This window comes from Crocodylus siamensis, chromosome 1, assembly GCF_052110815.1.
Source record: "Crocodylus siamensis isolate JL-2025a chromosome 1, ASM5211081v1, whole genome shotgun sequence".
In the NCBI taxonomy this organism is placed as follows: Eukaryota; Metazoa; Chordata; order Crocodylia; family Crocodylidae; genus Crocodylus; species Crocodylus siamensis.
Window position 1 is genome coordinate 252,724,471 of NC_143395.1, and position 121,896 is coordinate 252,846,366.

General features: G+C 41.3%; 3 protein-coding genes across 12 annotated transcripts; 2 read left to right on the forward strand and 1 right to left on the reverse strand.

The window, feature by feature from the left end:
- The first annotated feature begins 16,043 nt into the window (after positions 1 to 16,043).
- JAM2 (junctional adhesion molecule 2) lies at positions 16,044 to 66,550 on the forward strand. Its single transcript, XM_090060309.1, has 10 exons — positions 16,044 to 16,306; positions 45,325 to 45,396; positions 52,025 to 52,138; positions 54,391 to 54,543; positions 55,818 to 56,020; positions 60,043 to 60,145; positions 61,980 to 62,087; positions 63,224 to 63,239; positions 64,540 to 64,576; positions 65,722 to 66,550. Exons 1-10 carry the CDS (start codon positions 16,252 to 16,254, stop codon positions 65,752 to 65,754), a joined length of 894 nt encoding a protein of 297 aa, XP_089916435.1. The 5' UTR covers positions 16,044 to 16,251; the 3' UTR covers positions 65,755 to 66,550.
- A 3,201-nt stretch (positions 66,551 to 69,751) lies between these two features.
- On the reverse strand, positions 69,752 to 77,391 carry ATP5PF (ATP synthase peripheral stalk subunit F6). 6 transcript variants are annotated; one of them, XM_090060336.1, is made up of 4 exons: positions 77,237 to 77,391; positions 75,757 to 75,933; positions 73,143 to 73,267; positions 69,752 to 69,880 (listed from the first exon to the last, which is right to left on the reverse strand). In XM_090060336.1, the coding sequence occupies exons 2-4, from the start codon at positions 75,924 to 75,926 to the stop codon at positions 69,852 to 69,854; spliced, it is 324 nt and encodes a 107-aa protein (XP_089916462.1). In that variant the 5' UTR covers positions 75,927 to 75,933; positions 77,237 to 77,391; the 3' UTR covers positions 69,752 to 69,851. The 6 variants fall into 6 exon arrangements, with proteins under 6 accessions (XP_089916462.1, XP_089916480.1, XP_089916447.1 ...); XM_090060354.1 differs by lacking the exon at positions 77,237 to 77,391 and adding an exon at positions 76,899 to 77,022; XM_090060321.1 differs by lacking the exon at positions 77,237 to 77,391 and adding an exon at positions 76,610 to 76,752.
- On the forward strand, positions 76,860 to 120,037 carry GABPA (GA binding protein transcription factor subunit alpha). Of its 5 annotated transcripts, none has more exons than XM_090060263.1 (10): positions 76,860 to 76,998; positions 79,579 to 79,679; positions 85,550 to 85,694; positions 89,035 to 89,119; positions 103,877 to 104,122; positions 105,839 to 106,033; positions 108,592 to 108,648; positions 109,924 to 110,064; positions 112,600 to 112,792; positions 116,928 to 120,037. In XM_090060263.1, the coding sequence occupies exons 2-10, from the start codon at positions 79,603 to 79,605 to the stop codon at positions 117,154 to 117,156; spliced, it is 1,368 nt and encodes a 455-aa protein (XP_089916389.1). In that variant the 5' UTR covers positions 76,860 to 76,998; positions 79,579 to 79,602; the 3' UTR covers positions 117,157 to 120,037. The 5 variants fall into 5 exon arrangements, with proteins under 5 accessions (XP_089916389.1, XP_089916422.1, XP_089916412.1 ...); XM_090060296.1 differs by having other exon boundaries at positions 117,021 to 120,037; XM_090060269.1 differs by having other exon boundaries at positions 76,867 to 77,004.
- Positions 120,038 to 121,896: the final 1,859 nt, after the last annotated feature.

The following is a 121,896-nucleotide window of genomic DNA, read 5'->3' on the forward strand; positions in this document are numbered from 1 at the left end:
GCCCCCGGGGGTTACAAGAAATAATGGCCACAAGCTAGAGGAGAGCAGATTTAGATTGGATATTAGGAGGAACTTCTTCACAGTTCGAGTGGCCAAGGTCTGGAACAGGCTCCCAAGGGAGGTGGTGCTCTCCCCTACCCTGGGGGTATTCAAGAGAAGGTTGGATGTGTATCTAGCTGGGGTAATGTAGGCCCAGCACTCTTTCCTGCTTATGCAGGGGGTCAGACTCGATGATCTATTGAGGTCCCTTCCGACCCTAGCATCTATGAATCTATGAATCTATGAATCTATAACCAAACTTCTTGTCTGTCAGACTGTTGTTATCCGTACCTTTTATCATCCCTACCCTCATCCCATACATTGAATGGGTGTGAAACTTGGATGACATATCAGAAACAGCTGAAAGCATGAAACGGCTGAAATAGACATCAGCAATGTCTTCAGAAATCTTCCATATCAGCTGGGGGAACAAAAGAATGAGCACAAGAATTCTAGTTCAAGCAAACATCAGAAGCATTGAAGCCACATTTTATACAGCACCAGCTCTATTGGATGGACCTGTCATACGTATGCCTGACAACTGGCAAATAGGACTAATACTTTCAGCTCACTGATGGTCACTGTTCTAGTGGTGGGCAAAAGAAGTGATCTGAGGACACCTTGAAGACCAACCTGAAAAAAATCAATATTAACATCAATACCTGGGAGAATCAAGCATGGAATCCTTCCCAATGTTGCTATGATATATACCAAGGCATTGATCATTTCCAGGAAACTCACCTCACTATAGAGATGGATAGACAAAGGGAAAGATCTGTCACCCAACATCACCAGGATCTATTTCTTCCTCCTGGAATCATATGCCAAATCTGCAGTCAAGCAGATCTAAAATCGGCCTCCTCGGTCATCTGTGGACTCACCAATGACTTCCCTATTTACTGAAAGAATGTCTTCTTCATATGGAGAGATTGCCAAAGACAACATAGTTGCTCAGTGCCAATTACCTCTGAACACTTAGGCAAATTTCCCTACCTCTGGTTCCAAATGCAATTAACCCCTTCTTTCCACATGGAGAAGCCTGTCAGGCAAACTGAAGTAAACAACGTTAATGTAACATACACACATTTAAATATTACTACAAAACCATAGGGCATTTGTCAGTGACATAGGGGTTTAATTCTCCTTAAATTGAAGCGGTGTTTTTTTAAAAACACCGCTTCAATTTAGGGTTAAGTAAACCCCTGTGTTGTGTACACTCATGTCGGAGCCCAATCCGTACCTGCCTCTCCAGCAGTGGAGAGGGGAGAGCAAGCTGCTGGCAGGCCGAGAGGTCGCTGAGCTGTGGGAGGTGCTTCCCTCTGTGGCAGTGGCACCCTCCCACCCCCAATGGCACCCGTCTGCAGGCACCCAGCTCTGGAAGTCCTGGGGGACACTGCAACCGCAGAAGGAAGCAGCGTGCCCCTGCACAGCTCATGCAGGCAGGCAGGCTCTGCAGGGAAAAAAAAAAAAGATCAGGCTCACTGGGGTTTTTTTTTCCTTCTGTGGAGCCTGCCTTCCTGGGCTGCTGCCAGGATGCCTGCAGGAGCTGCCTGCACAGCCCCTGAACTGCACCAGGCCTGGTGCTTCCCTTCACAGCTGTAGGGTAGGAAACTAAAATTCCTCAGAGGTGTTTTACTTTGCAGTGCCCCAAGGTCATTTGCTGCGTCCCAAAGTCATTTAAGGCGCATTATGCTGCTGAATGTGCTATAGTGGCTGGAGTTAACATGCAATATGCCGCCAAATGTACAAACAGCAATGCCATTAAAGTGGTGCAAAAGGCATTTAACCTGCTTTGAAGCAGATAAAAAGTGTCGTCTACAAATGGCTATAGTCTGTCACACCTGGGCCTTGATTCAGCAAAGCACTCCCATTGATTTAAATGGGGGTATGCATCTCAGTTTGTTAATGATATATTTAACAAAAGTACATGCTTAAGTGCTCTGTTAGGCTGGAACCTTCAGCGGGTCACTCATCCTTCTTCCGCTTCAATTTATTTCTGTAAACTTGCGTTCTCAATATCTTTCTAACAGTGGTATAAGTCTTATTTTTGTTTGCTTATTATTTGTTAGCATGGTAACAATAGCATAAGGAACACTTTACAGAGTAGATTTACATATATTTGCCAAAGACTTTGTGATCCTGAAATAAAGGAGACAAAGAAAATATAAAGATATTTATTGCTCTTATAATTATCATTCTTGTTATTGTTACAGTGCTATTCTAACTGCATTAGCTGTGATTCAGGGAGTACACATCCAATCAATGAGTCATCCTGAAGCATAAAATACTCTTTTTGTGTAATTTCAATATAATATACAAGTTTGCATTTTAGGATATGATAGTTAATAGTATGGAATATATTTTAGTATAATAAAGCCCCAGCAACATCACAAAAGATTTGGAAAGGAACAGGCAAAAATCTCACATGGTACAGAAATCCTGAATAACAATGATTTTCTTTATTATAAATCTCTGTATTCCAAATTTCCCTTTCTTAATGTACATATATTCTTTTGTACAACTATATGCAACTTTTTATTCAACATTTGTCTGTATTCAGAAAAAAAATGACACTAAATCCTAGTCCTGTCTTCCATCTGCTTTCTGCAATGGTGGAAACACAAAGCAAGTGAAACACTACATGGAATTCATAGCGTAAGATGCAAATAAATCTTCAAGGGGTATGCCTGTGGTACTGCTGCATTTCAGCAATACCTAAATAGCAGAATGACCCTCTGTGGAAAGCTAGGAAAAGTCTGAAACTGCTGTGAATTTTGTCATGGACTAAACCAGTACTGAAAGAGCTCATGGGACCAGGGGATGTTGGAGTAAATTACACATAGCATAGTTTGGCTGCATTTTGAGCATTTCAGCCTTTAAATGTATTGTAATTCATTCATGCTACTACAACGGGCTCACAGTCATATTATACCTTTCTTTTCCACAACATTTACTACAGTTTAGTGGCTTGAGACTCGTATAAGAGAAGAAAACTCTGCGTTTGTTAGATCTTTAAATTGATCCAAGGACCAATTAGTTGCTCACATGTGACCCTGTCATCAGTATGCAGGGAACCCGCAGACTTTAATCTTCAAACTATTGATCTTTATCAATATAAATGTAGACAAAAGGCCAAAAGTCAAAACACTTGTGACTGAAAAGCACTCTAGAAACAATTTGGCAACATTCCAATGGCTTTTTTGTCAGATGAAAATCCCACAGTGTTAGGAGATATGCAGTGGAGAAAAAGGAGAGTCAAGTAACAGAAAATAGGAAGATAAGCCAAATATAGTTAAAAGGTCAGTCTCTAAACACCAACCTGAAGTTCAGGGAATGGGTGATTTTTCTTTTACAGTCTGCTTAGGGAGAAACCCTGGCAACGGGGCCTCCTAGTAGGCCCATCGGGGTGTTACACCACATGCGTTATCCCAGCCTTATGTGACCAGCCAGGATTCTGATGGCTCCCAACACATCCAAATGAATTAACATGTTCTTAAAGCCATTCAAGCATTGCCATAATATACTTTAAATTATACTTTAAAGTATAATTATTAATTATACTTTATAATATAAGTGAACACATGCCTATCTTCATAATTAGTTGCTCAAGATCATTGAGGTTTCTACAGCTCCAGAGTAGCAAGGTGGCTTTCAGATGAACCTTGGCTTGTTTTATTTTAATGGGACCCAGAATATTCCATTTAAACTTACACTTTCATGACTGCCAAGCACCGTCTCTTGGTTATTGTTGACCTCTCTGCACAGCAGCAGAAGCCCTATAAGGCAAACTGAAAAGAATGCCACTAACACCTGCACATCAAGTGCATTTCAAAGCTGCAATCCTATGACACAATCCTCGCCTATGATTTTCTCTCTTTGCTGCATGACTTATTCTCTTTTCTTCATATGTGTTACCTTTAGGTAGGTTCTACCCTCATAACTTATGGCTGTCATGGGTCTAGTTTGCTTGTCACAGTCTTGAACAATGCATGCCCCCAGAGGCTGGGGGAGTGGTATGATGAGCTCCTACAGGCAGTGGCAGCGCTGTCAGCAGCAGGAGCATGGCAGAGGCAAGTGTGGAGCTGCCGCAGGCAGCTGGAGCACTGGCGGAGGCAAGGGGGGTGAGGGGGCGAGCACTGACCAGTGTTTGGCAACCACCCACAGACACCACCTGCAGCAGTGGCAGCGATCACAGACCACCTGCAGACACTGTCGGTGGTGTCAGCAGTGGGGGGGTAGGGGGGAACCACCCTCAGACACTATCGGCACCGTTGGCGGTGGCCAGCAGCTATCACAGGCCACCCGTAGATGCCACCAGCGGTGTCAGTGGCGGGGTGCAGGAGGAATAGTGCTGAGCGACTACCACCTGCAGATGGTACACCACCACGCTCAGGGCTGCACATGCACCTGCATGCACCCCCTGCGCATTGCCAGTGGTCACAATAAAGTGATTCTTTGGTAGTCCAATAGCTTTGAAATGTTATCATACACTGCTCTAACCTATGATAAGGGAACTGATTTATAGAGCACTGCTTCTCTTTTCAAACAGTTATAAATAACAAAACAATATCTGCAGTATTTTATTTTATTTTACTTTTTGTTATTATTCCCGAAAATACCTTTCTTCATAATTCTAAGATAGATCGTTTTCTGCCTACATTTGATATGTTTCTTCTGGTTTTGCAGTAGAGATCTAACCTAAACACCTTACACCTTCTCTAGGTCCCTAGCTCCAAGACAGACCTGCTAGGGCTGGGAACTCCATGTTAATAGCATGCATGGGGCCAGAAAAAACCTCCCAAATGGACAGCCCCATTGCTAAGGATGCTAGAAGCTGCAGGTTCACTAGCACTGGGGCCTTCAGAATGCAGAACTTGGATTTGGCAAAAATTTATGGAACCCAAGCTGAATCAACCCATTTAATTAACTTTTTTTAAACAGAACTTTATTTCATCAAAACATTTCTGGCCAGCTCTGCTGAAGAAGCAGGATCTTAAGCTCATAGAGTCACATTCTTTGATAACCTGTCAGAGAGAAGAACACTTAATACACACCAGTAGGTTACATAAAGGTTACACAAGTGACAAATAACTGAAATATGGTAATTCAGTTAATTAGTTACAGATTGTCATCACTTTAAAACACATTTGTGTTAAAGAGGTCATATTACTGTGAGAATAGGGTAGCCATCATAGAGGACAGTCCGCTTGTCCTCTGTCCTCTGTTGATACGAAACCCGATGCCTTTATGTCTTCTGTTTTTCTCTTGACATAAAGGCATCGGGTTTCGTAACAATAGAGGACAGAGCAACAGAAAACCAGAAGGTCCTCTATGATGGCCACCCTATGTGAAAACCACAATCCCTCCTTCCACCTGGATTAGATCCTTACTTTTACCAGACCTCGTTCAGATATTTATCAACTCAGCTATAATAATATTTGATATCCCCTTTTGTAGACCTGCCATTAGAGAAATATTTGACATGCTCTGCCACACAACCACAAACAGGTCAATAGAATGCTGCTGATCCCTGGTTTGAGGATAAGTGTGGTTTATAATAGTTGGAGGTAAGATAATGAAAACTGGGTTGCTTACTCTGAAAGGCACTAGGGTACCATGAATAAACTTAGGATGTAACAAGTTGGATACTCGCGATTTCTATAGAGAAACTCTGCCCAGGTGCACCAGGTATTCAGGAAGACAGCCACAAAGACTAGGTAGCAAGGTGTTGTGGATTTCTTGGACAAATGATAAAAACAAAACCGCCATAAAAAAGATCACCCAGGGGTGATTTTTTTTAACCACACACTATTTTATCATTAATTCATTTTGTAATAACATAAAAAATCACAGTGGTCAAAGTTTAGAATATGCATTTTGATTCATGTGTTTTCAAGGAGTTTTATGAAATAAAGTTTTAATGTCCCTGTTCAATTGAACTGTAACACTACAGCTCTGTAACACAACTTAAACTGTGGTGGAGCTGCTGCACCATAATATGAGCTATATAGTGTAATGTATTAGGCTAGAGTGTCCTCAGACATGATAAATGTTTTAATACAAAAGGGAAAACATTACAGTATGCGATGTCTACTGCATTATGATTTTTTTTTCTGGCAGAACTAGTAGTTATTTTGGTTTTCAAGTCATACGTTGTAGTGGAAAATATGCACCTAAATTGAACTAAAATCTCAACTTCTATGTTTGTTTCCCAATACCACTTCAACAATATTTCTAAAGGTTAGAAATAGCTAGTGGAAAATCAGATAGCCCACAGTTCTGGAACGGTACATGTGATGATCATCTAAACTTTAGCTAACACCCTCATGTGGGCATTTTTATTTTGGACTGATTTTTTTTTTAAGTCTTGTTTTGGAACATTCCCAAAATAATTATGTGGGATAGGAAGTAGAGGAAAGCATGAATCCAGAATAACTACTGTTATTTAATACAAAAGCTTACACAGTGGAAAAGAGACATTGTTTTCATGAAGTTACTTTAATATTAAAACTTCTATCATTTAGAATATGGCTAGTGTTTTTGGGACCCTCTTAACAAATTATTTTCACTGTATCTAAAAATGTTACTGTTCAACAAAGTCTATTACAGAGGTAAAAATATATATTTTAAAATATATATGACATATAATGCAATATATTACATATATTGTATGAATCATATACATTATATATGCTATAATGCATGCAATGTACAATAATATGTGTAGTATACTATTACATAATATTGTAATGGTATAATAGTGTAATAGTATAATCATAGTACGGTAATATAAACTATATGTATTCTACACAGCCTTCCAGAGCTTAAACAAACAAGTGAAAAATAAAAACTCAATGCTTAACATTATGATTGCACTTAATTGCTGGTTCTTCCTGTATAAACTAGGTATGGAAGCCATGATTTAACCTTTACTCAAATACAACGGGATATAGGGTAGAGGAAGAAGTTTATATTTAGCATGAAATTAATAATAACTAAGTCTGCAAAGTACATTCAGATCCATGGGAAGGTGCTTGCCTTATTTGACAGAAAAAGCAAACCAGGAAAAAGGAATTTGATTCTGACACAACTCTGATATAAATCAGGAAAAATTCAACTGAAGTTAATGGACGGAGTTGCACTAGTATACTCTTGTGTAAATGGAATCAGAACTAGGCCCTACTTAATTCTTTGTTTCTGGGCAACTAGCATTAGAACTCTACTACCTCTGAGAGGCAAGTATAGGTGAAGATCATCCCACTGCGTATTGAATATGGCCCTTTCTCAGAAATTCACTAACCTTTTTAATCTCCCTCTCCAGGACCTGACCGTATACCCTACTTTTGTCTCATTCTGCTCCCCCTTGGTGTAGCTCAGTGCTGCATCTTGTGAGTGCTATTCTACTAGACCTTTCACATTAAGGTCTTTCAGTGTATTAAGGCTCCATTTCAGCAAAGCACTTCCATTATGCAATTGCTCATAATGAAATTAATGGAAGAACTGACCTGTTTAAAGCTAGGCAGATAATCAAGTACTTTGCTGAAGCAGTGCCTTAAAATATTTTTAATTTGAAAAATATGTTTCACCATTGATATGTCCCCATTATAGGTACTTGAATATGATGAACTAATTTATTCATTGCAGTGCTTACAGAAATATCACTCTTGTTATAACCCAAATACTTTTTAAGTAAAAGTACTCTCAACATTATTTAGATATGCACATTTTCATAGTACTCAGCTTCCTGGGACTTTAGTAAGATATCCGCCAAAGATTACAATTTTAATTTAAATTAAAAACCTGTTTTATTAAAGATTAACAATTGTTATCCTTATTACCCCGGTCTTAAAGGAAATATTTATAATCCTTTTTCGCTTTATAAAAATGTATTACAGTACAACTGATTTTTTCCAAATGTAATGTAAACCACTAGACTGCCTTATTAACTAGTGTGACAATGAGTGATGTTATTAGGTAAATAGATTTGAAGGCCAAATGAAATCTTTAGACTATCTATATGACCTCCAATTTATTAAATCAGGGGCTTCTGATAACATTAACTTGAGAATTGCTTTACCTCATCAAACTAATGATAAGGAAGGTCACAACTACCTTCTTCTACCAGTACAGAGTTATTCTGTAGATAGTGGGGTTTTTTCTTTCTGCTCTAGTTATCCATATCTCAACTATCAGGGCTTTGACGACCTCTCTTAGAAGACAAGCTACAATTTAAAAGACTTCTCTCATCGTCAGGAATGTTTTGTTCTGAAATTCAATTACAGTTTTTCTTTCTGAATTTCACTTAGTTATCCCTAGTTATATTCTATTATTTTAATATTATAAAAAGCCTTAGTCTGTCCATAACATCTCAAACAACAAATCAGAGTGCTCCAAGAGCATTCCAGACAGGAGGTGGTGGCAGCAGCAGTGGAGCACCGCCATGACAGTGGGGATGGAGCACTTGGTGCTGGCCAAGGGGGACAGAGGGGATGGTGGAGCAAGCCCCCCCCCCCCCCCCCGCTCCTGGGAGGTGGTGGCAGCACAGCATGGTGCGTGGTGGGGTTCTGTCCCTGCCCACCCTGTCATTCCTGATGGGCAGTTGGCTAGTCTCTTTATATTGACCCAACTAATTCCTTTCATGCTAGGTCAGTCCTCAGAATTTGTATGGATGGTGATCATTGCCTCTCTCTTCAGGAAGAGACTTAATTGCTTTTTCTGTAAACAACGACACATCCATCAGTGTTTATTACGATCACAAACTGGTGCATAATCATCTTCACTTGTACTTATTAAGAACTCAGGTAAAAAACAACAGCTGAGCACAACTGAGAGCTTAAGAATGTTTGATAGGCTTTTACTGGATGTGATGGAAAAAAGATCAAAGTGCACATATAGGATGCTGCAGCAGATGTTGCTGTTCCTGCTGTATCTGGGTATCTTACAGTGAGCAGATAAATTAAAATTGAATTTTATAGCCAGCTTTAAAATCAGCCTTGAAATGAAAGGGTAGTGAAGCACATGAAAAAACTCGTTCTCTGTTATCGTGCGCTCAATTTACAAAAATGAATAGATATTTACAAACCAACATAGTGATGATGATATTTAACTAGCATGAAAAAAAGATTCCAAGAGTGTTTTTCCACTAGTTAGTCAGTGTTTGTTCAACATAGTGGTTCTCATCCTTTTTAGATTCAAGGCACCCCTCCATAACTTTTGTAATTTGAGTAGCACCCCATTTCAAAAAACTAATTTATTCATTACAGTGCTTACCTCCTTGCAGAGAAACCAGGCGGTGGGGGCAAGGCATCAGCCAGGCAGAGAAGAACCTGACCCTGCATTTATCTTCTCACACCTGCTTACGCTTCATACCTGGAGGTACCCTTGAAAAGTTCTCAGGTGCCCTTGGGTGTCTTGGCACCATGGCTAAGAATCACCGGTTTACCACATAAGTCTTCTATCCCTGTCTAGTGCACCAGCTCTAACTGATCACCAGGGATCCCAGTTTTCTCTGATAAAAAAAAATCCCCAATTTTCAGATTAAAAAAAGTAACCCAAAATCCACATTTTTTCCATGACCAAAATGAACCACTACTAATATAGATAGATAGATAGATATTCTAACATTATAAAAGCCTTAGTCTGTCTGCCTGTCTGGCCATCCATAACACTTTACTCATCCTCTGATTGGTTGTCTTGGCACCTAATCAGAGTGCTCCAACAGTATTCCAGACAGGCAGTGGCAATATACCACCATGACAGCAGGGATGGAGGGGATGGAGCAGGAGGCAAGGCCAGCAGTGTTGGCTTCCATGCCTCCCAGCCCTTCAGTTCCTACTGTCATGACAGCGCCATCCTCACTGTCCTCCAGCATGGCTGGAGCAGCAGGTGAGGACATCGCCACTGGCCTCACCCCCCTCCCTGGCTCTGCTCCTTGGAGGCAGAGGGGGATGGAGAGGGGGAGGAATGGGTCCGGACCCGACACAGCAGGCAGGGAATGGAGAGTGGGGGGAATGGGGCTGGACGAGAAGCGGGGGTGAGACCAGACTCAGGGCTCCATCCCTACCTGCTCCCCACCATGATGGCAGGGACTGAGGGACCAGATGTGGGGTGTGGGGGAGGGCACACAGAGCCAGTGGCAGATCCAGCCTCACCACCATATCCAACAGCACCTCATGCCACCATTTTGTTGGAGGTAATGGCAACACAGGGTGCTGGCAGTGCAGCGCTGGCCTTGCCCTCCCACTCTGATACACGGGGCTGGAGTGGGTGCATGGGGCCAGAGGCAGAGCGGTGACACCACAGGACGCTGGGTGGCAGCTCTCTGTCCCTGCCTGCCCCGCCCCCCATCAGTCATGTGGCCATCTACAAACTAGTCAGGGGAGACCAGCAGGCCTTGGGGGAGTCCCTGTTCCCCCGAGCACTACCAGGAGTGACTAGGGATAACGGCACAAGCTGGCAGAGGGTAGATTCAGACTAGACATCAGGAGGCGCTACTTCACGGTCAGGGCGGCTAGGATCTGGAACCAACTTCCAAAAGAAGTGGTGCTGGCTCCTACCCTGGGGGTCTTTAAGAGGAGGCTAGATGAACACCTTGCTGGGGTCATTTGACCCCAGTACTTTTTCCTGCCATGGCAGGGGGTCGGACTTGATGATTTGCTCAGGTCCCTTCCGACCCTACTAACTATGAAATTATAGTTTGATGGGCAAAGGCAAGGATGGACTGGGACAGTAGCATGGGGAGGTGGGTGGTGGTGCTCCATCCCTGCCCACCCCCCCCCCAGCCTTCTTCATGGGCAATTGGGATAGATAGATAGATAGATAAATGTTTTATTTTGATCACAGAAAAATGTGGATTTTGGGTTACTTTTTTAATCCAAAATTGGGAATTTTTTTTTCCAGAGAAAACCAGGATCCCTGCCAATCACAGGGAATGCCTGCTTTGCCTGATTCCTAGAATCAGGAACAGAATTGGTTTTATTTTCCTTGTTCTAGAAAGTACATATATACATGTACATGAAGCAGTAATCATTTTTGAAGGTAAGTCTTAATTCCATTAAATGGCCTCTGTGACCCTGGGATGTATTTTTCCTGTTAGCCTTCAGTGTTAGGAAATGCATTCAACAATTGCTGTCAGGTAGTATAAAACACACCATATCACAAAAACAAAAATGAAACAAACAGGTGAACCCTGAAAAATGTCTTGCATACTTATAATCCTTTCTTATCCCTTCAGTGTATTTCTGATTCCCCTTACATATTTTCTGTCTGGAAATGCTCAAAGTTGCTCTTATACTTCATATGCTATTTAGTAATAGGAGTCCCTATTAAAAGTTGTTGAATGTTTAAGTTGGATTTACAGTTGTTTTCACAAATTACCTAATTCTAAACACAAGGAAAGTGTTTTAGAATTAAGTAAGAACTCTAACTGAGGTGAAATGTGGAAATGATTCAGAAATATCTCATTGTAAAGACAACATGCCTGTCACGGGACGGGGTCCTTAAGGATGAGTGTGATCTCCCAAGGCCCCTTACCATGCCAATCTGGCCCAATGGGTACCTTCAGTTCTCACCTGCCACGTCTTTGATGGAAATAGAACAATAGGGAGGCTGCCTTTAAGACCTCTTGGACATGGTTTGTTGGACTCTCTGAACCCCGCGGGTTCCCGTTTCACTATGGGTGTTTCAGGGGCACCCTAGCCTTATGAGCTATATGTGTGGCTCCACCCGCACCTTTACCACCCCCCCAAGCCTCACACATGGTATTGGCGTTATCTTGCCTAGCCCTCGTTATGATTCGGCCCTTTTCCTTGCTGGGCTGTCTGCAGCCCTGTCTCTGCACCCTCTCTGGCACTGGGCTCTGTGCAGCCCTGTCTCAAATGCTGAGCCCTCTCTGGCACCGGGGTCTGTGCCCCACAAATGCTGCACCATTTCTTAGGGCCCTGCCTCTTCAGCCCAGCTAACCAGGTGCAGGTGTGGCCAATTCCCTCATTAGCTGGTTGTCGTGACAACCTCCACCTGGGCTCTTATCTGACCCTTTGTGGCCCCCTCCCGGCAATCTCTGCTCTAATAGGAGCAGGCACCTTAGTGCCCTGCAACAGTGCCATTTTAATAGGTGTGTGTTTTTTAACCATGAACATCTTTAAATTCTAAAAAAGAATCACCTTACACCTCATTTTCCACTGCTTTGCTTCTCCTGTTTCCCAGTCATCCGTACCCTAGGCAAATGGACTGTAAAGGAGCTGGAGGATGCTACTATTCTGATTCAGATTCCTTTTCTCAAGTCTAATTAACAACCCTCCTGTTTATGGGCTGTATCCAGTACCAATGAGGTACAGTGGCTTCAGTGATCACAAAATTAAGTACCTATATAATCAAATTGAGGGATTGCTGACCCAGTGGCACCCTTGAAAGGCTCTCAGGGCACCCCGGGGGGCTGCGGCACCCTGCTTGAGGATCTCTGGCAGCAACTAAGAACAGGAATCAAGGATGAAACTCTGCCACTCTCTGTAATATGGCATCAGAGACAACTTCCACATCTGAGCCATTGCGTGGCACTGTGACTCAGTGTGAGGATTCCATCTTCCCCGTGCAGGCACTGGCAAAGCTTGCAGCTTCCTAGTCAGTGCCCTGCTGTCAGGGCTGGCCCACAATTTTTGGGGGCCTCCACCAGAAATAGTTTTGGGGCCCCTACCCCGAAGAAGCCAGCACCGGCAACAGCAGTGGCAGTGGAGGGCTGTGGGGAGGTACTATCAGTTGCCAGTGAGTGAGTGAGAACTGGGTCATCAGACTTAAAGTATTTCTTTATTTTGAGGCAAGCAGTCATAAGAAAGTGGTGACAGCAAACCCAAAAGTTAGATAAGATTCCCTGAGAGTGACTTGGGCTTTGCATAGGCTGCATCAATTAGCTACCTCCAAAACTAGTTTTGAACACTTTTACTATTGTTGATTGTACAAGGGTTGGAATTATCGTACAAATATGATAATTATTGTATACCTGGCAGCATTAAAAGGCTGTTCATTGTAGCTGTATAGGTCTAAAGACATAGGCAGGCAAGGTTCTTTGGGTAGATGTGATCTCTTTTATTAGACCAACTAAATAGTTGGAAAAAAATTTTGTTGCAAGCTTTCAGGCACAAACACTTTTCTTCAGGCAATGGAAGACTCATAATCAGGGATCCTGGTTTTCTCTGATTTAAAAAAAATATCCCCAATTTTTGGGTTAAACAAGTAACCCCAAATCCAAATTTTTCTGTGACCAAAATGAAACACCACTATATCTATATCTCTCTATATAGCTCTATCTATAGATTTCATAGATTTTAGGGTCTGAAGGGACCTTAGTAGGTCATCAAGTCTGACCCCCTGCCCTGGGCAGGAAAGCGTGCTGGAGACCCCAGCTAGGTGCTTGTCTATATCTATCTATCTATATACATACAGAGAGAAAGAGAAAAAAAAGTAACCCCAATTACACATTTTTCTGTGATCAAAATAAAACTCCACTATATCTAAACATCTATATAGATCTAGCTCTCTCTATATCTATATAGATCTATAGATATTGGTGACATGTACGGGGTGCATATGGGTGCACGTTCACCCCCCTAGATTGGCAGTGTACCTCTTGTGATTGGCTGCTGCCGCTGGCGCCTGTGGGCAGTTGCCGCTCTCCACCCCCGCCCTCGCTTCCAACACCGCCAGTGGTGCCTGCGGGTGGTTACCGACTGCTAATCGGCGTTTGTCACCTCCCTAGCCAATATTGCCATGGCTGCCTGCAGGAGCTCCCCACCACCAGTGCCACTGCCTGCGGGGGTCACCGTGCCCCCCCAGCCTCTGGGTACACGTTGTTCATGTCTATAGATCTAGTGGTATTTCATTTTGATCACAGCAATACGTGGCCCTCTCTCTCTCTCTGCATCTACAGATATAGAGAGAAATCAATATATGTATCTTAAAAAATGTAACCCCAAATCCACATTTTTTCCATAATCAAAATGAAACACCACTATACATACGTATGTACGTCAGCCAACTTGCTAAATGGGTACTTTGTATCAGTTTTTCACCAGTCCCATGAGACACCCCTGCCCATTACGGGACAGGGAGGCCCCAGTGAGGGAGATTTCTTGCCGTCCATCGATGCTGACCTCGTGAAGGAACACCTTGAAAGGCTGGACACCTTCAGGTCAGCCGGCCCTGACAGTTTATGTACCCCAGGGTACTCAAGGAGCTGGCTAGCATCATAGCTCAGCCCCTGGCACGGATCTTCAAAAACTCCTGGCGCTCTGGTGTAGTGCCCAAAGATTCAAAGAGGGCCAATGTGGTGCCTATCTTCAGGAAAGGGAGGAAAGTGGATCCGGCAAACTATAGGCCCATCAGCCTATATCTTGGGGAAGGTCTTAGAAAAGATTATCAAAGAGGCCATTCTTAGCAAACTGGCCGATGGCAACACAGGTTTGTTGTGGGTGGGTTTTCCTTGACCAGTCTTATTTCCTTTTACGACCAGGTGACCTATCACCTGGCCAAGAGAGAGGAGATTGAGGTCATATATCTTGACTTTAAAAAAGGCTTTGATCTAATATTCCATGGTCATCTCTTAGCAAAACTGGCCAACTGTGGCCTCAGGTCCACCATGATCTGCTGGCTGGGGAACTGGCTCCAGGGTCAGACCCAGAGGGTGGTGGTTGACATCATGGTATCCTGTGACCAGTGGGGTCCCTCAAGGCTCTGTCATTGGGCCAACACTATTCAACATCTTCATTAATGATGTGGACATTGGTATCAGAAGCGGACTGGCCAAGGTCGCCGACAACACCAAACTCTGGGGTAAAGTGTCCACACCTGAGGACAGGACAGTGATCCAGGCTGACCTTGACAGGCTCAGGAAATGGGTGGATGAGAACCTGATGGTGTTTAACACCGAAAAATGCAAGGTTCTCCACCTTGGGAAGAAAAACCTGCAGCATGCTTATAGGCTTGGCAGTGCTATGCTGGCTAGCACTATGGATGAAAAGGACTTGGAGGTCATGACTGAGTACAAGATGAACATGAGCCATCAATGTGATGCTGTGGCTAGTAAAGCGAGCAAAACACTGGCTTGCATCCATAGATGCTTCTCAAGCAAATCTCAGGACGTCATTTTCCCACTGTACTCGGCCTTGGTGAGGCCGCAGCTGGAGTACTGCATCCAGTTCTGGGCTCCACAATTCAAAAAGGGTATGGAGAAGCTTGAGAGGGTGCAGGGAAGAGCCAGGGTGCATGATCAGAGGTCAGGAAAACAGACCTTCTGAAGAGAGACTGAGAGCCATGGGGCTCTTCAGCCTGGAAAAGTGCAGGTTCAGGGGTGATCTGACAGCCCCTAAGTTTATCAGGGTGCTCACCAGGATCTGGGGGAACATTTGTTCACCAGAGCACCCCAAGTGATGACAAGGTCAAAGGGTCACAAACTTCTCCATGATATAAGGAAGAACTTCTTTACTGTCCAAGCCTCCAAGGCCTGGAACAGGCTGCCACCAGAGGTGGTTCAAGCACCTACTCAGAACCCTTTAAGAGACATCTGGATGTTTTTCTTGCTGGGATCTTATGATCCCAGCTGACTTCCTGCCCCTGGGGCAGGGGGTTGGATTTGATGATTTCCCGAGGTCCCTTCCAGCCCTAATGTCTGTGAATGTAGGAATCTATGTATTAGTATATGTATATTAGTGGCAGTTCATTTTGATCATGGAAAAATGTGGAGTTTGGCTTACCTTTTTTAACCCCAAATTAGGGATTTTTATTTTTATTATCGGAGGCTCTTCGTTCACAGGACACCAGCAGGGTATACCTACTGTCTGAAGAAGGGTTCTAATGCCTCGAAGCTGGCAAAAGAGCTCCCCCCAGTTAGTTGGCCTGATACAAGCGCTCCCCTCTCCGCAGAGCCCCTCGCCCGGCAGGGCTGGCTGGGGGGAGGGAGAGGGGATCTGCTCACAGCTGGTGGCGCCCACCCCACCTCTGGGGCTGGCCGGAGGCCACGGGAGGCGCCGAGCAGCGCCGCCCCGAGAAGCAGGGGCCGCTCCTTTGTCTCGTCCCCCGCCCCCGGCGCCGCGCCGGACGCTGCCCGCGGCTGCCTTTCCCGGGGCTGAGGCGGGGGGTCCCGCCGCGCGGGAGCCCGAGCCCGGGGCAGCCGCCGCCTCATTAGCAGCGCCCCGCGGCCGCAGAGCGGCTGTAGCCGGGAAGATGGCGAGTCGCCCCTGTCTCCTGCTCCTGCTCGGCGCCCTGGGGGCTCTTAGCTGTAAGTGGCGGCGCTTCCCTCCCTCCTGGGGGCCTTGCTGGGACCCCTCCGGCCGCGGGGCCGTACACGGGCCGGGAGAGTCCCGCTCTTCGCCTCCCTCTGCTCGGGCAGGGAGCGCGGGACAGCTGGCGGGCAGCGGGACCTCTGCCGCCTCCTCGCCCCGCGCAGCCCCAGGGTCCTGGAGTGGGAGGGGTAACTGCTTGTTTGCTTGTGCTCACGCTGTCGTTTGCTTTCTCGGTTCATGGCACTTCTGCCTCCAGGCAGCTGCTGCTCCAGAGTCCTAGGGGAAAAGGAGGGTGGGAAGGGACCTGTGCAGGTCATTTAGTGCAGCCCCCTGCTCCAAGCAGGACCATCCCTAACGAAGTCATCCCAGACAAAGCTTTGTCATAGCTGGCCTCCAAGGATGGGGAGGCTGCCACCTCTCTGGGATGCGGAACTGGCGCCGGCTTACTCAGGTGGGGCACATGCTCCCCCCCTTCCCCGGGTGCCCCCTGGGTCTCCCCTGGCTGATTGCACCACTCCCCTGCAAGTCCCCCCCCCCAACTGCCAGCGGGGGCACTGGTGTTCCCCCCCCCTGTCCGCCCATTGCCTGAGTGGGAAGTGTTGGTTCCTGTGTTTCACCACCCTCCTAGGGAGAAAGTTTTTCCTAATATCCAACCTCAACTCCCCTTGCTGCAGCTTGAGATCGTTACTTCTTGTTTTATAGATGCTGGGGCTGGGAAGGGACCTTACAAGATTATCAGGTTCAGCCCCCCTGCATTTAGGCAGGAAAGACTGCTGGGGTCAGATGACCCCAACATGGTGAGTGGCAAGATGCTTTTTGAAAATTGTGGGGGTGGGTGACTGTACCACCTCTGTCACCTGCTACCACTGAAAACAGTCTCTCTTTTTCCAGTGCTTTACTGCCCTGCTCCTGAGAGCATTTTTCGCTAACTTAAACTCCCTCTCTGAAATCATCGGATTCCTAGAACGTGAGGGTTGGAACGTACCTCAGCAGGTCATCTAGTGCAGTAGTTCTCAACCTTTTTTGTATCGGGACCCATTTGTAAACATTAATGGACAGTCCTGACCCAATGCTGCTTGCTCCCGAGCCACTGCTCCTGTTCCAGGCCCCAGCCCTCCAGTGTGTGGGGCAGGGGGTGGGTGTATGCCAGGCATGGAGAGCCCCAAGCAGCCCCTTACAGGCTAGGACTCTGCCAGCCTGCAAGAGAAAAGCCATGGTTTCCCACATTTTTTCTCCTTTAAAGGAGAATCCATTTTTTAAGTTAGTCAATCCATTTTTTAAGTTTGTTCATGATCCTTTCATATATTCTTGCAACCTGCTTTTGAGTTGCAACCCATGAGTTGCGAAACACTGATGTAGTACAACTGCCTGTTCAAAGCAGGACCATCCCTAACTAGATCATCCCAGCCGAGGCTTTGTTTAGCCAAGCCTTAAAAATCTCTAGTTTTCTTGCCACTGGGGGGGGGTCTCACCCTAACAGGGCTCACATTACTTTTGAAAGGATCTGAAGGTACCCCTGGGTGCTGTAGCAACCCAGAGGAACATAGTGGTGCCACTGGAAGACAACCAGCAGAGCAATTAGAAACTTGTTTTTTTCCCATGAGACCAACCTGCTTAGTTGTCCCCTAGGTTCTTGTTGCTGCTGCCATCCCAGTGGCAGCTGAGTGACGCTTGGTGTAATCAACAGTATAATGCAAATGTTGCCTTTCTTAATACCGAGGTGATTTCTGCATTCCTTTAATCCCCATAGCTGCTTATTGCCCTACGTAGCTTTAGCACAGCTTCAGGTCAGATCCTGGAGTCTGAAACTATTCTTCTTGACTTCTGCAGCTGAAGCCAAAATATGTACCCAACGTAGGAAGAAGAACAAACGATAGCTTCGGTACAACTGTGGGGAGCATATAGTGAAGCTATTGTTTGTTCTTTCTTTGTTCGATACATATTTTGGCTTTTAGATGCCAGCAGTCAAGGAGAACAATAGCTTGGGTCTCTTAGGACCTGATTTGACACTCAACTACAGTTGTTGGAGCTCCACACTCATATGCAGCCTGTTAAGCAGGCTTGTGGTTAACCAAGATCATGCTTTTACCCAGTAATGCAGCTTTTCAGAATATTCGTTTTTCCTAGAAATTAACAGGTGAGAGCCAAATATTTTTGCATTTCTGTAAAATGGTTTGAATGCATTATGCCAATGGAAAAACAAAACCAGATTTTGCAAGTTCAGAAATGCAACTCAGGCGTTTTTGTAGCTTTTCAATCATTTTCTTAGCTCACTAATAAAGAACAAGAAAGGGCATAATAAAATGAATCTGAAAAAGCTTGCCTGACTTAGAGGGCTGAACATAAGTGTGAGATGCCAGAAGATAGGAAAACACAGCTGTAGATAAATGGTAGATTAAAATGCAACAAAATATGTCAGGCATCTGATAAGACAATATCATATGTAGAACTTATTTTACTGCATGCCCAAGATATCATACCAGGCATCTTGGTGCCTCCTTAAATGTTCTTACGTTAGCAAGGAGATTTAATATCTGTTTCTTATTATATAAACAGTGTTGGGATGTTTGTAGCAGACTCTTGCTAATTTAACATAGTTATGGTTATACCTTCTGAGGTATATCCTTATATATCAACAGTAGTCTCTGAGGTTTCCATCTACATGGTTGTCCCTGTCCTGTCTGAACATGGAAGGAAATAAAGTCTTCAGTTTCCTTTAGTGGTGGGGTTGAGTCAGAGGTGGAAAAGATGGCCATGATCGCACACATTATTGGTTCTTCCCTTTTCTCATTCTCTTAATACTTCTGTCAGTAGGACTTATAAATCAGTCTTTCTATATTTGTGGACAAGTGTGGGGTTTGGTGGTCAGTTTCTTTTGGTGGGTGCTTACCCTTAATTTAACTTCCTGCCTTTCTAGTATTTGGAAAGAAGTTTAAAAGCATATCCATGTTATTTTAAACTGTGATACAGTCAGTTTTCCCTCTATCTTAATGCACCTTTTCTTTTTCTTCAAAGCTCTCTTTTGGATGGGTGGGAGTAGAGAACTGACTGATGTTGCAGGGATGTGGCAAACCTTACCCTATGTATACTAATGATGCCAGAGTAAACTCCTTAAGAGTTGGTATTCTTCAAGTGGTGTGCAAGTCCCCCTGAGTCCTCAGAGGGCTCCTGAGTTCTCCAGGTAGCAGATACAAATCTACAGGAATGAGCGTAATCATCCTACTTGTATTGTTAGTGGACTGGTGGAAGAGCACTACTGAATGTGCAAGTGCACCAGATCTCTTATAAAGCATCCCAAAATCATTAATCTGACTTTCCTTATGCAAGTGTATCTGAGGAGTAACTTCACTGAAGTGAATGAAATTACATTTTTCTGAATCTGATTCTCTTTTCATTTTCACCAGATACTCTGGCCACATAAGGATCATAAAAGGCAATAAAGAATATGTTCAGTAAATTTTACAAGTTGCAGTTGAAACTCAGAGAGCTAGTCTGATAGAATCATAGAAAAACACTTTTAATTCAATACTGAATAATCTCAGAACACGTAGTTCTTGAAAATAGTCTTATTTGCACTCGGGCTTTACCAGTGCCTTTTTACCAAATATGGAATGACTATGTCAAAACACCTTGCAGATGAAATGTGATAGTTTTTTTTTCCATCTGTGAAGTGAGATCATTTTATTTGCTCAACTTCTGTAGTCCAGAGAAATAAGAGAACACCTTTCAGGTTCTGAGCAACCTTCATGAAGTCCAGGGAAGAGGTCATCACAATCTAAGCCAAGTGTCTGAAGTCAGGGAACCAGGCTGGCTAATTAGCTTCCAGCTGGCCTTGGTTGTTTGAGTGGGTGTGACTGCTTGTGGCCCAGTTACTTCCAAGTGGCCCCAATTGCCTGCATGGGCATGGTTGTCTGCTTAAAAGCAGCAGCTCTTACAGTACCTAGCAGGCTACTCAACAGAACAGAAGCTTCTTTGTTTAGTTTTGGGCTTCTGACTTACCATTTCTGATACCAGCTTGGATCCCTCCTTCATTACTGCTGACACCTTGCTCCAGTCTGGACCCCTGCTTCTGACCCCTGACTGTCTATTCCTGAACCCCTGGCTTGTGGCTTTTGGGGGTTAAGCTCTGACTGTTCATGCCCCTGTTGTTCTAACTTGTACTTGAGGTCAAGTAAGTTTAAATGCACTTAGAAGGGAGTTGTGAGTCACATTTAAGGTGGTGAGCAGAGTTGAGACTTCCTAGGCTGAACCTGCAGAGAGGAGCAGCTGAAATGAAGGACCTCTAGCAAGGACTTCCCTACCCTGCAGTACAGTTGTAGTCACTTTATTTAGGAAAGATTGCACATTCCCTAAGGGCAAGCGATGGACGTAGCCAGAGTTTAACCCTTTGAAAACAATCTGGGGGTATAATGAAGTATGCTGACTATGCCACATTAGCCACTAAAACCATAAAAGGATACATACCTGTTCTTGCTATAGGAGGAAGTAGTTGTGTTTTTGGTGGTGGTGATTAGGATTTCTTTGATCATTTGTTTTGTTTCAGTTTTTTAACGCTGAAATATAATTATGCCACAATTATGGCCACAATTTTTAGAAGCTTTCTTTCAGTATATCAGTATAGTTTCTTACTCTTCCTGTGTTAGGGTTGCTAACTCTCCCACATTGCCAGTTCTGACAGACTCCTAGCCATCGATCTCTCGGTGACTACTGAAAGCAATCCCTGAGATTTTAATAGGATATTTTAAGAAAATGCATTCAATTAATGACACTATGTCATGTTGGGCGGGGGGGAAGTCTCCTTGAATAGCTTCAGTCAGAGTTAGCAACCCTGTCCTGTATGGAAACACAGGACATGGCACACATTCTGTGACATGGCTTGGATAATGCAGCATAAAGAAAAAAAGGCGTGAACAATTTCTGTGTACTGGAACAACTTGAACAGGAACTTTTCTTTGTAAGTTCTGAGGAAAGCTATTTTCAGTATGTATTCATGCCCTGTCATTTAAAGTTAAATCATCCTAAAGGGGATATTCTATGCACAAAGTGCAAAATTTAAAGATACATGCCCAGCTATGACTTCTGCTGTTTCCTTATTTTTCTCTGCTGATGTAATAATACTTGTTTTTCTCCTCTTTTCTGGACTTTGTTTTCTGTCAGACTTTCAACTTAATACAATAAAATAATTATCCCACATATAGAATAATTATTTTAAAAATCTTACAAATATGATGTACTTATGTGTGGCTTCTTCTGAGGATCTTGCCTGGAATTTAGGTTCTTGTTAAGTGTCTGCAAGGAGCAACTAGAGATGTAGAGATTGCTCCAGGTCACTTTTTGTTGGTTAACTGCTCATTGTTAGGGAGTTCCCCCAGAATCTGTTCCCTGAGAAAATAGCCATGGTGATGGCATGTTGCCTATGATAGGGTGACAGGAGGTACCCCATGAACTGGAGAGACACCTCAATGTTACATCTTATTGCTATGAAAACATTACTAATACCATGGCCTCAAAAGGAGAGTGAGAGATACTGTTTTTAAAAAGGACAAGGATTCCTTTTCATAACTTGTTTAAAAACTACAAGTTTATAGAAATATACTAATTTTATAGAAATATATACCAATGTACCTTCTCCTAAAGATACAAGTTAGCAGGAAGGATGGAATCAAACTGAGGACAGTTTGTAATAATGTAGCTTCAGTTTTCCTTGTAAGAGAATTGGTCTTAAAATTCTGCAGTCCACAGATCAACTATTAGTGTCCGACTAACCTGCAGAAAGACTGAGAGTTTGATGGACTTAGACGGCAGATTATAATGTATAAACATGCCAACTGTAATGTGACAACTTTTTCATCTCTTTTATTGAAACCAGAACACATGATGGGGGGAGGGGAGGAACAGAGTCCATCCATCCACTTAAGAGATTCCATCTCTCAAATCCATTTAAGGATCCTTTTTAAGGAGCACCTATTTTTGAACAAGAATGAGGGAGACTTGCTTTGGCCTCATTATCTAACAAAAACTGAGATGAGTCCAGTTCATTTAAACTCATAGGTTCATTTAAACATATATTCAGAATGACAGCAGTTCACACAATGATTAATTTGTTTTTAATGAATGAATTCAACTATCACTTTTGTCATGGAATACTATCTAGTTATATATTAGAGCTATCTGGAATAGCTCATCAAAATTTACTCTGGAAAACACCTGTAGCAACAGAATAAAACCTTGCTGAGACTCCTTGTATTCCACATGATCTACTTTAACTATTGGAAGTATGTTTTCCTTCCTGGCAATTCACAGAGCCAATGTAGGTTTGGGATAGCTGAGTTGAAATTTCACGTTTTGCTGTGTTATTCTTCCAGCAAAATCCCCCCATTAATACCATCTCATATTTGTGCATGATCTTTGTACTTCTTCCACTTCTGTCCTACTTAAGAGACTCAGGCTGGAAGAGACTTCATCTAGTCCAGACCCTTTCTCAAGGCAGGATCAATCACAACTAAACCTTCTGTCAAGTGTCTGCCTAACCTGCTGTTAAAAGTCTCAGGAGTGGAGATTCTACCATTTCTCCATGGAGCCTGTCCCAATGCCTGACCACCCAGTCTCCAACCAATATTTCTTCTGCTGCAATTTGAGGCCTTTCAGTCTGTCTCCATCCTTTGTAACTGCCCTTGAAGACTGTTAATAACTGCACCCGCACCACACACCCAAGTTTTCTTTTCTTCAGGCTAGGTACCCCTGGATCTTTCAGCCTTAACTCATAACTTACGTTATGGGCTTTAATCCATTTATGTTGCTCTCTGGTAGACTCTTTTTTTCTGCCACCCCCAATCTCTCCACATCCTTCTTGAAGTGTGGGGCTCAAAATTGGATGCAGTACTCCAGGTAAGGGTCAGCAGTACCAAATAGAGCAGAGGAATCACTTCCCTTGATTTTTGTGGTGACACTTCTGATAATTCAAGCTAGTAGGCTTTTTTGTCCTTTTGACTTGTACTCAGTTGATGGTCCACTGTAACCCCCAGGGCCTCTGCAGTACCACAGTGTAGCCAATAGTTCCCCAGTCTGTATTTGTACATGTAATTATTCCATTCCAAGTGCAGGACTTTCATCTGATTTTGTTTTGAATGATTTCTCTAGTTTTCCAGGTCATCCCGGATCTTAGCCCTACTCTCCAGAGTAGCTCCATCTCCTCCCAACTTGGTGTTACCTACAAATTTGCTAAGTGTGCACTCAATCCTATTGTCCAAATTGTTAATGAAGATGTTAAACAATATCTGTCCCAGGACAGACCCATTGGGGGTCCCACTTGATACCTTCTCCCATCTAGACATTGAGCAATTGGTGATCCAAACAGTGTATTCACCTTACAGTATTTGTCTAGTCTGTCTTTTTATTTTTTAGCTTGTTAAAAAAAATGTTGTGGGAGATGGTGTCAGAAGCCTTCCTGAAGTCAAGGTATACCACATCCACTGTTCTTCTCATATCCAGAAAGCCTGCCACCTTATCATAGAAGGAAATCAAGTTACAATCGGTGAATCCATGTTGGCTATTCCTGATCACCTTGTTCTTTTTCCAAGTGCTTCACAGTAAGTTCCTTGAGGACCTACTTCATGATCTGTGTAGGTATTGAGGCCAGGCTGACTGGTCTGTAATTCCCCAGGTCATCCTTCCCTTTCTTAAAGATGGGCACTTCATTTGCCCTTTTCCAGTCATCCAATACCTCACCTGAACTCCACAAGTTCTCAGAGAGACTAGCCAGTGGCTTGGAAATTACCTCCACCAATTCCTTCACTTCCCTAGGGCAAGGCTAGGCAGCCCCTGGCACCCATGGCACAAGAAGGCATTTTTTTGGCATGTGTGCCTTGGAGCAAATGGCAGGGAGCTGTGAGGGGCCCAATCATTGTTGTGGCAGTGCAGCCCCAACCCCTTCCCTGCTGTCTGCCTTGAGGCGTGTGTGTGCCTGCTGCTGGTAATGAGCCAAACCAGACTTCCACAGACCTCACTGCTGTGTGCTGTCAGCAGCCCGGGCTCCATGACAGATGGCAGGGTCCTGCCCAGAGCCCAGGCCAGCTGTGGCAGGCAGCCAGGAGGCTGCAAGCAGCTGTACCAGGGTCTGCAGAGCCCTGGCCTGGCTCACTGCTGGTGGCAGGTGCACATGTGCTTTGGAGCAAATGGCAGAGAAGGGGCTGGGGTTGTGCTGCCACAACAAGGATTGGGCCCTTTGTGCCTCCCCCACTTTCAGCCCCTGTTATGCAAATATCTTGCAAGTTGAGGTTGCAGGTTTTTTTGGCATACAGCCCAAAAACATTGCCACGGCTTGCTATCCCTGCTGACTTGAAAGCATCAAGTAATTCCTAACCTGTTCTGCCATTACTTAAGCTATTCATCTCCTTCCCTATCTTTGCTGCCAACTACGCTTGCCATCTGGTAGATGACCTTATTTGTGAAGGCTGAAGTAAAAAAAAGAAAAGGCATTCAATAATTTAGCCTTTTCTGTATCGTCCATAACTAGGTTACCTTTTGCATTCTGTATTGGTACCTTCATGAACAAGCAGAAAGAAGTAGTTGTCCAAGGGACAGATAAACAGATTGCCAGATCTTGTAACATCTTGAAAATAGGCTCTAGGCAAACAGCACACCTCACAGGACAACAAATATATGGATGACAAATAAGTGCTTTTTCTCCAGGATGGACACTAGCCTGCACTTGGTGCAGATTAAGTTATATTTGTCCTCTGGGAAGTGGACAAACAGCACATCCCATGCAAGTAACAACTACTGATCCAGTCTCCATTTGTGCCTTCTTGGTCCCTGGAAAACACCTGGGCTGTGAGAAGGAAAAACATAACCTCCAAGTGCCTTTTGTTTGCTTCTCCTCTGTTTGCAAGGAGTGCCTTTTTATAAAGCCTGAGCCTTCCTGGTTTACACCTCAGGTAGGTAGACAAGGCCCACCTGAAACAAAGCACTCATAGTTGCACCCCGGCTCACCGCAGTCAGCTAGTCTCACTGCAAGACAGGTACTAGGCCAGGTGTGTTAAAATCATCAGGCCCTCCACACTGGCCCTGCATACCACATCCTGCCTGCCACATCCAGCCCCATGTGCGGCATATAGATCAGTTTGAGACCCACAAGCAGCATCATGGTCCAGATGGTAGGGATCCATGGGTAGGATCTCACCCATGGGCTATATCTGTGTTGCCCACGCACTAGGCAAATACAAGTTGCTACAAATCCATACACCCTCGAAATTCAGGTATTCACCAAAAAATGTTGATTAAAACAGCACCACTGTTTAAAAGAGGCTGCCATGTCTTTGCTGACTAGCACTGATAGAGAGCATTGTGGAGGGATCTCTGTTGTATAAAGCATGGTTTAGAAATCATGGTCTTAGCAATCAAGCCAAATTAATAAATCCTTTCCCCAAACTGTCAACTGAACAACTAAAAGTCTTGGGAGAGACAAAAGAAGGGTATGCTAGTAACCAGTTAGCTGGTTTGCTACTTTCTGATCAACGGTGAAGTTCATCTCTTTCTTTTTTTCAGTTTATACAATAGATAAAAGAGAAAATGGGCTGTTCAAAACAACAATGTTGTATGAGATGTAAAGTATAATTACAACTGCTGGTCCACTAGTGAGTTGCATATTAGGCCCTCTAAGATATTCTCACAATGTTTAATTGGAGACCATGATCAAGATTTAAAAGCGGTGTGTCCTGTTTCTCTCCAAGCTAAGCTTCCAATGGCAGAAGCTTATTTGATAAGATATTTATTGTAAGGTTCTGACTTTCTGCTACAACAAATACAGGCTCAAAAGGATGAGAAACCTATATTAGCTTCAAGATATCAGGAAGCTAATAAATAGCTAAGTAAGATGGGCAACTATCTACTTGAATGGAAAAGAGTGGCACTTAAAATTGCCAAGTTACATTGATACAGGCCTCTTTACACTTGGACAGCAGTAGCGTACATCCATTGCTAAAGGTTGAATGATTATATTTGACCTACATATTGGAACAGGTGGGAAACAAATATATTCTTCAGAACCATATTCCTAACACTAGTCAATTAGTACTTTGTTCACTGGTTATAAATGACTGGCAAGATAATGGAAGTAAACCAGAATATAATCCCTCCTGAAGCAGCACATATGAATATGCTCTCTTATTTTTTAATTATGTTTCTATTTGCAGTGATGAGTCTAAGCCTTGACAGACTGAAAGCAATGCTTATTGTACATCAGTTATTATCACCCTTCTTAGGCTCAAGGCACCCCTGGTTAATCTGAAGGTGCCCCTTGGAAATGTCAGCTCTTACTTTTCACCCCTTTTTTAGACCTCAGAAAAAGAATAAAACAATTCTCCTGTTGCAAAGCACTCAAAGCCCATAACAGGTCAAAATCTTTTTGACACTATGCATTCTCTGCATTCATTTGAAATCTCGGCAATTATGGTATCTTGTGAATCATGTTCATACACCTAAGAGTGTGAATATTGTGTGGCATCTTTTGAAAGGATTTCAGTGCACCCTGTTGAGAATAACTGCTTTATATTGGCTGCGAGAAATTCTTGAAGGATGTGGAATATTCTTGAATGCTGAATAAAGCTGGTTAGAAAAATCTCAATTGTTAGGAAACTTGAGCCAGTCTTCAGTCCCTATCAGTCATCTATTGTTGTCTTTTTTTATTTTCCTTTATACATTTTCCATCTTCCTGTGCCTTGCTCCTGCTGCCTTAATACATATGTATACATTGCCTAGTATAATGGGGTGCTAATTCCCTGAGGTCTCCGAATGCTACTGCAACCCAAATCAATAACAGTGAGTCACCTAAAACTGGCAGTTCAGAAAAGACTGTGTTTTTAACAAATGGCTATTATAAAAGTAATGCACATTATGGTCTGGACTGAAGGATGAGGTAATCTTCCAAGCTCTGACTTAAAGTAAATTATTGAACCTTTAGTATGGGAAATGCTAGATTTCATGAGGGTTCAAGCAAACTTTAAGTTAGCAACCCCAGAACAATTTTGTGGTTTTAATTCTTCCTTCAACACTTCTTCTTTGCTGATTCTGCAAGAACTAGCAACACAAGAAATGGATTACTCAGGTCCCGACCCCTGAAATCCAACAAGTGCATGTGGATTCCCATGTCTTGGTAAAGCTTTGCCAAAATACCATAACAAGTTGTCCACATAGAGCTGACAGCAATATTGGAAGCTATTGGGGTCTGGTCTGTGCACAGACTTGCACTAATTTAGGATATTGTTGCACAGTAACTTAGATATGTGTAAATGGCCCTTTAACCAGGAGTGTCTACATATTAGGGCAGGAAAACACAAGCAAAGGGCCCTCTGAGCGAATTAGAGATAATCTTTTTCCATCACGGTTTGTCACTAACTGGCTTTGTGCAGTTTATGCTGCAGTCATATGGCTGCTCCAGGGGCGCAAAACCAGTTGGGAGTGGTCATTCAGCATCCAAGGAGGCACTGCTCCCAGCCACTCTATGCTCCCACAAATTACGTTTTTTGTGCAATCAGGCCCCTTAAACTGCTCTACGGCCGGGACCTAACACACTGCAACAGAGTGCTTTTAAAATGGCTGATCACTTAAATTAACCCTGGTCAAAAGAAGTATTACATTAAGGTACTGTAAAGCAGTAACTTGCATTCCCTCCAGGGTTAATTTTTTGCATTAAGGCAGGGCTGTCAGTAGGGCAGGGGAGTGGCAGTACAGAGTTGCGGGCTGCTTTGAATGGCTAGTGCTGATAGGGGGGCAGGATAGAACTGAGACCCCTTGCCTTGCAGGCCACCCCCAGCTACCCCAGCTCCATGAGTTAAAGTGGGGCCCTAACATCTGTAGGCACCCTCTGTCTTCCCCACAATGACAGCAGGGCACCTGAGGGAGCACCTAAAGGTAAGATTCCCCCCTCCTTTCTGCTCCCATTCCAGGCTGCCCCCAGGCCCTTATGGCTTACCCACACCCTCCGTGTCCCCTGGCTTACTTGTGGCTATCACTGATGTCCTTGGGGGAGCAAGCAGGGAAGGGGAACCCACTTGCCTAGCTGCTGCCACTGGGGTGCTACTCTTCTGACTGAGCCCAGCCCAGAGAGCAGTAGCAGTGGTGGGTAGATTCCCATTTCCTGTTTGCTGCCGTGGGACAGCACTGTCAGCCACAGGTAAGCCAGGAGCTGCAGTGAGGAGTGGTAAGCAGGCTTTTGGGGGGCAGGTGGTCAACTACAGGCCTGATCGAGGCTGGCAGGGAATGAACGGTACCTCCTTCCCCTGTCAGCCTGGGGCAGCAGTGGGATTCCAGATCCCCACTCATTGCCCTCCTGGCAGCTCCTGACTCACCTGAACAGCTGGCGCTGCCTCTGGGGAGCAAGCAGGAAAGCAAAACTTCCCTACTTGGATGCTGCTACCAACCTCTGGGCTGGACTCAGCCTGATGACAGCGGTGGCAGCCAAGTGGGGGCAGTGAAGGTAAGCCAGGGGACATGGAGGAGGAGCCCTGAGGGATGGGAGGCAGATGGGAGGCCCTGGGGATGGGGGTACAGCCTCAGCCTAACCTGAGGTGGAGGGCAGCAGGGACCCAGAGGGGACCCTGCCAGCTCTTGGCTGCCCAGTTGGGGCCACCTGTTCTGCCTCTGAGAGCAGGTGAGCCAGCCAGGCACAGTGCCTGCTTAAAGCGCATGCTAATTTTAACACCAACTAAAATTACCATGAGCTAATTGTGAGGGGTAACTACACGTGTAGTTAAACCTGTGTAACTCCTTACATGGGCAAACATTTTTCACTTAAGAGTAGTTTTGTTCTTGCAAACCTGTTCCCAGTCACCTTAAAAAAAATCAAGCCACTCTTTGGTGGATATAGGTGTGTCCCTTTAGGCTTTTACACTGGGTTAACTTCTTATGTTTTGAATAATATAGTTAAACTTGAGCAGCCGCCCATGGAACTGTCAAAGTTCCTGACTCCGGAGGAAAATCTGTAACATACATGAAGCTGTTGAAGGCTTTCAGGAGCCAAGGAAAAGTAGTTTCTTTCTCCAGACAAATCATTTACCTACCAATGTTAAAGACTCCTAGGAGCAGTACAAATCAGATTCAGATAGGAGTCTTGTTTAAATTAACAATCTCCCTTTTACATGAATACTTTTTAAAGAGCAGATTGCTGTTTTCCAGCAGTTGTACTATTCTGTTCCCTTCCTGGTTTAAATGGCAGTTTTGATACTTACAGGGCCAGGGGAATTCTATTCTTAAAGAAAGATGTAATTGGTATCACTTTTTAACAGTACATCTCAGAAGTGGTATGATTTCCTCTGGCATGGGAATGCAATATGTTGTGTTTTTGAAGAAAAAAAGTAAACCTTTTGGGTGTAAGAGTAAAATGTGGTGCCAATTTTAATCCAGAGAAAGTGCGTCCCAGGTATCAACATTTTGGAAAACACTGCTTTAAACTGCTTATAAATGTTACCTTGGCATTAACTGTGACCCATAAAGTAATCTGAGTACAGCACTTTTGATCAACTGCTTCCTTGCAGTATAAAACTTGCCCTCATGAAGGGGAGTTGATCTTAAATCACAAATAGGAATGGCAAAAGTAATTTTTTGGATGTTTTTATTTTTAGGGTGTGTTAAACGACTTCTTTTACAAATGTGAGTTGTCTTTCTCCCTTCACAGCCAAATAATTTATCTGGCTCCGTATTCTTTGTCTCACCATACTAATCTCTCTCCAGCTACTTTGTCTTTCGGCATTTAAAAAAAAATCTCAGCCTTTTCTTTTTTTGTCTCTGTGGGAGCGGGAAAGCTGTTCTCTCATTTTGTTACTGCTTTCTGAGTTTGAATGCCTGTAGACGAGACCTCAAAACTCAGTTCTGTGAAACTGGGCCAGTTAATGAGTCATGATGAATGTTAGTCTACTTGTTGAACTCTTCCCCCTTTTCAAGTAGAGCAGCAAAGAGTTGCTTGGTAACTAGTGTTTCCCAAATGTTTTAAATGCTTCATCTTTAGCAACATGTGTTTTTGCTCAAAAGCTGAGAGGTGAAGATCACACTGTTTAATATTACAACAAGACAGAAATACAAAGCAAACTACTGTGCTATTTTTATTCTTGTTTGTCCTGCACTATTGTCCTCTGTTGTTCAGGACAGGAATATGTACTGATCAAAATCACCATATGATATTTCCCTTCTGTCTGTACCTAACGTAAAAAAAAATGGCTTTATAAAAGGGACATGTGGTACATGTTGAAATAACAACAATGCAGGATATAACTTTTAATTAAGCTCTTCCACTTCTCCTTAATTTTGACTGCCAAAACATCTTGTGTTCTTGAATGCTCTTGATTCTTATCAAAGTTGCACGTTAAGTTCAAAGTTAAGTTACACTTTGAACAAAATTATGATAAGATCAATCAAATATCTTCAGTACAGCCTAACTTATGCTTAATACCAGAGAGGACAGATTTTCTGCTGGTATAATTTGGCACAGCTCCATTGAACTAATAGGAATCTGTATCAGTCTGTATCAGTTGAGAACTTGGTATAAATTGTTAGTTCTAAAAAAATTACATATAAACAGTATTTCACTAGCTCCACTGTGCCAGTTTAACCCTATGCAGGATGCAATCTTAAAATGCATGTTTGGATTGTATTGGAAGTTAGAGGTTTAGAAATAAACTACTGAATTATAGAGAACTATCAGCACAGGCTCCTATATTTCCAAAGCATTATGCCTAGACATTAAGGCTGTAAGGGACCTCATGAGACCATCAGGTCCAGCCCCCTGCCCAAGGGGCAGGAAGTCTGCTGGGGTCAGATCACCCCAGCAAGATAAGCAGGGCCCAGAGTTATTTCATTTAAGAGCTATGCTGCCATTGATACTTATGAAACACTTCCATTGATTCAGTAAGGGTGTCTCATAGATTGAAGTCTCAGTACTTTTTCACTCAATGGGAATTGAGAAGGTAAATGTCAGTATGAAGCTTTGCAAATGTATCCCACAGATTATCCCAGAATTACTCTCTGAGCATTATAATATTAATATAAAACAGATCAATCATTTGAAATTATTTTTTCCCTAAAGAAATATGTATCTATGTCTATATATTTCTTTAGTGGCAAGCTCAGCTGATTGTCAGGGCTGCTGTTATTGATTCAAAGTTGACCTTTAAATAGAATATTTGAGTGAATATGGTATATTTAGTAGCCCTTCAGCTAGTTAAAATTCACTTGCACTGTATAATCCTCACAAGTCTGGTACCTTTTTGGCATTAGAAGTCAGAACATATTCTTCACTCACCCTCCACAGTCAAAATAATCAGCCTACGCAGATCAAATATGGATTGGAAGGACTAGTTGAGGAAAAACTACCATAAAATCAGGAAATGTCTTCTTTCAGATGAGCTGGAATAGCTATTGAAGTGTCATTCCACGTGTGGAAGAAAGCAATAATGTGGGAGTCAACATATCTTTAGCCTAGAAACTTAATTCTTTCCCTTGAACAGTCTTTCTCAACCTGGGTGTTGTGGCACCTCTAAAGCAGGAGCAGCTAACCCCTGGAACAGGAGTCTGGCACATGAAGGCATTTTGCTTGGTAAGCATGCCTCAGGCGAATGGTGGGGAAGAGGCCGGGGCTGTGCTAGCACAGCAAGCATTGGGCCCCTCATATCTCCACTGCCAACCTCGCATGTCGAGGTTGAAGGTTTTTTTGGCACTCTGCCCAAAAATGTTGCCAACCCTTGCTTTAGAGCCTTTCAGGTGCCTTAGAAGCTGAAACTCTGATCCAGTAATGGCAGGCATATGGGAAGAAAAGTTGGGCAGGGGAAAGGCTTGGGGAGATTCTTGTACTTGTGCAGACCTCAGTTAGCATCATGGACCTTTACAGTTGCAGACTGTGCTTTCAGTCATCTTCCTGTAGAATTGGGTTTTTAAATGTGAAATCAATTATGCAAACTTTCATTAAATAACAACAGATATACAAACAAAGCTTTGGTCTAGGGGAACATTTATGTTCATATTTGTGGCCATGTGCATGAGATTGAGGAAATGTGTTGTTTTAAAACACAAGTTTCTGAGACTTGGAATCTTGTCCCATATTCCTATGGGGCATGACATTTTTTAGAAGATGGGGGGGGGGACAGAGAATCAAAAACAACGGAACTAATTTTATAAAATCAGAGCGGGAAAAGCGTTTTTCAGCTTTGCATGTATTAGAGGGAGGAAAGGTTGGATCTTTTTGTACTTGGAACTTCAGATGCAATTAATTTCTGAAACTTCACAGTTGTCATCTGTTATCAGTAGATAAATACTTGCCTTGTTGAATTAGTAGAAGTTGAAAACTAAAGTTTTTATACAAATACTGCAAAATTATAATGAAATGCTCCTGGGCCTTGATTGGAAATACAATCCTTGCTTAGAAAAAAAAATCTCTAGAGCAGGGTCAGCAACCTACAGCTGCAGGCTGGATTCACTCCATGGTACCATTTGCCCCAGCCCCACGGACATTGAGCATTGGTGGCATTCAGTGGTAGGGGGTTTCAGCTGAGTGCACTTTCTCCATGCTGTCACTGGGGGAAAAGTGCTGGTGGCAGCTGGGTCCTACTGCCTGCCTACTGCTTGTCTTTGACCTGAACTGGGTCTATTCAACTCACAGCCTTAAACGGTTGCTAGCTGCAGCTCTAGAGCCAAACAGTTCTCTTCTAGACTTTTAAATAAGTGGTCTGATGATTCCCTGCCCCCTCCCAATTTTTCTTTTAAGTGTTCAGTTCTCGTTGACTTCAGTAAGTTCTGCTATGTTATTGGCCCCTTTGAAAACTAGACTGCTTTTATTTAGGAACTTCTATATATGAATTTAGAAATCTGATATTCCGCTCTCATTTAGGAAAAAAAAATTGGTGTAGCTTTCAATTTCCCAACTCTTTTGCAATCTTAAATGATCAAGGCCTGTATCTCAGTTGGTGTAGTACCTTGAACTTGAAAAGAGTTCTGTAACAGCTGATGATGTAGGTCTTGGTGCTAATCACTATTACTGAAATTGTTACCTAATTTAAAATATATTATGGATAAGTATTATAAAAAAGAGATACCAACAGATGGGTATTTTGCTATCCAGAGTAATCAGAACTTAATGTGCTTACTAAAACGGTTTTTGCTTCTTCACATCATTTTATGGTTAAAAGGGAAATACAGAGGGAGGGAGGGAAACCTGACAAATTCTTTTCCTGTAGTGACTTACTGGTTTTCAAGGGCAGCTCATAACAATAGTAACACATACAGCCTTCAGAAGTGTTGCATCTTAAAATGGGCAACAGTTAAAGCCAGTGCAGTTGCAGCACTAGGCTTTCATTACATTTACAAACTGTCCCACAACTGGGCTGCCACATTGTTGCTATGGAAACCGAGTTCAAGCAGAAGTGTTAGAAAACTGGAAAATAGGCTTTTTTGTGAGACACTGACTAGTTTAAAACACCATCCCCCATTTTCTTTAAGTCCCCATTGGTTACTATGGGAACAGGAACAGTAGTAGACTTGTTCAAAAGTTTGTTTTTTTTAATTGATCATTTAAAATATATATTTATAGTATTCATAATTTGTCTAATTATACCTGTTAAGGTATAGAGTTCCCCCAGACTTTTAAAATCTGCATCTTGTACAAAGTTAGCAAATTTAATATTTTTTTCCTTCAGAGGTGGGGGAGGGGAAGAGAACTTTCCTTTTTAATACCTAAAAGAAATAGAGGACTAATATTTTTAACTGTTTTATATGCAGTAAGATAATGCATCTCTCAAGAAGCTGGGTTCTTTGGAATAACTCAGATACTATGCGACAAATCCTATAGCATTTAGATTGTTGTCAGCACTTCGTTTGTGGATTTGTAAGACAGCAGTGAACATAACCAGCAAATCACTGAACTTGACATCTAACTACATATTACTTGCATGCATAAGTCTTTCAAGTTTGAGGCTCTTTCCATTAGGGATTTGTGTGCATGTGTTTCCAAGTTTCCAGACAAAACAAAATAAAAATTAGTAAAATAAATAAATAACATTGGATTGTAATCCAACAACAAAATTAGCAGATTTAGCTGTCTTTCATATGCAAATTTAGTCATGAATCTTGTGGAATTATTTTTTAAATTAAAGTATTTTGCCTCTACATGCAGTTGCCCCTGTGCAGATGGCCTCCAGTGTGGACATAACATATTACAGAACTGAGGTCTCAGTCACTTACCAACTATGGCTTTGATAATACCATTTGTAGTTCATGAGTGTGTGTGTACATGTATGTACATATATGTATATATGGCTGTGCTGCCATGGAGTCCCATTTAAATCAATGGCACTACCCTGATGCAAGCCACAACTGGGCAAATGTAAAATGAATTTCAGGATGGTGCCCCATAGGTAGCCCCATATCTGGAAGCTGCAATAAATATCGTGTATCCAAGACAGTGACATAATCTCAAATGGTTCAAAAGACACAGGAGCAGTCTATAGTAACTGAAGAGTCACAGCAACATATACCTCAGTGTGAATTGTTGCAATGTTCTTGACTGGTTAATCTGTAACAGTGATAGAACTATTGGCATCCTACTGGGAAATGTAGTACTTGTATATTGGGAAAACTACTAAATGCCCTTCCCAGATCTAACAGTTACTTAGATATGTGTATTGAATCCAGGGAATGGCAAGGCCTAATCATACAGGGACCCACCACCTTCATGCTGGTTCTGGCCATCATGAGCTTGTTGGCAGTGTAGCTTCTTGCCTCCACAGGCCCAGCCACTACAACCCTGAAGATTGCTAAGGGGCAATATCTGTAGCTGAAAACGAAACCAGGAGAACTATTTTTATTATTCACTTATGCCCCCTCCTACCCACTCTGCTTTTCATTATGCCTGCTTTCTGGCCCTAGGATGGCATATGGGCCCTACAGATAGTCAGTGAAAGTTAAGTTCACAGTTAAGCTTAAACATGAATTGAAGGCCCTGATTTAGGAAAGCACCTTGGGTGCCTATACACATGTACTAAGGCTGCTCCAATGTGCTGTAATTCCAGTGCATTGGAGAAGACTTTATTGAGTCTGCCGAAGCGTGGTAATGACTGTGCTCCAATGTCATATGTATCCGTATCCCTGCTCTGAAAAATGGTGGCAGGGGCACTTTAATTAAAGCTTGTTAAGTGAGCTTTAAAGCACCCCCGCTGCCATTTTTTCAGCATAGGGGAGGCTGATAGATATGACAATAGGATAAAATAAATAACAAAACTGATTTATGTTTCAAATGTTCAAGGATGCTATTAAATGTCAAAGACTTTTTGACATTTGGAACTTCTCAAAGAAGTTGCTGTGCATTTCTTCGAGAGCTGCTCTAATTAAAGTGCCCCCCCCCACTCCCAGAACGTGTATAAACACCCCTTGAGACTAAAGTGGGATTGATAATATTCTCGCATCATGTGTGAGAATATGGAATGACACTCCTGCATAGTGCTGATGCAGTAAATGTGATGTAGTTATCATTACCTTCTGCTTGATTCTCTTGTTGTTGAGGGACTTATTTTTGGGACAGGGGCAGCAATTGGCTGTGCAGTTGTATCTTGAGGATAATGTTGCTGTGCACTTAAATGACAGTTTTCTGCTACAAAGAAACATCGTGAAGGCCTGCAGAAAAATTTCCTCTGAAAACTATCCTGTACCAAAACATTGAAAATTTATAAATGGAAAAAATTATATTTGCAAGCTCCCTCGGTACAATTCACATGCCACTATATATGTATACTATATATATTACATCGTAATATAAAATACATAAAAACATTTATTAACATTATCATAATGTATATTTCTCTTACTATGATTTGTTGACAAAAAAATTTAATGTAATTTATTTGATGACATTGTTGCATACTGCTCCTCTCATGTGGCATTTGAAATTGGATTCAACAGGATAAAATAAATGACAAAACTGATTTATGTTTCAAAATGTTGAAGGATGCTATTAAATGTCAAACTATGTATTAGCTTTGGATGAACTGTAACCAGTACTTCCTCAGTTGCTGTGATTAACTAATCCTTCTTTCGACATTATTTTTCTGCAGTGGTCATTCTTTAGCTTTTGATTGATATGTTAAGCTGGGATGGGCAATTATTTGGGGTGGAGAGGCACTTATGGAGTTTTGGTTAGCTGTTGAGGGCCTGGTGAGGAGGGAAGTTGCTGACCCAGCCTGGTGTGGGGTGAAGGGAGGGAGGCAATTGATCCTATCTGGGCACAGGCCCATCCACCCCGCATCCACTTCCAGGGTCGCTGGACAGAGCATGCGGGTGGGCAGGTCTCCATGGAGACTGAGTTAAGATCCCCTGTGGGTAGGGCATGCTTGGCTGGGCAGATGGGATGAGCCACAGGTTGGCATGGAGAAGGTCAACTGGCTGGGGCACAGGTCACAGGTCAGTTACAGGGTGGGGCTGGGGCCTGAGGCAGAGCTGCAATCCACTCCCCACATGTTCCTGTGACAAGTGCAGATTCTGTGGGCAAGGATGTGTGGGGAGCAGATCATGGCTCTACCCTGGGCCCCACACTATCACTGTCCCATGATCCTGGCTCCTGTCTGCCCATCCTACTCCCAGACACCGCTCCTCATCCACCTGCCACCCCATCCCATCAACCTGGCCAAGCATGCCCTGTTTGCGGAGGTCCCAGACTGCTCCCCGTGGAGGTCCTACCTGCCTGCTCTGTCCAGCACCCCTGCCAGTGTGCTGGTGACAGGCCAGGGTGCCTGGGTGGTGGCTGGGTCCAGCCGCAGCAGAGGAGATGCTGACAGTGGCAATTAGAAGGAGCACCACCATGGGAGCTGCCAGGAAGCCTAGTCTGTGCCACTTCCTACTTGCCACACACCCAGGGACAGTGGGACTGGCCACATGCTCCATGGCTTGGGCTGCCCCTGCACCTGGGCTGGGCAAGGCTGAGGGACCTGCTGTGGGCCAGATAGAATCCTTTGGTGGGCTGGATCTGGTCTTCAGGCTGTATTTTGCCCTCCCCTCCATTAACTTATGCATCCTACTGACCTGTGAAAGCAGAATAGGACTAAACATCTATATGGTGTAAACCTTTTTAGTAGAAAATAAATGTCTTTTTTGTTTGCCTGGTGTTTTAAAAAGACTTGCTTTGCAAAAATCTGAAAGTATTAATCAGCAGACCTCTTCTGTCCCCACAATTTAAATTTTATATTTACAAAATATAGGATTCTTTCAATTTCCACTAGAAAGGAAAATTCTCTAACAACTCTAATCTGAATGTCTGAAGAAGACACTTTTTTTCCTGATCCTTTCCTCTTTCTGGAAAGTGAAACCTTCCCTCTAGTGCAGGCATCCTGGACGGTTGTCAAACTGGTGAGAATTCTCTTCTGACTCACTTGGCTAAACTAGGCAACGCAGTATGTAGTATATTGTCTGCATTTGTAACTTGAGTGCTAATAATAAAGAACTGCTTTTAATACTAATTGTGAAGGCAGCATTAAATGACTTTGCCATTGAGGAAGTGTTCCAGCTGTTTACATATATGCACCCTCCATCTCCCTAGTTTTTAAATACTATTCTTATTAATCAGCTTCAAATTCTTGTCTGCTTAGAGGAATTGAATGAGCAGGAAAAATAGAGGATTAGCCTAATGTGTGTGGCTCTGAGATTGGAGCAGAGAAGTAAACAGTGCATTGGGTCTTTTTGATAGGATACCTTGTCAGGGAGCTGGAATTTTAAACCTGTTATACTGCGGGGCAGATGGTCAAATAGGAAGTCTGGCACCAAGCAACCCAGTCCCTGGTTCCATTATATTTCAGAATATGTTTTTTCCCTTCTCCCCGTTCCCTCTTTACAATGTAGTCCTTTTGTCCCAGGATGAGAAGTTTCTAAAACACTGAAAAAAAAGCTTTGAGAGAAATCATTGGACAACTGTAAGCGGGAAGCTGATTTTTAAAGTGTTCCTGCTAACAAGGTGCATTAGCAGTGCCTTGCAGACTGTTTACCCCCTGCAGTGCAGGACTGGAGTGTATGCAGATTTCTATCAGATACTGTCCCTGCTCCATTTTTCTTACTAGGTACTCAGCAAATCTGAGCGCATATGTGCCTTCCTGGCTGTCGGAGTGGAGCAAATTCAGTTTTTCTCTCACCCCTAAAGTTTGCTTCATGATGGCCTTCATTGCTTCCCCTCTCTCCTCTACCTAACAGTCCTTCCTCTTAAATGTAGCAAGTATCTGCCACTGCTGCTTCTCCTCACATCTTTCTCAAGAATAGGGAAAGTAAATCTGACTTATGGTTGTGAATAATATGTGAAAATGACTAGAGGGTTAGTCACTGCTAACTGATGCTTTCTTGCTGCTGATGCTTAAAATGTAAAAGCTTTGAGCAGCAGCAGAGATGATAATGACCACTTGTCTGCCGATTCAGGACTGTGGGACAGAACTTCACTGCTACCCAGCGCATCCGCAGGTGGTGGGTAGTGGAAGGGAAGGTTAGCTATGAAATAAGCAGGGGTAACTCTCACAAATAAGCTGTCACCGGCGAAGCACGCGGGTAAGACATCACAGAAGACAATCAGCCTTTTAGGTATTGCTGAAGAAGAAGCAGTAGCTGATTCAGAAAGTCAGCATCACATCTTCTTGTATATTTGGAAAGTTTTCTCTGACAGCGAAAAGTCTGAAAACTTAGAGTGGCATTCTTTTCCCTTCCTGATTATCCAAGTGTCCAGCCTTTGGTACTTTTGGCACTTAGGAGCCCAAAGGAGTTCTAGTCTTGGATGGGTAAGCCGTTCATGTGTTGACAACAACACATGTGAATACTGGGTGTGTGCACTGATGAGACATATGAGTGAGCAAGCTTTTGTGTTTTGCCCCAGTAGTTGAATGACTAGGATGCTCGCCTTCGAGCCCAAGTCCTTTGGCTTCCTTAGCTGCCCTCACACATGTAGTGGTTTGAACATCAATTCCTCTGACTTCGTAGCACAACACGCTAACCATCACACCATGGACCAGCAGGGAGAAGAGAGAAAACCACACGATGTGTGGCTCAGTAGGGTGGCTGCTAACCCAGGGGGAGCAGGTCCTGATTCTAGTCAAAGTCTTTTTGGCTGACTGCACTGTCGTCATCCAAGGCCTCTGTGCATCCGCAAGGGGTACACATACATTCCCTGGCTGCAACTGTGCTCACCCACTTGGTATGCGTATGTAGTTGCCCACGTGCACAGAGCTAAGTATCCGGGTGTAGAATTCCTCTGGGTTTGTAAGTACCAAAAGTGCCATGTAGATGACCACTTAGCCAAGAAGAATAGCATTCCACCCTTCTTTTTCTGTTCAAAAGAATAATTTAATCCTGAAAAATATTTCATTTATAATAAATTTAACTTCCTCAACCCAATACAGAGGGGATGTTTTTATTCTCTTATCTACTCACCTGTAGCAAAGTGATTTTTCCATACCGTGCACATGAATACATCCTTTCTTAATAAAACCAGAAGCCTACAAGAAACATAATTTTCTAACTTTAACACCTGAGAATTTTAAAGTGATTTTTTTTCAGTTAATGCATTTGCACTGTCAGATACTTTGTTTAATGTTAGGATTTGCATTTATGTATCCAACTCTTCTCATACATTATGTTACAAAAATTCTAGTGGCTGAGTCTTAGAAACACTCTTAACTCAATTTCAGACTGTTGAGTCTTGCAGTTACCTTGCTGCCCCAAGCTCCAGTAGTTAGTGTGAACATGAAATCCTGGGTTTGATTTCCCCAAACGTTTGCTTTTTCCCTTTTTCCTAAAAGTGTGGAGTCAGTATTGCCATACCATGTTTATGGTACTTATGATCCATCCTATTTGAGGGGGAAAACAATGTTATTATAGTCAGTCCCCTGCAACTTCAGACTGAATTTTAATGTACCCATTATATTCATGCATTTTTAAAAAATAGATAAAATAAGATCAACAACAAATCTTTCATGAAAATATTAGCAAAAGGATGAGTTCTTTTCATGACTTTTATGTGATGATCTCTGGCAAGGAATTACAGACCTGAGAAGACTTATGCCAAAAAAACAAGAACACCTCTGACAGTTTAACCCAGGGCACTGGACAGATATTTTAACTCGCTTCATACATTTTATAGGGATGCTGACTTCAAATATAGAAGACTAGTCTTTCCCACCCACATTTAGGGATTTTAACACAGACAACTTTCATTCCCATCATTTTATTCTTGAAACAGCTGAGTTCCTAAACCTATAATGTATTTTAGAAACCTTGTGATAACCTTTACTATAAACATGTGATCTCGGACTTTACAAAACAAACATTGTATGACTGTTTTCTTTTGTACCCCTATCACTGTTTTGAATCTGTTCTCCTGCCGTTTCCTGCAATCAAATCAGAGGAAACATAGTGGTTTCTGAAAGTACCTAATGTGTTTTTCTTTTGTTCAAGTCACGAAGAGCAAATGTGTGTTCTTTACGGGACTGATTGCAAACACATGGACAGATTATGGCAATGTAAAATGTTTCTCCAAATATTTGGTAGGAAAGTTTCATTGACAGGCTGATCTGGCATATAGTATCTTTCCATTACTTTTCTTTACATGAAGGATAAAGAACCTCAAAATACCCAAGTCTTAGATTTTAAGTAGTTGCCAGCAGCATCCCATCCTTTGAGACAAGGAATTCCTAAGGCTTTAGAGCTGCCCCTTTGTTTTGGGATTTGACCAAAATACTTTACTGGCTTCTTTATCTTAACCAGCCTCCTCTCTACTGCTGTTCTCTGACTTAAATTCTTATTAGTGGGCTACAAAATGGCTTTCAAGGAAGTAGGATTTTTTAAAATGTTTCTTGATTTATGATATACTGCAAACTAACATTTTCATACACTTTTTTACTGGATATCATTCAACTCATTTGATGAAGGAAAGTAAGCAGTCTTTCTGGAAACATAGTTTCTAGATCAGCATGTGCTATGCAAAAAATAAATAAAATTAAAATTGGTATTACAGCATTATTCATAGCAAAACATAGAGAATGTGCCACATTCTGGTAGGCATAAATTATGTATTAATTCTTACTGTGGTCCCAATTTCATTTCTTAGCTACTTTGACTGGTATTAGAATGGCATTGCATTAATGGTATTGCATTATTTATGAGAATTTAAAAGTTTAGATTTTTTAAAGGGGAGCAAAACTGTCTTCGTACTCAACTCTACAGAAATGTTCAGATTTTAAATGGTTGTGAATTATAAACTGCTAAGTCTAATGATCTAGCATATGTCCATGATTCCTAAAATTTCTGAACCAACTACAAATAAAGTGTTAGCCAGGCTTTAAATAAAGCACTTTGTGCCATACTTAGTGTTTTTTTTCCCCTTCACCTCTCGGAAATATGAAGCAGGAGATTACTAAAATAGAAAATATGTAATATTTATTAACAGAAATAATAGTAACAGAAACATACTTTAGACTTGGAAGAAACAAAAATATTTCCCTTTTTTATATTCTTCCCTAGCCCCAAAAAATAAAATAAATTAAACTAGTGACAAAGCAATGATTTAAAATTCCAATCGACATAATCTAAATGGGGAAACAAGGATCAGTAGATGTAAAAGGATATTAATTGGAATAAGCTTGAAGTAAAAACTAGAGGTGCACTGATATAAAGAAAATTGTCTGTATTGGAAATCGGCTTGATGTGGCCAATAATTTGGCCGATAAATAGCCCGTGCATGTGTGCGGCCACAGTGCAGCATGTAGATGGCAAGGAGTGCAGCCTGGCAGCTTGGAGAGCTTCATGTAGCTAGTAAGTCTGTTGTGGTGGAATGGAGGGGGCAGAAGGGGCATGGAGGGGGCAGATCAAGGCCCCCACAGTGAGGAAGAGAGTGGGGCTGGGGATGTGGCCAGGGCAGGCACTGCCAAGCAGAGGCAGGGTATGGGATGGAGCTGCAGCTTGTCTGGGGGGCACAGGGAAGGGGGGCAGCTCCCACTGCTGCGCACACCCAGACATCATGGGGGAGGGGAGTGCCCCTGGATCTGCACAGGGCAGAGCAGGATGCCACTGTGGGCTGGGGCTGTGCCGGGCTCTTCCCAGTGCAGGCTGGGCTGGGCTACGCTCAGGGCTGGCAGTGGCAGTGCTAGGAGGGGAGATTATGGAGGGGTATGGGGAATTTTGGGGTGACTGCAGCCCCCCCTTAGCCCTCTCCCAGTGCTGCCACCACCCACCCTGAGTGCAGTGTAGCCTAGCTCCCTCCGGAAACTGCCTGGTGCAGCCCTAACCCCAGTCCGCGGAGGTTTCCCACACACCTCGCCCAGATCCGAGGGGTAGACTTACCCCCTTCCAATGCCCTCCCAGGGAGCGCAGAACAGCAGGAGCCATGCCCCCCAGACAAGCTGTGGTCCCGTCTCATGCCCTGCCCTGCCCCAGCCCCTGCCCCACCCCCCACTCCCTCCCTCACAGCATGGGCCTTGATCTGCACCCCTGCCCCAGTGCCCCTTACCTCATCCCCTCCCTTCCACCACAACCAACTTTCCAGCTGTACACAGCTCTCCATGCTGGATTGGAAATTGGATTGGTATCAGCCAACATACCTTCTTAAAAATCGGCTATCAGTATTGGTCCCCAAAATTGCTATCAGTGCACCCCTAGTAAAAGCTTCAAGGTGAGAACAGTATATATATTTCTGAGTAATAAAAATGTGAAACAGCAGTGTGAATTGTAGCTATTTTACTAAGATTTATTTAACTTTCTTGCTGGGTTATTGGGCTTCATACAGCATCAACTGGGTGAAAAATTAATGGCTTGTGATTTAAACAGGAGCTCAGGCTAGAACTGATCATTAGATCATCTCACTTTAAGCTTCCTAAAGTGGGATCAGCAAGGACAAGACCAAGTCTGTAGCAGCTAGAAAAAAGTTGCTTAGTATCCTTGTAGTAAGCCATAATTCAAAACCTGATAAGTAAGGCCTGAATAACCACTACATAACTTCAGCTTTACATCAATGTATAGTGTACTGGGGGCCAACATTTTTGGTAGGTGTGCCACATACTGGCCCTGCAACTTCCCCAGGTGCCACTCTGAGTCCCTTCCCTTGCCTGGTCTGCTTTCTGCTTCCTGGCCTATCTGCTTCTGTGCTGCCTATCTCCTCTCTGATCTGTGTGCCTCAGAAAAGGGTGCCTATGCTGAATTTTGGCCACCAGCAGTATACTGGGTCTTACTGCAGTGGAGTTATGTGGGCACCAGCCTTGAATAGCCATGATCAAGTTAATGGTAACTGTAAACTTGCTCATACAATATACTAGAAAAAAGGTTTGTTTCAAGGAAAGGTGATTATATGTTTCGAGGTGAATGGGGGAGAAAGTCCATGAAAATACACTGAGTACTGGATCCTATTTTTCAAAAGTAGTACAGACCCATAGGAGAAGCCATCTGAAAATTGAAACAACAGCATTTAACTGTGGTTGTATCTTCATACGTTTATAGTTTAGCATGGTTTGGACTTGGGTGGTGTTGTTGTAATTGTACTGCAGTAGTGCTTTAACACTCCAGTTTGAGTTCAAGGCTGTATTGTACTAAACATTGTGAATGGTTCCACAAACAGGTAGGTCTTGTCCAGAAGATCAAGTGTCTACATTTTGTGCAATGATTTGAGGATGGATGCTACCTGAGTTTTTACTGTGAAATGAGTGGCTGCATTATCTTGCCAACTGCCATATTGAATTCCCAGGAGAACTCCGTGAACTTGTATGAGAGAAAAAGCATATGTGAAATAATAAAATGCATTGAGCTGAGAATCTATATATAAATGAAAGGCTTAACCAATTGTCTGTGCGTTTGTCTGTCCGTAACACTCTTTAGATGACAATAGCATGAAAACTATGAGAGACAACATTTGTGTCTTCAGAGAAATGTCTTTGCTAAACATTAGCATTTGTTTAGTGACCATATCAGGATGATCCTAACTTTCAGAATTGGGGAAAAAAGTTAGGGGCCAGAGCTGTTTTCTACTGAGCTCGTCCTGGGAGGGCACCAGTAGCCCAGTGCAGTGAGAAAGGCAAAGGGAGAGGCCATCTGAGGAAAAGTGGGAGTTTGGCAGAGGCACAAGGTAGTGGGCGAGCAGTGGCAGCCCCGTCCTGAGCCCCAAGCAGGAAAGGAGGTACCCAGGGATGGAGCAGAGTAAGTCCCGGGGCGTGAGAAGCTGTTGCAAGGTGTGGAGGTTGCACTTGCTCTTGCCCAGCAAAGAGGCATGCAGGCGGCAGCTGGACAGCAGCATGGGCGGGTCCACCTCCAGTCCGCTGGACAAGACCAAGTGCAGGAAGGGATCGGTATCTTCAAATGTTCAGCCTATTTTATTTAAATTGTATAAATATTTATTAAATAAATATAAAAAGTAAAATCTATCTGTTTGTTTTTGTTGTTTGAAATTCATCCATCGTTCTTGACGGGCAATTTGCTAGTAAAAGAATAACGGTTCTTTGTTCAGGGAGTTTATGCACTAACAGGCATAATCCTGCTTTTGGAGTATGTAATGCTATGTGTTCTTATAAAAGAGAAGACCTGATTACAGTAAGAAATGCATGTAAGAAGAAAAAAATGATGCTCTGCATATTGTACACTGTAGATTGTGAAGGACACTATCCATGTATATGAATTTAAAAGCCTAATCCCATTTACTTACAGATTCCTAGGTCCAATATAGCACTCTTTATTAGTAGTTCCATGAGTAGTTTACAAAAAAGGAAAACATTCTTTTAAAAATATCTGCATTTGCACATGGAGAAACTGAGGCACAGAGATGAAGAGACATGCCTGAGGTAACCCAGATGGCTTGTGATGAAGAGAGGAAGACTGTGTCAGATCTCCTGAGTTTTAGCTTAGCATCTTGTCCATCAGGAAAAGTCAGTCTATTTTTTATAATGAGGTTTAAAAGCAGTGCATGAAATCTCATGAGGCAGCTGTGGAAAAAAGTATGTTCATTGTCTGAATTCTTTTTTCCCCACTCTGATTACAGATCATAATCGTATGGCGTATGGCATCTCTGTCAGAACGGACAATAATCATGTTCAAGCAGAAGAGTTTAAGGGTACAGTATGGGCATCACTGCATTTAACTGTGTATATGTGTGCACGTAAAATGTTTATATACGAAACACCAAAAATATTAAAAAGAATGTTTTTAAGGTTGCAAAGTGGAGAATTTGGAAGTTAGGAAGTGCCAGAATTAAGGCTCCCAGTACAATGCTATTTCAGGCCCCTTGTGCAGATGTATTATACACTAGCTGCATCTTAGTCCTAGTCTCCTTTTTGATCAGCCAATAGGCCTATATGAAATGGCTAGTATTCGCTTCAGATTCAGCCAATTCAGGGGACAGTGACTCAATTTAGTGATTTGAATTGCTGTCCCAAATCAATTTGGCTGCCGCCAAATCAGCCACATCTCCAAATCAAACAGGCCTCATCCCCCGCCCATTCTCCCAGCCCCATCAATGGCTGCCCTATCTGGCCCCAGCATCCCCGCTCTTTAATTTTAAAAAAAAAGGTCCTGCACTCACCAGCTTTTGCCAAGAGCCCCCACTCCCCACCCGCTCTCCCAGCCCCTCCCCTCACGCATGGGTGACTGGTATCTTTGGAGTCGGGGAGGGCACCTGCCCCCCCCAGTGACCAGTCAGCAACCGGGGTGGATGGTTCCCCTGCTGCCAGTGGCACTGACGGGGGCGGAGGGGCGTTCCTCATGGCTGATCACACCAACTTGGGGGGGGGGGTCACCCTGCAGCCAATCGTGCTGACCCAGAAGTGTCAGCAGCATGCTGTTGGCACTTCCAGGTCAGCATGATTGGCCACAGGGGGACTATGGGGATCACTTCTGGTGTCCGCACTCCCCAGATGGTGTTCTCAGGGGGTTACCAGCGCTCTCACCTGCGTCCCTGCCCATCATCTAAGCATGGAATGCTGGCTGTCAGGGTGCACCAGTGCTCTCAGGATTCGTGGCAGAGCCTCTCACACTGTGCAGGGCAGCGGAGATGGCCCCCCCCACCTGGCAGCAGCTGACTAGTGGGGGCTTTTTTTTCTTTTTTAAAGCAAAAAACTGGGAGCTGAAGCCAGGTGGGGCAGCCATGGTGGGGCTGGGAAAGTGGGTGGGAATTGGGGGTGCTCAGGGGAGCTGGGGGAGCAGGCAGGGGATGGGGCCTGGTGGGGGGGCCCCCCTATAGTCCCCTCCCCCTACCTCCAGCCATGCCTTCCTCACCCCCTACTTACAGCATGGAGTCTGGGTCCAGCTCCCTGCAGCAGCAAGTGGACACTGGCCAAATCTCCGAAGCTCTCCAAATCTTTTCTGAATCAATTCAGAGAGTTTCAAATTGATTCAGACCTTTTCATTGGTCTCCCGATTAGATTTGGATTCAGAGATTTGGCCACCAAATCGGGTGAATCTTCTCTGAATCAAATTAGTACCCACAGCCTTGCACAGCCCTACCAGCCAGTCCCATTCTCCCTTCCTCACCTCCAGGAGCCAATTAACACCCCTCCCATATATCTTCCTGTCTATTTTACTCTGCCTTCGAGTTTCCAATTCCAGTCTGCCCCCACACAGGGTTGTCCCAAATTTCTTCCGAACCCTACAGCCTTGCTGCTTGTTGCTTTTCCATTTGAATTGGTCAGCTTTCTTGCCTGTGGTGTCTGGACCCATGACAAGGCCATTGGGAACACAGAAGTAACAGCCGTTTGTGGCAAGGTTTGGAACCAGTGGAAAACTGCAGCTGTAAGAAATCCTGTTCAGTTCAAGGTGGGAGTATGCTCAATGTGGATAGCATCTCTGGAAAATATTGTTACTTTTAAAATCTGGAGAATTTCACAAGAATGTCAAGGAGTGTCCTTGGCACAAATACTACCATTGTGCCAAATTACAAGTTACTGCTCCGGAGTGTGTGAGAGGGCACTGGAATTTTTCAAACTAGGGTTCACCAGAACTTTGAACATGACACCGAAAAAACAACATTGTATTTTCCCTAACTTTGTTCTCAGAAGTAAGTGAAACGTTTTGCTGAAATTTTGTAAAAAGTTCTACTTCAGGCAGCTACCCAGCATAGAACATTTCAGTCTAAGCTATTAAACAAGTTTTTGCGAGTGAAAGAATGAGCATTACAATGGAAAGCATCAGGCAATCTTAATCACTGCAGAAGCTATCAGCCCCACCTATAATGTTAGGAGGTTGGTCACAGTTAGCACATCATTCTCCTAACAATGATGAAGAACAAGTATAAAGAGAAGCATAGACATGTTTTAGCTCAAAAACTCTAGTCAAGATCAACCAAAGTCAGTAACTGCAATCTAACAGGTATCTTTTTTTTACTAAACAAGTGTCCACACTACTATAGCACCAATACTAGCAGGCTCAGTAGGCAACCCAAGAAACTATTAGTAGCATTATTTCTGAATTTGGATTGGAACTGTTCTCTGTATTTGAATGTATTCCTGTTTGTAAAATAAGTTCCTGTTCAGAGGAGTTTGTTATATGAAATAAAATAATAGATTAAAAGGAGGAAGAGGAAAAATAACCTGTATGGAGCCACCATCATGGTTAGATTAATGGCTGACTCTTGCATCGGTATGTCCCATGGATTGGTTCAGGAGGTGTTTTTTTGTCTTGTTCCATAAGTTCAGGAGGTTGTTTTTAGTTTTGTTTTTCCAAGTTTCACATAGAGTTTGGGGAGTCGGTGGGCCTTCCAGAGGCATCTCAATGAGAGGGCGCTCATCTGGTGAGCTAGGGAAGGTTGTGCACATGTAGCTAATAAAGCAGGAGAAAGTGTAGAGATGACTGAAGGGGAACCAGAAGATCAAGGTAACATGGCTAGTGTAATTGTCAGAATGTACAAACTGACAAGATTGGACCTAGAGGGGTAGGATTCTTGTTGGAATTTGGAGGTTTTCACAAGAAGTGTGAATTTATTGAGGAGGAAGAAGAATTGGTGAAGGGATTTAGAGAGATTGGTGTCCTATTCCCATTGGCTAGTGGAGAGCGGAGCCTTAGCAAGTGTGTGTTTGTATTTGTTTGAAATGCTATGATGTGGGTATTGGAGGTTAATCAGGCGTATACAGTGAATAAGCAAAAACCATTTTTCTTTTATTTTAAAAATGGTTCCTTTGAGTCAAGTTTGAATAATATTGTTGGGAAAAGTTTGTATATTTCTGGAGATGAAAAAGCTCTTAGTCTACAAGGCCATCAACCTGGCATCTCTCACAAGCATCAATAGAATTTTTTGAAAAAAATGAAGGCAGAAAACATAAGTGTTCAGGGCTCAGAAAGGGTGAGAGAATAATAATGGTTTACTGTCCTGGCTCTTAGGCACTCTTAAGCCTCGGATGCATTTTTTTTAGTGTAATTGTATGTCTCAGCATCCCATTGTTCTTTCTTGTCATTCATACACTGTGTTTAACATTATTTAATTCATATACTAGACTGAGCACTCTGATACTGCTGTCTACCAACACAGCGGATTTAAGCTTTACAAGAACCCAGATATAAGCCACTCGGTTCCCCACTGTGTGCAGCTGCCTGAAATACACCCCTTAGGGGAGTGATCAGGATATATACTATGTATGAGTTCAGTGAGTTAGTGGTTATTAAACTATCGTTATTATTTATAAGGTTATTATTGCTATAATTCCACATGATGGATAAGTTAAAAATAACATTTTACGTCACTGCAGCAACTCCAATTATCTATATATCATAGTTACATATGGAGAAATAAAGATTAGTTTCCCTTCCTTTCTGCTTTCCTATTCCTCTCTATCCTAAAATTTTTAGATTGTCACTACATATCCCATTTTGACAAACACTAACTTAGTGTGTTTTATGTCTTGGTTTCATATATCATCTCTTTATTCCCCATTGGTGCCTAATAACATGTTCCTTGTACTCCCTGTATCTCAATCCTTTTCTTCTCTGCTTTCCCCTCCTGTTGCATTTTATTTGGGTATCTTTATCTTTATGTAGCAGCATTTCCCTTATTAGCAGCACTAGTATCTGCACAAAATGAAAATAGAAAATGGTGCCAAGCTTGTCACGCTGCATCTAGTGCAAAGGAGCACCTGTGGAAGTGTGTGAACTGCTTTTAGCACAACTATGAATTGTGGAAGATCCTTTCACCCTCAAGATATAGATCAAGATATATATATTGAGAAAGGTATGCAAACTTTCAATCTCCAAGCCCATATCCGTGTTTGACTATGATGAGAATATCACTTTTTATTTGCCCAATGCTAATAAATACTGTATTTATTTAGGCGATATATATTATTGGAGCTGAGAACTGTGTATTTTAAACCTAATTAATGCCAAGAAGTTACTGTGTATTTTAAACCTAATTAATGCCAAGAAGTTTGAGGAGTGAAATGAGAAAAAGCATACTGTAAATTTACCTCTAAAATAAGTTTTTTGTTATAAAAATAAAATATGTAATTTTCCATTTGATCTTTAAATACCATTCCTGTGTGCCAATTAATATATTTCCCTACCTTCCACTTATCAATTGGGCACAGTCAATAAGGAGTAAGTTTAAGTTACTTTTTCTTTAATAATTTACACTCAAGTAAACAAGTGGAGGTCCATTCATACCTTTCTTCCTTTAACCATTCATTTTTTTTGTCTTCCAGTTCTCATTGCCACAAGATGTTGCAGAAGCTGATAATTTTATCAGGTTGAAAAGAGGATGAAATCAGTTAGTTCAGGATAGGTCCATCAGCAGATAATAAACATGATAGCCATGGGGTACAACTTTCAAATTAGGACTTCCTAGGCCTCTGAATACTAGAGGCTATTTGGGAGAAAGGGGAGGGGACCAGATAAGTTTCGGTAGGCCCTGCATATTTCCCTTAGCATCCACTCTTTGCTATTGTGAGATTGTAGATACTGAGTTTGAGGAGCAGGAGAAAAGTGCTCAGGCCAGATGACCTGGGTTCAGGGGCTGGATCCGGCCCATGGGCTGCATGTTTGACATCCTTGCATTAGAGTGCTTTGCCTCCCCTGGGTTTACAGTGAAGAGACCTGTGCTGCATGTTCATTGCTATACATAAACCTCTGAATTTAGCAGGAAGCATTCTGTGAGCTCAGCAGTGGGCTCTGTTTTCTCCCTTCTGATAGGACAGGGTCATTGATGGTGGCTTCAGCCCTGGTGCTGAAGTAAAAGCAAACAAATGCCAAAAAGGAAAAAAAAAGTCTGGGCAAGTGAGAGAAACAACTACAGTATACTGTAAATCTTGTCCACAAAGTACAGGTAAATTCATGAGCTTAGAATGCTGTAACTCAGCTGCCCCCACCTCAGTCAGGCAGCCAACACACACAGAGGCCAAAAGTGAAGATGGGCTGACTGTGAGTAATAGATTTGTTTAAATTGTTATAAAGGCAACAAAGCAGATGATATAAAATGGAAAGGAAACTTCAAGCAAATCTTGAAGTGCAGGAAAGGCCACAACCCATCCCATTCAACCTGCCATCAGGAACTTCAGACTTCCTGAGTACACACATGCTTTTGTAAAGAAAACTGTTGTGGAAAAGGAGTCGCTCTCGCTGCTGCTGGGTTTTTTTTTTTTAAGTGGTCTTGTTTTGTATGCAATCTCACTGTTCATGAAAGGTCCCTTGCTGGTAGCCCTGGAGTTATGAAACATTCTATTCATTGACAGAGCAGGGAAAACAACAGTACAGACTTCCTCACAATACCCTGCTAATGCATCTTGGTCTCTGTCTGGAGGGACAACTTTGTTGTCTTCACTTATTCAGTCCTCAGGCACACTTTCTGAGATTGGCAACAAGTGAGAGTTAATGCAGGTGGTTGTGTGTGTTGTGATGTGTCCACTAAAAAGTAGATGGGTACCACTGGAGACAAAATGGCCTTTGGTCTTCCTGAATCTGCTCTGCATATAGTGGATAACCTAGAAATGAAATGCTCTGTGTGTAAATCTATGTAGCTCAGAACAGAGGTCCTAAACTAGTTTTGAATGCCCTAGTGCACATCCACTCTAGTACACATACATACACTTGCATTCTACTTGGTGCAAGGGTGCCTTGGTGACCAAAACAGGATCTCCACACACTAGCTCTGGAACTAGCTTATTAGCTCGCGTGCACTATCTCACTAACATGGTTCTACCACAGAGGTTCATAACTGGGGTTAAGAACAGAGGTTCTCAGCATGAGGTTTCCTCAGGAGTGCCACAACACAGCCACTGCCCCATGCACAGGGCTGCAGTGTGCACACACTTCTGCATTTGGATTCTCTAAATCTGGATGCAAGATAGGAAAGCTGGCTCGTGCTGCAGCCCTCCTTGGTCCTTTCTCTATTTCCTTTACCTCTCCTTCTTCCCTCTCTCCTCTCTCCCTTCTCCCAGAAACAAGTGTACAGGACAGTTCCACACATTTTAGCACCTGTTTCTTGGAGGAGCATGGGGTGGCCAGACTGGGAAGAGCTACAACCCAAGCAGCCAGCCTGCTTTAGGGTCCTCAGATATTTGTGGCTGGCAAGGGAAGCTGTTTAACTTCTGTTTTCTATTCCTTTTTTTTTTTTTTTAACCCTGGAAGTCAGTTTTGAGAGGACAATTTGGCACTTACTGAATGTATTTTTGATTTCATACAAGAAATATTAGGATCATTTCTTATCTTTGTGAGGCTTAAATCTGGGGTAAAATGCTGATCATTGCCTTGCTTCTTTTTCATAGAGGCTATTCTTAGCTGCCGACCCTCGGTTCCAAAGACTATTACTCCAAGAATAGAATGGAAGAAAAGAGGAACTGGTGGAGTCTCATTTGTCTACTATAATAGTGCATTTACAGGTAAGAGGCTGCAAACCTGAAGATTGATGGGTTAAAATGATGAAACTGCTAAAATGCAGCTTGGTTTCTTTTCTGAATATTAATGACAAACAAACTTTCCAGACTTTCTTTGTGATGATGAAGAATATCCTTGACTATGTAAATGGCTTCCTAGACTTATTAAATCTTCAGGAAGAGGAAGCCTGAGAAAATTATTTTCACTGAGCCTTTGACAATGAGTTTCTCCTTGATTTATAGATTAAGTTAACTTTTTAATTTTTTTAGTGTCTTTTGTTTAGGCTGGAAAAAAATGACAATGCAGTTCCCTGAATCCTTCCAGAAACTGAGCTATATGTAAATAAAGAGGAAATGACCTATTCTTATTGCAGCTTTGCAATCCTCTAGATATGCATCTGAAAGATATTTTTAATATAAAGCCAAATGTTTAGGAATGGCTGGAATACAATTCAATATACAGTTCATACATACAATTCAACAATACATTTTAAATGCATCCTATTTTATAAGAGTAGAATCCAGGAATATATGCACATCTTTAAAATAATTTATTTGGCTTTTAAATTTTGAGGAAGAAGTATGTCTTTAGTAAGTAAAGGTTGGGGAGGAAAATAATAAACCTAGAGCTATTTAGTTTGCAGAACTTACAAGCAGTGCTAGTTTTATTGTTAGACTTGCACATTCCTAATTATGCCTATGTTTTGTCCACGGAAGTGGCAAGCTTGGCAAATAGACATTATAAACTTCGTATGCAATTACATGCAGGTATTAAATGCCCATGTTGCATATTTCATTCCAAATATACTCAGAGCTTTCATATGGCCACATCTTTACTAAACCATTTGTGACTTTTGTGACATTTTTTCACCTTCCAAGCAGAAGGCAAGATACATGTATACCATATAGACTAACCAAACAACAAATCTGTGTCTGTGTAACTTCTATGTGTAGTGCACAGTTTCATAGGCCAAAGCTCACTTAATCAAATACTGACTTTTTTTCAAGCCAAGCAAAAATTTTAGTCTTTAATGAAAACTGATAATCACAAAGTTCAGGTTTTCTATTATGAACTTTTTCTATCTTCTGTTAAAAAAAATTACTGTAGGGTTTTTTCCTATCTTCCTCTCCCATATTTTTCCCAGAATTCAAACTTCTGAAAGAATTTTGTAATTTTATACTACCTGCAAAAAAAAAAATATTTCAATCATCGACTATGGAGAAAATCAGCCTGCAAGGCCACATCTTCTGTCATGAATATCATATTAAACCTTCTGATTCTAAACCATAGAGTTTATGAAGTCCTATAAAAGCATGCTGGGGACTTCCTGTGCTGCCAAAATTGGAAATCTTAGTATTCCAGCACCTATGTTGCTGGACACTGTGTGCATTTCATAGGTAATTCATTTGCCTTATGCTCAACAGGGATAGTCTTCACCTTAGAGTATTTAATTCTGATCATGAAAATGTATAGTCTGTAACAGCAGCTAACAACCTTTACAAGCTGCAGGTGGGAACAACCCTGCACCGATCTGACGTGGGCTGCCAGGGAAGCTTGGGCGGCGCATCAGCAGCTGAGATATGTGCCTGTTTCTGCACTTGAGTCAAGCAGCTGGGAGCTGTACCCATGCTGCTGCTGCTGTTGCTTCCCTCCCCATTTCTTCTTACCCTCCTGTCTGTGGCACAGGCACAACTTCCAGACCATGGGGAATTGAGCTAAAATTGGGCAGCAAGAATAATACCTAATATATTATTTATATTTATAAAAAATAAATATTTATCACTGAAAAGTGAAACATAAATATTTTCAACCCTCAAAAAGCAAAAAGTAATTCCTATCTAAATGTCTTGTGTCATGTCAAAACTAGACACCATGCTAGAGACTAGCCAAATTTATGGGTGATAGACAGTTGTTGAACAGAATGACTGTAGATGTTTCCTTTGGCATCTCCAAACTAACATTGGTGGATACCAGGAAGGGCAATGGGTAGGAGATATGCCATTGCCCTCTAGATATGCCCGGTTCAGTGCTCTCCCTTTAAAGCATCCACTCCTCCCACCATCAGAGCCTGGTTTAGATGGACCCAGTATGGTACTTCTAATGTTTCTATGTAAAACAAGCTGAAAAATCCATGACATCTTTCATTTCTAGAATGGACTTGATCCTTAAGAAATACATTTCTATCTGTCAGATCACCTCTGGGGATTTTTGGTTGGTTGGTTTGTTTTCTTTACTTTTTTTGTTTCCTTTTTTAAAGGTGACCTTAAAGGCCGAGCGGAAATGTTGAATATCGGCATTCGCATTAGAAACGTGACCCGAAAGGATTCTGGAGAATACCGTTGTGAAGTCAGTGCACCAGGCAAACAGGCACAAGACCTGGCAGAGGCTACCATTACTCTCACAGTGTTGGGTAGAATCTTCAATTTAACTATCTGGGTTTTTGTCGGAAGGGTAGCAGGTAGTGGGAGGCATAAACACTGGTTGTCTCTGTCTGTGTGGGGGGCCTTTTTCCAGGCATTCTCTTTGTTAGCAAAGGAGATTTGTTCATGTTTGCATTTTGTAAATATGAAAATGCTGAATATATAGTTTCTTTGATTGAAAACGTTACTATGAATAAGAAACTAATACTAGTAATAAATGTTGTTACTAATTATTCCAGTTGTCAACACTCAGCAAGCATACTAATTCTCATTATGTGGAAAAATTACTTTTATCCAAATTACAGCCATTTAGTTGTTGATGGTTTAGATAAGTACATCACAGTGTCATCTATTTGTAGCAGCATCTGTCACCATTATCAGTTTCTCAAACGTTTCTCATTTGTTGTTTGGAGATACCACAATTTCCTCCCTGCATTTAAATAACTAAACCCTTGACAACTGTGATACCAGTTGATAAATTTAGACTATTTTTAAAGACAACCTCAGAGCCCTTTCTTTCACTTTCTGTGCATTTCCCATTAAGAAAAAGTGCAGAGGAAGGAGCAGGTATGTGCATACACATCTATACATTTTTACTCTCCATCCTCCTCTTCTTTGGGGAGAGAGAGCTTACAAAAACAAAAAAAGTGGAAAAGCAGTTTTCTTCTCTCAAAATAACTATTTTTTAAAAATGGATTTTTACATGAAAACTTTTAAAGAGAGAATGAGAGGGGTTAAAAACAAGCTTCAAAAAACACCTACCCTCTTTTGACCAGTCCTCACAACTAATTAATAAAAAGGAACAAACTGAGGAGACACCACTCCTAAAAGTATTTCTAGCAAAATTGAACTGAAATTAGAATCTTTTTTCAATAAAAAGTTGAAAATTTAAATGGAAAATTCTGATCTCCTTATTCTTTTGATGCACTGCTTCCTGTTTGAAGCTATGTGCTGGTAGATGGAGTAAAGGAGTGAAGGTTTGGAAGCTGATCTAGGACTAGAATTATATGGTAATGGGTGGGGCAGAGCAAGGGAGACGCAGTAGGGCATTATGGGGCTGAGACCAAGCCATTCCTTCCTATCGCTGGCTCCTGGTCTTTTGGCCCATTCTTTCTTGGCTAGCCCCCATTCATCTATCTTATTCTTTTAATATTGAGCAATTTTGACACTCCTTGTATGCTTAAGTAGAAATTGTAATAGAACTGTAAATGCCACTTGACAATACCTGTACTACTGGAAAAACAAATACAATTTTGTTCTTCAGTGGCTTCAGCTACTCCAATATGCGAAGTGCCCAGCTCAGCAATGAGTGGAACAGTAGTAGAACTGCGTTGCAAAGAAAATGAAGGTTCTCCTGCTTCTGAGTACAAGTGGTTTAAGAATGGTGTTGCTTTAGTGGAAACTTCAGGAACAGGCAGTGCAAAAGCAAACATTACTTACGTCCTAAATAAAAAATCTGGAACCCTGGTAAGATCATTTTGGTTACCTCTTTCTTTGTTATCTAAAAAGGGTTTAGAGGCATTACAATAGTGTATGGGAGGCTTGCTTGAGAACAGGGGCTATATTGAGCTAGGTAGAATAGGAATAACATCCCTTGCTTATTACATGACAAGACAAGTAGATGAAATGGATAAAATCCAGTAAGACTGGATTGAAAGAATGAGGTAGCAATAAAAAGTCAGCATTATAGTTGTCAGTTACCTAAACTATGCCATTTGTGAATGATTTGGTATCTCTCCACAGAAGTAGGTGTTGAGGAAGCTTTTAAGAGGATAAAATGGCAATTAGAGATTTTTTAGAAGGGGCCAATGGAAGATACAGCTTGTGAATGGAAATAAAAATATCTAGCTGGACCATAAAGGGTTCAGTCCTTTACCAGTGAAGTTAGTGGATACAGGATACCAAGTGAATAGTGAATAGGTACCAAGTGAGCAGAGGTATAATTTCCAGAACATTTGGAAGATGACCAAAACCTAGTTGTATTAATGATATCTTCTAAGGTAAGGTTTTAAAAATGGCTAGTAATTTCCATCATCTTGCTTTTGTGGATGATAAGTATTAATACCTTAGAGCAGGGTGCCAAACTCATCCAGCCCCATGGACCCTTCTTCCACCCCCTAGCTTACCAGATCTGGTGGCTGCTCCAGTTGGTCCAGGACCTGCATTGTGTGCAGCGTGGATCCTGGAGTGGCAGGAACAGGCACTGCATGCAGAGCAGTTTGGCTAGAGGGTCTTGCCCCTCCACTCTAGGTCAGATCACCTTTTTTGGTGACAGAAAGAAACTTTCCCCATGGTCAAATTGGTATGTGGAGGGGTTTGCTTTCATCTGTAGCAGGAAGCATGGATAACTTCCTGGGATATCTTTTTTTTTTTTTTTTTACACCAAGATGTGGCTGATGTGGTCCCCCTGCTTATCTGTGGCAGGTTAGGGTGTTGTGTTAGGGTCAACTGTAGTTTTTACTAAGATTATGGATTTGGCTTATCCTGCCTCAGACAGGGGATTGGACTAGGTGACCTTTGGAGGTCCCTTCCAGCCCAACTTATCTATGATTCTATGTCAGGGTAGGCAAAATATGGCCTTCAGCCCATAAGGCCATTCTATCTGGCCCACAGGGCCTCTAAAAAATTTAGAAAATTACAGGAACCAAAGGCAGTAGGACCCAGGGGAAGCCTGGCGGGCTCCTACAACAGCAGAGCCTGCCCAGCCTGGCTTCCCCAGCTGGAAGCCCCAGGCTGTCCCACTTCTGGCCTGGCACCACGTGGCTGCCCCATGCTGGAACCTCAGGTATGGGGGAAGGGTAGGGGAGGAGCCCAGGGAAAAGCTGAACACGGGTGCAGGGGAGAAGCGGCCCCACGCCTTCCCTGTGCCGAGCGCCCCGCGCTGCAGGTGCTTGCAGCCCACCTGGGGCTGCCTGTGCCTGCTCCCAACAGCCTTGTGTGGGCTGCGAGCAGCTGCAGCAGGGAGTGCTGGCCGCGGGATGGGGGAAGAGCCGCTGGCTGGATCTGGCATCATATGTGGCCATAGGTGCTGACTTTGTTTTTTGCCAGTGCATGCTTGCAGATGTAAAAAACAAAAAAAACCCAGCAACCTTCCCTCCCACCCTGCCTAAAATGGCGCTTTACTTTTAAACTTGGTGTATTCTCGCGCGAAGCCCCATGCATACGCAGAGGAGGGAGTGCATTACTTCAACCCACAGCGTCTGTAAAGATTGGACGCTTTAGTGGGGCTTTTTTGGCACTTTTATGTAATAGCTGATTAATCAACTTTAGCTACAAGCACCAAAAAGCCCTGCTGAAGCACACAATCTTTACAGATGCTACAGAGCCAGATTGCTCTGCTTCTGGCAAAGCATGGTTTATTTGTTTGTTTTTGTTGGTTTGTTTTTAACATCTACAAGCACTAACACAGCCATGGGTTGTGGGTGCTGAGCACCCACTAAGTTTTTTGGATGGGTGCTCAAGCCCCAGAGCACCCATGGAGTTGGAGCTTACATGTGTCACACAGTCCTGGAGTTGCTGGGGTACAGTGTGCATCCCAGAGCTGGCACTGTGTTGTACAGTCTAGCCCAAGCAGGTGCTACTTGTGGGACGGTACCTGCTGTGGCCTGTCCGAGATCCACATCAGAGCCCCCAGCCAAACTGTACCATGTGTATCACCCATTCTGGTTGCTGTGGGATCTGTGCTGCATACATCCACTCATGATGCAGCCTTAGAGCATATGGGGTTGACACTGTGTGGGGTGTGTCCCAGGCCCTACCCCTGGAGCTAGTCCAGCACATGCCATGCCCCATTTGGGTCTGCTCAGACCCAGGGGTAGCACCAGGAAGCAGGTGGCAGGACTCCATGCGCCAGATCCAGTCCTTGGGCCATTATGTTTGACACCTCTGTTCTAGAGGGTAGATGACCAGAAGCCTCTCTGATAATGAGGGTTCTTTAAGGTGCATTGAGCTGGGTATCTAGAGGTATTAGCCTGTTTTATAAATCTTGACTTTGCATAGCTCTCCCTTACCATCTTTAGGTATAGAATGAGTAGGGGAAAACTTAATGAGATTTATTACAAATACAATGATATGGGTTTGTTTTATAGAGAAAGAGAAGCTGCAAATAACCCCACACAAATGCACAAAACTTTGAGACTTGCTACATATGCTAGTGGACAACTTGAGAACATGCCAGTGTTGTGGCTCTCAGACAGAACCAGTTTTTAAATCACCAAGATCATTAATTTCAGGTTAAGATTAGCTGTCAAAGCTACCTCTCTCTTAACATTTATCGTATGAAACTGACATCAGTAACAGCATACTTCATTTTTTAAAAAGAATAAAATAACCAATAATTTTGAGAACTGCTTGTGTAATCAGAAGTCAGCAATCTTTTCAAGTGACAGGCCAGAATGACCCAGCCTGGATCAGGGGTGGGTAGACATGAAGATGGATACTAGGACCCCACTGCTGTTGCTTCTCTCTGCAGCTTAAAGGGGAGAGCAACTGCTGCCAAATATTATGTTCACAAGCCAAATCCAATGACTCCATGGGCCAGATTTGGCCCCAGGCACCATGGATTGCCAACCCCTGTCTGGTCTAGATCAGTGTTGCTCAACCCATGGGTTGCAAGAATATATTAAAGGGTCACAAACAAACTTAAAAAATGGATACTCTTTTAAAGGAGAAAAACATGGGAAACCATGGCTTTTCCCTTGCAGGCCGCCAGAGGTCCAGCTTGTGAGGGCCGGTTGGGGCCTCGAATCCCCACACACCCCTCTGCCCCATACACGGGGGGGCTGGGGCCTGGGGCAGTAGGTAAGGAGTGAGGGGCACTAGGTCGGGACTGGCCATCAATCTTTACAAATGTGTTCTGGTACAAAAAACATTTGAGAACCACTGGTCTAGATGATGTCCCTTTCCTTTATTTTCTAGCTCTAACAAACCTACTGATAGTATTTGATAACTAGAGCTAGTTGGGAAATTTTCCTTTACAATAAATTTCTGATGGAAGGTGTAGTTTCTGTAAAGCTGACATTTTTTCACCAGAAAATACTGATTTGCCAAAAATATGAAACACTTCATTTTGGGGTAAAATCCATAAAATGGAATTAAACCTTTCTATTTGAGGAATGCTGAAACTGAAACTTTTTAGGATTTTTTTCATGGAATGTTTATCATTGGGAAATGCTGAACTAAGAGTAAAATAGTTTGTGGGTGGGGGCTCATAAACTGACCTTGGCTAACCACTGACTGGAATATTGAAGGAAATTAACTTTTAACTTGGCATAGGCAGATAGTGGGGTATATGTTTAGGAGCTAATCTAAGATGAGGAAGACACTGATTCAAAACGCTGCATCAAAAGTGGAAAGCTGTTGCCCTGATTTTTGTCTAATTCAGGATAAAAATAAACATGGGTCAGAATTTCATCCTGCAGGAAATTGCATTTTCCTTATCCCTTTTGATAACTATGCCTCTTCTGCGTTTGCTTTTTCTATTTTAAAAGTTGTTTAACACCGTTTCAAAGACAGACACTGGAGAATATTATTGTGAAGCCTTTAATGGAGTTGGACTTCCCCAGAAGTGCTCTGTGAAGCGAATGCAAGTGGGTAAGTGTCAAAAGCAAACCAAGGCCAACAAACCTTCTGACAGGAAATATTCTGTTGTACATTACATGTGAGAAAAAGCTAAGATAGGGTTGAAACTACATATTTTTATTTTTAAGTCCACCTAGTACTAGAATGAAAGGCAATTATGTGATGTTTGTTGTGAGTGCCATTTAAAGAGGCATTTTGTATGTTTATATATTTCCACTTTAGAAGCAGCAGCACAGAAGATTGTATTTACAAATTTTACCAAAGACTGGCTAGTGGGGAGTGCTTTAGAATGATCAAGTGGCCAACATCCAGAAGATTACTATGCCTTAACTCCACAGAACAATAGTGCCTTCTGTGAATATATTAACATTTAAGAGTATTTTTGCAGATGCGATAAAGCATTATCTGCAAGTCTTGGTTTACAGATATTTTCCTTTTGAGATACTTTTATAAAAGACCTTAATGTAGCAAGTTTAAAAAAAAGTATTTCTTATCAGAAAACAGTAATAAAGAACTACAGTAAATAAATAAAAGTAACATTTATATCTGTTTACAGGAATGCTGTCAAATTTGATAGACCAAAAAAAATGTTGTGCTTTCTGGTGCTTATCAAGTCTGCAATATCCATGTAACTTGTTGGATGTAGCCTTTGTTCTGTAAACAAGTACAACTATGTCTTTTCCGTTAAGAAAAAAAATCTGTTCCAGGAGGACATTTACGACTACCTCTGCAAAATACTAACGAGTGCTGCCCATGTGATAGAGTGAAGTTAGTAAGGAAATATTTTAGGTTTCCAAAAGGATTATAATCGACAATGGAAAGTTGATACATTTTGTCAGGAACCTTTTAAATAGTTCTTTACATCTCTTACTCTTAGGGCCTGGATGAAAGCCCACTAAACTGAATGGAAAGTTGTTTTTTAATTGGGTCTTTAAGCCACTTCTAGTACATTTGAGCAAATACTATATTTTATCAAGATTGACTTCATCTGCTAGGAAAATATTACTCCAAGTTAGACTTTGGTGCGTCTTGAGATGAGCAACGATAAGCTTTCGAGCTAAAATTTTCAAATGTTCATGCCTGAAGTCAGGCCTTGAAATAAAAAGTGCTTCACTAGAAATCATTTGATTTTTATTTTTATTTTTTTAAGAGGTGCTCAGTCTCTTTAGCTCTCCTTAATTAGTGGGACTAAGGATTGCTCATCACCTGAAAAATATGGCTTCTTCTATTTAGGTGGCCAAATGTGGTTCTGGGAGTATAACTTTAGGCATGGGGGATGGAATGTTTTGGCCTTGATGTTTTCATTATTAAAAAACCTTTCTTCTACTTATGTCAGAAGCCCTGGGGCAGTAAATACTGTTCACCCACATGTAAAGTTACTAGTGTTACTAATGTAATTCTGTCCCAACACTTTGATCAGCTGCTATGTTAATACTATTTTAATCAAACTAATTTTAAAAAAAGTCTACTCAGAGCAGCTGTTTCCATTTACAGGCTTCAGGATATACTCTCCCTCTGCTGTGTATATGTGTGTAAATTGGGTTAGATTCTCTTTTGAAGAAAAAATACCTCCTTGTCTCTATCCAGATTTTACTCTTTGGTTCCTATTAATACAACCTGTATCAAAAAGACTCCTGGTAACTGTGGTTTTTGCTGTGTGTGTAGTTGCGATGCAGCAAATACTTCTTCTGTCAACATTTTGGGTTGCTGATAACTTATGTCCCAGTCATCTACATATTGTTTTCTATAGTTATCAGTGCCTCTGCTGCCAGGAATTCTTACAGTGTAAAATAGCTACTTTGGCAAGATTATTTTTTAACACTGGATTCATTGTTCTCAATTATAGATGACCTTAATGTAAGCGGAATCATAGCTGCTGTAGTAATTGTGGCTCTGATAATGGCATTATGTGGACTTGGGGTATTTCACGCACAAAGAAAGGGTTACTTTTCAAGTAAGTAAAACAAAATCTTTCTTGTGTTATGAACTTCAGAAGGTTTGCTATGTTTAAATATTTCAACCAACTGTAATCAGGAAAAAAAATAGCCGGTAGTCAAGAAAAGTCACTCTATTCTTATAGGGTCTGATTTTGCATGATTAAAGTTAAGAAGAGCATTGCTACTGAAAGTGGAGGAGCTCACCTATATTTAATTGTTCTGCCTACTTATTTTTATCATTCCCGGTTTGGTTTTTGCAATAGAAAAAGAGATGGAATTGCCAAGCTTAGTTTCATATGACTACTGAACAGGAATTCAGGCAGTTGAAGCTTCTTTCTTATGCAAAGATGAGAATGTTCAGGAATAATAGAAAGCGTTAAATCTTTACTGATGGTTTTCCCAATACTCAGGAAGTGAGCTTAGCCAGTCTCTGAAGAAAATTAACTCTGACTTCAACAGAGGCAGAATCTAACCTAGGTGACTGCTTAGGTACAAAGTCTGTAACTGAAGAAAGAAGTTATCTGCCAAGTGTGTCATGGAAGGAGAAAGCGCCATTGTGGGTATAAGAGCACCTCGGGGGAGTTTGAATCTGCAGGCTTGTCTGCAGGCCAGCCTTGCATTTGGATAAAGATGGACTTGCTGGCTCCATCTGCTGGGCAGTATAAAAATGCGTGTCAAGAAATGTTTTGCTTTTGTTGAACTTTATTATATATCTAGTTGCGGGCATTGGAGGGCAGTCTTCTTATGCTATTGACAGTAGAGGCCATAGAGTGTAGTACAGCAGGCATACATTGATGCATGAAAATTAATCTGTGTCTGAAAGAGAATATTAAATTCCTGCTTTAGGGTGGCAGGCTGATTTTTTGCAATTGGATTCAGAAAAACAAGCAGCTGAAAGCTTTCAGAAGTAAATCAGTAACTTTAGAGGGGAGTTGTCCAGCTTTGGAACAGCGTCGTGATGGGCTAATGCAAAGGTCTGTCATTTGCTCACCCACATGTGAGAAGCTAAATTTAATTTGTGCTGCCAGAAATTAAGGGAAAACGAAGGGCAAAAATCAGCAGTCCACAGCAGATGTATCAAATGATGTTTGTCAGCTGGGAAAGTGGTTTTACATTAAAAAGATATTTGTTTTTCTTTCCCCTCTGCCCCCAGAAGAAAGCTCTTCTGGGTAAGTATAATTATTTGATGTTCATTTGTTTGTTCATTCTCTTGCATATCACTTTTAGTAATGGAAGGGTTAAGTTCATGTCTACTTATGATGTACAAAATGTGATTTATTTTTTGGGGGGTGGGGAGGAAGGGTTTTCTGTGTGATCCTAAGACATAGTTGTGTGAGATTTCCAGAATTTTACTTTTAATTATTTGCTTTAAAGTATTCTCCGGTTTGCTCGTTTCTGTTGGGGGTGTCTGGATTTTTATCACTATGTTTTCTAATAATCTGTCGACAAACTTCAGACCGGCTGTAATAAATGAGCCAAACACTATTGTGAAACGCGTAGAAGTAAACTTTCAGGATTATAATTCAGCTCTCCAGTTCAGATGCAGGCATACATTTGGTCTGCCTTAATACGTAGTAGCTAATTAGCTAGGTCAAAAATTGGTACCCAAATCTGCATCTGCTGACTGAAAATTAGTTGTGAACCAGGATGAAAGAATATTCCTCAGCCTTTCCCTAGGAAATATACCAGACTCTGTGTTTTGAGAAATTGACAATTGCCAGTCTATTTTATGAGACAGTCTGAGTTATATATCCACATATGGAGCTAAAATTCTGAGCTAGAACTAGCATTTTTTTCTGGCTTGCTAAGTTCAGTTTTTATAGCTTGCATCATCATGTGTGGGTAAAGAAAAGAAACAAATAATTTATTAATTTATCTTAAAAGATTACTTTTAAAAGCTTCTTGGAAATTATTTTCAGTGGTTACAAGCTGCATATGCAGCACATGTAGGAGCCTTAAAATGATAAGCTAGTAAAAGCTAGTTTGGTATAATGACTTGGCTGCATAGCTGTTTCCAGAGTATTTATTACAGGTATTGTAGTGGACAAGTGGCAAGGAGCATGCCCTTAGTATAGAATAGAAAATGTTACTATTATTTTGTGCCTCTGAAAGAATATTTTTTAGCAAAAATTTTCCCCCTTCCTCCATCACTGAGTTGGTTAATTGTAATCACTAAAAATGGTTAAGTTTCTATCCTTCACTAAGATACTCTAAAAGTCAGATCAGAGCACGAAAAATTACATTGCCAAACACACTATTCTGAAATTCAGTGGGTTCCCAAACTCAATGTTTGCTGATTGCCAAGTCTTATTAATCTTTCTGCAAGATAATTACTGTTATACACTGGAAGTCAAGATGGGGTTCTATGTACAATGGATAAATCTGTGCTAAAATAAGTTACTCTTGAAAGTTAAAAGTATAAGCAGAGAAATCAAATGGCTAATCTTCCTTTATTTGCTCTATTAACAGGAAGAATTCTGACCATCCACCTACAGCAAGTGAAAAGGCAAGTATTTTGCACTTAGCTTGGGTATTTATAGACTTGTCCCTGAGCCCACCAATACACTTCTCATAACTACCCTCTTTAGTGCTAAAATGAGTATAAACAACTGGTATTTAGATGTAGTGGTTAGTCCCAATTCATTTTAGGTGAAGACTAGCAGAGGGTTTGTTCTAAGAAAACCTTGTTAAAATGAGAAAAAATTCAAAGGAATTAAATACTGGGATGCCACACATCCCATGCTGTATGGTGAATATAATCAGAACCATCTTTTCCCTGCCTTTTAATAAATGGAAGTTTGTTGACATGTGCATCACATATGACCAGTTTCTTCCTTCCAAATGATCGCCAATGCTTAAGTTGAAAACCTGTGAACACAGTATCTGTAATTCTCATTCCCTTCTGCCTCAGTCAATAGCACCTGTTATCCTCCACACCACTTGCATAACAGTGCAAAACTTGCTAATTTTCATTCTCCTAGCTCATGAGAGGGGATTTACCTGGTCCTCCATTGTTTGAAGGGTTATAGAGTGAGGAGAGTTTTAGCTCTTGCTCCAACGTTGAAATGAGACCTCTGTACTTGAACCCAGCAAATGAGCATGTATTAGACTTGTGGGGGGTTATGTCAAAAAGAATTAGCTTTTATGTGAAATTCTATTCTACCCGTAAATCAAAACTTTATAAACAAGGCTTATTTCCTGTTCCATTTTCTTGGCATGCCCTCTCCCTTCATTTAATTCTGAGGAGAGGGACGGGAAAGAGAATCTGAGGAATATTCATCAACCTTAACAACATACATAATTGTGTTCTGCTGAAATTGTACTTCAACAGAAAAGTATTTTTAAGATAGAAAACATTATTATAGAAGCCTTAACTATTTTTCTTATTCTTAAATACCTCCTAGTGACACACCTAGGTCAGTCTTCAAGGTCCAGTATTCAGTTGCTGTGAGGAGTTCCATCTCATTATAGAGATTTTATCACATTTCTGGGTAGAATATGCATGATGTGTTAACTGGTTCCATTTTCCAACCTGGAGTCCCAATAAAGTTCTGCTGAAATGCGTGCAATGAATGCTAAGCTGGATGTTCTGCTGAAAATATGAGAGCCATTACTCAAGTGTCACCTTACTTGTTTCTTTTCTTCATTTAGAATTTCAAGCACACCAAGTCTTTTGTTATTTAGAAGATTTCAGCCTCTGTGAGGGACACCAAATTCCTACTTGTTATACAAAACATCAAAGGGATTTTTAAACTCTATTCTGCAAATATTTTTATTTGTTCTTTTTGGGGTACATACTGAAAATAAATGTTGGAATATTCAGGATCAGATGATACAGACTTTGTTGTGAAAAGTATTCCAGCTGTGTTCATGTTTATTTTTTTTTAAATATCACTTTCTTTAATTTATGGATAGCAGTAAGTGGATTATAAAGTAAATCGTGTCTATGAAAGCTGCTCTTCATCCTCCTTACATGCGTATTTAGTAAAGAAATTTCTGGCTAAGCAGGATCATGAGCTCTACAGATTCGTTTTTTCTACGACCCTTTATTGGAGGCTACTCTAGTAGTTTTTCTTGTCTGCCCCTAAAAGGCAATATGAAGGGCTCCAATTTTGCTGTTTAGTAGTACAGTGTTCCATGTTTACTAGTGCCTTAACTTTTTCTAACCTATTTGACAGGAAGTCAGTGAACAAGTACTCTGAAACTGCTCAGGAATGAACTTGGGCTGTCCTAAGTATTGTTTACCTTCTGTGTAATAGAAAGCTTCCAACCACTGTTATGCTGTATAACAAGTGTTAATATTTGTAGCTCCTTTTTCCAATGGAAGGTATAAAGATTTGTCAAGCTTTCTCTTTGCTACAGATTTGTATGTGTACATTGCACTGTGATGGAAAGTGGTGCCAACAAAACTAATGCAGCATTACTGCCTGGATTTTGTTAGAAAAACAGTATTAAGAAATAAATGGCCCATAGTGTCTGACATGATTGATCTATTGCAAACTTATTTTCAGTGCTCTGTAGCCATCACTAGTTTTACCATGGTGTTGAAATTTGTCTTTCCCTGTATGTGGAGTTAGTTGCCTTAGCAAGAATACTTCTGTCCACAGCTGTCACCTTTAATGCCAACCCTTTTGAATCTCAACTGTAACGAAGAACCTTAGCAACAGGAAGGGGAAGTAACAGGTTTACCAAATTTGCTTTAGTACCTGCAATACTACACAACCTGCTTAGTCTCTGAATGATCCTATAGGTTTGTTCACATGAACTCATTAAGGTTTCATTGCAGAAAGGCATTTGTATTCAGGACACCATAGACCTACTTGTGCTTAAGTTTCGTTTACATAAATGTGAACGTGTCCAGCGCCTGTCCTGAGTACAGGTACAGTACTCTAGGTTGGTTCCTTTTGCTGAACTTCAAATAGCTTGCCTTGTTTCAAATGCTGGGGAAGCAGAGCATAACTCTGAAAGTTTCTGGGGAAATCGTCTGTTTACAGAGTGGAAAAAAAAAAAAGTGGTGCTTTACTTTAAAATCGTGGTGCTCCCATACCAAGCCCAGCATATGCCCAGAGGGAGCATGTTAGTTGCACCTGCCTTTCCCAGTGCCAAAGAGAGCAGGTACTTTAGTGGGGCTTTTTTGGTACTTTTACCTAATAGCTGATTGAATCAACTTTAGCTAAAAGCACCAAAAAGCCCCACTGAAGCACCTAATCTCTACAGATGCTGCAGAGCTGGGTCAAAGAATGTGCTCTGCTAGAAGCAGTAGTGCATTTTTTTTTCATGTCTGTCAGCACCCTTAATTACTATTGTAGAATAAGCTTCAGAAACACTTTAGTAACTTTTCCCCCACATTTTCTATCTATATGCTGCAACTATTTAAATCAACAATATAAAACTGCTTTACAGAAATGATGTGACAACTTTAAACAGCTGAAATCTTTAGCACCCAGATAAACAGGTTGAGGTTTATAAATCATAGAGTACCTGTTCTATGAAATTTGATCTGTGTATCACATACCACAAAGTTCTACCCAACCCATTATATCAAGCTCAAAGCCATTAGGTTAGGCCAAACATTTCAGTCCTTAAAAAGTGTATTACAAGGAAAACAGAAGAAACTAAGATACCACTTAGAGCAGGGACTTGAATCTGAGTTGTTTAAGATCTCAGGCAAATGCCCTGACCAGTAGATGAATTGGTTGTCATTAAAACACCTGTCTTTCTCAGCTGATCAGGATTAATAGTATGTCATCCTTTTATTGTTTCAGGTTCTCTGCATTCTGATGTTTGCCTTAGTACTTGGTATGTGAAGTGACTAAAAGCTTACATACTTTGTAAGGTCTGTCAGTCAACCTTATTGCATGTATCAGGTGATTTGGGCATGCTTCCATCAGCTCCTTGTGTGCCACCTTTATCTTTTGCAGCTTCAGAGTCTCACTGCAATTCTCCTGATCTTCCCCTCAACCAAGTACATTGTATGTGCTCTACCCTCTTCCCAATCTCTGGGAGATTAAAGAAACCATACCTTCAAACTTGTTCTTCCTATCCCATTTTTCCCTTGGCAAGGGTTTTATATGCTGTCCCACAATATTATAGGAGTACTTATAAACTATGCAGCTTTACTAAGATGCTAACTCCACCAGGAATCTGCAACCTTTCATCTCTTTCACTTGTGTACTGGACTGACATTCTGAAGAATCACACTATTGACTTAACTATAATCTTTTTGACTGCTTTTATGTTCAAGTATAGGTATGCTATACATTAGCCCCTTCATGGAAAATTGGTTTCTCACCTGTCAGGAGTAAAAGTGACAAGGGCACAGGAGCGGAGGTATTCATTCTGGATATTTTTTGAAGTTCAAGCTAAGGGAAAATTACCTATACCAGGAATCTAATAAAGTGGAGGTAACCCTGCTTTTCCTGGGGACTTCCAAGCAGAAGGCAGAACAGGGTGGTTTCTTACAGATTAACTGGTTCATAGCGTTACCAGGAATCTAATAAAGTGGAGGTAACCCTCCATAGCTTTACCAGGAATCTAGTAAAGTGGAGGTCACCCTGCTTTTCCTGGGGACTTCCAAGCAGAAGGCAGAACAGGGTGGTTTCTTAGAGATTAACTGGTTCATAGCTTTCATAGGCAACAGCCTGTTTACAGCATCTAAATAAGGCTGTTGCCTATGAAAGCTCATGCCTCTGTGAACCATACTGGTAACCAAAGCCTCTCTATTCTAACAAGACTAACCTAGTTAACTACCTTCTCTAAGAATTCCCAAGGGCACTGGAAAACAAGCTACTTGTATACAACATTCTCATCTGCCAAGAGGATTAGCATTAAATTGCTAATAGTTGATCCATGTATAAGGCCTGTTTGCTCACATCTCTCATCTACATCTTTAAGAGGCTTACAAAGGCTTGGCAAGATTCTGAGGACGGGTTTATTAAAGCAGTAGAGGAAGTACAGTGTAGGAATAAGAACTGTTCAGACCTAGAGACAGTCCAAACCCCAGCTGTTGGGAGGAGAGAAGGGGGGTTGGTGGTGAAAGAGACCTACACCCTGACTCAAACCAAGGCTTATAACAGTTCAGTAGTTAGATTCAACAGCAATCTAGTAAGAGGCCAACAGTGCCATGCAGTCAGTCAGTTCCTCCTCCCCCACACTCCATGTTTCTGAGCAGATACAAGTAGCTTAAGCTTGATGTGATAATGGGCTTTTCTAAAACAGTAAGAGCTAGAAAGTTTAGATTCAAATTCCAAAGAAGATGGCAGCCTGCAGAAGAGGCCAATGTACCAATTTGTCTAAATCAGTTCAATTCATGTGCAGTTGCACAGAATCTTCCATTTAAGTTCACAGAAGTCTTTAGACCTTCACTACTGCAGTAATATAGCATGGAACAGCCACATGGACATAGGAGTGCTTTCCTTACATGTTTTCTGAGGTTTATCACTGATAGTTGATCCATATGTAAGGGCATATGCTGACAGCTTTAAAGACAAAGCTATTTTTTGTATTCCTCTTTGTAAGTTTAAGAATTAATGTAATCTTAAACAAAAGATGAGACTTCCAAGTGCATTTTAGCATTTTTGACCTCCAAGGGAGGGTTTTACTGAATATGGCTATTTGCAAGAATAGAAATATGTTATGTTGAGTTTAGAATCTATACCACAGTTCGTAAAGTACAAGCATGTGAAAGTGAACCACAACATTTATTCAGTTACAACTGCCAGCCTATCCAACAACAGCTCCATGAGAAAACACTGCTGCTTGGAAAACCCAGACTTCCAAGATCACTTCTGAGTTGCTTCCAAGTTGGGTTCTAAAAGGAGAAAAGAAAAAGTCATATTATTTTCAGGTTATTCAAACTCCAAATACTATTCAGAGCCACACATCCCTATTATTAGGACACATGTACAAAAAAGTTATTAGCAGGTAACTACATATAACAGCTATTTGTAATCAAGGGCTGAAACAGTACAGAGGGACATTTAGCAAACAAGTAATTGTAATGTGTGCAGCATTTTCCCAAGTTAGTCATTACATACATCAGGAAGGAGACATTTAACTGTTTGTCTAATTACTGTAAAGATCCTTGGTCAGAATGCTGTTGAGAAAACATTAATGAAATGAGAACATATACCAGTTTTCTCTAGCCCAAGTTACCTTAAAAAAACAAACTGCCACATGTATACAGATATGGAAAGGCTAATTTTAAACTCTAATCTACTTTAAAGGAGAGAAGTATTTTACTTTAATGGTTAAATCCATTAAACCATTATGGTATATGGTTAAATCCTCAAAGAGTTTTGAAGCTCTTTCAGTCTCTTAAAGAAAATGAAAGGATTATGGGGAAAGGGGGTAGGGAGGGGACCTGAACACACCTGACCTTTCCCAACACTACAGCTATATGCCTCATTTTTCTGCACTTATGTTTGTATTTGAAGAGTTCTTGGTAGACAAACTGTTGCAGTCAAAATAAGAGTTTCCTGATAGCTTCCGTATTTACACAAATAGAAGACAGCCCTTGATTCTAAGAGGACCCCAAACACACAGCAGGAACAAATTTGAAAACAATAACCCTGAAATTAAAAATGGCTGTAACCATTTCCACATAGGTAACATAGTACTCATTTACTTAATTTATCCAGAAATGACCTATTTGGAAGCTGCTGCAAGTTTTAGAACAGGTGTTCCATAAACACACACTTGAGCAGCACTTTGGCACCTACTTACAAGCAGTACAAACTACGTGTGATATTAATCTAAAGCTAAAGGTTTCCAATTTACCACAGTTCATTGGGTTGGACCCTACCAAAGTCAACAGTATTTCAAGACATAGTGATCCCATACACACATGTACTAAGCAGTGCTGAGTTAACTCCAGAAACCCCTGCACAAAGGATTTATATACTAACTACCCCTCCCCCCCACACACACACACACTCATGATTGGAACTGGGTGTTTGTCCTCTGCCTTGTCTGCATATATATTTTTGGAGCACCCCAGGACTTGTGACAATCTAGTCTGGCTTCACCTCATGGTGAAGAGGTGGGGCACACTAATCATATGCGACAGGCATCATGTTGTGTAATGTCTGCAGAAAGACCAATCCTGACAGTTGGACAAGATAGATATATTCAGTTTGGTCTGTACTAAAAAAAGTAGCAGCAGGTAAGAGTTATTTTCCTTCATAGATCGAACATGTAACATCTAGAAAATGGCAACTCACAGCACTGTAACCTCATGTACCTAAGAAGTTGCTAGTTCTAGTCTTTATCAGATTTTTACTTAGTCTTTTAGATCCACCCAAAGCAATATTAGCTGAAAAGTAGCTAAAAAACAAAAGTAGCTTTCAGGCAAAGGGAACCCTAACCTGAAGTATAAATGGTCATAGCAGCCACACGGAGTGGAAAATGAGAGACAGCCAGCATGTCAGATGTAAGACAACTTCACCACCCACCATGATTTAAAATAGCTTTGTGATAAGCTGCAGTTGCAGTGTTCCTGACAAAGGTTTCAAACCGAGTCTTTAGCTTTAGAAATGGACTCATGAACAGATATGTGCCCAACTAGATGGATCCCAAGGTTGTTTAATAATAGTTCTGTGCAAACAAAAGCTATATACCACTTTCCACATTAAGAATGTGTGTTTGTCTCTAGCAAAATAACTTTCACTTATGCACTGGACTAAGGCTTAGTTCTGGTCTTGGAAATGATAGATTAGGCAAGTATGGCTTCAGGCACTCACAGATGTTAGAGGCAAACAAAATCTATCAGTATATGGTCATGAAACTTGAACATAAACAAACCTGCGGTAAACTGGAAAACTGTTCATTTCGTGTCCAAGAATTCAAAGCCGCAGATGTTCAGATGTGTGCTCACTCTGACCCCAGTCAAACAAGGATCTGAATCCTAGAGGGCATTTGGCTCTCAACTAAACCGTAAGACTTCAGAAAAGGCTGGATTCTAGTCACTAATTTAACTGTGTCATTATGGGATTTGGCCAAAACCACTGTTTTCTTGGTAAAAAAGGATAAATCAGTATTGCTGTATAGGGTAGACAAACAGCAGTTTTTAGGAAATGTAAGCTAGAGAAGAAGAGGTAGCTTGATACTTCTGGATTTTGGAGAATGCTTCAAAATTTTGGTCTCTTCAAAATCCAAGCCAAGCAATTTAAAGACATAGAAGCCTGTCTTCATTCACACCTACCTGTCATAATAAAAGGTCTCCTTAACCTGTGAAACAGACAAACTACACTTTTGGAATACAAAAATGGAAAAAGAAAGTAGTAAAAACAAATCTCTCCCTCCTTTATCTTTTAACAATTAGTAGCATCTTGACTATTGCTTTAATTTTGGTAAGGTGACAGTTTCCTAGCCTGTGCTGCTTAAGTTTTTTACAGAGAGGTTCTGCAAATTATTAACCTGCAGCCTTATCTTCTCTTCACTAAACAGTAAAAGCAAAGGAAAGGTTGCAAGACTGTGCTTTTACTTCACAGGGAGGAAGGGAGGAGAGACTGTCTTGTCAATTTACTCATGTGAATTACAAGTTTGTCTCTTATCTGCTGACACCAAGGAGGAAAAAATAGGGGACTGGCTGAAATGACTATTTAGAGAATTCTTGTGCCAACTGTTCCAGGTGCAAGTGAAATTAATATTGTGAAAAGCATAAGTGGAAGCCAAAAGCAGCTGAACAGAAAGTCTTAACTTTGCAAATAAAGTACTAAAAAGAAAAATAAGCTTCTTCATACTGCCTTACCAGTTCTCTTAATCTATGTGTGGAATAACATCAACTCAAAACAAGTGTCCTTTAAACTCCATTGTCATTCCAGTCATTAACTTTTTTGGCTGAGTTTTGACACAACTACCATTTATTACAATTCCTTGCAAAAGACTACTAGAAATGAGACTGAAGCTAATAAACAGCAAGACTAAAAATTTACTTTTGCAATCACTCAAGTACACGTTTGATTCACAGTAGACCACTTTAAAAAGAAATAAAAAAGGTCTCCATCCCACTACTGTGTTTCTCACCTGCATGCTTATGAAAGTAGAATTGGTGCATAAAACTGTAGACTCACCCTCAAATTTAAAATCTGGAAATTTGGTTAGGTCTCCCCCACCGTATAACCGCTGAAGTTTCATTATTTCTTCATTCATGTCTTTCTGATATTCAGGGCTCACATCAACCGGACCCCCTGCTTTCCTAAAATTACAACATTTCTGATCAAACTCTTTATTCTAAACATTTCACACTAAAATCTTCCCTTTTAAACACATTATTCTATGCAAATAGGAGGCTGCCACACCCAACTAGAGAAAGCAGTTCAAATGTTTAAAAAAAAATAAAAAAATCAAGAGATGTTGCCTTCTGGTGTGCTCTACATTAAGCTTAGAGCTGAATGAAACAATCATACAATGAGAGTATTAGACACTGTTCTGCTTCTATAGATTGGACTGCAATTTCTGGACTGCTAACACTCTCACTTCCCAAGTAGCTGTGAAGAGAGAGACATGGGGGTTAGTGCTCTGAATAATCCCAATTCCTTCAAGACTTGAGAGTTAAAAACAAGATGATACTATTCTTGAAGTGGTAATTTGCTAAAATAAGGCTCCAGTCTCTAGCAGAAACAGAAATGTTAAGTGGAATAAGGTGAAGAAAAACCTAAAACACAAGTAACTTCCATAAGTAAGAACACATTTCCTAGGATATAACCACCCCATAGGCTACTTAGGTTTACTACCACCCACATGCAGCTTCATGAACATTAAATTACAAAAGTGCACTTTGAAATTAACTTGTCTGCCAGTTTGAAAATCCCATGTTTCAGCTACATCTCAAAAATAAGATCAATCCAGTTAAGGTACTTGGATTTATATTTTTGTTCGATACTTTTGAAAGTGAAAAAGCTGTTTATATATTTAAGCATCAAACAAAGTTATAAATCCTAATTGTTCGGCATGAAGATACATGTTATTTGAAATTTTTACCAAAAATATTTTTTAAATTTGTCTATAAGGTCCAGTCAGCAAATAAAATATTTTAGGCACCTGTAGCGGTCCCAGTTATCTATTGATGCACGCTTAAGCAAGCTTATGAGCCCTATGGATGGAACAATCCCATGTACTGGTACAGGATGGGAGCTGACTGGCTGGGCAGCAGCTCTGCAGAAGAGGACCTGGAAGTTACAGCTGACAAACTGAATCAGCCAGCAGTGTGCCCTTGTTGCCAAGAAAGCTAATGGCATCCTAGGCTAGCAGGTGTGTTGCCAGTAGGTCCAGGAAAGTGATTATTCCCCTCCAGTCAGCACTAGTGAGGCCACATTTGGAGTACTGTGTTCAGTTTTAGGCACCCCACCACAGAAAGGATGTGGGCAAATCAGATAGAGTCCAACAGAGAGCAACAAAAATGATGGAGGGGCTGGGGCACATGACTTATGAGGAAAGACTGAGGGAACTGGGCTTATTTAGTCTGGAGAAGAGATGACAGAGGGGATTTAACTGCAGCCTTCAACTATCTGAAGTGGGGTTCAAAAGAAGATGAAGCTGAACTGTTCTCAGTGGTGGCAGATGGCAGAAGGAGCAATGATCTCAAGTTGCAGCAAGGGAAATTTAGGTTAAATATTAGGAAGAATTTTCTCACTAGGAGGGTAGTAAAACACTGGAACAGGTTAGCCAGAGAGGTAGCAGAAGCTCCATCCTTGGAGGTTTTTAAGACCCAGCTAGACAAAGCTTTGACGGGGATGATCTAGTTAGGGATGGTCCCGTTTTGAGCAGGGTATTGGACTAGATGACCTCTTGACATCCCTTCCCACCCTGATTTTCTGATTCAATTCTCAAGTATGGCTCCATAAAGCAGTAAGAGATGTCAAATAAATCTAGAAATATGTGGACTGTTAAAAACCAAATTAAGGGAACTTAATTTCTCTAAATTAATCCTGAAATGGAAACTACAACCAAATGCATTATTATCATTCCTTTATGCATCATTCAAGTTGCTTAGCAAAAGCTTTTTTTAAAAAAATATCACTTGGGCTTCAAGAATGGAAGACCCACATACTTCCCACAGTGATGCTAACAATAAGGTTATCAGAAAAGCAAAAATTCAATCTTTACAAAATCTTGTTTTTATTCCACATCAAAACAAAAATAAGGGTACTTTGCAAACAAATGTGAGACAGTCTAACAAGTTAAGAAGAATGTCTTAGGTCTGCCCAACGGTTGGGCATTACCCTGGGTCTCTTCCATCTGAGATTAAATGCTCAATCAGGTTATACTCAGTCTCTCCTTGCAACACAAGGAACATCCATTGATTTTTGTATTGCAGAACAGCTCCAAACAGAAAAGAGATGAAGAGACCCACACAGGAATAGTTAGCCAGTCTCAAAAGTGAGGGCACTAAATAATAAAAGTTTGGAAGGTCCGAAACCAAGTCCTTGCTCTAAAAAAGATGACTATTCAACATTGGCTGAAATTTTGAACTTTTAAAACTGATCACACAAAGTCAATTATTTTCCACCCAAAGAGGCATTTCAAAACTCCCACCCATTCTAGCTAGTGAGTTCTGTACTCCTAATCATGCCCATTAATGAGAGCAAACCCATTTTGACATTTGTTACACCCTTCTCTTTACCATTCCCTTTACCTCATATCAAGAGGGTTTTGTTTGTGGCAAAATTACTGCCATTTACTTACTGGCGCTTTGCACTGTATTCTCTAATCTTGTCCACAAAGAGCTTCTGAACCGGATCCAGCTCCTTTGCCTTGTTAAATGCAATGGCGGAAAGCCCAATGTTCCTTCGCAAGTGCAAGGCGCTGGCAAGACGGAAGAGGGAAGAAAACCTGAAGATCCGCTGGAGAACCATGGTGACCCTGAAAAATGAGCAGAACGTAACAAGGAGGCTCTTTCACCAACTCTTTCCTTTTTCTACTTGAGTTCACATAAGGGGAAAGAACAGGGGAAGATTCTCAGCCTCACTGCACGCATGACAAGCACCTCTTGTGCTTTTTGCTGTGCTCCTCTCACATGGCTCTGTGCACAAGAGGACAGACCAAGCTCCTATGGGCCAGGGGAAGACAGAGGGCTGAATTCCCCAAACTAAAGAGCAAAACACACCCTGGCTTCCAAAGGCACCGTGACACTAGGGCTCAGTACTTCTCAGCAGCCGGCCAGGCCAGACACTCCCAGCCAAGGTGACCTCCCCCAGGCCAGGAGGCCCCCCAGCCCCTTCAACGCTGCGAACGATCCGCTCACTCTTTTTTAACAGTCGTAACCGCCTTAACGGTCGTAACCCCCACAAGGGGCAACCACCACTTTTCGCCCCGGGGCTACTTAGAGGGGGCGGCCCCGAGACGGCGCAGCCTACAATGCGCCGGGGCCACGCGCGGACCTCAGCGCTCCCGGCCCCAAGTCACCTTGGGCGAGTGTCAAACAGCCCTGGCCCCGCCCCCCCCCGCGCGGCACGCCGGGTAGCGCCCGTACGCAAGGCACGACGGGAACCCTCTACCACACCATGCCACCCCTCCCCCACTCTCCGGCGCGGCTGACCCAGAGCCCACGACCGCTGGCGAGAAGGAAGCCAGGGACTGCCGCTGCCACTGCCGCTCGCACGCCCTCAGACTGGGCCACCGGAAGTGCGATAGAGACTTCCAGGTCCCAAGGCAGGGCCGGGAAGTGCCGTGAGGGGCGAAGCCCCGCCCCCGTCGACCGCGGATTGGTGGGGTCGGCGCGCGCAGGGCATGCTGGGACTTGTAGTCCTAGCACCTGCGCGTCGGGGGGGCGCCTGTGGCCGCGCTCCCTCCCTCCCTCCTTGCCCGGGTCGCCGCGCAGGCCTCACTGCTCAGCCCCGAGTGTTCCGGCCCCCTGGGCGCGACCCCCGCGAGGCGACGCGAGGCCCCGGTGCGGGGCAGAGGCGCGGGCCCCGCCGTGGGGCGGCGGTGAGTGTGAGTGCGGGGTGGTGGCGGCGGCGGCGGCGGCGGCGGCGGGGGGGGCCGGGCCCGCGCGGCGCCTCGTGTTTTGTTTCCGTTTGTCCCGGCGCCGCGCGGCTCATTTCCGTTTCGAGTTCAAACGGCGGGGCTGGGGGCGCCTGGGGCCTGCGCCGCTGTCGCCGCCGCCGCGCTCCGCCCGCCGCGCCGCGCCGCGCCGCCCCATGGCCGCGGCCCCCCCGCCCGCTACCTGCTCCCGGGCCTGGGCACAGCTGCGTCCCGCCCGGGGGAGGGCAGCCGGCGGCGGCGGTGGCGACCGCGCCTCAGAGGGCGCGAAACGCTGGTGGTGCCCGCGGTGCTGCCGCGCTCGGGGACCGGGTGCCAGCTGGCCCGCCCGAGCCGGGGCTGAGCGAAGCAGCCACACGCACAGGGGGGCCGAAAGGAGGAAAGTGGAAGGAAGCGGAAGGCGCTTGGGGCTGCGCCTGTCTGCAGAGCTGTCAGCTAGAGGCGGTGGCTGGACCCGGCCCTTCAGTGCTCCTCGTTTGTAGCCCTAGAGAAGCCTGGAAGGGGTCTCCTGTTCTCCAGAGGCAGGAGCAGCCTTGGTCAAAGTAACCCTGCACACAGAATTCTCCCTGCACCTCTGGGGTAGGGAGTAGCCCTGAGCCACGGGGGGGAAAGAGCATAGATAATGAGGGCTGGAAGGGACCTCAGGAGGTCATCAGGCAGCTCCCTGCTCCAAGCAGGACCATCCCCAGCTAGATCATTCCGGCCCAGGTTTTGTCTAACCAAGAACCACCAATGGAGAGTCCATTATCTCTGAGTAACTCATTCTAGTGCTTCACCACTTCCCTAGTGAGAGAGTTTTTCCTAATATTCAACCTAAACTTCCCTTGCTGCAACTGGAGATGGTTGCTCCTTATCCTGTCATCTCCTTCTACTGAGACACTACTGCTTTGCTCCATGCTCACAGCCCTAGAAACATTAGGGGTATTCTCCAGATACTCATCCGGTCCTAACATCTGCATTCCCAATGCGCCTCCAGCACCTAGGATCTCCTTTGCCTTGGGGGCTGTGTAAACGCACACAAACGTGTCCCATTTTTTCTGTGGGAAGCCGAGAAGAGCTTCCACCCTGGTTCTGGAAGTCCCTCTTTAAAATGCAGTTAGTAATACAGACAGACTACCTGTTCACAGTAATGCATCAGTCGCCTCAACTTAAGGTGTGGAATACTCAGCAGCTGGCTGTTGATCACTTACTACCTGCCCTTTGCCATGTCTGTTTTGCTTTGGGGAAGTAGGGCTAAGCCTAAAAGTTAACTAATGAGCTGCTGCTGGTTGGAAAACTGGGGCTATGAAAAGTTCCCCAGGCCTGGGGCCCTGCTGAAGAACAGCCTGCTAAGCAGCCTTCTTTTGGGGGGCCCTGCTGAAATGTATTGGGTATTTCTGCTATCCACAACTGTGGAATAGCTTGTGGTCACAGTCTTGTGGAAGCTAAGTCAGTGGTGGGCATTTACAGGTCAAACAGAATCTGAACATGGAGCCAAGGAGCCAAAAGACTGTGGCATGTCTGCGATGAGCACAGGTCTAACGTACTTGCCAGAAGAAATGCTGTTTTCCAGGCAGGCTCTTGAATTCTGCAGGTTCTGCATGGACCCAAAATGAAGATACCTTTGTTGTTTCAGGGTGCTTTATAGATATGATACACATTTGCAGTGCTCCTGAGAATAAACAAAGCTGTGGAAATGATCTTGATATACTTAAAACTTCAGTTTTGGAAGCCCATAATTCACTGTGTTCTTTGAGTTGCTGCTACTCAAATGCACTCTACCCTTGAAGGATAATTTCAAATAGACTTGAGTAGTGTCTTCTGGGCCTTGAACGATGTACTTAAGAGGGAGTGGGAAAGAGGGATGAGAAGATGCCCGTTAGGTGGCAGTACAAAAATAATTTTAGTGTACATATGGATTATTAAAGTTAGGAAGCAGTAAGAATTACACATGAAAAATCCTGTGGCCATTAGGTGTTTCATGAATGAATGGTAAACCAATTCCCTTATAAGAAACCACAGTATTAAAGTGGGATAATAATGGAAATACAGTCAATGCAATTTATGTATTGATGTAAAGCTTAAAAGTGTATAGTTAATACTTTTTTCACATTCCTCTGAAAAGCAGCCCATGGCAAATATTAGACAAAAAACCTAAAATGTTTAAAAACAACAATCTAGAATATAAATGTTACCAGCCTATGATGGGTGAACATGACTGCTTCATACAGCATCCAACAAAGATGGAAACATTCAAATAAATACAATAGAAGTTGCCTCAGGTTGTTTAGTCTGTGCATAAGCATCTATTTACATTCCTGAATTTACTAAAACCATCCACCAACTTATTAATAAACAAGTATTAGTAGATACTGTATAGTTTCCACGTTACCCTCCCACTATTCTGATTGTGTAAGTTGGATCTCCAATGGAAACATTTTTTAAGTTACGTACTTTATTGCAAAAATTCATGTTGTTGGGAAACTAGTGTTCAAATATTAATTGTTTATATTTCATGAAATTTCTTCTACAATTTCTCTATTTCAGGTCTGTAGTTGAAGCGTTTTAGCCATGACTAAAAGAGATACAGAGGAGCTGATAGAAATAGAAATTGATGGAACTGAGAAACAGGAGTGCACAGAAGAAAGGTATGTGTTTTAAATTAGTGCTCAGTCTGAGTCGTAAGGCTTCAAGTAACTGCTGCTACTTGAAATCAGTTTGTCTTGTTGCTGTTTTCAGCAGGGAGGTGCAGTGCTTCAGACCTGGGCAAAGGAAGGTTAGGCAGCTGTCACTTGAACTTGTTTGTTAGTCTATGCAATAGGAAACCAAAATATAGCAGATGTAATAGTGTTAGCATGACCTGGAGTATCCTGTTTTTGGTATGTGTTACTGCAACTTCTAATCCCTCTTGCCACATTGCAAAAATGTCTTCTCCATTAGCACGTTCACTTTAGCTTGCTTAACCTTTTCCCTAACACCTTTTGCCCTGAGGTAAAACCTTTCCCACTGTGCAATAGGAAATGTATTTTGTTCAATTATAATTGTTTCTCTGCCATTTTGTTCCTAGTTCTATGCGTTTCATCTCTCCCATTCTTCACTTTGCTTTCGCTTTCTTGATAACCCTGTTTGTGTTTTTTGCAAGCTCTTAAATATCATCATAACCCTCTGTAACCAACATGGAAGCATCCAAGTCCAGCCCTCCCTCACTTCTCCGTCAATGCCAGTCATACCACCCAAAAACTTTTAAATAAAGCAGAAAGGCAAGATAACTGATCCATTTATATTAACATTTGAAACAGTATTGCTTGAAACAGCTGTTTGACTTCTTCAGCTCCTAATTAGTTCTCATTTTCCTGTTCAAATCTCTTTCTGTTTAATTGCCTCAGTCTTTACTTTCAAGCAAAAAGTAATCATGACTGACTTTTCAAGAGCTTACCTTATACATTAGTCTTTTTCCTTGGTGACGATCTTATTTCTGAGCAACGTGGTAGCCTCTCCTAAGTCTGAACTCCAAGTGTTTTATGTTTCTCAAAAACTGAGTAAACGCTTGTATTTTCCAATGTTCCCTCTGCTTGTAAGCAGAGAAGCCAGCTCCATAAATCTACAGGATGACCCCATGCTTGTGTCAGCCCATTTGAGCTATTGACAAAATTGAGGTCAGTTTTTCTGGGATGCCAATTGCTATATACTCTTTATATAGCAATTTTGGACCTTTTCAGTACACACATAGTTTTGTTTATTTTTAAGGTGAAAAGTTTCATCAATTAAAAAATGTAGACATTGTAAAAGTGATTTTTATGCCTGTTCCCTACCATAGGAGTTTAGGCTTCATTCATTGACTAAGGTTCCTAAGCAAGTTACTAATTTATTCTGCTGTTTCTGTTTTTCCTTTTTATATATAAAAATGGGGTTGATAGTCACATGTCTTCAGTTTTTGGAAGCTGCGGTCACAACCACAATACTTGCAAGTCCTGGAATACCCTGATTCTCATTAAGCCTTCATCAGGACTGATGTCTGCCTTGCAGGCAAGAATTGACTCCTTGAAAATTTAGAGGAGAAAATCAGTAAATGAAAAGTTGGGCAGCAGCTCACCTGCTTCGCTAGATTTGCGTAGAGGCTGTCAGCATCGTTCTTACCTTTTAGGTGAACTTTCAGCCTATTATCTCTCTAGCCTATTCATTCTTGCTGCTTTTACCTTTCTTCAGTTCACCTTCACTTGCCTGTCACCATTTGACTGTCATACTCTGCTATGTCCTTGTTCCCGCTTCATCCTGTTGCTCTCCCTGGTTTCCCCTGGAGGGATGTTAGGACTTGACAAAGTTCTCCCAACTGCTGTGGGGTCTTCTGGTTCCAGCATTCCAGCCCTTTCCCACAACAAGCAATTTTCCTCCTGCGTATGAACAGACGAGAGAAGGATTTTGGTTACAGGAACTATTTTTGATACTTTAACAGCAATATCACCAGGGATCCTGGTTTTCCTTGATTTAAAAAATCCCACATTTTCTGACTTAATATCCCCTCCCCCTCGCCAAAATTCACATTTTTCTATGATTAAAATGACACACACACACACACTTTGTTGTTGTCAGAGAAAATGAGGCTCCCTGAACATCACCACCACTATCAACACCCAGAATTAATTATTTTCTGCAGTTATGCCTGTCATGCTAAAAGGGCCTTCAAAGCCAAATTTGATCAAACAAGAATGCAAGCATTTGGATTGTCGTCAGCTTATTGTTGATTACAAATCGTATTAATGTATTATTTATGGAAATAGCCTGCATCTTACTTATAAAGCAACATGCAAAGCAAAATAAGCAAATAAAGCAAAATTAAAGCAGCATATAAAGCAAAATAAGAATCTTAATTCCAACACATGTAATGATGGCAGATTTTTGGTGTATTATAGCTGTGTAGACAAAAGCTATCTTCCAACATTCCTTCAAAATAGTTAAACAATTGACAGGTATGCAATTTTTTTGGTCATCTGCCTCCAGTTGGATTTGTCTTTAAGATCAGTCCATAGTACTTAGATATAAAAGCCTCCTTTTCAAAATTATTTTATTTTTAATGCTTTTATAATAAAAGATGATATTTTATGTTATAATTATATTGTGATAAAATATATGTACTTTACGTACAATATTATAAATCTGAGGGCCAGATGAGTGGTGCAGGGCCAGTTTATGGGCAGGTTTGGGCCCTGGGGCCCAGAACCACTCCTTTCCTGCTTTGTATACCAGGATTGGGTCTTGGGGGGCTGGCGCTTGCCCTCCCCACATCATACACTGGGTTTGTGGCCCAGCACCACCATCACCTCCTGCCCTGCATGTGATGGGATTGGGCCCTGGGGCATGTTGCTGCCCTTGCTCAGCCCTGTGTGCTGGGGTCAGGCACCCAATCCAGTGTGCAGGACCCAAGTCTCCCCATAGGTGTGGAAATTGGGCAATGAGGTACCAGTGCCACTGTTCCACCACCACCAAATTTCTAGACCCTTGGGGGAGCCCTGTGGGCTTGGTGACATAAAACCAAGGGCCAGATTTGGCCCATAGGCTGGGAATTGAGCATTCCTAATACAAAATGGTTGACACAGGAAGGCAAGACTTTAACAATTAACTATTTAACTTATTTGCTTTCAGTTCCTGAGTTTTGTAAGTAACATGAAAATGGAAAAAACCTTAACTGGGTTTTAGAATAAGGCTTTTTGGCCTTTTTTCCCTTTTAATATTTTTTTCAGTTTGTGTAAATATAAAAAGTAAAATAGGATAAAATAGATCAGCAGAGCTCTGTGTGGGGAACAGAAACTGCTTCTGTAGAGCTCTTGTTAGGTGGGCTTTGTCCTAAAAAATGGGTGTTTCCTAATGTTTCCTGGCTTCCTTGAACATCTCTAGTTCTTTTATCTGATGTTCTTAAAGCAAATTGTGCAAGCATTATCTTCAGTTAATGGGTGGGCAAGGAGGAAGGAGGAGAGTAAAGAAGAATATCTGCCAGTAAAATGTGTATCTGTCTTTGAGATCAGAATTCTGTTTCCACCTTTGCCACAAACCTCCTATATATGTTTAGTGAGATGCTTTAAAGTATTCTGCCCACCTCCTTCAGTGACCTTGTTTGGAAAGTTTGCTTTTCCGTGTTCTACCAGCTGCAGGATGCATAGTGACTTTGAGAAATGTTTATTTCTTCCATTATAACTTCTTGATTCTGTAACCTTGGGTTTTTCATGGGGAGGGTCAGAGGTAGTATTGGTTTCACTGACTGTTTTCAGAACTGTTTTTTAAAATGTACTGTTTTTAACCATTGACAGCAATATTTTGCACTTCATATTTTTGTTGTAATTGGTCAAAGGGATATGTATTATAAAAGTGGTAAAAACAAATTTTTTAAAACAGCTTTTTGTGTGATTTCCATACCATTTTATTCAGTTATCTAAGCACTGTTCATAAGATAAAGATAATTTTAAAAGCTGCTTAGTTACTGTCTTATTTTCTTCAAATATATCTGCTTCATTCTGAGGGAGAATATTTCTTGTCAGAGTATATATATGTAAATTACTCATTACTCAAACTTTTATCTTCCAAGATTGAAGAGAGATGCATTTCCTTGACCTCCTTAGTATATCTGGCCAAAATTTTAAGCAGCATCTAAACAAAGGCTTTTAACTTACAAGTCGATTGCAGTCTTAGCTGTGGAGGGTTTATATAATCCCCAAGGACCCATTCTAAGTTTGCGGTTTGATTGTAATAATTAGTAATTTAAATAAGGGAATGAACAGGAAGATGATAAAATCTGCAGAAGATGCAAATTATATAGGTTAGTCGGAACTAGAAGAGCGGTGAACATTAAAGGAACATAATGAGACGTGGAAGTTAGGCATCTTGTTAGTAGATGAGCAAATGCATTGCAGTGCACACTGGAAGGAATTCTTTAAACTGCTGTATCCCATTGCCAGTTGTATCACGAATAACTACTCAGGAAAGAGACTTGGGTGTCATTTATAAAAATATCTATTCAGTATACAGCCCTCCTCACCAAAGTACAAATCATAAGAGTTTAGAGAGAACTGGAATAAAATATAGCTTCATTTTCAGTCCTGTAAATCAGTTGTTCTCCTTTCCATAATGATGTTCTATTTCAGTAATTTTATTTCAAAAAAGAAATAGTGAGGATTTTTAGTTGAGTGCCCAAAATTGGAAGTCTTTTCTTGGCTGGCATGGATTAGACAGTTCTGAAAATATGAAGACTGATATTTTGGAGAAGATGTTAATGGAACTATGATAAATGTATACAGAATACCACATCATGCTGAGACAGGTGCATAGAAAACTCGTGGTTACTTTTGGTCCTGTTACACAGAGACATTTAATGAAATAGAGAAAGCATTCTGACTGCTTGTCTAATCCAGTACAGGTATTCTTACGTTAAGTAAAATTTTCTCTATTTGGTAACTGGACTGTTAAAGTGTTTCATGTAGGTATGTTTCTGTCCATTGCACTTAATTTATACAATACTTGTTTACTGAAAGAGCAATAGTGTTGCAGATACCTGAAGTGCAAAGGAGTAGAAATCCAGTTTATATTGATCATAACATAATTACATAATTGTCATCAGAAAAAAAGAAGAGTACTTCATTTTAAAGCATTGAGAGCAGCTTTTTTCCTACTCGTCTCAGCTTGTACATGTGACTTGTCTTGATCTTAAACTTAAAAAAAAAAGTTAATTAGGTATAGCTCTTAAACATTTTAAGAACAGATACTAAAACTATAAATGTACTCTTCCACCTGAAAAGTAGAATACTTATTACATACACACTACTTGCAAGTTACTTAGAGCTAATAGGTTTTTGATAACTTAATCTGTACTAAATAATTACCAGAAAGTAGTTTTAATATTTTTAGAAGATCCTATTCCTCCTGTTCATTCATTTTTTCTGCTCAGAATAGGCTAGGATTTCTTTAGAATGATTCTCAAATCTCTTGGAGTTGAATGTAACAGTATTCTTTGTCCAAGATGAGAGCGGCTTTCAGTACAATATAAACATTTCAGAAGTTATCATTGGGTTTTGTGTAAGTTAAATTCTTAATCCTTTTTTAACTACCGCTTTTATTAGTATTGAAACCAGAGCCGGCCTCAGTGGTGAACCTAGGGTGCTGTGGTCATGCAAACACGTGTGAGCAACCCATGCTCACAGCAACTCTCTTCCCCTGTCCTAGCCAATCCCCGCTTCTTGCAGGAAGAACAGTACCTAGCTGGCTCGCTGCCTCCATCTGCTGGGAGCAGCAGGGTACTTGCCTGGCGCACCATACTGCTCTGCTTGTCTGCCGAACTGTGCTGTGTGTCCCTGCCTCTGCCACAGCAGTGCTGCTGACTTGGGGGCAGGGGAAGGAGGAGGGGACACCAAAATAAGAGTTCCCCTAGAGCGCTGTTTTCTCTGAGGCCAGCTCTGATTGAAACCCATAGTTATTGCATTTTGAAAGCTCTTTATGTTCATTTAGCAATTCTTGTATTCTTTTGGTTTTTAAGCATTGTTGAGCAGACATACACGACAGCAGAATTTGTGAGCCAGGCTATTGACATCAATGAACCAATTGGAAATCTTAAGAAGTTGTTGGAACCAAGACTACAGTGTTCCTTGGATGCACATGAAATCTGCCTACAGGATATTCAGGTAAAGCAAAGAGGGGTTGAAAAACTGCATTTGAGAACTCTGCTTTGAGAACATTTCTGTATATTCAATCCCTCCCTTCTGCTCTGATGTTGGCTTGGAGTATAACATGTTTTATTTGGTACGTAGGTTCCAGTTAAGGGTCTAATCTTGCAAATGTCTGGCTCATCGTCAGCTTGATACTGTTTAATACATGTACTCTGATTACTAATTCACTGCAAATAAAACTGGATGACTTTCAGGGTTTCTGTGGGAATTTTCTGAATGATCGAGCTTAGAGGCAGGGGGTGGGGGGAAAGAGGCATGGTTCTGAAAATAAGTACACTACCTTTCATAATATACTTAAAATCAAATAGCTTGATTGTTTCCTACAATGCCAGTGTTTCTTTGAGATACTGTTTTCAGGCTTCCTGAATCCAGAAGCGAGAAAAGTACTTACAACAGTTTTGTTTTCTGGTATTTCTAGGCATACTTCTAAAAAATAATAATAATTTCATGACATGTTCCTGTGAAGCTGAAAGTATGATGCATAGTCATGGTTCACTGTGTAGGAAGAATGTATATTGGCATACCTATTTGGTTATTCTCTACCAAATTATTGCTGCATGTGTAAGTGGAGACACTAACACATGCTATATTGTACTGACTGAAGGATGGGGGTTCCTGGAGCTAAAAGAGGTTTCCTTCCAGTTACTCAGCAGAGGAAATAATGGACTTTGTTTAGGCTGATGTTTATCTTATGTAGTAGATGAGCGTGCGATCACTCTGATCCTTCTTTAGGTAGGCCTCTCTTTAAAATATTTTTGAGTTTGCAAAATAATTACAAGTATGTGGTTTTTCAGGAAAAAAAGTGGAGAAACCGAATAGCAGAATCTTACATGGGAAAATATGTAATCTTGCTAGCCTCAGTCCTTAAAATTGAATGTGGGTAGCTTAACAAAAGAACACTCACTGGATATATTTAGTTATATTTCTTATAAAGGTGTGTTACTTAATGACTTTAGCATAATTAAAAGATCAAATATATTTTGTAGAAAAAGCATCAAGCTAGTCAGGGCATGATTGGATATTAACATACAAATTAAAATTTGTATCTATCTGAAGTTGTATGTGATGTTATGATGGTGGGGTAGTAACTGTCAGAAGCTAAGCTTTATTTTTGTGTTAGTTGAGTTGTTCCATGGGAATAGTGCTGACATAGGGAGACCCTGAGAGAATAATTCCTGTTATAGAAAGTTAACTTTATATTGTTACTTCAGAACTCAGGGAAAATGTGAAATTTTGTTTACTAAAACTGCAAATTACTTTTCCTGCCCCTCCCCTTTTTTATATTCATTTAGATCTGATTTTTTTAACCTTGTTTTGTAACCATTTTTAAGACCACATTCATTATCCCATTTTTTCCCTTTATGGTGATCTGCAAGTGATGAATAGTTAGAACTGGTGAATATATTGCAAAATGGGTTTTAAAGGTTTACACGAAAATTTCTGTATGTTTAAAGTCACAACTAAGAAAGCTAAAAGATGCAACATTAACTGATAATGTTGCATTTGGAAGTAGCAAAATGAAAATGTTAGTAAACCTAGTAAAATTCTCTATTGTGAACAGTATTTTTGTTTTGCTAATTTAACTTTTCCAAGGCAGATGTACCTAAGGGCAGTCATGAAAGTCTATTGTATAAAAAGAACATTTCTACTCTTGCTTGGGCCCCTTTTAGGATTGTGATGAGAAATTGATGCCTCCTTCCCTTTTTAGTATCTTATTTGATACTGTGATGATGAAAGGAGGAGAAAGAGGAGGCACCCTATAGAGCCAAATAAATAATTTGGCACTCTTGTAGTAGAAATGCTTTTTTTGTAATGAATATTATCTTGATGTTCCTAGAATTGACTACATTTTACCAGCATGTAAAATGGAAGTAGGTGATGAGAAAAATAAATTTTCCTCTTGCTAGAGAGAGAAAGAAGCAGAAAAAGGTATTTTTATTGACATAAAAGGATTAGAATCCAGTGAAAACAGCTCTGAGCTTGTTCCATGTAACAATTACAAGTGACAAATGAGTGATTGGAGCTTTTAGCTCTGATCACTGGATCTTCTGGACATCAGGGCTAGATGCAGGTATTCAAAAAATCTCAGGCGCAATCAAATCTGATTTAGGCAGTTTTGTGTAAGTGACATAGTTTAGATCAGTATGAACAGACCACACATTTGCCTTTGGTGGTGGACAAATCTTAGACTGGGTTCTGCCACTTTTAAACCAGTCTGTGTGCCAAACTTCTTTTACAGATATAGACCGGCTTTGAGTGCCAAACCACTTTTCTGGTACAGATATAGACTGGTTTCCAATCACTTATATCAATAAGAATGTAATGTCTGTATCTAGCCCAGGTAGTTAGACTCTGATAAAAATATCCCTTCCTCCATCTGTCACCCCTCTTGTGTTCCATGTGGTGGCTAGAAGGTGGTAGGTTGCTTTGAACTCTGTTGCATTAGAAAAAAACAGTTCTATCATACATTTTTTGATATATGGTTATGATACATGCTTTGTTACAGAAAGGTTAATCTATATAAGAGAAGAGTGTTGTAATGTAACAAAGGGTGTTGGTCCTTGTCAGATTTGCATTTAGAGATTAATCAAAATTGGTGTGGCAAGATATAAGATTTCCAGGGTTGTATAGCTAAGGAGGCAAAGGTTGTCTAGGCAACTGTCTTTGGTCATTGTCCTGGGGTGAACCGTTAAGTAGCTTTGCTAAAGAAATATTGTAAACTTTAAAAAGAAATCACTTTTGTGTGAAAATATTAAATGTATTGTTGCAGTTACCAGTTTGGATCAGAAAGAGGTATTTTACTTTATTTCCTTGCTTCCTACTATTTGATAATACATTATTTTTCTGTAGTTTGACTATCTCATCTGTGTGCTGAGGTTTATCAAGAACATTAGGGAGGGAAAACATACTCCAGAACAAAGGCACTAAAAATTGAGAAACATCCAAGTGCAAAGGTATGATTCCTGGAACCTATTGTGGTCTCATTGGACCCCAGGTTGAAAGAGTCACTTTAAGCATTATTCTTCTACATTGAAGCTCTTTTAAATAGTTGAAGTAACATTTTCAGGGGTGAGTATAGAGGAATAATTTGTCTAAATGGTTGTAAAGAAACCTGTTTATTTATCTAGCTAAAGAGTGCGTTATTCATGCAATCTTAATTTTTAAAAAGTTGATTTCTTTAGTTGTATTGTGTGAAAGCCTGGCAAATTTGAAGGTATAGCACTTAACGTACAAGAAAACTTTCTGAATGTTTTGTGATGCTAATCATTTTTTTTTTTTAAATCTCCTCATTAAGCTGGACCCAGATCGCAGTCTCTTTGATCAAGGAGTGAAAACAGATGGAACAGTGCAGCTTAGTGTACAAGTAATATCCAGGCAAGGTAAACAATTAAATGTTTTATTTGCTGTAGTCTAGAATAAGCTTTATCGTAAATACCTTCATGCAAAAATGCTGTTTTTGAATTGTAATATTTAAAATGTAACTGTATGATTCATGCTGCTACAGGATGAATATTGCATTGTACCATGGGTTTATTTGATTGTAATTAAAATGTATCGTGGCCTGAAGCTACCTCAGCCCAAAATGTGTTACTCTCCTCTAGTGAGGGAACCAATGGGATGGTAATGGAACTCCTCAGTACCCTGCATGTGAGGACTTTCAGTGGCGATAAGCAGTAGCTCACTGGACAAAATACCTGGGAACATGAAAGATAATTGCCACCAGCTAGTTTAGGCTATCTCAGTAAAACACATGTCCTGGACTACCTTACAAATACTTAAATTATGGGGGGTACTGGCACAAGTAAATACGCACAAAAATTCTGAAGCAAAAAGGTTACGGTCATCATCTGTTTGCTAGCTCTTGGGATACCATATTGAAATAAGCCGTTGTGACAGATGACAAGGATCTGCAATCTGATTTATGTACTCCTTTTTTGTGACATCAGTCAAGAAGTTCCCCTGTTAACTCTCTATTTGCCACATCCCTAGCAACTGTCATCTCCAGTCACATTTACAGTGCATATATTTTTGAATGGCTTCAGCTATTGAAGGGGAATCTGAATACTGGCTTTTGGGACAAGTATGGAAAAATATTAGTTTTTGATTATGCTTGTCCATATAAGTAGTTCCTGTTAGAAAAGGGTCTCTACCATCCATCTCCACAAATGAAGTCTAGCAAAATCTGGGAGTTGCCCAACTGTAGTAGCTTTGCAGCCCATGTGTAGTTTAAATTGATGCTATATTATCCTTTGTAAAAAAGGATGTTTCGACAAGGTTCTTGTTTTAGAGGTAATGTTGTGAGTCAAGTTTCTAAGAGTTAGAGTTGTAAGATTTTATGCATGCAGAGGTAGGTTACTTTCTGGACATAAAGTACTGTAGTAGGATCCCTCCGTAGTGGGACTTACAAATGATGCAGACGCATGTCTGAAGGAATTGGGAAAATATCTGTTAATTCAGGAGGGACCTACATAGAAAGTAAACAAATTACATAGATTTTTATTTTAGAATACTTAAAAGTTAACGTACTGTAAGGGTATTGGTAGCTTGGAGAAGGATTGAATACTTGTTTAGGGTAATAGGACTGGTAGGCCTCCTGGGCTATCAAATCCAGTTGGTTGCAATTAGAGGTAAGTGTTAACTAGGACAGCTCTGGAGCCTTCAAAGTCACCACTGCAGACACTTTCCCACAACTATAAAGAACTGTATTCAAAACACCTGTAAATATTAGAGCTGTGCAAAGCTTTGGGTGCTGATTCGATTCAAAGGAGATTTGGCCAGATTTGGTGGCTAGATCTCCAAATCCAAATCAAATCAATGGACCAGTAAAAAGATTCAAATTGATTTGAAGCTCTCCAAATCTTTGGAAGAGATTCAGAGAGCTTCAATGATTTGGACAGTCTGTGCTGGCTGCAGCAGAGAGCTAGAGCTGGACTTGGAGCTGGTAAGTGAGGGTTGGGGTTACGGACCATGGGAGACCCCTGCGAGGCCCCATCCCCTGCCTGCTCCCCAGCCCTCTCAAGTGCCCCCCAACCACTCTCCCAACCTCCTCAGCCTGCCCCACCTGCCCCAGCTCCCAGTGCTTTAAAAAAAAGCCCTGACTCACTGGGGGGTGGGGGGGTGCCAGGAACTGGGGCAGGTGGGGCAGCCATTGCCAGGCTGGAGGAGTTGGCGGGGGATGGGCCTGGGTGATTTGGAGATTCGGCTGCTGCCTCAATTAGAATCAATTTGGGACAGTGATTTGAATCAACAAATCAAATCACTGTCCCCCAAATCGGCCAAATCCGGATCCAAAGCAAATACTAGCTGTTTCTCACAGGCCTAGTATGAATGTGACACAAAAGCAGAAACCAAGGATGCTGTCAACACCCTGGCACTACAAGATTTTGTAGCTTGTAAATATATGTTAAGAAGATCCCAGGAAAAAGACCATGCACTGTGGTAGAGAGAAGGACAAAAACGTCATCAGGCATCAAGGACAACAAAAAGTCCTTTTTCAGATATGTGGGGAGCCGGAGGAAAAGCAAGGGCAATGTTGGACCCCTGCTAAACCAGATGGGGCAACTGACAACTGACGCCCAGGAAAAAGCCAGCCTATTCAATAGGTACTTTGCGTCAGTCTTTCATCAGTCACACGGGATGCCCATGCCTGCTATGGGACAGGGAAATCTGGGTGAGGGGGATCCCCTACCCTCCATCAATGCTGACCTCATGAAGGAACACCTTGAAAAGCTGGATACCTTCAAGTCAGCCGGCCCTGACAATCTGCACCCCAGGGTACTCAAGGAGCTGGCGAGCATCATAGCCCATCCCCTGGCACGGATCTTTGAAAACTCCTGGCGCTCTGGTGTAGTGCCTGAAGACTGGAAGAAGGCCAATGTGGTGCCGATCTTCAAGAAAGGGAGGAGAGTGGATCCGGCTAACTACAGGCCCATTAGCCTCACTTCTATCCTGGGGAAGATCTTAGAAAAGTTTATTAAGGAGGCCATCCTTGATGGACTGGCCCAGGCTAACATTCTAAGGGACAGCCAGCATGGGTTTGTTGCGGGTAGGTCTTGTTTGACCAATCTCATTTCCTTCTATGACCAGGTGACCTATCACCTGGACAAGGGAGAAGAGATTAATGTCATATATCTTGACTTCAAAAAAGCTTTTGATCTGGTATCCTATGATCACCTCTTGGCCAAACTGGCCAGTTGTGGCCTTGGCTCCACCATGATCCACTGGCTGGGAAATTGGCTTCGTGGTCGGACCCAGAGGGTTGTGATTGATGCCAGTCACTCATCGTGTTGCCCTGTGACCAGTGGGGTCCCTCAAGGCTCTGTCCTGGGACCCATCCTGTTCAACATCTTCATTAACGATGTGGACATTGGAGTCAGGAGTGGACTGGCCAAGTTTGCCGATGACACCAAACTTTGGGGCAAAGCATCCACGCCAGAAGATAGGCGGGTGATCCAGGCTGACCTGGACAAGCTCAGCAAATGGGCAGCTGAGAACCTGATGGTGTTTAACACCGAAAAATGCAAGGTTCTCCACCTTGGGAGGAAAAACCTGCAGCACCCTTGTAGGCTCGGCAGTGCTACGTTGGTTAGCACTACAGAAGAAAAAGACTTGGGGGTCATCATTGACCACAAGATGAACATGAGCCTGCAATGCAATGCTGCGGCTAGTAAAGCGACCAAAATGCTGGCATGCATCCATAGATGCTTCTCAAGCAAATCCCAGGACGTCATTCTCCCCTTGTACTCGGCCTTGGTGAGGCCGCAGCTGGAGTACTGCATCCAGTTTTGGGCTCCACAATTCAAAAAGGATGTGGAGAAGTTTGAGAAAGTCCAGAGGAGAGCCACGTGCATGATCAGAGGTCAGGAAAACAGATCTTACGATGACAGGCTGAGAGCCATGGGACTCTTTAGCCTGGAAAAGCGCAGGCTCAGGGGTGATCTGATGGCCACCTATAAGTTTTTCAGGGGTGACCACCAGGATCTGGGGGAACATCTGTTCACCAGAGCGCCCCGAGGGATGACGAGGTCGAACGGTCACAAACTCCTGCAAGACCGTTTCAGGCTGGACATAAGGAAGAATTTCTTTACTGTCCGAGCCCCCAAGGTCTGGAACAGTCTGCCAGGGGAGGTGGTTCAAGCACCTACATTGAACACCTTCAAGAGTAAATTGGATGCTTATCTTGCTGGGATCCTATGACCCCAGCTGACTTCCTGCCCTTTGGGCAGGGGGCTGGACTCGATGATCTCCCGAGGTCCCTTCCAGCCCTAATGTCTATGAAATCTATGAAAGTCATGGTTTCTGCCAATTTGACCTGTGGGAAAATTCTTTTTAGACCCCAGATTTGGCTACTGATATGACTCTGAGCAGAAGTGCAAGACTTTTAAGCCTGGGCTTTCTAAGTCTCTGAGTTTTCTAAGTATTGGTATAAGTATTAAGGCACTCAGTCAAAACCCCAAGTATTAGCAGAAGGCAGCATTCCCCAATGAAGAAGGTAGGAAAAAACCCTCAGAAGCCAGTAGCATTCATGAAAAGGGGGAAAATTTCTTCCTAGCCACACTTGGTTAATAGAAAAAGAATTTAGGCTTCGGATTATCAAATACCTTCCACTATACAAGAGCTACCTTCAGCTCAGAGACTGCAGACACCAGATTGCATATCACATATGCTGATGGGTGTCCCAGAACTTCCTATTCTGGCATTACCATCCCTTTCATAAACTTATCCAAATTCATCTCTAAGAGGCAGGTTCTTCATTCTACCACTTTGCTGGGGAGACCATTCCAAAACTCCACTTCTCTGACAGCAGTCTTGTAATTTCCAGTCTAAATTTATCCATAGCCAGTTTATAGCCATTTGATCTTAAGCTAGCAATGGCCTTTTTAGCCAAAAAAGCTTCTCTTTTTCCCTTCCTTAATATTTCCCCCACAAATTTGCTGGTAGAGAGTCCTCCTTAGTCTCTGTTGCTAAACTAAGCAAGCTGCTATAATTTTATACATAAGAAAATGTCTCAGTTCCCTTGACCATCTTAGTGACCTTCTTTGAACTCATAAAAACATTTTAAGTTTATTGTCTTTGAACACTGGTACCCAGAGCTGCACATAGAATTTTAAATGGAGTCTTAAAAAGTGCCACATACAGTGGTATTAGAGACTATATTGGCAGCATTCCATATGGCATGCCAGTCATACAAATAATTTCCCTACACATGCGTCCTCTGTTATACACCCTAAAATTGCATTAGTCTTTTTCATAGTTTCATTGCATTGGTTCATGTTCATCCTACAATCAACCAATACACCCAGGTTCCACTTCTGTTCCTCAGACATCTCCAGCCTGTGCATCTCCATCTTTCATAGATTTCATAGACATCAGGGCTGGAAGGGACCTTGGGAGATCATCAAGTCCAGCCCCCTGCCCAAAGGGCAGGAAGTCAGCTGGGGTCATAGGATCCCAGCAAGATAAGCATCCAATTTACTCTTGAAGGTATTCAATGTAGGTGCTTGAACCACCTCCGCTGCCAGACTGTTCCAGACCTTGGGGGCTTGGACAGTAAAGAAATTCTTCCTTATGTCCAGCCTGAAGCAGTCTTGCAGGAGTTTGTGACCATTCGACCTAGTCATTCCTTGGGGCGCTCTGGTGAACAAAAGTTCCATCAGATCACCCCTGAGCCTACGCTTTTCCAGGCTAAAGAGTCCCATGTCTCTTAGCCTATCATCATAAGATCTGTTTTCCTGACCTCTGATCATGCGCATGGCTCTCCTCTGGACTCTCTCAAGCTTCTCCACATCCTTTTTGAATTGTGGAGCCCAAAACTGGACGCACTACTCAAGCTGCGGCCTCACCAAGGCCGAGTACAAGGGGAGAATGACGTCCCGGGATTTGCTCGAGAAGCATCTATGGATGCACGCCAGCATTTTGGTCGCTTTACTAGCCGCAGCATCGCATTGCAGGCTCATGTTCATCTTGTGGTCAATGAAGTCTTTCTATAGCTGAAGTCTTTGTTACTTGTCTTTAGATGCATGCCTTTACACTTCATAGTGCTAAACTTTATGCATTTCTTTTGCTCCATCCCACAAGACTATCTAAATCTTTCTGTATAATAATCTGGTCCTCCTTTGCATATGCAGAACACTTATTTTTCTCCCAAGTTAATGTAATTACAAATTTAATGGAGACACTTCTCTTAGCAACCAAAGTTACTGATCATGGTAATCGGGGTCCAAGCCTGACTTTTGAGGATCACTGCTGGTAACAGCTCTCCACTCATGTAACCCCTTTTCAACGTAATCCACCATAGATTCCCTTTGAGGAACTTTTTATTCATCTCGTGAATGTAGCATTGATCCCTTCCTTACTAGTTAGACCAATAATTTCCCACAGGGCATGGTATTATTAGATCTAGAAGACTTAGGTTCACTGCATTATCTTTATCTAAGAAATCAGTGGACATAGGTTGATAATAAATTACTCTGATGTGATTATCCTCTGATTAACCCAGGTTGCGTGTTGTTCCATTTTCTATTGCCTTTTCTGTCTTAAACTGTTTTTTACTTCCATGTGTTCTAAGACCTTAGCAACTGTTTTAGTCGAATTAACAGGCTTGTAATTGTCTGAATCACACTTTCTGCCTTTTTAAGAAATAGGTACTGCATTTCCTGTGTTCCAGTCATAGCCACTCTTTGAAAATCCAAGCTAGTGGAATTGGTATTTTGTTTGCTAATTCCTTCGGTATTCTAGAATGGAGATTACTGGGGCCTCCCTGTTTTGTGACGGCAAAAGCTAACATTTATTCTGTATTCATATCCTCAATGCCACGTGGTAGGCCATCAGTATCCCTTGTTACCTCTTCATCCTCATAAAAACTAAAGCAAAGTATTTGTTAGTTCTTCAGCCATACCAAAGGTTGATCTCTGCTCCACCATCAGCAAATATTGGCCCCGCATTTTCTCCCTATATTTTTTCTTTATTTGTATGACAAAATAAGTTTTTGATTATTTGTTTTCATATCCTTTGCAGAATCAGCTTCAGCTAAGCTTTTCGTTATTTGTTGTTCAACATTCTTTGACCACAGACAGACAGATGTTCTTCCGTATTGATCAGTTCCATTTTTTCATTGTTTGTAGATGCTGTGCTTATTCTTAATGGCATGTTTAGATTCCTGTTCATCAATGCAAGTCTAGCCCTTCCTTATCAACTGTACCCCAAGCATGGAGAAACAAGTTGATAGTATTTGTACTTTTGCTGTATGGTAATTTTATGTCACTCCACATCCAAGTGTCTTAATTTCTGGATCCACTTAGCCTCCCTAATTGCCTTTGTTTCTTAAAATCCAAGACTCTTCTTAGACCAGGGCTGCCCAACTTCTGGGTAGTCAGGGGCTACATGCTGTGATTGCTTCTTGGCTGCTTTTCTGCATGAGTCACAGACCTCCCCAGGTCCTACAGACTGCACTGGCCTTCCCTGGAGGCAAAGGCAGAGCAGAAACTGGAAGCTGGAAGAAGGAGTGGGAGCCTGGAGATCGCAGCAGCAGCAGGAGCAGACATGGTGACCAGGCAGGAGTCTGCAAGCCATGAGTTAAGTTTAGGGGCTGTATGCAGCCTACAGGTTGCCAATTGGACAGCCTTATCATAGACCAATTCTTATTTCAGTTCATGATCACTTGATCCAAGATTATTCTCTATAGCAAGTTTTTCTGAAAGATCCTCTGTTATGGCCAAAACCAAATCTAAGGCCATGGACAGACATGATGCTTGTAATGCTACAAGTTCCAGAGCACTTGGAAGGCCTACGGTCTTGTAGCAATATAAGTGCACATAGACATGCACAGCCTCCCAGCTGGAGTGCTGCAAAGTCATGTGAAGATATTCATTGAAGTGCTCTCCAGCCATGGGGACAAGTATGGGGCTTGCTCAGTCTTGCGGCTTTCTTTTCCCATCAGTGTATACCCCACTACTGCAATGCCGGTAGGTTGTCAGTAATCAAGTGGCAGTGCTTCTGAACTCTCCCAGGCTTGCTCTCAGTGACTGCTTCATTTTTTCTCCCTTCTATTGGAGGCGTGGAAGCAGAGCACTGTGGGATGTTGGAGAACCGAAAGATCCTCCTGACTTGTTGCGATGGACTGTACAGATCTTACATGTAGTGCTACAAAACATAACACTACAGAGAAGTTGCAGTTTTATCCAGAAGCGTTTCCGTAGCACTTCCACCATTTTTTTAGTGTTACAGGAGGTGTGCATGTCTGTGTGCTCAGCTTTTGTAGTATTTTATCGCATTTATCGCATTACAAATGCAGTTTCTGTCCATAGTCTCAAGTAGCTTTTCTTTCATTGGCACAGTCACCGTTAGATAAAGAACTCTATTAGCCAACTCATCCAGAAAGATCTGTGTTCTACTGTAACACATAGTGTCAGTTACCCAATCTGTATTGGGGTAATTGAAGTCTTCCATAATCAGACAATTTCCACTAAAATTTTTCTAAAATGTTGTGATCACCGTCCATTTCCAAGTCTTTACAATATCTGTTTAAAGAGGGAATTTGTGTATGTGGAGTGAGATGCGGAAATTAAATAACTCTCTTCTCATATTGCTTCTTTTTGACTTACTGAGGTTCATTTTAGATTGTAATTCATGCATTTTACAAAATTAAGCTAGCAATAAATTTCCAGTCTGTGGTGCTAATCTTTGTGATAGATTGGACTCTACTGTTTCTTAAGAGGCAATCTGTTATGCCAGTTCAACTGTTATATTAAATTTTGATAAGCCATCTGTAAATATAAATGAAGCAATGCCAGCTGCTAAATAATCCAAAGTAGTTCTTCTGTAGTGGTTCATAAAGAAGTATCTTGTTTCATGTCAGAGCAGATTAGTTAATAATGCAGATGCCAACATACTGCATTTCATAGTTGGGGTTTCCAGGTATTGGTTTATATTTGTAGTTAATTTTGGTGATTGTTGTTGTTTTAATTCACTCAACTCTTTCCTTTTACTGTGAAGCACATTGTTGTTCTCTCCTTCTATTCTTACTTGTCTCCTTTTGGCTGTTTTGGATATTTTGCTGAGGTGGGTATACTGAGGTTAAAGGAATATGGGGCACTGTTATTTACACACATTTACTTCTTTATATACCAGCAATTTTGAGTGTGGTCAGGGTCCATATTTTAGCTCTGTAGAAGGAGTCTGAGGAACTGAGTTACTTGATGTGAAAAATTCAGAAACTTAATTTTCAGAGGTCTTCGAAATTAGAGACCATCAAAGATTTCTTCACCTTATTCTGCCATGTTATTCTGCCAGATTTGATCCAGAGATTTGCCCTGCTTCATCGTCCATTATCAGTGTGTTTAGAGAGAGAGAGTCAGGGTAACTTAAGTTCTGGCTGCATACACATAGCCTATAAAATAACTTTTCCTGTTGAACTCCAGTTTTTTTAACGTCTGTTATGACATGACTTGGTATCAGGTGACTGTTTACATCCATGAAGTGTAAACACTAATATTACAGAACGTGGGTGTTTAATTCTAGTTCAAACCAGTGATCCGTTTATTTCAATATTCTATTTCGGCTAGTATGCCGCCTCGGGTGATGAAAGTGCAAGACCTCTATAACGGAATGACTGCCATTAGGGCCAAAAAGTTAGTGATTAGTTTATTTCCAGTAGTCTGTCATATAAATAGTTTTATACTCTTTTATATAACTTTGGATGGTGAAAAAAGTAATATATGTGTAAGTGGTGATACTAAATACTTTCCATTTTTAAGATTTGTTTCCAGCTACTAGCAACTTTGTCAGGTTTTAAACAATTCGGACAGAAATTTTCCCTGCTGGCTATCTGCCTTTAAGTGAAATCTAAACTGGGCAGTTTTAACCAACAGTGTAGCTGTTTCACAAGAGGAAGTTAGACAAATGATTTTCCCATTTTATAGACATGTCTTGAATTTTTTACCAGGAGCAACAGTCTCAAATCTTTTGAAGCAGTCTTGAAATATGGTCAGACTAGTAGCAAAGATGGGCCTCTTGATGTCCATCTAAATTTGACTAAATTATAAGCTTCTGAAAAAATAACATTTTCTCCATTTGTGAAGGCTTGTTACTACTCCTAGTGCTCATGGAGCCTCAAAGTAGAGAAGGAAGCCATCTACTTGCAATACTGAATGATGGAAAGGGATGGAAGTAGGAGATTTGGTTGGTGTTGATGAAAGCGACGAAGTTGGGATCCAAACCTGGGAAGAACAACTGACAGAGAGAAGTGAGGCTGGGCCAATGGACTGATGTGACTATAGTCTTGAACAGTCATTCATTTCTAGCAGTGGAAAGTTCTGAGAAACTTTCTCCACTAGATTTGTTTCCTAGAGAAGGAGCAGTACAGGTGTTCAGCTTGCAACTGTCACCTGCCCACACCTTCCCCAGACCAGGATGATCCCAATCTGGTAAAAGTGTGGAGAACAGCAGCTGCTCCACAACTTGCCCTGTGGGGAGTTGAACACCACTGCAAAACTCCTCACCCATTCCCTTGACTGAGGAACCCCAGTCTAGAGAATGGGCTGGGAGCTGCGACAGTTGCTTCTGGAGAGCCTCTCCAGGCCTGGTTTTTGGCCCTGCTTCTGCCACCCAGCTGGACCCAGCACGGCGGGACCTGACAACGGAGCCTGAGGGTTGCTGGAGAGCAGAAGAGTTTTCATGCCTGCTGCAGTCAGCTCTTGGGAGCAGCCAGGTGGAGCACTTTGGGGAAGAGGTGGAAAGTAGCAGCTGCTGTTTCCCTTCCCTCCTGGACAGGTCTGGGAGGGAAGGAAAGCAGTGGGGAAAAGCTAGCATGTTTCAAAACCAGGCTGTTGGGCTTCTTACCTTTATTAACACAATGATAAAGCTATTCAAGATTGTGTTCACCCTAAAGCAGCCAAGCAGATGACTAGGGCACAGCAGATGGGATGGGCCGTACCTCCCTGGTCTGTACTGGGACCTCCCAGCTGGGGCCACACAAGCCTTGTGAGCCACAACACACCCTTTCAACCCCAGATTGTCCTGCATCTCTCCTCCCCTGTTCACTTGCAGCCTTGCCCCCAGCTTTGATGTGACTGCATATCCCACCTGTGTTGTGCATGCCGTAGGTTGGCCACCCCATTCTAAACAAAAGGTACACACGTAATCAAAAATCACATATCTTAATGCTCAGTTTTATTAACAGAAAGTTAATTTTAAGGAGGTCACTGCTTATTAAATCTACAGGATTTGTAGCAAGAGGTAACAAATTTAAAACAAACAAAAGGAGAGCATTGTTTTTTAACTTGGCATGTAATTAACTTGTGGAACTCATTGGTACAAAATGTTGTACAGGCTGATAATTTACCCAGGTTTGAAGAAGTGGGACAAATTTATTCAGGACAGGTTCATCAGTAGGTATTAAACATGATAGTTAAGGGAGTAGCCTACCAATTAGGACTTCCTAGTCCTCTAAATACTGGATGCTGTAAGGGGCAAAGAGTAGGCAACAGTCAGTCTGGATAGGCCCTGAATGTATTCTCTTCTCTTTAGCATCTACTCTGTCACTGAGAGGTACAGGAATGATATCAGGATGGACTGAACTAGATGGACCTGTGATTTAAGCCAGGATGGCACTTCTTATGCTTTTGTGTTCTTAACATTAACATAAAAATGTTTTCCTGTCATTATATGTTTTTGTAGTTCTTCCATCAGGATATGGCTTAGATGCTAACTTTCTCTGCCAGATCACGATTCCCTCTTTCAAATTCATGATGGACTCTTTCAGTCCACATATGTCCCTTGGGTCCTCAATAATTAATCAGTAGTAGTCAGGTGCTTAATGGGGGCGGAGTAACAGTAGACTCTTACCAACTTTTTGTACTTTTTTTGTCCGCAGATCCACTTTTCCTCTTGTTTACAATTTAATAAATACATTGGAAATCGTATGAATGACCAGACCTGCACCAATCTGACAGATTTATTATTTATTGCATGTATAGACCACCTTTCCAACAAAGGCTTATGACAGCTTGCAATAAGAGAATAGAGTAACTTATAAAAGAAGAGAATGACTATAAGAACAAAACAACTTGAAAGCAACTAGAGATTGTTCCCTTAACAAATAGAATTGAAATAAGATGAAAAATTGAGGCATAGATATAAATGGCTGAAGCTTTGTGTAAGACCAGTTTTTACAATGTAAAGAAAGGATTCTTTAGTGATATTCACCTGTACAAAAATATAGTATGGGAAATAATTTATGGAACATAATCAAGTGGAAATCAGCAGATTTAAAAATTGTCAGAAATAAAACTGCAAAATTGAGTAATTTCTTAAACATTAAAGTTGGAGGAAAAAATTTGATTTCAAGAACCTACAGTGTTTTGTATGTAATGTGTGTAAGGAAACATGTTTGCCTATACACATTGGAGTGTTGTCCTCTGTTTTCTTACAAAATGGATGAAGGGAATGATGTGGGAGTAAACACAAACATCCATTGAATTTATTTTAATCTTACATTGCAGAAAGGTAGGTGGCAGGCTGTTACTTCAGAACATAGCTACTCACAGTCTGAATCCATTTACAGTGGATTAAGCAATATATTCCCAGTTCTTTTGGCATATAGTTACTTGACAGACTGAATTGTTTCGTGTAGCAAGTGAGCAGTTCCATAGGAGAAAATGTAAATGTACTTGTATGCTTTACTCATTCTTTGAGGATCAAAAGGATGGCCTTATATCCCTGCTGCCTTTTCTAATCTGTCCTGGAACTTAAAACTAAACTGTTAAAACTGTTAAAAACTATGCTAGTTTTGTTGAACATCTTCTGGTTTGTATAAAGTCTTTACTTGCTTTCTTTACTTGCTTTTAATGATATTCTTGACTATTTACTTCATTAGACCCTTTTAAATTTTGGTATTGCATTCATTTTAGTCTCCTTCACTTCCTATTTCTGAACACTTTATTTTTTGATCATCTCCCCTTCGGTGGCCATGGAAGTGCCTTGGTAGAAATGCAATCAAAAGACTACATTCTGCTGTTCCATCAGCATAAAATAAAAGTCACTCCGCTGACTTCATAGTTAGGTACTTTCAAGCAGAATTTGGCTCCAAAATATCTGCTTTTCTATAGCACTTTTTATTGAGAGATTGCAGCCTTCATGTAATAATATAAAAAGGAAACTCAGTGTCTGTGTTTTAATATGTTCCATTTCACAACTTAAAATGATTTAAGATCTGTTTAAATTGATTTATATAAAGGGGAGCAGGAAAGATTTTTTTTAAACAGGGAATTTTGAAAAGTGTTTAATTGGGTATGTAGGTATTCAAGCAATTTGTCACTAATTTTGGCAAAGAAGATTGTATTTTTATGATGGAATTATTTATAGTACTTCAGAAAAATGTTGCATCGACAGCCCATGTAACTGGTAAATGGTGGGCGATATACACCTTAACTTGTAAGCCTGCAAGTGAGAGCAGCACCTGAAATGTGGCAAATGATCAAAATGTTGAACAATACCTAGGGGAGGCTGCCCATTTCATCATGATTGTCTGATTGTAGTATTCATTAAGAATAGAACTGCTAGGATTATCTTTCTGGGTTGTTAAGAGATCACCTCCTTCCAGTGGTGTCCTTTTCTCTACTTCAGGCATAAGTTTCTTCTTACTTTACAACAGCTTCATCAGCTACTTGTGCCATACCTTCAGTTACTTCTAAATCGAATCCTTTCTGAAAAAGTGTTGCTGAAATAATGTCTTACTACACAGACTTGCACATTCAGTCAACATTTGATCTTCTACATAGAAGAAACTTTACATAAAGCAACCAAAATTTTCCTTGAATTAAGAAGCCTAGAATTGCACTTGTAATTGATATTTTTCTCTTTGACTACTTTAAATCTAAAACTTTTAGTGATAACTATTAATAATAAACGACCATAGTGAAACAGTAAACAGTTACCTGCTAGTTTTGTTGTCTGACTTACCAGTTGTTAATAGGTGTTGCTTTTTGCCCCCTTGTGTCTTGATGAGTTTGTGCAGAGGCTGTTAAGATGAATAAAATTGTACGTACCCTGTCCAAATACTGTTTCCTGAGGCAGCTGTTCCTATTAAAGTCAAGGGAAGTTCTGCCTAAGCAAGGAGATCAAGATTAAATGTGATCAAAGTTTATATTTAATAGCTCTCTTTTACATTTTTTCTCCATAAACAAACAAGTTGGCTAGCAAATATCAATTCATATGACAGTAACACCTAATGATAAGTACAGACCAAATCTCACGCTAGGTATTATGCAAACTTAAGATAGTACCAAAAAAATGTACCTGGGGATTTATCTGTACTCCATAGAATAAGCTCCATGGAGTTGCAGGGAGACCTATAAAATAACAGAGAAGTTATATGGATAACATAGTAAGGAATCACTGGAGATCGGGTGGAGACAGGAATGGGACAGTGGAGTGGAATGGGGGATTGGGATGGAGTCATGAATAAGTCTGCAGGTCTGTTTTAATAAATGTAAATGGGGAAGCTGACATTTAGTGTTACTACAGTAGAAGGGGTGATGTAACAAGACTACTAATAATATATGTAGCACTTGAGGGTGGTTTACAAACAAGACTCCTAACACTTGCAGAATAAGTAGATGTATGTTATCCTTTGGTCTTGAGAGGAGTTGAGTGACCCAAAGTCACAAACAAATAGCTAGTAAAGCTGGGTTTAGAGTCTGGGCATTCTGGTTTCTAGCTTTCTGCTCTACTAGACAACTTAACAGCTTATGCAATTTTTAGAAGGGCAGTATTGAAAGCATGCATATCAGTTTCAAAAGCATGTTCAGTCTTCAAAAGTAGCCATTTTTAAAGTAATACCTGATGTTTGACCTACTGTGTTTCTTCCATGGGAGAAAGTGCACTATTCTGTTACATGTCCATACAAAGTTCCCAGTCATTTACATGTTTGGAGTTAGCTGTCACGTTCTTCCTAACAGTTAAAGAGGAAAGTGAGCCATAAATAAAATAATAGAAGAAGGAAATTGTGATTGCTTGTTAAATTGTGTGTGCTATGTATAAAGTGAATTTGGAGGAGTTTAAATGAAGGCCTTTTATGTGGTTCCTAGTGCTCAAAGGTAATACTTCTTTTCTGCATGTTTGTTTTTCTTTTCATTTAGGAATAGACCCTAAGTTAAACATCCTTGAAATTGTAAAGCCTGTTGAAACTGTGGAGGTAGTGATTGATCCAGATGCCCATCATGCTGAGGCTGAAGCTCATCTTGTTGAGGAGGCCCAAGTGATAACCCTGGATGGGACGAAGCACATCACAACCATTTCAGATGAGACTTCCGAGCAAGTGACACGATGGGCTGCAGCTCTGGAAGGCTACCGAAAAGAGCAAGAGCGCCTTGGAATACCCTATGGTAATAGGACAAGGCAGTTGTGTTAAGAAATGTATGATATTAATAAGGGGTGGAGAGTGATGAATTCAAGTGCTTAGGTACTGTCTTGACAATTTGCACTGCTGGTGATGAGTACAGTACAGATACCTTGACATAGTAGGGAGCCAGGGTTTCCAGTAATTCTTCCTTCCCTTTCCCCTACCCCCTCCCTTTTTTTTTTTTTTAAGAAGTGCTCATGATTTTGACAGCCTTTCACTTGTAACCATCTGCCTCTTAGTCTAGGTTTCTAATTTTTGCTGACTGACATATTGAAGATATTTTAATTAAATTAAAATTTCTTTCAGATCTAGACCCTCTAGGGCTTTTTTTTTCTTTTGGTTGCTGTGTATGTTGATCTCTGTCTGCATACTTGACAAGTATTTAAATGTTACATATCATGTTTCCTACTATTCCATTAAAGTGATATAATGTTTTCCACACTATGTTACCCCATGATATTGATATTGCAGTTGTCTCTAGGTGATGCATGTGCAGCTGTGTGATATATTAGTTTAATATTAACCTACAGGATATCATTAAAAAAACCAAAAACTTCCACTATACAGTATGTTATAAGGCAGTGGTGTTCAGCCCTTTTGCCTGGGCAGCTGAATGGGCAGTGCCTGGTCCATCTGTGGGCCAGATCAGGCTGGTAGTCCTTCATTCATCCTGATAGAGGGGTGCAGAGGGCACCTTGGCCTCAACTCAGGACTGCAAGGGCAGGGGCCTTGACCCAGCCATGGTGGGAGAGAGGTCTTGATGAGGCCCCTACCCAGCCTTTGGGTCTGGAGAGGGATTTGATGCATCCCTTCAGGAGGGATTATGGTCTGGCCAGCAGCAGACCTACCACAGGGCTTGGGGTTTGGGAATTTAGCAGGGAAGAATGGGTGTATTAATTGCCACTGCTCCCCCACCACCAAATTTCCTGACCCATGGGTAGCCCTGTGGCCCAGATGCAATGGATCTGTGGTTTGCATTTAGTCAATTGTCCAGAGGTTCAGCATCCTGAAATATAAGGTATTTAAAATAACATACTTACCTTTTAGGGTCAACTAACTCGTCTAGAAACTGTTGTATTATTATTGAATTATTGTTGGATAGCACTGGGTTATTTGACTGGTCAGGAGCTGATGAGTCCGTATCCTTTTTAACCTGAAGACCAACTATAATTTAAAGAAAAAAATACTGTTGTACCAAAAATGCAAAATTCTTGCACTGATGATTTTATGTTTTGCTAACCAAAATCCTTTGAATAATAACATTGGTGTTTTTCTACTACCCAGCAATTCAAACAAAGTAGGTTTTCAGTACATCTGGATTGTTAAAATTAAACTTCTTTCTTCTTTTTCTTCTCATCTTTTTATAATAAAAATTTAGATTCTTATCCTTTAGTTGCAAAGGAATCAATATTGATCTTTGCTTGGACTGCTGTGCTGAATGGTCCAGGGCCAGGCTTTATAACTAAAACCAGGCTTTTTTGAAACTTGAGTTTCAGTAAAGATATTTTTAATGGAATTCATTCTTTTCATAAGACCGTTCAGTTATTTGTTCCAGTTATGTGGTACAGCTATTTGTAATACTTTTTCTATGGTACTTTCTATTTTTAGTACCTGTAAGAAACAGTTGTATAACATCTAAAATGGACAATATTTTTAAGAGTTGTTTTTTGTTGTTTCTTTCTTTTCTATTTTTCCTTAGACCCTGTACAGTGGTCAACAGACCAAGTACTTCACTGGGTGGTATGGGTGATGAAGGAATTTACCATGACAGATATAGACATCAATAGTCTTAGCATTCCGGGGCGAGAGTTATGCAGCCTCAATCAAGAAGACTTCTTTCAGAGAGTTCCTCGGGGAGAAATCCTTTGGAGCCACTTAGAACTTCTCAGAAAATGTATGTGAGCCCTCTCACATGTTTTAGTTGCTGTTTTGTTATTAAAAATAACTTGGACTATTCATTATTGATTTTGTTTTCCTACTTCCCATTTTTACTGTGAATGAATGCTGAATACTAGATAACCAAATATACTAGCCAGAATATTCACTGTTATGAAAGTTAAGTGTACATATTAATCTGGTACTCCTTTCCTCAGATTTATTCTTAATCTACAGTATTTACTCAAATGCAAGACAATGTCTTTTTCCCCCAGTTAACATGGGAGAGAAAGCCCCTTCTTTTACATTTGCCTGTAAGGGAACCACATTATAAATATATTGCCTATCTTTGAACTGCTGCTAAAAGCATCATGTGTTACATAATGGAAACCAACTATAAAGTTGATTAAGTACAGCCAATCCTAAGAATGACTATGAAGTGCATGACATATATGGGGAAAATATGTTGTTGAGAGCTTACCACAAATGTAGAGGGTTTGGGTGGTCGGGGTTTAATGAAAAATTTTTGTATCCCAGGTCAAATTAGCCAGATCAGGTCCAAGTCAGTTTGAATCATTCAAGAACCATATGTGGCCCTGCTTGGACCAGCCCCAGACTGGGGCTTCAGATATTTCCAAATCCTTTGGAAAGCATCCTATGTGCAGGCCCAAGCCCACATGCTTGACGTTCTGATGCCCCCGAGTTTTGCTTGCCCTCAGCTGTATGGCCAGAGGAGGAAGCTAGGAAGGAGTCTTCTATTTCCATAAAAGTGGCATATAGCTGCGATCCTCCCACTGGAAGTTGGCCAGCGAGAAGCTAACTGTGAGGCGCTCCTAAGATTTTTGCTGCCCATCTGAATAAGACCTATGGTAGTACCTGTTGAGCATAGTCCCTTTCATCGATGACTCTTTTTTTTTTAAAGCCATGGTGAGCCACTACACTGCACACACTTCAATTTCCTTTTGACTCCTACAGCTGAGCTGCAGCTTTCTTTCTCATTTCCAATAATTCCCGTTTCTTCAGCCTTAAAAACATTTGGCAAACATCACCAAACGGGGCTCAAACAGCTTACCCAGAATCCCTCTGTCAGCCTCTCATGATTAGTGTGGCCTCACCCTCCATTAGGAAAATAAACCAGGTTGCCCTGCATCTCATCTGCACGTACCTTTTTGGAAGATCCTAGGACACATAATAAGAATATGCCGTTCCAGTCATGAGTTGGGGCTTATTAGCACAAGGAACCTTTGTTGGGGTTATCTGGAGTTACACACCACTGAACAGTGCTGAGCTATGGAGTCACCATGGCTTGAGTCTGGTGGGACACTTCCATGTGCTGAGAGCATGTAGTAGGGTCTTGACAGTAAGGAGAGATAGAAGGGCCAGCCAATGGAAAAAGCTGATTATACTAACCTGTCCTTGTGGTAGGTTACCTGGCAGGGGAAACACCATGTATCTGAGTCTAAGAAGGCAGTTTTCCTTAAGCCTCCTGGGGATAACTGTTCTTCTGGCATGGTTTAGTACCTGCTGAGGTGTTGGGGCTTAATGCCTATTTTATGGAAGTGGGAGGCTTCTCCCTAGATTGCTTCTGCAGCCATATGGTTGAGGGCAAGCAAAACTTGGGGTCTGCACGTAGGATGCCTGTCAAAAGACATTGGAAATATCTGAAGCCCCTGGTGGGGTGGAGGATGTTTTCTGGGTGTAGGGCCTCTTACAGTTCTGGACTGACTCATGGATTTGAACTTGATTTAGCTTGGAACACAAAAATTTCTTTAAAAAAATGGAAAAAGCTGATGGGAAGCAGAGAGCAAAGGGACTACTTGACTCCCTAGATTTATTTTTCCTTCCGTAGCAGTGGGAGGTTGACAAACTCAAGGCAAACCTCCAATAATTAGGTTCTATACCTGGAAAATTATGGAAAATGTATACATAATTCCAAATGTATATATTTTCTGTATATAGAATCTAATTATCTGGAGGTTGTCTTATAATATTGGTCATCTTGTATTCGAGTAAATATGGTAATATAGGAAGTAAATTGTGAAGCTTATAAGTTCTGCTTTGGTTTTAATAGAACTTAGGTTTGTTTTTTATTTTTGACAGCTTTTAATTAATTATTGATTAAGTGCAGTTTATGGTGCACATCGCAATCATGTATAAATGCAAAAGGGAATAAGCCAATGCACTCATCTTTCAGGTTTGTCTGTGTGTATAATAATTGAGGTACAGTTAAGTTAAAGGCAGTTGTTGATTTCTGTCTCAGTGGATTTTGAAACATTTAAAAAATCCTATAAGTATAAAAGTAGATTTTAAGAAAGGGGAAAAAAACAATAGTAAGGATCTCATGCATAAACTAATAGTGAGAATTAAATGTTGTCCCAGATACCCATGTGCTATGCATGCATTATATATATACTGTTAAATATTTTATTTCTGTAAGTTAATTTTTGTATACTTCTAAGGCTTTATGTTATGCTCAGAATTCCAAACTGATTTTCTGTTTTAGAAGTCATTGGCCTTCAAATGACTTTCTAGGGAAAGGATTTGAATAAAGACTTATATTTTACTTTTACTTTGCAGATGTATTGGCTAGCCAAGAACATTCTGGAGAAATAGCAACTGTTACTATTGATCAGCGTGAGTAGTAATGCCAGCAGCTTATTAAGACAAGTATCTGTCAACAAGATGTTGACGTGACAGATATTTGGAGAGCCCCACAAGAAATCCATTTTTGAAAGCAAAACTCTTAAGAGTTTAGTTTAATCAAGCCAAAGAATGTTTCTGATTCTTTTCTTTAATCATAGGCTTTCTGCCCAATTTTTTATCAAATCACATTGGTAATATCAGCTGTTTGAATCCACATTCTTGGTGAATGTATACCAGAAGTATAGCTTTATTTTTTGTCCAAGATTTTAATATTTCCAGCAATCATTTTTAAAGCTGCACTTGGTGTTACTAGATTACAATTTTTAAAATTTTCTGAATTAGAAAGAAAATATTTAGTAATATTGAAAAGCAACATGATCCATAGAGACCTGCTTAGAACTGATATAAAGACATTCATTTTAAAATGAAATACCACGAGTCTCAAACTGCAGAACAATGTAATATACTAGTACTTATCATGTAGAAATGAACTAATTTTTGGAAGTCTTCTTATAATGGTATTTATGCGGCAGAAGGACTATATTATGTCTTTGCTGTGGATTTTGTTATGAGACAAAGGTCCCATAGAGGGACCTTTATAATACCTTTGCAGTCTTTTTGAACCACGAAAAAAAATACTTCATTGCTTTCTGTATAGATTAGCAGAGGAGAGTGTTCAGTGACTTTGGGAAGAGGTAAAGGATTTGGAGGGGCAGCCAGTACATTCTAGTTTATAAATTTGAGGAAGCAGTCATGGAGGGACTGCACTACAAATTTAGTAAGATGGATTTTTTTTTTTTCCCCAGCCCTCAGGTCAGGGCATTCTTAAAGCCTAATTGCATGGGTTTATGGTGGCTTCTCAAGTATTGGCCTTAGTGAAATTATAATAATGAAATAATTTTTCACGGCTAAATCATACACACTCACACCACACCCAAACAAATTTAGTAAAATGGACAATTCACAGAAGTTTAGGGCTGGAAGGGACGTCGTGAGATCATTGGGTCCAGCCTCCCTTCTGTGAGCAGGAAAGACTGCTGGGGTCAAAATGATAGAAATGTATAATATATTTAGAAAATACAGTCAAATCCACTTTAAATGGGTAGAAAGTATTTAAGTTATTTTTAGGGAGATGACAACTTTTAGAGGAAAATGTTTGGTTCTTACTTGTATTATCAATAGCTTTTAAAGTATGCCTTTGTGTATGAAGTTTTTCTTTCAGCCTTTTGTAATGAATGTTCTTCTCCAATGTTTTACCTTCTACAGCTGTGCAAATTATTCCAGCATCTGTACAGCCTGCTACCCCAACCACCATTAAAGTAATAAACAGCAGTGCAAAGGCAGCCAAAGTACAGAGAGCTCCAAGAATCTCTGGAGAAGACAGAAGTTCACCAGGAAACAGAACAGGTATGGTCTCCATTTCTTAAAAAATTATTTTAGAGGCAAGAGTGCCTGTGAGTAGGATCTTTTATTGGACCAGCTGCATCATTTGGATACACTTAGACAAGCTTTTGGGTATCACAGTAGCCTTTCTTGGGTCTCTGGAGAGAAGCAGGCACAGCAGAGCTAAACAACAGATGGAACAATGTCTTGTACAAAACTCCACAGGTAAATAAAAACAGGATATGAGAGAAATTATCAGGTAGCCAACTGACAAGAACAACGTAGTAAAACCCTGGTAAGTGGAAGAGCAGGATTTTTCAGGAGGCTTATTATCACCTGTGAAATGCAGTGAGTATTAGGTAGATTACCATATAGGCCAAGAAGTTATTGTTTAAGTCCCTCAGTGTGTCCCAACAGGCTAGTGAATTTTTGTTTCCAGACTCGTTTTTTGAAGGTGCCTGGTAAATTTCCCTTGCATGTGAGAACTATGAGGGCAGACAAGGAGTGACGACCCTGTGAAAAATATTCTATCTGCATTCTAATGTCTGTCCTTTATCTTACTGAGAGGAGACTTAATAGCAGCCTTCAACTCCTGAAGTGGGGTTTGAAAGAGGGTGGAGCTAGACAGAAGAAGGAGCAACAGTCTCAAGCTGCAGCAAGGGCAGTTTAGGTTAGATATTAGGAAGAATTTTCTCACTAGGAGTGTAGTAAAACAGTGAAACCAGTTACCCAGTGGTGGTGGTGGAAGCTTCATCCTTGGAGGTTTTCAAAACCTGCCTAGACAAAACTTTGGCTGGAATCATCTGTTTGGGGCTGGTCTTGCTTTGAGCAGGGGGTTGGACTAGATGACCTCCTGAGGTCCTTTCCAACCCTAACTTTCCATGATTCTGGTCTCTAGGTTTTGTTTGGTTTCATCCATGTAGTTTCCATGAGGGTATGTGGTGCATGGGATGAGGCATACCATAGACAAGTGTGTGATCTGTGGATTCTGATCAGTTTTATTGTGGGGCGTGTTGATTGTTGTAGCAGTAGAGATGACATGACAGGTCTTGCCTATATTGTTGAGGTAGAGTTGGGTCCCATTATATCCCTGCTGGTTAACAGGGAGTTTGGCTCTGTTGTGTTGGGAAAGGTTGAGAGGTGTCTGAAAGCTAGGATCAGAGTGTCTGGGGATATTTCTCTCAAGATCTGGTCCCTTTTGAGTCTAACCTGATGATCCTTTTTATTGGTTCAAGTGTGGGATAGTAGGTGACAAACAAGGGTATATGATCAGTGGAGGTTTTCTTCTTATACCACAGTAGATTGCTTCAGGGTGTTTAATGGTTAAATTGAATGACAAATATGCAGCATACCTTGGATCACTCTCTAAGATTCTATTTTTATCAAGCTTTCTGTGTTCAGTAGTACTTGGATGGAAGGTTGGCAGAAAAAATTCAGACGCTGCAGGGATGAAGTAGTTAATGACCCTCTTCCTATACTGACCCAATAAAATTCCCAGAATAGTGTTAGAGCAGTGTGTTTATTGGACGTATCATCTGGTAGATCAGACAAATGCCAGATTATGACCGTTGTTGTCAGTAAAGATCTCCTGTCCTTTCTGCACCCTGCTTCCATACCATTTATTTAAACTTTAATTTTGTTTGTTAGATGCTGAAGGAGGAAACTAAGAGGGCAAATAATTAGTATGAAACAGATCCTTAGTCAGGCACTAGGAGCTGTATTTGTTCAGTTCCTGCCATCATTTTGTTAGCAACGTCATTTAAGTGAAGGTTTTTTCAGGAAAACTGCATACTGTTCTGCAGTTTATTTCCAGAATTTCTGTTCAGTTTTCTTCATTTGGCTCTTAATTAGACAAGTGTCCTTATGTTCTTTTCTTAAGGTCATTTGTATGTTCTTTAAGCTTTTGCAAATGTCTTGTAATGAACGCACCAAAATTTTCAAAATCAGGAAGCTAAAACTGGGCTCCTAAGATAAGAACTTCAAAACTGATTCCAAAGGGAGCTACTGCATGATAAGCACTTCTGGAAAATCAGCCCGTTTCTAAGTACCCCTTTATAGTTTTAGGAAATAAAGCTTGAAGGATCATTTTTAAAAAAAAAAGTCAGTATTTTGGCAGCTATACCTGAGGGAGCTTGACCTGACCTAATATGAATTTTAAAAAGTCTTAAAGTAATTTGAGTAGGAAATTCGAGAGGAACATCTGAGTATGTCTCTTCCTCAAATATATATTTGTAAGGGAAAACTCAAAGGCATATTTTCAAGGATTAAAATGTACTCAAATAATTGCACTTGACACTGAATAAAAATATAGTTCAAACTCAGTAGGTTTGTGATGTTCAGTTGGTGCGTGTGTGCGCACATGTGAAGGAGATTGGCATTGATAGCTTAACTTGCCTTGGCAGGAAAATACTAGTCTTTGGAGTTCAGCTATAAATGATCAAAAGTAATAACTGCTCCTAAGAATGTAATTTATTTTCATTACAGTGTTGCAGTGCATTCTTTTGTGTTTGCAGTTTCAATGAGCTTGGGTTAATTTCACTTTTTGTTGCTTTACGATAGGAAATAATGGCCAGATCCAGTTATGGCAGTTCTTGCTAGAACTTCTTACTGACAAAGATGCTCGGGACTGTATTTCTTGGGTTGGTGATGAAGGAGAATTTAAACTGAATCAACCCGAGCTGGTTGCACAGAAATGGGGACAACGTAAAAATAAACCCACCATGAACTATGAGAAGCTTAGTCGTGCTCTGAGGTAAGGTCTGCCACTAAATTCTTCTGTGAAACTGTTCAGTGTTTCCAGTTAATTGCTGTTGTATGCTCTCATAAAAGAGAGATGGATAATGACAGTTAAGCCATCTGCTGCTTCTGCTCCCATCAAATCTTATCAATCTGGGTTGTAATTTGAAAGTATGAGATGTCACCTTTAGGAGATGATAAAATATTTCGACAATAGAAGTTTCCAAAAAGTGTTTTAACAATGGCATACCTCAATTTTTTCAGTTGCTCAAAATGTCCTTTTCCTTTTTAATACTTGGCGTGCTCCATTTTTCTTGTAACGCACCAACCAATAGCTTCACATTTTCATTGATGACAAAATAAAATACCTGCCTCACAGCTGTTCACTTTTGTACAGATTTGTGAAAATTACTACTTTTTTCTTAATCAAATTACATACTGCTAGTAGTTCACTTTCTTCCCAATACAGTCAGTAGTGTTAAACAGATATTCTGTGCTTATTTCTTTAGTTTCCTAATTGTTAGTAAAATTTCAGATTTTGCGTAGGATTTTTTCTTTGATTTCATGGTTTAAATGCGCATTTAGATTGATAAGTTCAGGCACTTACTAACCTCCTTATTGTGACAACATCATAATGCAAACTCAGGCACAGTTAATAAACAAACTTCTTTCTGTATTTGCAGCCACTATAAGTTTCCAATAAACTGCATTGCCTGGTATGTTGACTTTCTGCAACCAAAAATGCAGACTGTTCATTAGGAGTTTTCTATTTGAAGTAAATGAGAATTATGTTACCAAGTCATACTAATTGAGTTTTTAAAATCCTGCCTTTAATCCAGCAGTTCCCAAACTGTGGGTTGTGACCCCAAATGGAGTTGCAGAAACAGCAGATGGGATTGCAAGAAATCACTTTAATCCAGGGGTGGGCAAAATATGGCATGCGGGCCAGATCTGACCCACCAGGCAATCTCATCTGGCCCACAGGCACTCACCAACTAACTGTACCCTACCCAGCCCACGTGCCTCGCTCCCACCTTCGTATATGGATGGGCCTGGCACAGCTTCCAGGCAGGGTGCCTGCTGCTAATGCTTCAGCCACTGGGGGACCTGCTTGGCTTCTCTGGTAGTCCTGGTTGCTCCAGGCACCAGGAAGGGAAGCAGCAGGGGCAGGAGAAGGGGGGAGTTGCAGCTAGGCTGGAGCATGAAGCATCGGGCTGGAGCTGGCAGCAGCACAGAGCACACACCTGGGGAGCAGCAGGAGCGCAGAACTTGGGTGGACAGGGTGTGGGGGTGTGGGGACACCCTGCACTCTCCTTCCCATGATGCACAGCCCCTGCTACTGGCAGCAGCAGCAGGCGCTCGGGGTGCTTATGCCCCACGCCAGCGCTGCTGCTGGCGGTATGTGGCTCTGGCCAGCACTGTGCATGGTGGGAAAGTGCACAGGCAGGTCAGCCTGCCTCTGTCATGTGGGGCTCTATGCAGTGCATGTGCATCTCCCAGCACTTAACACGCCACCGGAAGAAGCCCCGTGTGATGGATTCAGGTGCCTTCACTGCTCCCTGTCATGCAGGTCCCTGGACTCAGCCAGGAGCGGATGGGAAGTGAGTGCTGGGGTCTGCATGGCAGGGTGCAGGGAAAGCAGCTGGCTCCATGTTGTGGGGCTTGGTCCCGTGACACACAAGTACTAGGAGCTGCACATGCACCATGCAGAGCTCTGCACAATAGAGCAGGGTGGCCTGGCTGTGCTCATTGCCATCACACGTACTGCTGGCTGGAGCCATGTGCCACTGGGCAGCAGCACCTGCACTCGCCACAAGTGCCCCAAGCACCCGCCACCTGGTGCTGGTGCTGGTGCTGCTGCTGGTGACAAGGGCTGTGCACCATGAAGGTCAGCATGGGGGGTCCCAACACTTCCCCTCACACTCTCCATCACACCCCACAAATCCCACACACCTACACCATGTCCCCTCAGCAACCCTTCCACATATACCACATACACTTCCCCACAATATACCCTGTTGCCCTGCATTGCCACAGCTGCCAAGGTGAAGCATGGCAGCAGCATGGATTTGTGGCCTGCACTGCAGGTAGGCCCTAGGGAGCATATCACCTAGGTGAGCATGGCAGTGTGGTGCTCCCATCCACGCTGGATCCCACCTGCTGCACCACAACACTCCCCACCCCCCATCCTGTGGGGAGCGCAGCAGGGTGGGAAGCCCTGAGTGGGCAGTCCACATCCTCCCCCCCATCCCAGGCTCCTCTCCAGCTCTGTCGCCCACCATGTGTGGGGGCAGGAGGAGGGGGAGCTGGGCTCTGTGCTCCACTCTTGCCGCAGCAGCCAGGGCTCAGGCAGGTGGCAGGGGGCTGTGAGCCTTAGCCCTGGGGCACATCAGGGCGTGGGGGGCTGTGAGTTGAAAGTGAGGGGCTATACTGAGGAAATGGGGTCATAAATGGGATAATGTGGAGGAAATGTTTGGGAAGCACTGTTTTAGTCACCTAAATGTGGGATTAAGCTTCAATTTTCAGAAAGTTCTGGCTTGGACGGTGGTATGTAAATTCACAACAATTTTCTGAGTATATTACAAACCTACTATTTCTCAGTGTTAACACTGAAGCAGTTCTATTTTGAAGCGACAAAGATTTAATGTTCCTGAGAAAATGATTTTAATTGTAATACAGTTTTAATCCTGATGGTGTGAGGATTTATGGAGTTTTTAGCACCCTTAATGTGAGTAAAATCACGTACTTATATTTTGCTATTTTCAGTATTTTGGCTTTTGTTTATAGCATGTTTTGAAAGTCAAATAAGGTAGCCACCCATAAGTATCAGTAAAAAAAACAAAAAAAAAACAACCCAAAACTGCCATTTATACTTCAGTGTGCTTTATCTAAAATTGCAGTGACACACATTTTCAAATTTGCTTAAGTCAGTGGCTTCTTAAAAACCAGGTAGGTTTTTTTTTTAACTGTCTTGATTTAAATCGTGCCACCTTGAATATACATTTAAATGTGTAAAATGCTTCAAATTGAACATTAATAAAACTGGGATCCTTAATATTTCCTAAAATTTCTTAAAGTATTGTTTTAACATTTATAAAATGTGTAATGTTGTTCCCTTTGCTGTATTACTGTTTTGCTTTATCCAGTTGTGGTATTAGGATATACATAAAAAAAAAAAAAAAAAAAGTATTCCAATATCAAAACAATGAAAGTGATTTTTTTTTTTTAAGATAAAAGGAGAAAGGGAGGAGGGGTACATAAGACTTTCAGCACTCCAGCATAGCTGAAGAGATAAAGAATAATGTTCAAATTATCAGGGTAGTTATATAATTATTTGTCAAAATGATGGTTTGGGGGTGAATCTTTTTTTGTTCCTCATATGATTGCTGTTTTGGCAGCTGTTTCAATATTGCCATGTTTTCTAATGCTTGAGAGTCTTGGGATAATTTAGGCCTCTTGCTGCCACTAAAATAAATGTTGCTCTTTTCCTGGATTTGTTTAAACAAAAAGTGAGATCTAACTTACTGCTTACTAATTAAAACTACTGTGTAAATTTCTGATTATTAAATGACAGTGAAGCTGGAGATGAATGCATAAGATACTTTGCCCAAATGTTGGAAAGTTATAAAGATGAACAAGTAGCTCTTGTTCTCGCTCTCGTAATAATCAGGGATTACAGTTGATTTGAGGGTTTCTGGTGTGTCCCTGACTGCTACCAGTGAATTACCAGAAACAGTATCGGTTTCCTTATCCAACAGAAAAGTAATACTTGACTAAGTTTTGATCTTCTGTTTGCTGATGGCAAAGTAGTATGTGAAATGTAAAGCTAAAAAGTTTTAAACTGCTGTCATTCTGAGTATTACCATCAGCAACAAAGATTTTCTTGAGCTGTCTGCCAAAGCATTTGGGAAAGAATTATATTCAGTTGTTTCTGTTTCTTCATCAAAATTACATTGAATTAAAAAAGTGTGAAGGACTAAGTATATTTTCACACATACAACTAGATCAGAAGAAAGGAAACAAATTTAGGGAACTGGAGTTTCCCTAGGCAGTGTATTCTGATTATTTTCTCAGGGGTCCAGGCACTGAATATAGTCGTCTCTTAGTTCACACTGATTTTGCTTTTTTTTTTCCCACCCCCCTCCATGAAGGTATTATTATGATGGGGACATGATCTGCAAAGTACAAGGCAAGAGATTTGTGTACAAATTTGTCTGTGACTTGAAAACTCTCATTGGCTACAGTGCAGCAGAATTGAATCGTTTGGTCACAGAGTGTGAGCAGAAGAAGCTGGCGAAGATGCAGCTCCACGGCATTGCACAACCAGTCACAGCAGTGGCACTAGCTACAGCATCCCTGCAAACAGAGAAAGATAATTAAGCACTAGGACCTGAAAGTAGGAGCCAGAGGCCTTTCCTATATACCCAGAGCAGTTACTGCTCTTATCTTTATCAGAATTGGAAGCTTCTATTATTCTTTGGCAGTACAATATGATGCATGATTTTCTACAAGGAACTAGGACTCCCATAAATTTGGATCTTTTAAGCAGCATATATTTCAGTATGAGTTAGGGGATCACCACAGCTTTTTCAACATGAACACTGACGCACTGTGGCACGTAGTCTGGAATTGGTCAGGAAAGGTGAACTGTTCTCAATGTTGTGTGTCCAGCCCTGCAAAATATTTGTTACCGTGTGAAGTATATACAGGAAGCAGGCTGGTCAGTTACTTGAGTTTAACCATTTTCACTATTTTTATTTGCTACTGATTACCAAATGGAATCTGATGCATTCAATGGTAAAGCATAGGTTGTCAATAAACATGCTCATTATTTTCTTCCAATCAAGCAGAGCTGAAAGAAAAGATGCATTAAAAACTTACAAGGCATCAAGTCTTTAAGATAGTTTCTCTACTTATAAGCAAAAGAAACTAAGAATACACTGAGCTGAAGATCAGTGCTGAAGAAAGAGATCCAGATTTAAATCTGACTTAGGTCAAAAGCCAATTATGAGTATTTCATTTAAATATGTAGATAACATGCATATATAAGGATAAGTACAAAACTGTTTTGAAAGGCATTGTCATGCTAGAAACTCAGTAAAAAAAAAATCCATGTTTTCTTTAGTCAGGTGGTGGTTAAAAACTTGAAAAGGTTTCCCCTCACCCAAAGAGTATCTTTTGGTTTTTAATACTCCACAGAGTACTGATTAGTCCAGGATGGTCATACCTGCGCTGTAGCTGATCCTGATAAACTGAAGACTTAATCGCAGTCAGCAGTCCAATCTTACTTAGAAACAAAATGTAGGTTGCAAATAATTATACAAATAACTAAAGCTTGACTTTGGAAAATATTGTAGTTTGCTATATTAAAATATGAAAAATACTTCTTTTAATGAGTTTATTTACAAACATCAGATAATGTTTTGCAGCCTCAGAAACAAAACTGCATGTTCCTGAGTTCAAAGCAGGATAATTGTCTGGATAATTTTTTACAAAAATATATGGTTGCAATGTATCCTGAATCCCAAGACACTGCTTGTTGTACACAGTGCCTCATATACATGGGAAGAACAAAAATGTCTCTGCAGTTTGAGCTGTCCCTGCTGCCTTGCTAGACTGCTAGTTTTGACATCTGAAAAGTGTATCTTTTCAGTTTTACCCACCTCCCCTTCGTGTTACTATATATTTTTGCTGCTTTCTGCAAGCAATAACTTAAAAAAAAAATAACGAGCTGCTGGTAGATGCTTTATCCTCACTTGACTCATAGTTAAAATATAATTGGATAAGGACAAAATCTTTATTTCCATTATGAAAGGTCAAGTTGCCCTGAAAAATTAAATCAAGAACCTGACTCCATTGACAGGTGCTGAATGTAAAAGATACTGAAACTGAGTGGGAATATGAGGCCATTGTTCTTGATAGGTGAAAAGATCAGTTTTATTTGCTTTCAAAGAAAATAAAATTGGAGAGAGCTTTAGGGTTTTATTTCTCAAGAACCCTTCATGAAATGGAATGTGTATTGTCTAGATCAGTCATCATCTCAATGCCCCTACTTGTACGCCTAAGGATCTCTTGCGTGGGGTTTTTTGTCTACCTTTTAAAATATAACTACCACCTTCATTGTAGTACTTGTGCCAAGCTCCTGTCAGGATTCTTAATCTATGAAAATGGGGTTTTTTTTAATATCTGACGTGCTCCTTTGTCTATCAACAGGAGAGCATATTTCATCCAAAAGATACGTTAGCTGTATAAGAAACTATAAGCAAATTCAGTTTTTAGTTACAGATGCAAACACATATGTCAAGTCAAATACCTGTTTGTTAGCATTGTTCTGGTAGGAGATCAGTCCATTTTCACTGTAGGTCAGAAATTTGTAATCTGTTCTGTAAATAAGACAATTATGGGATGGCTAACTTGCTTATTAATGAGGACATTTAACCTGCAAGTTCTATGGCTAAAACTTTTCTTTTGGGTTGTTTTTTTTTCTGGTCTAGTGCCCCACTGTTTGAAATGGGGGGGGGTGGGGGGGGTCACTAGGAAACAAGTCACAGCTGAAGTGACAAGTTGTTAAACATAAAGAAAGCAGTTTATGAATACCTTTCTAAAAGAAGTCTAGAATACTGCCAAGGAGCAGAAAAAAAGAGGGCTTAAAATGTTAACCAACCTAGTCAAAACAGGACTACAGAAGAAAGATTTAATATCTGAGTTAAAAATTAAAATGAGTGCTTTACCCTTGAATATACACAGAAAATAAGAAACCTATTAGGAAGTAGTAAGACATCAAAGCCTTCTTTGTAAATACATTTTATTTCAGTAGCTTTCAGTACTCTTTTGGGTGCGTTCATTTTACTTCTTCATAGGGTCATCTGCTCTTCCACTTTGCTTCTGCCATTAAAAAAGGACCGGGGTGTATTTCAAACAGCATAACAATGCTGACATTTTCTGTAGTTGTGGGAGAGATCTGTGACTGACTTGATGTCTTCTATTAATTAAAAGGTGTAGAATATATTGTCAAGAGTTATGTTCTGTTGCTGCCAGAAGAAAAACATAAAGTATATTCCCAATTTTTGTAAAACTGAAGGTTTTTGCATACTTTTTACTCTTTAAATAAAGACACTTATACTCTGCTAATAATTATGTATTTCTTTCGTGGTTTTGAATTTTTTTGGTAATTTTACATGAAACAATTATTTTCTATTTTTACTCTAAAATATTTGTGCATAAAATGTCAATATAGTAAAATAAAAAAAAATAAAACTTACAGCTAATGTTTTTGGTGATTTGTTTATTCGCTTTTTAGTAGGGCTTTCGTGGCTTCTCTAAAGATGTAGCTAGTTTAAAGATTTATGTACCATTTTATTTTTTGTCATTTAAAATGCAAGCCAGTTACAGAAAAGGGGTAAACTTTGATTTTTTTAAAAAAGAATTCCCTTCATGACTATATTTAAAATGGAAGAGATCCAACAATATTTGAAGAGGTCTTACTTCAGACATTTCTCTCTTGATCCAAATTCCATCAACTTGCTTCACATTTAATATCTCCAACTCATCCCATATCTTTTTTCCTAATGCATTATCCTAAGGTTTGTCAATGCCTATGGGAGCAAAAGTAACATTTTTGTTTTACTCCTAGTTTATTATTCTCAGGTGTCTAATCACAAATACTAAGTTATTCTGTTTCTGTAGCACTCATGTTGTTTTCTGTGTGTGCAGATTGATTGCTCTACCGTCTTCCTTTGAAACTGTCCACTGGAGTGTGTCTTGGCAAAGTGACATGCAAGTGGTGTCCCCACAATGGGTGTCACACTTCTTTCAATCCCCTTTCTTTCCAGTCAGGCACCACAGCTGCTTTATTCCATGTTCTGGTTGTGCCTTATAATGCCAAATGGTTTTTGAATATCATATCCATCATCACATCATCAATCACAGCTGGACTTCTAATAGCTGGATAATTAATCAATGGCACAGCTTGTCATGCCTTGTGATGAATCATCACTGGCACCTTTGAAGTCGAGATCAGATATTTTTGCTTGTTCTAATTCAAATTAATTCAGGAAAGTCCTGTATTGTATAGGCTAATTGAATTAGTCCTGTCTTGTATGCATATGCGTCTGTCACCATAGCACGTAACAGTATGTAATGCATTTAGCTTCATCTGCAGTGAAATGGAAGGGTTATAGCCACCATTGTACTGATCAGGAACTGAAGAGCAAAGTGGTTTGCCCGTCACTTGGGAAGTCTGTAGCAGAGCTGGCACTTGAACGTTTGTGTCCCTTATTGAAGATGAGTCACTGCGCCATCACTTTTATGTGGACCCTAAATTATAAATGGAAAACAGTAGCAGCAAAGCCCTAAAAGATGGTTATGTATATAATACAATCTGGTATTATATACATAAAAATGGATATAGGTACTAAATATAACTAAGCAATTCCAGGATTAGAGGCCATGGCATGTAACCAGGTGACAGACTAAATTAGCCTGCTAAAACTTCAGAGCTTGGCCAAAAACTAAAAATGAGGAGGAGAAGGGTGGTGGAGGGTTGAATGTCTACCTTTAATTAATAGCTGTTCTGTCTGTAGTATTCATCCTCCTAAAACCAAAATTATATGTTGCTAACAGCAGTAGTATCTGAAGCTGTATCTGCAACCTGTGAAGTAGTCACTTTGTTATTTATCACCCCTAACAAGGAAATTGGTTGTTGAATCTGAAGTTTATGACACAATTAACATCCACCTATGTTATTTTTATAGGTGGTATCACAGTAACAAGCTGTGTTGTGAAAAGAACACCACTTCATAGATAATGAATTATTGATCATAACTGTAAGCAACTCATTAATTCAACTGCTTAGTAGAAATTAAGGCAGTTAAAAGGGGAGCTTCTAGCTGGTAACTGCTGTTTAATTTATATTGAAGAGAGTTTAAATAATTATGTAAATAACTGGTTTTATCTGTGTTGCTAGGAACATTTTAAATTACCAGCAAGGATTTTGTTTGTCCTTATTTGTGGTACTTGTTTACCTTCTGTATTTTGTGGACAATGGAAATCCTTCCATTTAAATTGAAATTCAGGTTGGGGTGGCAAGACACACATATGGGACATAAAGCAGGACAGAAC

Bases quoted from the DNA above. Each gene is read 5' to 3' on its own strand.
- ATP5PF (XM_090060336.1), bottom strand. From the start codon at position 75,926: ATGGTTCTCCAGCGGATCTTCAGGTTTTCTTCCCTCTTCCGTCTTGCC. The intron at 73,268-75,756 runs GTAAGTAAATGG...TTGTAATTTTAG, and splicing joins GAATACAGTGCAAAGCGCCA to GAAAGCAGGGGGTCCGGTTG. The intron at 69,881-73,142 runs GTGAGTCTACAG...TTCTCCTTTTAG, and splicing joins TCCAGATTTTAAATTTGAGG to AACCCAACTTGGAAGCAACT.
- GABPA (XM_090060263.1), top strand. From the start codon at position 79,603: ATGACTAAAAGAGATACAGAGGAGCTGATAGAAATAGAAATTGATGGA. The intron at 79,680-85,549 runs GTATGTGTTTTA...TTGGTTTTTAAG, and splicing joins CAGGAGTGCACAGAAGAAAG to CATTGTTGAGCAGACATACA. The intron at 110,065-112,599 runs GTATGGTCTCCA...GCTTTACGATAG, and splicing joins TTCACCAGGAAACAGAACAG to GAAATAATGGCCAGATCCAG.
- JAM2 (XM_090060309.1), top strand. From the start codon at position 16,252: ATGGCGAGTCGCCCCTGTCTCCTGCTCCTGCTCGGCGCCCTGGGGGCT. The intron at 16,307-45,324 runs GTAAGTGGCGGC...CTCTGATTACAG, and splicing joins CGCCCTGGGGGCTCTTAGCT to ATCATAATCGTATGGCGTAT. The intron at 52,139-54,390 runs GTAAGAGGCTGC...CCTTTTTTAAAG, and splicing joins CTATAATAGTGCATTTACAG to GTGACCTTAAAGGCCGAGCG.